The following is a 129,231-nucleotide window of genomic DNA, read 5'->3' on the forward strand; positions in this document are numbered from 1 at the left end:
GGAGAGGGAGTGGGGACAAGAGCAAAGAGGGAGAGGACAATAAGAAATGGCTTCCCACTGCCAGAGGGCAGGAATGGATGGGATGTTGGGGAGGAATTGTTCCCTGAGAGACTGAGTGGGCAAGCCCTGGCACAGGGAGCCCAGAGCAGCTGTGGCTGCCCCTGGATCCCTGGCAGTGCCCAAGGCCAGGCTGAACACTGGAGCTTGGAGCAGCCTGGCACAGTGGAAAGTGTCCCTGCCCGTGACAGGGGGTGGAACAAGATGGGCTTTAAGGTCCCTTTTAACCCAAACTAGTCTGGGATTCCAGAAAAATATGTGAGGGGGCTTTACAGGACAGAAAGCCTGTGACATCCCTGGGGTTACGTTATCTCCCAAAATAGTTACAGCCTCTTTCACTATCATAGTCAGACCGTCTGGGCAGCCGGGGACTTCCCCTCCCCAGAGAGCTGAGGTTCCTCTCCAAATTGCAGAGTGGCAACAACTTCTTTCAGGGGAGCTGTGCTGACTCTTTCTGCCCCCTCAGTGGCTGAGGAGATCCTTTCTGGTGGGAGCAACTTCACTGAGGAACATCACACTTGGGCAGGATGAGGAGCTTCTCCAGCTCCATCAGCTCCTTGGTACACACACGGCAGTCCTGCCCTGAGGGACGCACCCCTCCATCCCTTTTTCCTGAGGGGATGAGAGTGGGGGAAAGCAGGGAGACACAGGCAGCACCTGCCCTGAGGTGGTCCCTGCAGTGAGCCCTCCATGCAGCACAGGAAGGAGGTGACTGGCTGCCAGCTGGAAGCTGTCGCCTCTGTGTCCCAGCAGATCCTCCTGGGTGGGACACAAAGGTGACAGGAAGAGGTGAAGGCAGGAGATCTGCTCCAAGCCAGAGCTGCATCCCCCAGCCTGGAAAAGGGGCTCACTGGGGACCATGGGAGAAAGTGTGTGGGACCCAGCGCCTGCTCCGCTGGCAAACGCCCCCGTGGGCTGCAGAGGAGCCACAGGGAGCTGGGCTTGTGGGAGCTGGGTTTGTAGAAGCCAGGCTTGTGGGAGCCGGGTTTGTGGAAGCCAGGCTTGTGCAGCCGCCTCACTCGGGTTACCCACTTCCCGCTGCCACTGCTTCTGAGAAAACACCCGGGGGCCCTTGGGGACTGCAGCAGGGAGCAGTGACAACCTCGCTGGTGGCCCTGTGCAGCAGCACAGCCCCGCTCCAGCCTGGCCAGGGCTGCGTTGGATGCTTTTCCTGCTGTGGGGAGCGGGACCCTGGGGAGGAACTGCCTGTATTGCAGGACGTGCGTGTTCGCTCTGATTGATTTTGCAGCACCTCCAGGGCACGTGCAGGGCCACAGACCCTCTGACCCACAGACATTCCTACACACCAGACCCTCCAGCTCATGGACCACCCAGACCCTCAGCCTTACATCCCCGTGAGTGGGGGAGCAAGGTCAGGGTTCCTCCTAGGCTGTACAAGAGCCCTTGGACAACTGCTCCTCCATGGGTCAGTGGATGTCACAACCTCCATCTCAGGGCCACTCTGGTGTGTCCCCAAGCTCTTGCTGGGTTTCTCAGGAAAAAAAATCTGCCCCCTGTCCCTGCAGAAGTGCCCCTGTGCCCAAAGGGAGCTACTTCAGCAATGTGCAGAAGCCACAGAATCATGGGACCATTTAAGTGGGAGAAGCCCTCCAAGACCATCAAGTCCAACTGTTCCCCCAGCACAGCCAAAGCCGCCATTAATCCATGTCCCCAAATGCCACATCCACATCTTTTTTTTAATATTTCCAGGGGTGGGGGTTCCACCACTGCCCTGGGCAGCCCAGCAGTGGAGGTTTAGGATGATCTGCTGTCAGCACATGCTCACATGCTGGGCAGGACAGGGCTGGCATTAGGACCTCTGTCACCCCACACATAGAACTGGCACTGGGGAGCGCCCAGTGACACCCCCTGGGCCCCCAGCCCCAACCTGAGCAGATGCTGGGTCTGTGTCACTGGGGCAGGAGAGGCTCCTGTGCTGATGGGACAGCTCAGCCATGGGACAGGGGCAGCTCCCACCCATCCCAATGCTGAGGGGCTGGAGGAGCCCAGGGTAACACCCCAAACCGCTCCTGGCAACCCCCACAACAAACAAAGCCCCAGAGCTTCACCAGAGCTGTGCTGTGGCTGCGGGGGTTATCGGCCTCAGCAGATTTGGGGCTGGAAAATATTTATTTCTGTAGCTTGGCAACATCTGCCACTGCTGTGGGGGTGGAAGTGGGTGAATGGGAGCTGGAGACAGTGACAGCCCGAGCATTGCTGTCACCCATCAGGACCGTGATGGCTGGGGTGGGTTTAAAGCCCCTTCCTGCCCAGGTGGGGAGGAGCTGCTGCTGCCCGGGGACAGAACGGGACCATGGATGGAACAGACACCAGAGTCAGAGCAAGACAGCGAGGGCAAAATGCTGACTGCAGTGACTCAGAGGGGAAAAACGCCCTCAGTGACACAGGGGTTGCTGCCATCAGCACAGTGGGACAGTCCCCACGCCACCCTGGCCCCAGTGATGGGGGCTGTGTGCCCCCACAGAGGATCACAGGCAATTCCCCGAGTGTCACAGACGTCTCCGAGTGTAACCACCTTGGCACACGCTCACCCCCATCTCCTGGCTGCCCCTTGGGGTCCATTTGGGACAGACGTCAGTGGTCACATCACACAGCATGAGGACAGCAACAGCCCAGAGCGTCCCCTTGCCAGCCCTGCCCAGGGGCTGCCACCCTCCTGCTGGACCAGCACTACCAGGCTGGGGTCTGTGTGTGCTCAGAGCCTCCTCAGCAGCACTGAGTTCTGGGGCTGCCAGAGGGGGTGTCCAACATCCTCCTGCTCAGCAGGACAGAGCAGGGATGAGGGCACAAACTGAAACTGTCTATTTCCTGCTCACACAAGCTGCAGCAGAGCCATACGTGACCCAGCTCCACATGAAGATCACAGGCACAGAGGGGGACAAGCAGAGCCACAGGTTCCTCTTCTGGCATCCTGGTGGCTCCTTCCGGGGATGAGAAACCCCAGGGGGAAAGATGGGGGGAATCCATCATCCCATCCAAGGCCAAACCTCACTCAAAGCTCAGCTTGGCAGAGGGCTGCAAACCCACATCCCTGAGCCTTGTTCCTGGGCTGCTGACAGGGGCAAGATCCAGGGGAAGTGGCACCAGAGCCCCTCCCTTTGGAAGCAGGAGCCCCGGGGCAGGGCCCTCCGTGCCAGAAGGATGACAGGTCCATGTCCCTGAGCACGTGGGGAAAGGCACAGACTCTGTGCCCTCTGCCACTCCCCACTGCACCATGGGGGAGGCAGGACAGGGGATTCCTGACATTCCTCTTTACCCAGGCAGTGCTGCTGAACTTGTTTCCCTGAGGTTTCCCCCTTCTCCAGTGCCAGTCCCACCAGCTGGCAGCCCCAGGCATCCCTGCTCCCACCCCTGCCAATGGGAAAAAGATGGACACAGACAGATTTAAAATCTTGTTCACAGAACCATGTCCCCACGTCCCAGCAAAAAACATATTTTTTACAGTATTTACAGCAGCAGCTGGGGCAGAGGCACTTGGGGGGCAGAGAGGGGCCCGATTTGGGGCTCCCCATGCAAAGCAAAGTTCAGCAGTGACAGATGCCACTAAGGAGCAAGGCTTCCCAGCCGGGGGGACACTGAGATCACGCTGATGTCCTGCAAGCTGATCTTCCCCAAAATCACGGTGGGGGCTTCAGCAGCAGCCCAGCTCCTCCCCAAACCCCTCGGTCCCCGGAGCCACCAGACCCCGTGCAGGGCAGGGCCAGGTGCCTGCCCAAGGCTGTCCCCTCCTGGCGCTGGCAGGGCCTTGCCACCGTCGTCCCGCGGCCGGGTCCGTCCCCATTGCCCCTCCCTGTCCCCGGAGCCATCCCCACCCCAGCCAGGGGTGCAGAAGCAGAGGCAGCATCAGGGAGACTCAGGGCTGGGGCTGCTCCTCTCCAGAGTCCACAGCACAGCTCACATCTCTGCAGGATGACACAGAAGATGGTGACAGTCTGCAGGGTTAGAGCAGAAATCTGGGGCAGGGGGTCAGCTCTGGTCCCCTCCCTCCCTCCCAGCATGGCTGGGGCCTGCAAAGGAACACTTCCCACCAGCCGCCTCATTTTGGACACCAGGGATGGGAACAAATAGCAGAACTGTGCCTTACACAGTTTGCGTGGGGGGAAATGCTTTTTTTACCAGGTTCTCTGTGCCTCCAGCCCGTCACACAGGGCCCCTGTGGGAGGAAGTGGCCTCTGCCTCGGTTTCCCCAGCAAAGCAGCCATTGGGGAGCAGCCAAACTCTCCAGGGCTGCTGGGTACAGATGCCAGAGGTGCCCAGCACAGCATCACCCCCTCTCACAGGGACACCACCAGGCTCTTACCAGGAGGGAAACATCTGGAGGAGGAGAGCATGGCCAACAGCCTGGGACTGCCCTCCCTGCCACCACACACCCACTCTCCTCCCTCCTGATGGGGTAGCTTAGGATACACCACAAGGGAAGATCCCTTTTTTCCTCCTGCTCACCTTGCCCCCCAAGTAAAGAGCAGCCTCTGAGCTGCAGCTGGAGGGAGGCTGCAGGCAGAGAGCCACAGGTTTCTGTATATCTTCCCCAAAACATCTACAGCTCTGCAGGTTGTGCTGTTGGGCCTCACTGCCAGGACTAACCCAGCCTTCATGTCCCCAGTCCCCCCCCCAGGCACCAGCCTTGCACCTCATCTGAGGAAACTGAGGCAGCAGAGGGGGAACACACTTAAGCCATGGAATTTCTTCCCAAGCTGAGAAAGCTGGAAGAGGGAGGTGACATCCATGAGCCCCTCCCCAAAAGGAAGGATGGAAGGGTTCCACCACTGCAGCCAAAATCAAGTTCCAAGCCCCCTGCAGCGGGACCCCCAGGCACAGGAGGTGCTGGCCAGGCTGTGCCAAGTCAGGGGCAGGGGAGGAGTTCCAGCCCAGGTGTCCCATCCCGTGGGAAGTGCAGGGATCAAGGCTGGGCATGTACCCTCCAAGGCTTTATCCAGGTCTGCGATGAACTCCTCCAACTCCTGCGTGTCTCCAAGCTTTGCTAGTGGGGAAAAACAGAGTCAGGTCTTCCCATTCCTCCTCTCACCGGGGAGAGGAGAGACCCTAACCCCCCGTTCCTAGCACAGCTGCTCCAGCTGTGTCTGACCCAGCCAGTCCAGCCTCAGCTGGGAAAATCCCAATCTAACTTCTGCCCGTGCCAGGCTCCTGCCAGGACACAAGGGCTCATTCCCACTCTGTAGGGCCCCATTGGCACCCCCCCATCCAGGGCTGGCTGTCATTGCCAAGCCCAGCTGAGCACAGAGAAGGAAGCCCTGCAAACCCCTTTGGGTGGGGCCAGGCTCACCTTTGGTGGGATAAGTGTCAGCTGGGCTGTTGAGGTGCTCCTCACTGGAGTTGAGGCTGCTTCCTGGGGATGTGCTGGCACCTGTGGAGACAGAGCATCAGTCCCTGGCCTGGGCACAGACAAGTGATGAACACTTTGCAGGACATGGCCTGATCACGGCCATGGCACAGAGTGGCACACTCTTGGAGACCCCATCTGCTTCTCCCCTGCTTCTAGAAATGCTTGGAAAAATGGAACTGAGTTTCTTTCTCAGGTCAAAGAGCACCAGAGGCTGTCTGGGCACAGTCACAAGGACAGGGTTATTACGAGAACTGGGTTATCCCCAGCCTCTCAGGGTCTTGCAGCAGCCTGCCTGGCATAAGAAGCCCTGGCAGATGTTGGCAGGTCCTGGGCCAGTATCCAGTGGTCACCCCCCCATTGCTCATCCAGCCCACCAGGCTGAGTCAGGCAGCGTCAGCAGGAAGATGTGCTCCATGCAGGAACCACAGAGCTGCCCACCCTGGCAGACACCACCCTCCCCAGGGCTCCTCACCCCCCACCCAGACTCACTCTCCAGCTCATCGATGCCACTGTCATACACACTCTGTCCCGCTTTCCTCTTCAGCTCCTCCAGGTGCTGCTGGTACTGACTGGCAGGGCCCCGGTCAAAGTCCTCCATCACCTCGTCGAACTCCCTCAGCAGCTCACTGAGCTCCTCAGCCATCGCTGGAGGCAACACGGGGTGTTGGGGTACCCACCTGGCAGGCAGGGCCAGCAAGAGCCTCCCGGGAGCAGCCCAGGCTGGGCATGGGGCAGAGCCGGGCTCCAGGTCGTGGCTCTGCAGGCAGGGGCCAGCACTGGCCCGAGCACAGCCGGCTCCTCGGACAGCCCAGCCTTCCCTCCAGCTCAGCCCACAGCTGGGCTGCGGCCAGCCGAGCAGCAGCTGGTCCTACACAGGCTTGATAGAACCCCAGAAGGTTTGAGCAGGAGAGGACCTTAAAGCGCATCCCAATCCACCCATGCCATAGCAGGGACGCCTTCCCCTCTCCCAGGCTGCTCCCAGCCCGTGTCCAGCCTGGCCTTGGGCACTGCCAGGGATCCAGGGGCAGCCACAGCTGCTGCGGCCAGCCTGGCGGCACAGGAGGAGCGGCGGGCACAGTCCCCGGCCGGAGCAGCCCGGGACCCCCGGCTCCATCCCGCTCCCGGGGGCTGCGGGGGGGACACAGGAGCGGAGCCCCTCGCAGGTTCCGAGGAGGCGGCATCCCCCAGCTCGGTTCGGTTCGGTTCGGCACTCACCGGCTGCTCGGCTCCCTGCGCTCGGTCCCGGCGGCAGCGGCGCCTCCCGCTCCGCTCCCGCCGCTTTTGGCCCCGCACCGGGGCGGGGCGGGGTCCCCGGCAGGCTCCGCCCCCAAACGGCGGCGCGGGACCGGGGAGTCCCGGCGTCACCCCCCAACACCCCCGGACAAACACCCCCTAACAAACACCCCAAACACCCCCGGACAAACACCCCAAACACACCCAAACACCCCCGGACAAACACCCCAAATACCCTCGAACAAACACCCCCAAACATCCCCGAACAAACACTCCCAATACCCCCTAACACACACACCCCCAAACACCCCCAATACCCCCATACAAACACCCCAAACAGCCCCCGCCCGGTCTCGCTCCCGACAAACCCCGGACGGGAGGTGGAACACAGGGTTCGGGCTCAGCTGCCGGGGAACAAGGGACAGACGGGCTCAGGCTGTGCCAGGGAGGGTCAGGTTGGATATTGGGGAAAATTCCTTCGTGGATAGGGCTGTCCAGCCCTGGCACAGCTGCCCAGGTGGTGGAGTGCCTGTCCCTGGAGGGATTTAAATGCCGTGTGGATGTGGCACTTGGGGACATGGACTGGGGTGGCCTTGGCAGGGCTGGGGAATGGTTGGACTTGGTGCTCTTGGAGGGCTTTTCCAACCTCAACAATTCCACAATTCTCTCCCACAGGTTTTCCAGAGAACTGTCAAGCCCAGAGCCCTGTGTCTGGGCCCTGCCCTGGATCCTGGTCAGCAGCATGAGGGAGACACAGGGGTTTGAAAAAAATAGGAACTCAGGCTTTGTTTTCTTTCTGTTGACTCTAAACCCCACCTTGCGTCCGAGCAGCCGGTCCCAACTCCTGCAGACACTCCCTGTTGTACCCTCACACAAGCCCCAGGCCTGGCTCTGCCTGTGAAACCCCCTGGTCTGGGGGGCTCAAGGGGGCTTTGGTGGGGCTGGAGCTAAAACCCAGCCAGAACCACCCCAACAGCAGCAACTGCCCCCAAAAACAGCAACTGCTCCCTAAACAGCAATGACCCCCCCAAACAGTGACCAGCCCCAAAACAGTGACCAGCTCCTGAGAGCCACCAGCCCCCAAAGCAGACACCCCCAACAGCAGCAACCCCTCCTGTGCCAGCCCTGGGGATCCGGAAAGATCAAGGCAGAGCCTTCCCTATCGTTTCTGAGGTGACCCCCAAGGCTTGCAGAGGCAAAAAGCCGCTGAAAACAGAACCTGGAGCGTGGCAGAAGCCAGCCAGCCCCTCCCGAGCGGCTCCGTGAGCCGTGCAGCCGGCTGGGGAGCGGGTTTATTTCGTGAGGCCGGAGCAGAGCGGCTCCGGGCCAGCCCCGCGCTCCAGCCCCGCCAGGCCTGCTCCGCGGAGGCTCCGTGCAGCGCAGCAGGCCTGGCCAGGCCGGTGCCGGGCTGCCCTCAAGCGGAGTTTCCAGCAATATCCCATCAGCGCTGCCAGGGATAAGCACCCTACGGCGACTTTGATGGTTCTGTAGTAGCTAGAGAAAGCTGGCGCTCCCCAGTGAGCTCCCCGTGCCCCCCTGCGCCTGTTGTGGTGCTGGGAAAGTGGAATCCAACAGGACTGTTCCTGCAAAGAGCTGCCTCCTGTGTCAGCATCCTTGGTCCATCCTGGAATCATGGAATCTCAGAATGGCTTGGGTGGGAAGAGACCTTAAAGTCCATCCCGTTCCATGCCCAGCCCTGGGCAAGGACACCTTTTACCACCCCAGGCTGCTCCAAGCCGCATCCAGCCTGGCCTTGGGCACTGCCAGGGATCCAGGGGCAGCCCCAGCTGCTCTGGGCACCCTGTGCCAGTGTTTTACCACCCTAGTCAGGAATTTGACAGGCTGGGGGCTGCCCTTGCAGCAGTTACAATCCCACCCAGAGCAGTGGCTGGACACAATGTTGGTTTCACAGCTGGCACTTGAGTGTTCCGGTGGCCTCTGGAACCTTCCACAGCCTCACAGTGTCCCAAATTTATCTGCTCCTCCAGACACAACAGCTCTGCTGCTCTTTGGAGCTTATCAGCTCCCAGGGGTCTCACCAGCTATCTCACAGCACAGGCTCCTCCAGGAAATGCTTCCCCACCCATCCCGACTGTTCTGATCTGCAGGGAAGGGACCTTTGCAAAATAAGAGCCCAGCTGTGAGCAGGGCACCTGAGAAGGTCTGGGCGCCTTCAGACCAGGACTGGGTGCAGGCTGTGGTGGAACATGGAATACTGTTAGCAGAAGCACTGTTTTGTCTCCAGACCTGCTGCGGCTGCCCCAGCCCTGGAAACGTTCAAGGCCAGAAGGCCAGGCTGGATGGAGCAGCCAGGTGCACTGGAAGGGGTCCCTGCCTATGCCAGGGCCTCACCACCCTCACAGGGCTGAATTTGTCTGAATATCCCATCTAGCCGTGCCCTCTGGCAGTGGGAAGCCATTCCCCTTGTCCTGTCCCTCCAGGCCCTTACAAATGCATTTGGATACATGGATAGATGTCACAATAGGACCCGAAATAAAACAATGTGGACACTGGAACTTCAGGGTGAGAAGAAGAAGAAGGAGGGAAGTTTATTTCTTGACTCTAATATTTATAGACTTTCAAAATTGACAGTGCATTGGAGGATGAAAGTGCTACCTCTCCAATGGCACTGGACAAACCAACAGTCCATCAAATTTCTCCTCCTCTAGAGAAGAATATAAAACAATAATTAATTACATAAAAGTGCGTGCGTGAGAAACTTCATTAGAAGAATGTAAACATCAGAAGGTTTAGAAGAACTTAGAAGAACAGGGCGACAGATAAGGTCCCTCAGAGCCGTCTCTTCTCCAGGCTGAGCAGTCCCAGCTTCCTCAGCCTGTCCTCCCAAGAGTGTTCCCAGGTCTAGGGATGGAAAGCCATTCCCCGAGGTCCTGTGAGAAGGAGGTGGCAGAGAGGGCTGTGCTGAGGACGTGGCAGTGGTTGGACCCACAGGGAGGTGCCAGCCTGGCAGGTGAACCCTGAGTACAGCTCTGCCCCCAGGGCACAGGCACAGGGGCTGCCCCCAGAGTGAGGCAGGGGCTGGGTTTTGCTGGGAAAAGCTGCCTCGTTTTGTCCAGGCAGCCTGGCCAGGGCTTGCTAGATGCCAACATCCAGGTTTAGGAAGGAGACGTTGCTGTAGAGCTCCGAGGAGACCGAGCCTCGCTCCAGGCTGTGTGTCCAGCCGGGCAGCGCGGGCAGAGCGAGGTCCTGCCCGGGATCCTCACACTCTGGGCTCCTAAGGAAGCAAAAAAGAGAGAGATGCTGCTTGCAAATGTTTCTACTGCCTACTGCACTCCCAAATGGGCTCAGGCAGTGATCCCAAAGATTGCCATCTCCAGAAAGTCCCAAAAGGAATGTGAAGGCAAACAAGAAGATGCAGCATGGATCACAGAATCCTGGGTTTGGGTTGGAAGGAACTTTGAAGAGCATGTAGTCCATGGGCAGAGATACCTTCCACTAGACCATGTTGCTCCAAGCCCTGTCCAAACTGGCATAGAAGTGGCCTGTGGTCTGGGAAAACCCTTCTCAGAGTACAATTCATGTTTACTGAAGAGGCATCAGCTCTACTGAAGGCTCTTGAGCATCCCCTGCTTCCCAGGATCCCCAGTTTTCAACCATTCCCTCTTCCAACCCCAGGGAACAAACCTCCTTCTGCATTATGTGCCATGGTGGACCCAGCTCATGGGACGTGAGGTCCTTTCAGCCACTTTAACCTTAGGGAAGGGCATGAGCTCCTGTTCTGAGCCTCAGTGGGACTGTCCCATCTTGCACCCGAAATGTGGATGTATGGACAGAGCTGGCAGCCCCACACAGACACACAGAGCAGGCAAAGACTGCGGGGAAACGTGAACACTAAGAATGGAGGAGGTTTGGAGAAGGCTGGTGGTGGAGCAGGAATCAGCATGTGACACTGAGAGGCAGGAGCAGGGGAGGGGCTGGACAGGAGCCTGTGTGGACACCAGAGCTCTGGAGAGAGCTGGCACAGGCTGAGGAGCAAACAGGAGAGCAGGGAGCTCCAAGGGATGGGAAGGATGGAGTGTGAGGCTTTTGCTGGGGAGCTCGTGACCAGAGCGCTGGAGGAAGATGAGCAGGGCGTGTGTCACTTGTCCCTGTGCCCTGAGGAGCCCCTCGGGCACTTACGGCACGTCAGGGAATTTCCTGCGCAGCAGGTACTCAATGACATCGGGGTCTGTCTGGAACAGCCTCCTCAGCACGTCACACTGCATCTCTGGAGACACCTGGGGAGACACGGCCACACCGCTCGTGGGGCCCCTCTCAGCTGGAGGCTGAGCAGAGACAGCCAGGGAAGGACCCCAGGACGTGGTCACAGACCCAGCATGTTGGGGTCACACCCCACACACCGCCCGGGGTCTGCGGGATCTCAGCCCCTGCTTTCCCTCCACTATCCCTGGTCCTTTGGCTCCCTGCAGGCCCCAAAAATTGCTATAAGGCTTTTTGGGGACATGAAAAGTCACATTGCAATAGACCTGAGGGGACTCTTACTGCTCCCTGCAAGTGCCCTGTGGGAGGGTGGAGAGAGAAGGGAGCCAGAGCCTTCCCAGAAGATGGGCACAGACCAAATTGTGCATGTCTGACAGGGACAAAATCCTTCCCCTGCTGCTCTTGGAAGAGTTCAGAGGGAAGGAGGGGCTGGAGGGGCTGCCCTGAGGAGCCCCATATACCATGAACAGGGAGTGGTGGTGCTCGATCAGCCTCTGGAGCACCAGGATTATGGCAGCACTGTCCTCAAAGTTCAGGGCACTGGCATCTTTCTCTCCAGGCTTTTCCTTCTGCAGGATGTTGGGACCAAAGACTGTAGCCAGGTTTGACACTGTCATTTTATTCCCAGGGATCTACAAGGAAGCACAAAAGGAACCTGTGGACTGTGGATGTAGTGGCATGGGATGTCCCAGGATATCCTCACCCACCCCAGGGCAGAAACACAAGGGTGAGGTGAGGGTGAGATGTTGGTCCGGGTCCAGTTTAGTCCTCTCTGAGCTGGTGGCAGGGCCAGCACAAAGGGCTTGAGGTGCTGGAGCACACACTCATCCCGTTCCCACCTGCCTCACCTTCCCACCTTTCCAACCACAATGACCCTGGGATTCTGTGAAGGATTTGTTTTTTCCCAAAGCCTTCACCCAGGCCTGCAGCAGCTCCGCTCACTTCCAGCCCCAGCAGCCCGAGCACCTTTCCCCTGGAGCAGCCTTACCTTGCGGCCCTCGGGGTCCCAGGAGCTCTCAGCGTGCTGGGCCACCTTGGCCAGGAAGCGCAGGAGCCGGAGCAGGGTGTCACTGTGGCACGGGGGCAGCAGGAACAGCAGCAGCTGCAGGGTGTCCAGCTGGGCCGGCCCCTCCAGGGCTGGGGAGCAGCTGTTAGTGAGGGTCCCAGCCCACCAGGCACTTCCAGCCCTCCTCCACATGCTTGGGAATGAGCTCTGGTGGGAGCCAGGCTGCTGTCCCACCCTTCCTCCCATGGGATGGAGAGCCCAGCAAGGGCTGTGGTGTTGCTGGATACTGCACAGCCCCACAGCCAAAGACTGGCACGGAGCAGAGGGATTTTTATAGTCCAATTCCAAAGAAATCAAACAAAACCCCCACCAAACCCACTGATTACAGTACTGTGTGTGGCAGTGCCAGAGAGCACAACACCCATCCCATCACTGTCCAGAGGCTTTGGAAAAGAAGGGTGGTGAGGAAGGATCCATTCCTGGCAGTGTCCAAAGTCAGGCTGGACAGGACTTGGAGCAACCTGACCAAGTGAGAGGTGCCCGCAACACAAATCCTGCTGTGGCTGTGCAGGCTCTGCTCCACAGGTACTCACTGGCTGTGCTGAGGAAGGCTCCATAGAGCTCTCTGGGAATCAGGGAATCTGGCATATCCCGGAGAAACTCTTTGAGCAGGGCAGCCACATCATGAACACTCTGATGCTCATCCAAGAAAACATCCAGCCCTCGGTCAAACTCTTCCCTTAGCTTGGAGATGGAAGAAATGGGAAGGATGAAAATCACAGTCAGCTCTACTTGTTTCAGATCTCTCCACACCAATATCAGCTCTATCCATCCCCATCCACACAAGCCTCTATCCCTGACAAGGCACAGCCAGAGGATGCAGTGAATGCCCGCCTTTACCTGCTGGACTCTTTTCTTGGAGCTCCCGACACGGAAGATGCCAACAGTTTGGAGCCCTGGGGGACAGAGAGGTTAGTGCTGTGCATTCCCATGGCTCCCTGCCACCCTGGCTGCTCCTGGGAGCACCTCAGCACCATGGTAGGGCTTCTCCTGCTTGGCTTTCCCTTCTCCAGGCAGTGAGGAAAAGGAAAGGCTGTGGAGCCATGAGATTTCCTTGGATTGCCTGTGGGAAGGGAGGAGATCCCATCCCTACAGTCACTGTGAGCGAGGGCTGGATGTGCAGCAGAGGTTGAGGCACCAAGGGATGGTCACTGGCACACACAGTGATATTCCCTCCTCAGTGACATTCCCCTCTGGTGCTGCATCCAACCCAGAGGACTCTCCACAGGAGGCTTTTTGGGAGATGCCCTGCCCCAGGACTCACAGAAGCATTCAGGTGGGAAAAGACCTCCAAGACCATCGAGTCCAACCTTCGGGTGAATCCCACAGTGCCCATTAAACCTGGCCCTCCTCCCCCCTTGGGGGTGGCCAGGCCAGGATATCCTGGTGGCCACACACAGGGAGTTTTTCCAGCCCTTACCGTGTGTCTCAAGGTGAGTGCAGCACCTGTCCACAATCCGTGGCACCTGCCAGGTGATGGGGTTCAGGCTCAGTGGCTTCTTCTTGCGCCGGCTCCTGCGAGGGTGCAGCTCGTGGGGGTGTGAGAGCTGCAGGGCCTCCAGCAGCTCGGAGGCGTTGTCACTCAGGTCCGTGATGGAATCCACAGACATGGCCCCCTGGGATGGAGCACAGGGTGTTTGCAGGTGGCAGGAATGACCTCACAGATCCGTCACTGCCGTGACATCTCGGGTTTCTGGGAAAGGGCAGCATCCAGTGCCACACCTGCCATGGGCAGGGACACCTTCCACTATCCCAAGTTGCCCCAAGCCCCAGTGTCCACCCTGGCCTTGGACACTTCCAGAGATCCAGGGGCAGCCACAGCTTCTCTGGGCACCCTGTGCCAGGGCCCACGCACCCTCATGGGGATGAATTCCTTCCCAATATCTCATCCATCCCTGTCCTCTGGACCCTTAAACATCCCCCTGGTGAACCTCAGCTCCATAAGAGCTGTGCTAGTGAAGTCCTCCCACTCCTCACAGTCCGTCTCTGAGGGGACTGGGGACTGGGGACATCACTGTTTCCCCAAGGACAGACTGGGACCGGCCCAGCCTGGGACACAACCAATTCAGTCAGTAAGAAAAAATCCTGGAAAATCCCATTTATTGCCGAATTCAGAAGCCCCCATCCCACAGCACCACCACAGCCCATTTTGGGGACCCTACCCTCCGCTGGCTCCAGGAGCTCTTGTCCACAAGAGCTGGGGAAGGCGGCTCCTCTGGGCAGCCCCCGTCGGGTGCCCGGATACAGCTGGTGCCCATTCCCAACCTCCTCTGCCTCTGAGCCCGGAACCTGGTCACCGTGGCCTCCACCTCCAGGCAGAGCCGCCGGCTCTTGCCCACGGCCTCCTGCAGCTGGCGGCAGGCGCGGTCGTTGGCGATGACCTGGGGGAGCGGGACCCCGAAGGTGTGGGGAGAGCACTCTGGGGGAAACACGGGAGCAAGGGACAGGAATTACAGTGAGGGAGCTGCACGGATGAACCCCGCGTGCCCCAGGAGCACCTGGAGCCAGGCAAACCCGAGGGGAGCTGCTCCTCCTGGAGAGCAGGAAAGGTGTGGTGGGTGCCAAACAGCCAGGGGGGAGGGCACGGCATGGAAAATGGGGTGCTGGGAGGAGACACAGGGGCCTGGCCTCCATCAGCAGGCCTGTTGGAGCCCATCCCAGTTTTTCCTGGAGTTTCCTTCCTTTAACTGGCTACAGCCCCATGAAGATGCCGTAGCATCTATGAAGCAATAACTTCATAAATCACCAAAAGATCCTTTCCAAATTCTAACTGTGAGAAATGGGTTTGTAGAGGATTCTCAGGACCTAACAGAAGGCCCACACAGTATACATCCATATGCAGCCTTTGAGACAAGAAATGCTGACTTCGAAATACCATAGAATAAGACAAATATTGTTGAGAGAAAAATGAAGCTAGAAAAAAGTTTCAAAAGATGACCTTACAAAAAAGACTAGATACTCTAGAGAAATGAAACTATGAAAAATGCATTATATTAGGACCACCAGGGGTAACTTTAGGTGATTAGCATTAAGGTATCTACAGCATAGCACAGCAAAAGCTGATAGGCCAAGAAACGCTCATAGTGTATTGTAATTAGGAAGCAGTTGGCTTCTGATGGTGATGGCATGAATTATAACATCGATATTCAGTCATGAGACTGAAAATAGAATAAAAGTTTTTAAAATGCCTCTCAGTTGCCCCATCTCTAGATCAAGAAGAGACTACTGTCCAACAAATCGGTGCCCCTGTGAGGAGCAGATAACTCAACTAAACTGTCTGATCTGCCAGAAAGGCCTGAGGTCATTTTTGTAAAGTGTTGTGGAGAGAAGCACAGATCCTGGGATCATAACTCTTGCAAGAAGAGAGAAGTTGGATTTCTACCCTTGTAGCTGGCTCGATCAGGACAGAGATCCGACAAGGACTTGCTTGTTGTTCAACACAGGTAAGCCTCATGGAACAGGTTAGGACACTGGATGTCCAATTTGCCTAGAGATGTTTATAAAAACCTTAAAAATCTGGTCAAATCTAATTCCTGTAATGTTTCAAAATCTGAGTTAAAGGACTTACTATTATGCATTCAGAAGCAGCTTCCAGCTGTGGATGAAGCTTCTTTGTTATCACTCCCTCTTTGGGAACTTTAGGACTGAAACTATGCAATGCTTTCACCATAAACAGAGATCAAACAGCTACTAATTTGCTACCAGCATGTGGTACAATGATTGATATGTTTAAACATTCTACTAAACATTCCAAGTAAAATATGAAGCATTAATTTCAGTAGTTTCTTTGAATGGGTTTTGTACTGGTGTGGGGAAGCTTGTTCCCACCTGGCTCTGCTCTAGGATTCTGTGTACCCCAGGGTTGTCCCTGAGGTCCTTCAAGGGATGCTAAGATAGAACTGGAGGCAGCAAGATTGGGGCAAAATGGGCAGAAAGACACATTTATAGGTGTTCACCTTGAAAATGCATTGCACATATTCCACACACCTTTCCAGACTCCATCAAGCTCATGCCATTCCAAGAACAGCAGAACAACTGTGATGAAGCATCCTGCTGGATTCGGGCACCTCCCACCCCACCCCTCCAAAAATCACCCATTCCCCCTGAGAGCAGGGACCAAAGCCCAGGTAAAAGTGAGGCTGCTCACCTTTCCTCTCTTTCGAGAAGCTCTCCAGCTTCTGCCGGATGGATTTAATGCCTTTGGAGCCATCTAGGAGGAGAAGAGAAGGGGAAGGTTCAGCACCAGCATCTTGGGGCTGGTTCAGAATAGGCTCCCTGTCCCTCTGCAGCCTCCAGCCAGGGGCCACTGCAGTGACAGCCACGGCCCTGAGGGGGATCCAGGAGTCCCCTGGGACACACAGTGGGCAGCAGCTGCCCAGGAACAGCCCTGGAGATGGACATCACTGCCTGGAGAACATTCCCAGAGATTGGCACCATCCTCTGTGGGTGAAGGGGTGAAGGGACCCCATGGCTCTACATGAGCAGTGAGACCCAGAAAGGCTTTTGGGAATGTTTTAGAGAGTACAGACGTAAAAAGTTGGACAAAACACCATCACAAATCCCATCCTGGTCTGTAGGACTAACATCTCACATATCCAGCAGCAGTGAACTGAGAATTCACTCACTGCCCACCCTAAATCCTTCCAGGACACATCACCCTATTCTGGCCTATACTCTTCATTCTTGAGGAATTCTCTTCCTAGGAATTCCTAGGAAGTTATATCTTCTTGTTTGGGTTATTTTGTAAGACTTAGAGGAAAGCTCGGACAGCTGGAATGAGGAACATGAGTGTAGAAGCCAACGTAAATTATCCAGCAGCACACTGACCAACCAGGAAGGAAACATTGGGGTTTGGGGCTTTTTTTGGCACTGCACTGGTCCCTAGAGGAGCTGCTGCTGCAGGGTGTCACTCCAAGCTGGATCACAACAGTCCAAAATAAAACAAAATAGAAAAGGAATCAGGATGTTTGTGGTCAAAGTCCTCCAGGGCTGCAGCCCTGGAGCAACTGGGAGTTCTGGGAAGGAGAGGGGAGCTGTGCTGGACTCTTCATGACGCCGTTTCATGGCATGCAATCTTTGGGATGTTAAGGTGGGAAGCCAGACTTGGGTGTCACCTCAAGCAGCTGGTGCTCAGTGTGAGGCTGGGCACTGGAAGATGCGCTGTCCCTGGGAGAGGATCCCAGAGACGTGGGGCCTCCATCCTGCCCTGGGGTGCTGGGAGTGGAAGGGGGGCTGGAGACCCCCAGGCTCCCTCTGCACCCCCAGCCCCAGACCTGGTGAGCTGGTAGCATCCCCTGCCCTGCTGGGATGCCAAAATATGGCCCAGGACACAGGAGGCACATCAAGTGGATAAGAAGTGAATTTGGGAAGGAGTCTGGGAACCACAACTCTCTGGGATTGCTGGTGGGGGACACAGGCAGCCCTGGGAACCCTGACAGGGCCTCTGCTCTCAGTTCCTGTGGAGCTCCTAAATTTATCCACCCTTTTACGTGCCAGTGCATTATCCACTCTCCCATAAGCCCCTTTCCAGCATCAGGACTTACTGCTGGCCATGGATCCAAACAGCAAATCCCGTCCCACCCCAAGGGCACTCAGACAATCCCAGTGGAGACCTCGCCGAGCTGTCACATCTGGTTTGGGTTTGGGGGTTGGAGGGTCATGTTCTCACACTGCTGAGGACACGCAAACTCCTCCACAGGCTGATCAGGCCTCGGGGCTCAGAATAAAGCAGGAATGAGAAATAGAATGGACCAAAATGTGTCACAAATGTCTTTGCATAACCATCATCCCAGACTGTGGTGTGGGGATGAGCAGCAGGAATGGCTCAGCCTCAGCCCTCCTTGGCAGGAGCCTCCTTTCCTGTCCTGTCCCATGCTGTCCCTCCTGTCCCCTCCTGTCCCCTGTACCTCTGTCCAGACTGAGGTGCCCCAGGGGCAGCCTCTCCTGCAGCCGGAACAGCGCCAGCTCCTGCAGACTGGCCCTCTCCAGCTCGGACAGGCTCTGCAGGGCCACGGGCTGCATCCCAGGGCTGGGGCCTGGCACAGGGGGCGAGCCAAAGGTCCTCTGGAAAACACACCTGTGTGAAAGGAACACATGGCAGCGACACCTGCTTTAGGAGAGAAACTGCTGGGAGCACCCAGGGAGTCTTTGCAGGAGACATTTGTCACTCTGTCACCTCTGCAAAGAGTCAGTGGGGCTGCAGATACCCCAACCACATCATCTCACTCCACCCCTCCAAGCAAAGGCCTTGGAGATGTCAGTAGAAGAGATTTAGATTTGATATTGGGAAGGAATTGTTCCCTGTGAGGGTGGGGAGGGTGGCAGAGGGCGCCCAGAGCAGCTGTGGTTGCCCTGGAAGTGTCCATGGCCAGGTTGGACAGGGCTTGGAGCAGCCTGCACTGGTGGAAAATGTCCCTGCATGGAAGGAGATAAGCTTTAAGATCTCTCCCAAATTCTGTGGTTTATCCCTTTTAAATCAAACAACTGCACGTGACCAAAGGTGCCAAAGCCCTTTACCCCAGGCACAGGCTGCACCACAGCCCATGGACACACCCTGGACACCCCATCTCCTCTCCCAGAGCCTTGGGGAGCCCTCCCTGCTGTGTGCAGGCTCTGGGAGAGCCCGCACAGGGACCTGGTTCCTCACCCCACACTGACCTGGCTGCCTCCAGCCGGTGCCACCTCCTCCTGGTGCCACCCGTGCCACCGCCCCAGCACTGGCACCACCTGGCACAGTCCAAAGAGCAGCATCAGCCCCAGAGAGAAGGTAGGATTGAGGTCAGAGTACAGGCTCTGAAAAGAACCTCCCCAAAGAGACTTAAGGCAAGAATGAAAAATAAATGCTGGAAGTCTCAAGGAATGCAGTGAGGCCCCCAGGAACAGGACAGGGCTCCTGTGTCAGTCTCTGCCACCCCGCTCCAGCCCCTGAGACTGGTTCCTTCTGGCCAGGTTTGAAATTTCAGTTTCTAAAGGTTAGAAATTAGAAATTTAGAAATTAGAATTTAGAAAGTTACATAAGTTAAAGAAGAAAACAAATATTAAGTAGTTGTTCAGAGCTCCCTGTAAGTGGACACTGAAAATGGAATTCAGCTACATCACAGAATCCCACACTGGTTTGGGTTGGAAGAGACCTAAAAAACCATCTCATTCCACCCCTGCCATGGGCAGGGACACCTTCCACTGTCCCAGGTTGCTCCAAGCCCCATCCAGCCTGGCCTTGGACACCTCCAGGGATGCAGGGGCAGCCACAGCTGCTCTGGGCACCTGTGCCAGGGCCTGCCCACCCTAGGAAGGAATTCCTTCCCAATATCCCATCTATCCTTGCCCTCTGTCAAATTAAAGAGGCACAGTGCAGGGATTTTTATAATTCCCATCCTGCTCCCCTGGGACGGCGCGAGGCAGGAAACTCCTTGGCTGTCACAGATGAGAGCATCTGCACATGCCAGGGACAGCTCCTGTGCCTGTGCTGCACTGGAGCTCCCAGCAGGGCAGGAGCAGCTCTGCTGTGCAGGGATGGATGGATGGATGGATGGATGGATGGATGGATGGATGGATGGATGGATGGACGGACAAGCCCCCAGAGACACTGCAAGGAATTACCTTGGTGCAGGTGAAGCTCCACACTCCAGCAGAGCCCACGGCCACATCCCCAGCCTGAGCAGAGTCCTGGGGGAGGCGGCCGCCATGGGGTGAGGAGGAGGAGGAGGAATCCCAGTCACGGGAGGGAGCAGCAGAGGGAAGGCAGGAAGGAGAAGGCAGGAAGGAGAAGGCAGGAAGGAGAAGGGCAGACAAGCTGCTGCTTATCTGCCCAACCGCAGGCGCCACTCAAGGAGCCCTGTGACGTGCCACCATGACTGGTACTGCCAAAGCTCATCCTCCACGAGTTAACCCCAAGCACCAGTCCTGCTTCTCACGCCAGGTGTGGATTTATGTCCCTGGGAACAGCTGAGATGGGGACCAGCACCTCCAAGCCAGAGGCACAAGAGCAGTGTGGGTGTCCCTGCAGGGGACAGGGATTGGTGATCCCTGTGAATCACCGTGGGGCAGGAGAGCTCACTCAGCCTGGGCAGGCACCAGGCTCCCCACAAGGAAGGAAATGCTGACCCACAGCAGGGGCAAAGGCAGAGCCCCACACGAATCCTCCTTTGGAGGGGATGCCGGAGCAGAAATCTCACTAACTCAAAAACAGGACTAGTGCTTATTTCAGGAAATCTCATGGGGAAAGCTCAGTCCAGCTGCCCCCTCCATTCCCAAGGAGCAGTGGCTGCTCCCCCAGGCTCAGCTGCAGTTTCTCTCTTGCCAGCTAGAACAAAGGGCCCACATTTACCTTGCCTGTGTCCTCTTGCAGCAGCACCAGCAGCTCCTGGAGCTCCCGGCTCTTCCTTTGGGACAATGGTTTTCACAGCAGCATCTCCTCAAAGGCTCCAGGGGCCCTTCCAGCCCACAGGCAGGAGGAGAAGTGGGGAAGTGATGGAAAGCTGCTGCCACAGCCGAGGGGAGGAGAGAAGGGATGAGAATGTGAATTTTCTGCCAAAGAAATGAGAGCCAGAAACAGCGTGTGGAGAGAGGGCAGGGCTGGATGGAAGGAACTGCACTTCCCACGCTGGACACGGAGCCTTGGCAGGGATTGCTCATTGCTCAATCCCCTCCATCCTCAGCTTTCCCCACTCCCATCCACGGGCAACCAGACACCCCCGAAGCATCAGCTGTGCAGGCAGGTGAAAGCTGAACTGGGAACATGCTGCCTGGGCTGGTTGGGCAGGGCCAGTGGATGATTCCCACCTCAGCTCTCCATGCAGACCTTCCTGGTGCTCCACCACAGCATCCTCCCTCCCCATGACAGTGTCTGGCACAGGCTGGGCAGATGGATGCTCTCCACATCCAGGCTCCCTGCAGAGCTCTGCTGTTGAGGAGCTCACAGACCTCATGGGGTGGAGCTACAGCTCCAGTTCTTCCCAGAGGGTTACAGACCTTGGAGAGCCTCCTAAATCTCTACCAACACCCAGAATTGGCACTTCTTGCCAATTAACACACCCATGAGCCCTTTGGGGGCCACAGCCAGGCTCCTGGCCCATGATCATGGAATGGTTTGGGTTGGAATGACAAAGAAAGCAGCAGGGTCAAGATTTGCCCATAAAAAATGTTTATTCTTTAAAAATACAGCATTCATCTGCAGGGACACAACTATGCAGAACATTTTTTAAAAGGGTTTTTAATCTGCTCCCAGTGTGGCAAGCGGTCAGTGTTGGGAGGAGGGAGAATAGCCCATATGGGAACAGCCTGGTCCCAAGGGAAGATCTCTGCCACCCATCCCTGGATGTCACCTCAGCAGCCCATCTGCAGGATGGATTTCTCCTGGGAGAAACCTCAGCCCCTCTGGAAAGGCCCTGGGAGAGGGGAAGCAGGACCCCGAGGTGCTCTAGCCCTGACTCACTTCCACAGCACCAGCCATTGCCCCACAGGTGCTGGCTCCTCTCCCTTCTGCTGCCCCATGGAACAACCTGCCTGCTCTCTCCAACAGCCCCAGCTCCCTCAGACCCCCAGGAGGTGGCTCTGGCTGCACACGGTGCCCTGGCCCCATCCCAGCTCCCACCCTGCAGCCAACAGAGGCTGGGACCCAGCAAGTCCTTGTGCTGCGGGAGCTGCCCCACTGGGGAGCCCAGCCCCGGCCCCACTGACCCCACACCTTCCCTGACTCGGGGCTGCTCCCAGGGCTCTGCAACTGTCCTGATTCCTGAAGTTTCTTCCTTGATTTTCCCAAGGAGAGCTCTGAGTACACACCACCCTGCTCTCTCTCCACTTGGCTGACCCCAAGGGACAGGTGGCACGGGTGCCACGTTCCCAGCTGGCACAGAAGGGGTGTCTCTCTGTGACCACCCTGGCTCCCCCAGTGCCCAGGGAGAACTGGTGCCAGGCTCTGCCAGTGGGAACAACAATGAGGAGGATGATTTATTGGGGCTGGAGGATGAAGGTGCAGGAAGAAGTCCAAGGGATCTGGAGAGACCTCAGAGCCTTGGGGTGAGTGGGAAAGGGAGCAGGAGCACAGGGAGTGCTCTCCTCTGTCCTCCCCACTGCAGAGAATGGTTAGAGGAGAAACAGAGCCAGCAGGTCAATAGCTGGCTCCAAGCCTGGTGTCACCAGTGGAATTTTGGGGTTTTGGATGAGGAACTGGTTCACACACCATCAGGTCTCTGTGCCAGGTACACAGAACACACCAGACATGTCCCTGTACTCACCTGGGCACCACCTTGGCCATGGCACAGGGTGGAGAAGCACCTGGCAGGATGACACCAGGGCTGGGGATGTGTCACACATTCGGGAAATGCCTGACAACAGGAACACATGAACTGGGGCTTCTCCCCCAAAGATGAGGTGGGATCAATAGCCCAAGTGAAGGGCACCAACACCTGGGGCATGGGAACAAACAGGAGGGGCTGGGACATGCCAGCTGCCATGCTGGGAGCACGTTGGGATGTCCAGCAGAACAGGAATACTGCACGGGGTGACTGAGACCTCTGCAGGTGACACCAGGCTGGGAAGGTGAGGCTGCTGCAGGCAGGAGAATCCAGAGGGCCCCAGGCTGGGATGGGCTGAGCTGTGCTACCCTGCACCTCTGCACAGCTGGGCAGGAGCATGGCATGCACTGGGAGCATGAAGAACAGGGCTGGGAAGGATCAGGAGCAGAGGAGTCCGTGCTGCTTGAGCTTGGTCTCCAAAGCAAAGCAGGTGAAGGAACGGGGTGGTAAAAATCACCAAAAGCCAGGCTGATGTCGCTCTGCTCCACCCACATCCCCTTCCCATGTAAAAGATTCTGTACAGACTGACCCAGAGCACAAGTGGCACTGCCAGAATCCCCCTCTGCCCCCACCTCAGCTTAACTGCTAACAAAGAGAACAGCAAAAAAAGAAACAATTCATTGGCTCAGAGGCCCCTGAGCCGTCTAAATCTGTTTAAACAAACCTTGGTTTTTACTAATAGAAATATCTTAAAAATGCCTTTTTTTTCCCTTTTGATGGTCTAGAAACAAGAAGATGCCCCTTTGTTGTTGCTTCAGGACAGTCAGTGGCTGTTCCTAGCAGAAGGAAGGTTGAGGAGGAGGAATTTGGGCACACAAGCACATACAACATTGGCAGAACACAGAGTCAACACGCTGTGCTTCAAAGGGTCAGGCAGGAGCTTTTTTCCCCAAATATATTGAACAGCACTTGCCCATTAACAAATAACTGATCAAAGCAGCTGCAGAACTTGGAGGTTCTTCCTGTGCTGCTCTGGACTTGGTTTCACTTTTACACTTTGTACCCCGAGGCCGTGGTGTGAGGGAATCATCAGGAACAGAGGAAGGAGCATCCCGGGTTTTCTCAGCATCCATATCCCACTGTTTCCAGCGTTAAGTCAAAGCTCAAGTCATTTTCAATCCATCAAAGCCACAAAACTTCCACCTCTTCTCCAGGCTGGCCCCAACCCCGCTCAGCTCCTGCCGGAACGTGTTCTGCAGCCGTGTCATGAGAACTTCCACCTCTGCCGTGCAGATCTGGGGAACACAAAGAAAACAGGACTGAAAGGGAAGATGGAAGCCCTGACGGCTGGTGATAATTCAAACTCAAATAGTCACACGGCTGAAGTTCATCCAGGCTTTCCCTGAACTCCTGGGGATAATGCTGGGACACCAGGAGCTGTGCCAAGAGCTAAGACTGGGGTTGCACCACTGCACAGAAAGAACCTGAGGTGAGCCCAAGGTCCCACACTCAGGGCTACAGGCAACTTCTGGAGGACTCTTCCACGACTCCAAACCACCTTGGATCTTAATTTTTGTGCTCTCTGCTGATCTTCTTGATGAGAATCATGGACAGGGAACAGGGGAAAGATATTCCCCTTCCTTTCCTGTTGGCAGCTTCAAGAAATCAGGTTGTACTTCCAAGTACTCCTCCTGCCTCACCTCAGGCCCAAAGACCTGCTCAGGGTTAAAAATAACATCCCAAACTAATCCAAGCTCCTGCAAGAGTCAAGGAGGAGACAGAAGAGCTCAGAAGGAACACAAAGGACAATGGGAATAGTCCTAAGTGTGAGTGAACATGATGCCATAGCACAGGTTAAAGGGTGGGCTCTGCACAGGGGTTCTCCCAAGCAGAAGCTTCCAGAAGCCCTTCTCTGCACTGTGGATACCAAAGAGGAAGCTCCAGAAGGCAGCCGAGTGCTATGGATGGCAGTTTTATAGAAGTTCCAAACCAAAATAAAGGCAGCTGGTGGCCCCACAGCCAAATTCCAAGCTAGAATGAGGAGATAAAATTATTAACTCTGTCTTTATAAGGCTGGAGTGAGCAAGGCCAGGAAGCCACGTTTTCTTAGGAAAGGGTAAACTAAACATTCATTTATATACTCAAGCAGCTGGATAAGTTCCAATCCCAAGACAGGATTCCCATGCCTGTGGGGCCTCCTGTCCCTGGGGCTCTTTAAGGAAGACAGCTGGCAACTGGGATAGAGGAGATGAGATGCAATTCCTTCCAGAAGCCTCGTCACTGCTGCTCCCACTTACTCCAAAAAGGAGCACAAAGCCAGTGGGACAGGGGACTGCTTGGGTATGTGGTTAGTGGTGAACCCCAAAGCTGGGCTGCTTTGGGCAGCCTGGGATAGTGGTAAGCATCCCTGCCAGGACATGGAACTGGATGGGCTTTGAGGTCCCTCCCAGCACAAACCATCCTGTCATCCTGAAATTCACCCCATCCCTCGCTCTCTTCCAGCAGATTTCTGCAGGGAGTGGAGCCCAGGCCTCACTGTCCAGCCCAGCCTGTCCCACACCCACCTTGCTGTCCAGGCGCTGCAGGTAGGAGCAGATGTACTCAATGCTGGCTCCAAACGGATGCACGTGGAGAAACGTTGAAATTATCCCTGTGGAAAGGAACACCACAAAGGTCATTGTCACGAGACAAAAGCCAGCTGGGAACATCAGCCCTGTGCCCCTGCGGGCGGCCAGGGGTCACAAGGTCGCACCCTGACCCCAGCAAAGCTCAAGGTTTTCCTCAGTTCCAGGACTCCCACCTCCCTTGGGATAACCAAAGGAGCCAGAGGTGGGCAGGAGGAGTGCAAGGTCACCTTGAAGCAGGGCCCCCCAGCCCAGGTCTCTGGAATCACCACTGAGCCAGCAGAACTCACCAACTAAGAGAACTTCTCGTTCAGATTTCACAGGGCTGTTGCTCAAGGTCTTCTCCACTGGACATTCTTTCTCCTGGCTGCAGGCACAAACTCTGGACATGCTGCTCTCCTGCAAAACAAACCCACAGGAAACGTTCCAGACAACCTGGCACACCAGGGACTGGCTTGGGCAGGCTCCATAAAGCGTGCAGGGGTGTTCTCCTGGTTTTCTGAGTCACTGCATCCATCACTGCTGTATCTGAAGTTTATTTTCAAAAATGCTCCCAGCAAAGCACAGCTGTGTCCATGGCAGGGTGTCATCCACCAAGTGAGATGAAAAGGTCACAAAGTTCAGCAGATGCCACCACACAGCCTGCACCAGCCCTGCTCCCTGACATGACATCTGCTCCACAAGTGCCCTGCTTTAAACAACAAAATACAAACCAGACTGTGGCCTTGCCATGACTGATTAAGCTGCAGAGCTTTATTTTTCAAATGCCCACACTGACACAAATGGGATTAATCAAGTGCCATGGGGCTGCACAGGGCTTAGGATCAGACTGTCCCTGACTTGAGTTTGTGGTACTGAATTAAAACAGAACTGGCCATAATTTATTATCCCTGACATAAACATAACAATGCAAAGATGGTGGCGGCACTAAAAGCAGAACTTGTTTTTATTGCCTAGTTTTATGCGGAATTCCAGTGGCCTGAGAGCTGTGGACAGCTATAAGTGGGAACAGCTTCCAGTGACCAGTGAGATGGGCTGGAGGGAGGCCAGTGACCAAGATAGAACTGAATGGTCCCCTGGGTTTGCTCAAATTCTTACACCAGCGCAGCTCTCAGCTCACAGGGCTGAGGCTGTGCCCAAATGGCCTGAGCTTCCACATTTGCTTCTAGATGAGAAAGAGCAGCTCTGCCCTGTGGAAGCTGATCCAGGGACTGCAGCCCAGCAGCTACACTGCAAACCCACAGCCTGCCTGCTCCTGAAAATCACAGAATCATGGGATGGGTTGGGCTGGAAGGGACCTTAAAGCCCACCCCATTCCACCCCCTGCCATAGGCAGGAACACCTCCCACTATCCCAGTGCAGCAGCTCTTGGACTTACATTGCCTTGGCAGTCAGCTGCATCTCCCTCCTTGTCCTCTTCATCTGCCATGCTCTGCTATATACGGGCAAAAAAAGGAAAGATTACTGATGATAATCTGTTATTTTTGTTTTGAAGATCCTGCTCTGATGATTACTGGAAACACAAAACCATTTTTAGTTAGTAGAAAGGCATTATCTTCCCTAGCTCCTGGCACAAAAAAGTGGGACTAAAAATGGAAAATTAGATAAACCCAGTATCTGGCTCTGTGGGCCAAGGGGGAAGTGCTGCCTCATGCTTCTTTTGTAATTGTGTCTGTGCTACAGAGGAAAGAACCCAGCAAGTGTAGTCAGATCCACAATCAAATCGGGGGGATCAAACCTGAGAAGCAGCACTATGGATTTCTGTTTGGAATTCTGCATGGAATAAACCCAGCAAGAATAAAAACATTAAAACACTCAGAAAAATGTCCAGTTCCAAAGTGGTTTATGGAGGGCAGATCAAAACATGCCCCTAAACCACAGTTGTAAATATCAGTGTCTGATAACTGAGACCTTTTTTCTTGTCTTTTAAGAGCTCACGCTGCAGAAAACCCTGTTCCAGCTGTGACACCACTGTACACTGTTCAGTGACAGTCCTATTTTAATTATATAGCTGCTGAGATTGTCTCATAGGTACATGAAGCAACTGCAGGTCCACTCCTGACAGACATCCTGCAATTGGACAAGCAATTTTTCCTCACTTTCCAAGGACAACTGCTCAAAACCAGGGCTGGGCATTCTCACAGGGAGCACAGGACAGATGTCCTTCACCACAAAGGTGAGGACTGCACAAGGAAGACCTGCATGGTACATACCTGCTCCTTCAGGTTTTCTAGTAACGTTTCTATTTTAAGTTTGTCTTCTTTCACTTTTTCCAACTCAGCTTCTCTCTTTTTGTACTCCTCTTGGACTTTCAAAAGATGCTGGAAGAGAAAAGATAAAACTCTTAACCTGCCTTCCACCAACTATTGTTCAAAGAACATAAAATTTAGAAGGGCTTTTCCATGAAGCCCAGACACATCATGTCCAGAACCACTGCAAGATAAAGTATAAAAAAAGGATTCACCTTAGAAACGCCTTTGCCTATTAGCATAGAAAAAAGCACAGTTGTATGAACATGGGGAAATAATTCCATCCCCAATGGACGGGATTTCCCACTTCCTAACTCAGCTGGTTTGGAAGTCACAGTAAAGAGCACACAAGGAATCCTCCAACTATGGATTGCTTCCATGGGACTTATCAGCTCATACACAATCCCTGGTATCAATATTTTCTTTGAGGTTTTTTTAGCAACACTGGACACAAAGTTGCTTCCCCCTGCCAGATTGGATCCTGTTAAAATCCAGAGTGTTTTTCCAAGTGTTTCTGCCACCCATCCCAGCCTCCTTCCCCTGCAGCACGGCCCCAGCTATGGAAAATTCCAGGCCCACCTTCTGCATGCCCTGCAGAGCCTGCTGGAGGAGCTTCATCTGCTGCTCCTTGGTGGTGTCCTCATCCCGGGAGGCCTTGCCCTGCTCCTGCTTGAGCAGCTCCACCTCGTTGCGATAGGCGTCCAGCTGCCAGCGCAGGCTGTCGTTCTCCTCCTTCAGCGCCTCCACCTGCGACACCAGCGCTGGGCACAGACAGCAATCAAACAGTGCACACAAGGAACCCCTGGCTGCTCTGGGAGCAGCAGCTCGGGCTACAAATCCTGAGCACACAAAGGAATGGCCCCAGCTGTTTGGGATATCACAGGGCTGGAGCCCCTCTGCTCTGAAGCCAGGCTGGGAGAGCTGGGGCTGTCCAGCCTGGAGAACGATCCAGGGAGATCTCAGAGCCCCTTTGAAGGCCTAAAGGGGCTCAAGAGAAGTGGAGAGGGACTTTGGACAAAGGATGGAGTGACAGGAAAGAAACCTGCCAGAAAGAAACCACTGAAGAGAAGCACCTTATGAGCTGTAAAAGGGATTTTACCTGACTCTTCCGTTTCTTTCATCTCTGATGGATCTTCTATTTCTTCATCAGACATTTCCATCTCCTCCTCTCTCCGAATGCCCATCAGCTCATCATTGTGGATGTTACGGATCTCCTGGGGTTCAGAAGCAGAGAGGGTTTCAATACAGACTTCGAGGAAAAGGTTGGCTGAATGAAAAGTTCCTGAAATCTAGGACTGCAAAAAACAACTCCAGGACATGACTTAAAAAATGGCACAGATTATTAGATCAAGGGTAATATCCAGCACAAGTCAGAGCTACTGGGATTATGGACTCTTCCATCTCCCTCCTGCTCTTGTGATGAGGCAGCTCAGCCTTGCTGTGCAAACCACGAGGAACTGGAGTCAGCCCTAATTCTCTGGAGCCAAAAGTCCAAACCTGAGCTGCGACAGAGCAAACCAAGCTACAGCTGCACCCCTGCATGCACAAGGACCTTGTCAAGGTGACCCCAAAAGGCTGAGAGACCCTTTATCCAGCATCTGTTATCTACAATGAGGTAAGAGACATTTTAAATTACACCTAAAAATGTATCACATACTAGCAACATTTTTATAAATATGTAGTATCTGCCAAAATCTGTACCAAGAAGCTGCATCTTGTGGCTTCCACCTTCCCTTAAGAGCAGTCCCTAAGCTGGGGGAGAGCAGCAGACTGAGCCTGGCAGCTGAAGTGCTCCTGAAAGAGGCCTCACCAGTAGTCTCACAACCTCTTCCTACTGGGAGAACTTACCTTGGAACAAAAGACAGCTCCAACTGGAGAGAGAGCTCCCACCCCAGGCACAGCCAGTGATAAGAAGGCAGGGAAGAATGGGAGCACTGGGCTCAGAGTGAATCTGAATCAGCACTTGGCTCCTCAGGTGGAAAAGAAACCTTGGCTCCTCTTTCAGCTGTTACAGAGATTTGACTCAGTGGGATCTGGCAAGTCCCACAGGTACAGTCTCATGGGGAGATCACAGCTGTGAACTTCCCAGGACAATGTGGGGATGTAGTGTTCCTGCACGGTGAAGGATCAGCCACCTGCTTGGTACCAGCAGGACCCTGGCTGGGCATGATCCAGAGTCCTCCCAGGCTGCAGCTCTGCAGGACGCTGGCCTGGACACCCCAATCCACAAGGATCACAGGCCTGGACACTGCAGTCCATAGGGGTCACAGGATACCTCCAGCCCATGGGGATCCCAGGCCTGCACATGCCTGGCCTGTGGTGATCATGGATCAGCAGCCTCTCAGCTTTACTGAGATTTACTCTGGATGTCAAATAATCTCAAAGGTGAAAGACACCTCCTGGCTTTGCTGGGATAGACTTGCTTTCCAAGTTTGTAGTAAGGAACTTGATATCCCAGACAAATCCAGAACCACAGGAAGATTTACATTAGGGGTAAGGAATGACAGCCAAAGGGAGCAGGACAGGGTGGAGTGGGATAAAACCTCAGGAGACTCCACAAGGCCAAGTGCAAGACCATGCACCCACAAAGTGGCAGCTGGCAGCACGGATCTCATCACAGCCTCCAGGACAAACATCTCCCCACCCATCACCTTCCAATGGACACCCTTTCTTTACCTTAGCCTCCTTATTTCTGACATTCTGCCTGACTCTCTTATCTGATTTTATCAAATCTTACTGGACTAAGAACTATTCTTCCTCCCAAAGGAAGAGCAGTGGGAGTGACAAGACTTTTTCCATCAGTTCCTGTCTGAACACCATCTTTAAACCACACATTTCATCATGTCACTTCATGGGATAAATACACAAACATGAGAACATCCTCCCTCAAGCTTTCCAGGCTGTTCATCTGCAATTATTTCCACCTCAAGGTGGAAATATCACATACAATGTGATAAAAGATTCTGACAAAACTTAAGAGTTGTTGATGTTTTATCTCTCTAGAAATCCTTCTTCCTTTAATATTAAAACCAGCAGAAAAACCAACATTTATTATCAGTATTGTGACTATTATTGTGCACAACTTCCATCAGCAGACAGGTCTTGATGTGTTGCTACTGGTGACACAAATACCAAGAGAAAATGTATTACCTGTACCACAAGAGCCTCCTGAGTGATTCCACCTCACACTGTGAAGGAAGGTGTTGTTACCCATGCGAGCATCGCGCAAACTGAACATCAACATCCTGACAAGCAAGAGACCGTGCTGGAGGATCTAACACAAGAAAAGATTACCAACCTCTGCTTGTTTGCACCACACGCTGATGTTCTTACGCTGAGCTTTCGTGAAATGGTCCCAAGCCTTTTGTTTGGAGGCAGAATGGTACACGGCCACAATCTGCTCGACTGGAGTGGCAAATCAGCAGCAAATCGGGCCCGAATAGCATCCAGAGAGGGCGAACAAGAGGAGTAAAGGAGTAAAAAAGTGCAATCAGGCAGGTGGTTTGGCTCCCCTTTTTCATAACACTGCACTGTGCTGATGCTACACTCAGGGAGGGGGCTCAGTGTCTGGAAAGAGCCTTGAGGGCTTCACCAGGCCAGTGCCAAACGCTCACAGAGCGACGACCAACTGAGGGCTCAGCTCTCAGCTGGGAAAAAGGCAGGACACGTGGAAAAAAAGGCAGCACAGGTGCTGAAAAATATCCAAATACGCTGTGTGAGGCTGGCTGTCAGTGTAAGTTCAGAGGGGCAGGACTCACTGCTGAAATGAGGTGATGAGCTACAGCCATGAGTTGGCCTTTGGACAGTGCCACAGCCTGTGTGAGCTACAGGAACATGACCAGGACCAAAGCAAAGGCACAAGCCATCAGCTATTCTTGGTCCTGGGATTTATTCCTCCTGCTTCTCTAGAAAATTTAGAGGATTTGGAATACACAAAGTGTTTCTCCTTGGCTGAGAGCTCACCCACAGCACAAAACACATCCACTTGATTTTTTCTACGCTTGTGATGCAGTACCCATAATGCTCACAAAATAAACACATCTCCCTGCTCCTTAGAGTAAACTAAGAGTGGCTGAGATATCAGTCTTGGTTTTAGAGAGTGGAGTTACACACTAGTCTCTATTACTACTTACTCTGCAGTGCTCACTGTATGTCCCTCTGGACCGTGTGCCCATAGTTTTTACTGCTAACAGAATTTAAAGGAAAATAATAATTTTTTTAAAAATCAAGTAACAGCTAAAATTACTGGATACAAAACCAAAAGTTAACAATGTTCAAAAACTAGGCAAGGTGCTCAAAGAGAATTAGTACAATTGTGGAAGAGGTACTTGTAATGAAGTAAAAATATTCAGATTTACCAAAGCAAGGATGTGTAAGAGGCAATGAATGCTCTGAGGAACTATTACAAATCACATCCTGGAATTAATACAGTCCAGGCCTCTTCCTTGATTTCCTGGTTTTATAAATTACTGGGATTTGAAAGACCCAGGGCGTGCAACAGGGTGCTGGAAGCACTCTGCTGCTCCTACCTTTTGCGAACAAATCTTGCACACTTCGCTGAGGCACCAGATTCCCAGGAACTTACCTTGTCTGTGCACAGGGGGTTGAAAAGATGACAGAACTAATAACAGACGATAATTTAGAGGAAACAAATTCAGAATTCATTCTCTCCTCCCCCCCGATGTGGACTCTTACTTCAGTAAAAGGTACCACAAGGGATTTTGCCAGGTTAGTGACACGTGATTCCAAATCAGCCAGAGCTGCACTGAAGCAATTGCCACTTCTTTTCCCAGAGCCCTTTTAGTGGGGCCTCTCCAGACTCTGGAAATTAAGAGTCTTCCCTACATCAGACAACCAACATCCAGCTTGGAGACACTACTCACACTGCACCAGGATCCCTGAGAGAGCCAGTTTGAACTTCTCTTTAGCTTCTTCCATCTCCTTCTCATGAGCCGCCTTCTCGTTGACGAGCCTGCGTATGTGGCTGTTGGCCGACTGGATCATGGAGTAGAAGTTGTTGGCAGTTCTCCTGTTCACTTCCCCGCGTTCTATCCAGGTCAGCAAGGTCTGGATGGCTTCAGAGAACTTGGTGTCATCTGTAGCAAGAAAGGACAACATTACATCACAGCTCTGGGGTGGCCTGGGCAGTTTTCAGGTCTTTTCCTCAGAGCTGAACTGCTCCTGCAAAGGTCAGCATCCTTCAGGTGACTCATCACAACTCCTGGAAGCAGGGAAGGATCTGAACATGTGGCTGTACAAAGGAAGGCAAGTCCAGCACCAAGCTGATGAGCAAATCACCTGCTGAAGTGCAGCAAAAGGAGGAACAAGCACCAAAACTTACTGGAAAACGTCACATCTTCTGAGATGGACCCTTTTGTGAAGGGAAATGACCTCCAGCTCCAAATCATCAGATCACAAATGAATCTCACTTCCAAGGAGGTCTTACATTAGTCCTTCCAACCTTAACCAAAATTACCTGGAAGAAACTTGTACTGAACGGTTTTGATTTGCACAACTTTCCTGCACTCAACAGGTTTGTTCAACCTTGGGAAGATAAGATTTAAGGGAGACCTCGTCACTGTGTCCTGGGGAGGGCTATGAAGATAGCCCTCTTTTACTCTTAAGAGTCACGTGAAAAGGATGAGGGGGAATGGGTACTCCTGGGGACAAATTTTCACAACAGCAGCATTGTGAAGTGCTGGACACCCCAGTACCAAGAGGCTTTCAAGACTAGGCTGGGCAGAGTGTTGGGCCATCTGGTCTAGACCATGCTTCCATCAAGAAATGTCAGGCCAGGTGAGCCTTCAGGTCCTCTCCATCCTGAGATCCCATAAATATGATTCAAGCACGGGGGATTTTTGACAAAAGAAGGAAGATGGCAGCAGAGCTGCTGCGCGCTGACCCCCGGAGAAGACGGAGCTCTGCCTGACCAGCCCCCCTCACCTTTGAGCTTCTCGGCCACCACGCTGCACTCGTGGTCGGAGTAGTGGACAACGGGCGGCGGGGAGGGCGGGCGGAAGCGCTCCTCGGCCAGGCGGCGCCGGTGCCGCTCCTCCCGCGCCAGCATGCGCTGCTTGCACTCCCACTCGTACAGGTCGTCCCGCGCCTGCGCAAAGTCCACGTGCAGCCGCCCCGTGTCCTTCTTGTCCGTGCTGGAGCCCAGCCGGATGCGGTAGCCTGGCAGGAGGGAGGGTGGTCAGCAAGACAGGGGACCTACCTGAGGCTCCCGTGGCTAAAGGAGCCCAGAGGGCAAAAAAACAGGGAAAAAAAACCCACTAAGCCAAATAAAACCCCACTAGGGCAAGCCAACCAGCCCAGTAAAACCCCACTAGGGCAAGCCAACCAGCCAAGTAAAACCCCACTTGGACAAGCCAACCAGCCCACTAAAACCCCACTAGGACAAGCCAACCAGCCAAGTAAAACCCCACTAAGGCAAGCCAACCAGCCCAGTAAAACCCCACTGGGACAAGCCAACCAGCCAAGTAAAACCCCACTAGGACAAGCCAACCAGCCAATTAAGTCCAGCCCACCAGTCAGAAAATTAGGAGCAACTGTCCATTTCTAGGCACTAGCTACAGAATTAGCCAGACATTCATCCATGTAAGATAGAAACAGACTCTGCACCTCAGCCCAGTGTTTTGTAAACATTTTCAGGTGATAATGGATTGCTGCCTTTCCTCTCAAGAGCTGTTTTCATATATTTAAACAGAAATACAACAGCAGCAGAAGGCAAACTGCCACAGCACCAGAGAAATCTGCCCAAATCCTATTGCTCTGCCTATAACAACCACCACAATTCTGTCCCAGAATTTTAAGCTCCCCTCTGAGCCAAGCACACCCACCAGACAGGTAAAGTGCCTTGTCCACCATGAACTCCTCAGCAAAGCGGATGTGGCAGAAGTTCTTCTTGCTCTTGCGGATAGCTATGACCTCCCCACACTGCTCAAACACCTCCATGATGATCTGCTCCGTCCCGTTTTCCGGCAGGCCTCCAACAAACACTGTCTTGCACCCTGGGGGCCTCTCTCTCGTGGCCGGAGGGGGAAGATCTGAAGAGAGAAAGCAGAGCAGGTCAGGTTTTGGGTTACCAGCACACATTCCTTCCACCTGCTCCTCTCTCCTGAGAGATGACCACACCTTCCTGGCTTCCTCCCAACGCATACCTGGCTATGCCACACTCAGATTTATGGAGTGGATCCACAGCACTACTGAGGTGCTGGATAAAAATAAGCTCGTTCACCAGCATATTTGCAAAAAGAACAACTTGGGAGTCTGGAGCCCTCCAAACACTCTCATGAGTGCAGGAGGTTCACTAAGCTGCTGTCAAAGAACACAAGCAGCACCAGGAGCTCAAAACTTTGTTGGAAGGTGCTATAAAATCACAGCTTAAAAAACTGCCCTAATGTAAATAACACATAAAAAACATACTCAGGGGATTCTTTCTGCTGCAACTGCACACACTCCAGACTTGTGTGCTTGAGCTACACCTCACAATGCACACAAGAATCAAACCATGAGGACTTCAAACACCCAGTGACTGGAATGGCTTCTTCCCAGACCTTATCAATGTAGCAGCTGAAAAGGCTATTTCTGGAAATGGCAAACAGTAACAAGAACAGGCTTTTCCTGTTGTTCTGTCACCCTCTTGCCAGCAGTGAGTCCCAGGAATGGCCCTTTTCTCACACACACCTGGGTTTATACAAACATAAACCCAGGGATACCCTACAGAGACACAGCACAAGCAGACAGTTACGTGGGTTAGGTGGGAAGAGAGTGCAGCTCTTGCAGTGAATGATCTCCTTCACAGCCGGCATATCCGGAGGGATGGGAGGTGGGACAATGCCCAGGCCTGGCATCATGGGGTTGATCGGAGGGATTCCAGTCATCATTCCAAGAGCAGGATCAAAATCTAAATGGGGCAGAGAACAAGGGAGTCAAGCGTGGGGGGGGGTAGAGGCATACAGTGACTGTGAGCTATGACAGCAAACGGGGAACACTCCCACGCATGCCAGTGAAAATCAGGAACATGCCAACACTGAACTTTAGATCTGTGCCCTTAAAATAATATTTTTAAACTATTTCACTGCTCATTGCCACAGTCAAGTTTTCTCTGTTAAAATAAATTACTTCCTTCTCTCCTCTGCAGACACTGGCTCCCATCTAGTGTCCAACCCTCCCCAGAGAGGGAACAAAAAGACACCTGTGACATATGGAAACAGTGGAAAACCTGACCCAATTTGATAAGTAGTTCAGCAGCACAGACAGTTGTGACACAGGCTTAAGGGCATCAGGAAGAATTTGTACGTGGAAAAGGTTGCCAGGCATTGGAAGGAGTGGAGTCTCCATCCCTGGAGGTATCCACTGATGTGGCACTCAGTGCTCTGGGCTGTTGACAAGGTAGGGATCTGTCACAGGTTGGACTCAACGATCCAGGAGGTCTTTTCCAATCTAAATGGTTCTGGGATTTAGGGCATCATCTCAGCAAGCAGACAAGTGCAGCAATTCCAGCAGCTAAGAACCTGCCATTTCCTCAGTATTTTGAAACACAGTCACAGCAAAAACACAGATCTGAGGCCAATCTTCTGCCACCAACCAGTGTTTTTGAAGGGACAAGAAACCTTCCTGTTCCAACTGTGCAACATGGATGTAGGAGTACATGGGAATTGTACCCTTATCCATGGGACAGGCTTGTATTGATTTTTCCTTCATGGAAGAATGTCAGCAGGAAAATGACATGGAAACAGCATCTCCACAGCAAAGCCAAATGTGAAACAAGGCCTTGGGGACAGGAGAGAACTCTATTACTGCTGAGAGAGCTGGGGCTGTTCAAACTGGAGAGAGAAGGTTGTGCTGTCTGCCACCACAGACATTCCCTCCCCAGGTGAGCAGGCAGGCCTTAGGGCAGGGAAAGCATCCTTCTTAATGCAGCAAAGCACTGGAACAGTCAGTTCCATTCAGGACTTTGATGTCCAGCATCCTGCACTGCTGGGAAATCAGGCACAGCTCAGCTCTGTTCCTGCAGGAACTCTTTCATCCAGTACAAGATGACTCAGCCATGCACATGTATTTCACACTACAAAGTGGTCAATTCTGTAGCAGAATTCTCCATTAATTTCTGCCCTATCCATTTGCTACCCTGTTGCTTTCCCCTTCACCTTCCTCCCTTTCTTCCTTACCAGCCATTGCAGTTCAGTTTAGAGTAACATGTTCCTGGATATCACTGGTTTCCTGACCTCTGTGTGGCACCCTCCTCCTCCTGCTCCACTGCAGGATACCTAGGGGTACCCCACAATAACTACTATTTGCATTAAAATACATGTATTCTCATCTCCTCTCAATTCAGGTCTCTAAATAAATCACTTTATTTATTTAATAAATGCATTTCAAAGACAGCTCAGTGTGTACGTGGTGGGTGTCTACCCAGCCACAGTGCAACAGGCTGTTCCCAAAGAGCTGTGACAGGCTCAGCTCACCAGGCAGGAGGGGCTGTCCTGTCATGCCCATGGGAGCCATGCCCAGGTTGTTCATGGCGGTGGCCCAGGCAGTCGGGTCGGACATTGGCAATCCCATCAGAATGGAGTCCAGGCTCAGATTTCTGCCACCATCTGCTGAGAGGAACATAAAAGTGATTAAGGGCTTAGAGCAGATCTCAGCTCTGCCCAGCGAGGCTCTGCAGTGTCAGCACCCAAAACCAGAGCTAAACCCAGGCTCAGGGAAGAGCCAGAAAAAAAAACCCGATCAGTGCTGTGCCTCTGGAGCAGCTGGGACCTGGAAAACACCTTACAGCACCTCAGTTATGGTTCATCCACTGCAATTAACAGCTCTAAGGGGCCTTGAAGGAGCACTGATTAAAGGTAAGGAGACACTGATTCCTCACAAGAGATTTAGGAACAAAGGACATATCCAGCAGGTATAAAATGTCAGACTGCACTGAACTGAAGTGAGCTGTCCCAGCAGGATCCTCCCACTTCCATTGGAAGTACTTTGTCAGCTCATCAAAACCATCATTAAACTGTGCTGTAAAGTCCCTCACTCTCTTTCAAGGATTTTTAACTCTCCAGGGAAACAGCTGCATTTCACCCTCTCTTTCTGCAGCTGAGGGCTTTGCACATCACTTTCCTTCTGCCTCAGGTGCAGCCTCATCCTCCCCCTCTGCATCTGGAACCTCCCCAGAGAAGTTCCCAACTCATTCCCACAGACTGCTCTGTCCATGCTGTGACATCCCACCTCCATAGCACAAGCAGGTGCCACATTTTCCCAGTCACACTGGTGGGATGGCAGTTTTCAGCCACAATATAATCTGGAAAGACATTATTCTTTTTTTCCCAATGCTCTATGAGAAATCCTGAAGCTGGCATCTAGGAAGTTTTCCTTGCAAGACTCCTTGATCTGACATTACAATATCACACAGTTCTTTTAGCACTTTGTTTTTATGACATTATCTTAAGCGTGAATGTCTCCAGTCATTCAGCCTGAGGTGCCTTATCCTACTTTTAATTAAGGTCATGATTTTAAGCTTGAGATTCTGTTCAATTAGGAAAATACATCTATTTGGACAAGTATAGAGAATCACAGAAGGGTTTGGGTTGGAAGGGACATGAAAAACCATCCCACTCCAACCCCTGCCATGGGCAGGGACACCTTCCACTATCCCGGGGTGCTGCAAGCCCCACCCAGCCTGGCCTGGGACACTGCCAGGGTTCCAGGGGCAGCCACGGCTGCCTGTGCCAGGGCCTTCCCACCCCTCCAGGGAAGAACTCCTCCCAATATCCCATCCATCCCTGCCCCCTGGCAGTGGGAAGCCATTCCCACTGTATCACTATGTACTCCTTGGGGAGACCCCACAGCCCAAGCCTGGCTCCAGGCACAGCCACACCCCAGGATCCAGGCCACTCTTCAGGGAACCCCGAGTCCTGCCAGCAGGGGAGCTGCTATCAGCTGACCTGGGGGAATGCTGCTCCTCTTCCTCTTTCCCGGGCCACTGCCATCCTCGGCCGGACTGTCGGACGCGCGCGGGCCAGCGGCGCTGCCCAGCCCCAGGGACTCGCTGCTGGCCGGGTCAAAGGACAGCTGGTTTAAACCTGAGAGACAAAAGCACACTTAGGGACTTGACTAACTGGTTTGTAATGCTTCTGGATCACTGTAGTGAGAGAAATGCCCCGTTCTGGGTACAAGGAGCACTCCAGGCCTTGAAGGAATCCTGACTTCTGGCCCCCAGCCCTGCCTGATCTAAATGTTACACAATAAAATACTACTCACCAGCAGCAATTCCACCACCCACACAAATCAAACTGCCTGACCATGTAAGCCAGGGGTGCATCTTCCCTGGCCTGGAAACTCAAAGGACAGGATTTTTCCCTATTTCTTCAGCCCAGGAATGCACTGTGAAGAGTTATTTAAGTTTCACACGTTGAGAATTCACTTGGAGTGATTTACTACCAAAAAAACTGAGAACATCTTCAAAACGAGAAGATGCTGTTGGAATTTTTGTTCAAGGAGTCTGCCACACAGCTGCTCTTGGTCACTGACATGGAAAGACCTCTGAGATGCACATCCCAAAAAGGGGAGCTCCAGACCCCCTGAGCTGCACCCTCCTGTCAGGGAGCTGTGGAGAGCAAGGTCCCCACGAGCCTCCTTTTCTCCAGGCTGAAGAGATGGGTCCAGTGCCCTGAACTGACCACTGAGTTCCTCATTCCACCTTCTGTCACAATCAGCACTTGCAGGGATGCAACACCAAAGGAGCATTAAAATATCAAGTTTGATTTACCTTTGTCTCAGCAAATTCACCCTGAACAACCAATACAGGGAAAAAAAAAAATAATTTCTGGACCTATATAAAGTGATAAAAATATCCCCATTTCTAAGGTGCTCTGTGGAATCAGCAGAATTGAGAGCAGCAACAATGACAATTATCCCACCCCAGGGTACTGATGGGCTGAGGCATTCGTACCAAACCTTCCTCCAGCCCCTCTGCAGCGTTGTGATTTCTGTTCCAGAGGATTCCACTTCCAAGAACTGAATAAACATGGCTGCTGGGTCTGGCCGTAAATAGCCAAGTGGGTACAGGGAGCCTGGCGGGCTCCTCTCCGAGCCACTGAAAGCTGAGAACGCAAGAAGCAGCCAAGAAAACAAGGACTATTCAGCTGGCAACAACAATAGTCACGCCCGGCCACGCAGGATGCCTACAATGCTGTGGTAAATATTCCAAAGTCAAAATATCATGGAGGTCGTGAGGGCTCAGGAAAACAAATCTGAACGCGGCAGGTTAAAAATAGAGAGGCCATGCACAGGGAAGACAGCAGAAGGAAGGAAAAGGAGCAGTTGTAAGCCAACTTTGGTATTATCCATGCAATAGAAAAGGCAAAATTGAACAAGTTTTCCTGCATTTGGGAATAGAGAAGGATGGAGAGAAGCAGTGGGACAGCTGCACACTGGTGTCACCAGCATGGACAGACACCCTGCTCTAGCTGAAGACAACACTGTGGAGGCACCTGGCACTGACCAGCACCTGAATGCCAGTGGACACTGCTCCAGCCACTGCTCTCCAGACCACTGGGGAACTCAGGCAGCCACTCACTCCAACGATTTCCAGCCCCAGTTTGAGCAGGAATCTCAAGTGTCCCACATGTCCCCAGGGCCAGCTGACAGACAGAAACAAAGCAGCCATCAGCTGGAAGGCTCTGGGTGGAAGAACCTGTGAGACCTGGAGCAGGAGCCTTGTCCTCAGGGCTCCCCAAAACAGGACCAGCTACCATCCACCAGAACCTAACAACAAACACTGAGCAGAAAATTCCTTGGGAAAGCTTTGCTCTCACTTCATCAGGATGGAGAAAAAGCAAATGTCCCAGTAAAGTAAAGGGCAGTATGGGAAGTGGGTGATGGAAGCTGTAAGAAAGGGACCTTGCTTGCTGCTCTCTAGCAGCAGCTTGCTCCAAAAATTAAAACAAGCCAGAGAGAAGATTCCCAACACACTCTGGAGTAAGAAACTCCTCATTATGTTAGATTTGCCACCCTATACAGGATAAATGCTGTGGACAGCAGCCAACTTTCAGACCCACCTGCCTCTCTCCTGTCATCTCAGCCAGCAGCCGAAGCTCCAGCCACACCCCACTGGGTACAGAGAACGGGCTCAGAAGAAAGCTGAAGCTGCAGAAAATCCTCTCTCCTGGGCTCTGAGCAGGATAAAAGCTGACAGGCTCAGCCAGTACAGCCAGGAGGCACAAACAGGAGCATCCCTCTGTCCTTTGTGCCAACCAGAACAAGGTGTCCTTGGCCATTCCAAGCTGCTCTGCTCAGGAGGGAAGGCACCAGCACAGGAGCAAACCACAGGGGTTTGCTCGGTATTCCTGTAGTAAACCAGCCTGGAAAGGCCAAAATAAGACTTCTTCATTTGCTGGGAAATGCAACACAGAAGTAAGAGGGGAGGAGAAAATCTGGGTTTCCAGCAAGTGTCAGAACTGGTGTCAGCACTTCCAGAGCCATATGTGGCACAGGTGTCAGTGTGCCCTTCATCTCCCTGTTCCTATCTCCAGGGCTTTTCAGAAGAGTCCATTTTTAAGAGTGAGACATGAGGCACTGCCATAATGCAGTGACTAAACATTTAAAAATAAAAACTTGGGCTAGAAGATTCTTCAGCACAAAAACGGATCAGGGAAAGAAGGGGGGATGCTGAAAGATGAGCAGAAGGAGACTCTGAGCAAGGCCTCTCCCACAGCACAGCAGGTCCTTGTGGGTGGTTTTTCCCTCTGGAAACAGGTGCTGAGCTGTGCCTGATGGGAAGAGTCCACAGCTTCCCACTGGCCTAAGCAGCACTGACAATGCACAGCCCACTGTCCCACTGGGCTGGGATCAATCCAGGTCTGCACTGGGGCTAAATATGGCTGCAGCTTCCACAGCACAGCTTCAGAAAGGGGCTGGGGAGAGAGGAAAGATCTCAATGTTCCAGGCATAAATCAAGGAAAGTATCCATCCTCACTGGGTCCCGTGCCAGACCCGGGACAGGACTTGGTTTCTCAATCCTGCTAACAGAGCTGGGCCATTTGCCTTAATGACCAGGGGAAAAATAAACCCCAAAAAGCCCCTGAGGCAAACTCAAAAGCCTGTTTTAAGATCACTCCCATTACCAAGAGCTGGAAACACTGGAAAACACAACCAAAACACAGGACTGTGCAGCTCCTGTGCAACACTCCCAGGACCACTTACAAACACAGCAGCCACAGAGCTGCCAGCTCAGGATTTGGGCAAAATGCTCCCTGCTGGGTTCAGGAACATTCAGTTAAGTGGTGCCATGAGCTCTGCCACAAGCCTGGCACTGCTCTGGAGCCACAAGCTCCAACTGCAGCCTCACTCTGCCCAGGCACTGGAACAGCTTTCCTGCCATCCAACCAGTTAATAAACAGCAGAAATATAAACCTCTGCCCCAAAACTCAAATGACAGCTATTACCAGGTACTCTGACACTGTCACACACCCAAAAGCCTTTCAATGATACACCCAAAAAGCCTGTACAGGCTGGTGCTTGTATGGTCGTATTTTGGGGTGTCCTAGAACTCTCTCTGCTACACTGGGTCACACTTTGGGGTGCCCCAGGTCCCTCTGAACCCCTCAGGTGACATTTTGGGGTCCCCTGGGCTCCTCTGAGCACATATTAGGCTTCTCTTACTGAGCATCAGGGGAACTCCAGAAATGGGCTGACACAGGCTTTACTATAAATACGGATTTACCTTTTGCCAACATTGGCAAATTTAGGGAATAAGCAGTGCTCAGTCTGAGCAGGGTGCCTGAGTTTTTTGGGAATAAACTGGATTCCAGAATACACTGTGGCATTGATTACACAGTTCTCATTTTAAGCCCTCAAGAAATGAACTTGAGAAGATACCAAAGTAATCTGCAGCAATTGATTAGAACACAAGAGAAAAGAGATCAGCAGGGAAGGCAGAGGAGAGGGATTCCAAAGCTTTGAAGTTACATTTTGATCCCATCCATTTCCTTTTAGAAACTAACTCCCAGGTTCAAAAACTACTGCTGGGCTCGTGTACGCTCCTCTACAATACTCCTGGCTCAATTATCACTGGTAGACTTCCCAAACATCAGGCTGAGCCAGGAGCTGGCCAGGCACACTGACGAGAGCAGGACAATTTTGACACTGACTTCTGTTAACTCCAGATAATCCTGCAGGGCAGCAGGAGCCATGCAGGGAATCCCAGAACCCCCCCGTGTTACCTGCAAACTGCAAGAGGAACATGGCAAGATGCTCATCGTAAGGTAGGAGTTCAGACAGTTCTCCCACTGCTCCCAGCTTGGCTTTGTGTTTGAAAATCCGAGTGCCAGGCTGAGCTCCCTCACTCAGCTCCCAGCACAACGGGAAAGCTGGGACCCAGTGACAGCAGAACTGCGCTGGGGCAGGCAGGACAGCCCAGGCATGAGAGCCCAAGCTGGCCCGAGGCTGGCACCCAGCAGCTCCACGTGTCACCATCCATCTCCTGTGACTGACACCCATAGGCAGATTCCTGCATGCAGGGGACGGAGGCGGATGAGCAGGTGGGGAGGCAATTAACAGCCAGAGCATCTGAATTTGCCAGGGATTTCATCCATCACTGCTCTAAGCACTGGCACGCAGCTCAATAAACCCTGTTTGCATGCCCGAGATTAGTGGCCTTTGCACTGAAAGATTAATTCCTGGTAATCCTTGATGGTAAGAAGCACACTGCTCACTTTCCTTGATTCTGGAAGCTTGCATTTGAAAGAAATATATTAATTTCAGGCAGCTAATTATTCTAGCAGGGCTCTATAGAACTAAGAGACACAAAAAGCCCCTTCCTCCTTTGTGCCTGAGAATGCAGCAGTCAGCAACCGTAGTCAGGGACACCAACCTGCAGTTTTCACAAAAATACAGTCACAGCAGCAAAAACAGGGGAATTTGACCAAGTCCTGTATGAGCTGTGCTCTTCACTTGATGTTATAACCCAAAACAAAGGAAAAAACTCCTTACCAGCACGTGTGTACACGTATGTGTGTCACTAGCAGTGACCTAACACAGCCCTTGGTGCTTTCCAACAGTGAAACCTGCCATGCCCTCCACACCAAATTATTAAATACTCCATGAAATGTTTTCAGGATGCTCACAAGGCTCTGCCAAACAAGCCTCCCTCTGCACACACGTCTATGAATTCTAACCCTGGCATTTCCTGGGGTTGAGCTGCTCGTGCTCCAGGGGGTGCAGAGCAGGCAGCTGCAGACAGCTCAGTCCCATCCCCTTCTGTCCTTACAGACTTCCCTCAGCACTCCTGGAGAGCAACATCCAGCAAGTGCCACCTCTGAACAATGCTCAACAGCTCCCATTTTCAGAAATATCTAGGAGAAGAAAGCTCCTAGGAAAAGCTAGGAGAAGAAAGCTGATGGGCTAAGGGATGCAGGACTAACCACAAAGAGCTGCTGGGGAAGAAAAAAAGGGGAAAGAAAATTAAAAAAAAAAACCCAAGAGAAAAAAAGGGAATACTCAAAAAGAACAAAAACCCTCCAGTAAAGGCAGCAGTCAGGATCATCAGAAAATCCCAGTGCGGAAGCTTGGACTGATGGGCAAGAGAGCCTCGTGGAAAGCCAGCATCAGTGTGAGGAACTGAGAGTGGAGCAGCTGGACAGAATGGACATGCTGGAACTGAAATAATGTCAACAGAAAAGTTGGGGATTAAGGGAGAAATCTCACACCATCTTTGGAAGGTATACAGAATACCTCAGTAGCAACACCTGATCTTTGCAATGACTCGGTCGGTGATTGAACCTCATCCCTGCTACCAGCTCCAAACACATGACCTTCAACACAGAAACCTGACCTCACCCCAGCTCCCACAAAGCTTTCAACAACTCAGCTCAAGGCCCTTTTTAATGAGATCCTCAAAATTCCTCAAATAAGCCTTGAAGAAACAGAGAACCCAACCCCTTGGCTTCCAGCACAGGGAGGAGTATGGCTGGAATAAGAAGGAACACAAGTTGGGAGGGACAAACTCCTATCCCAGGTCACCTCCGTGCTTTCCCACGGTCTCACAGCTCTGCTGCAACTTTCTGCAGGAAAATATGGAAAAACACAATGGCTAATTAATGTAGCTACAGGGGAAGTAGGGATGGTGTAGACTGACGAGGAGCTTACCCAAGGATTAATGTTTGTGTAACAAACACGTGGCACTAAAGAACAAAAACATCTCCACGCAGCGTGACATTGATGGACATTACTGGGAACAGCACACAGCACCAAAATATGAGGAAAATAAGAGACAAAGAAGCACATAAACTAAAGAAGCCCAATATAAATGCTCAAGGAACCAAATACTTGCATGCATGTGCATATATGAGTTACAGTCAGGGCCGTGGGAGAGCTGCAGCCCACGGCAGCTGTGGGCACCAGCGTGAGCATCCCCAAAGCTCCCTGTGCTGCCCATGGACCATCTGCTGTGGCACCACACACCCAGCACAGTGTGAGGCTCAGGGGAGAAAGAGCAGAGCCAGGTGCATCCCACCTCGGGGGAAGCTGCTGCCACCTTCACCCCCACCCCTTCTGTAAGCCGCTCATTCTTGGAACACCAGAGTAATTTCTTTATATGCAGCAAATTTCTCCCTGTGCCATTTTCACAGGATTATTGAGATTGAAAGAGACCTTCAAGGTCACCCACCACCACAATAACCCCTAAAACACACGCCCAAATGGCTCTTGAACACTTTCAGAAATGGTGCCTCCACTCTGAGCAATTTATTCCAAGGTCTGACCGCTTTGGTAGGGAAACAATTGCTATTGATTGCTAACCTGAACCCACCTTGGCATAACTTGAGGCGTTTTTCCTCTCACCTTGAACAAACACAACACGGCACAAGGTCCCGACCCGCCCCTCCTGCCAGGGAGCTGTGCACAGCCACAAGGTCCCCCCTGAGCTCCCTCCTCTTCTCCACGCTGAGCCCCTTTCCCAGCTGCTCCTGGTGCTCCAGACCCTTCCGTAACAACCTCCATCTTTTCTGATGTAATTTTAGTGTCCTTTTTGAAGTGATTTTAACCACCACTGAAACCAAACAGTGGCACAGACACTTCCCGTGTGGAATAAACTTTCCCACACGGCCTCCCCAGCACCAGACGGGCCCGGAGCCCCGCGGGTGTCCCCGCCGGTCTTCCCCAGGTCCCGACGGCTCCCACGAGGCTGCTCGGGCCCTCCGCGGAACTCCCGGCAGGCTCGGCCGGCCCGGAGGCGCGGAGGAGGCCGCTCCGGCCCGGCGAGCCCCGCTGCCGGTCGGGCAATGGAGAGCAGGGGGGCCCCTCCGCACGCCCGGGGCCCGGCAGGCAGCGCTCCGCCCGCTGCTGCCGCCCGCCGCGGGCCGGCCCCGGCCGCCGCTCGGCCTTCCCCGCTGAAATGGGGCGGGGCGGGGCGGAGCCGCCCCCGCTCCCCGCAGTCAGGGTCCCGGGTCCGGGTCCGGGTCCGGGTCCGGGTCCGGTCCGGGTCCGGTCCGGTCCGCGCCCCCCGCCCCGCACTCACCGCCCGGCCCGGCCCGGCCGCTCCCGCACGAGCCGCCGCTTCCGCCGCACGCCACGCCCCGCCCCGCCCCGCGCGCCCCCGCCGCGCGCGCCCATTGGCGGGGCGGCCGCTGCGCGCGCACCGTGACGGGCACGTGACGGCATCGGCGGGGCGGGACCGGCCACACCCCCGGGACCGGGACCGGGACCATCCCACCGGGACCAGCCACACCCTCCGGGACCGGGACCATCCCACCGGGACCGGCCACACCCCCCGGGATCGGGACCATCCCACCGGGACCGGCCACACCCCCCGGGACCGGGACCGGGACCATCCCACCGGGACCGGCCACACCCCCCGGGATCGGGACCATCCCACCGGGACCGGCCACACCCCCTGGGACCGGGACCATCCCACCGGGACCGGCCACACCCCCCGGGACCGGGACCGGGACCATCCCACCGGGACCGGCCACACCCCCCGGGACCGGGACCGGGACCATCCCACCGGGACCGGCCACACCCCCCGGGACCGGGACCATCCCACCGGGACCATCCCACCGGGACCGGCCACACCCCCCGGGACCGGGACCATCCCACCGGGACTGGTAACATCCGCCCGGGACCGGGACCGTTCCACCAGCATCTGGACCATCCTACCGAGGACGGTCACACCGACTGGGGCCATCCCACCGGGATCGGGAACGTCCCACCGGGAACACCTGACCGGGACAGGGCCGGCCCCGCAGCCGCGCCCCCGCCGCTGTCGCCCTCCTTTCGGCCGGCCCGGTTCTGTTTCCGTGGCCCCCGGTGCCGCCCCGAGCCCCCGGCCGCGAGCAGAGAGCAGCCGGGCACAAGGGTGTTTATTCAGGCAGGGCAGCAGCGGGACAGGCGCTCTCCATCCGTGCCGGCCCCGGTGTGCAGCAGGGTTGCTCCGTACCCTCCCTCCATGGTGCAGCCGCTCCCGCGGGCGGTGCTCGGTGCCGCGGTCCCCGCGGGCTGGAGCGGGACAGCGGCACGCGCTCTCTGCCGTGAGGGATGGGAGCAGGCCTGGCCTCACAAGGATCGGTGCCGCTCCAGGTTACCCCAGCAGGGGCTGGAGATGCACCCAGGGATGGAGCCCAGCTGTGCCTGCCTGTGAGCCCCCACAGCCACGGTTTGCCGAGGGAGGAGAGGCCTCAGTCCCAGAGTGAGATGCCCAGAAAGGGACGCTCCACTGCAGGGGGAGCTCTGCCTCCAGCTGCACCTTGTCCCCCACCTGCACAGTGTCACAGAATCTCACAATGCTTTGAATTAGAACTTAAAGCCCATCCCATTCCAACCCTCTGTCATGGGCACCTTCCACTGTCCCAGGCTGCTCCAAGCCTCAGCCTGGCCTTGGGCACTGCCAGGGATCCAGGGGCAGCCCCAGCTGCTCTGGGCACCCTGTGCCAGGGCTGCCCACCCTCCCAGGGAACAATTCCTTCCCAATATCCCATCCAGCCCTGCCCTCTGGCAGCAAGAAGCCATTCCCCCTTGTCCCATCGCTTCAGACTCGTGTTCAAGGTCCACATTCTCCATCTCTCTTGTAGGCTCCCTCCTAGTGCTGGAGGCGTCCCCTCTCCCATGCAAGGCACTGCAGTGTGTTCATGGCACCAAGCAGGCTGCCCGAGCCCTGATGCCACCTGGACAGGGTTCCTGCCCGGCCAGGGCTCCTGCTCCTCCATCCTGCAGCCTGGCAGGTCCAGTGATGGACTCATGCAGCAGAGCCGGTGTCAGAAAGCTCGGGAAGCAGCTCAAGGCCCATGTCCAAAGTGTCCCTGTTCCCGCTGGGACCTGCTGCAGGAACCTCTGAGGGAAGCAGAGGCTCAGTGAGGATGAGGATGATCAAAGCCACAGCCAGCAGAGCTCAGGCGTCACCAAGAACAGGCAGCAAATCCCCGGTGCAGGGAGATAATGGGCTGATCCCAGAGCTGAGCCAGGCTGCATCCACCCACCAGATCCCCCTACAGCCTGCTCTGGGCAGCCCTCCCCCAGCTTCAGTCCCTCCGCCACAGCCAGGAACGGTGTCTGCCATGTGGGACCTGGTCCCAGGCCTGTCCCTGGCCAAGGGGGATGCCACAGAGGGCTCTTGTTTGCAGTCTTTTGTAAAGACACTTTTATTTTCGCCTCTTTCTCTAGGATGGGGAAGACCTTAGCTTGCTCCATGGCAAGTTCTGGATGCAGGTGGATACAGCCCTGAGCCTTTGTGTCTGCTAGTGGGGCAAGGACACAGATGGGAACAGCTGCTCTTTCATGCAGAGCACCCTCATTTCCAGAGTAATGTACTTTTTTAGCAAATAAACCTATTCTAAGGGAAGTTTTCTTGCCATGTGGATGAAATTGAACGATTTTATGAGAAGCAATTAAGTACCACTTTAGCCTCTGGCAGGGGCAGCCATCTGGCCCCTAGGGCAGAAGTGGGGCTCCCATGGGCAGAGAGGGACCCTTCCAGTCACAAATCCTGGGTGGGACACAGCAGCTCTCCTTTGTTAGGATCTCTGAGGCAGCCAATCCTCCCTCTCCTTGTTCAGCCAGTTACTCATTTACTCACTTTACAGCCTGGGTAAACACTGACAGCAGTGCCCAGGCTGTGCCCCTGCCCTGGTTACACCACCCCCCACACAGGCATGGCCACTGCCAAGCCCTCTCTGTCCCCCATGCCCAAACCCATCCCCTCACCTCTGCTCCATGTGGCCACAGCCCAAAGCAGGGATGGCCCTGTGTGGAATTGAGAGGTGGGATTGGTAAGGGAGGGGAAGCACCTGTGGTCCAGGAGAGCTCGGGGATGTTCACAGCCTGCCCAGCCTCTGCTGCCAGGGCCAGGGGGATAGAGCCCTCCCTGTGCCCACACATGCCCCAGGAACAGGGGGTTTGCTGCCCATAGAGCCAGTGTTGCCGATGGCAGGGGGGTGTCAGGGGGGGCACACCTGGCAGGGGAAGCCAGGTAGCGATGGGTGAAGGGTCTTTGCCTGCAGAGCGAGTGGGAGAATTTGGTCCAGGAGACAGAGGGCTGCTCCAGCAGAGGCTCTCCAGGGAACACCTGCAGCCTGGGATGCCTGGGGCTGGGGTGAAGCCAGCTGTGCTGGGGGCTGGTGGGGCGGTGGGCAGGTTGGAATCCGGCCGTGGTGGTGCCTGGGAATTAACATCCAGACTGGTCCCACCCATCTGTGACCTCCTTCAGAGCTGGCAGGCCCCAAGTTCACGGCCACAGTGCAGGAGGGAAGCTGGTAAGGCAGAGACGGGCACTCCTTTCCAAGTCAGTCCTGGAGCTCCAGGCAGGACACAGCAGGAGGAGCCTTGGTGTCTCTGGCAGGGAAACAGCGGCCATTGCCCAGGTGGAGCAGGACCCTCCTCTTGACACCTGCAGCCAGCTGGGAGAGCTGGAGCTGCACGTCCCTCTGCCAGTAGGAATAGAGCAGTGGGTTCAGGAGGGAGTTACCCAGCCCCAGCAGCCAGAGGAAGTTCTCAATGACTTTGTAGGGGAAGCACTCAGGGCAGGCCATCTGCACAACGCTGGCGATGAAGAAGGGCAGCCAGGAGAGGGTGAAGCAGCCGATGAGCACGGCCACCGTGCGCATGGCCTTCATGTCACTGGTGGCACGGGGTGGGACACAGCCCCCACCCAGCCCCGCCTGCTCCACCTCCTGGATGTGCTGCACGTGCACCGAGGCGATTTTCAGCATGTCACAGTAGAGGTAGAGGAAGAGGAAGAGTGCGGGGAAGAAGCCGAAGCAGAACATGGTGAGCATGTAGGAAGGCTGGAAGACGTTGAAGAAGGAGCATTTCCAGTGGCTGGAGATCCTCTGGAAGCGCGGGATGAAGACCGGGAGGAAGCCGACGATGGCAGCAAACAGCCAGAGCCCCACCAAGCACAGCCCGACCCGCAGGCCTGTCACCAGCTGGAAATAGTGGAAAGGCTTCCGGATCGCCAGGTGCCTGTCACATGCAACCAGGATCAGGGACAGGATGGAGGCAGCACAGGAAGAGGTCACAAAAGCCATTCTCAGGATGCAAAACTTCTGGGAAGGATGAAAGGGCTGGGAAAGCTCATCCATGGCCAGGCCCATGACTGTGAAGCCAACCATGGCATCTGCCAAGGCAAGATTGAGGACAAAACAGAGCCCCTTGGAGCCGCTCTTCCGGATGTGGCAGAGCAGGACAATGGCCACCGGCACGTTGGCAGCGATGATGAGTGAGGCCAGCACGGCGAGGATGGCTCCCAGGGCCCAGCTGGCCGTGGCTGCCTCATGTGAGGCACGCCACAGGGATGCTGCATCCCCAACACGATTCTCAGCCATCACTCACCTGGTGCCTCTCAGCAGATGCAACTTGGCAGCAGGCACAGCCCCTCGCTCTCCGGGGAGCAGCAGGAGCCTGGGGAGCAGGGGTGTCTCGGGGGAAGCAGAGCTCTGCCAGCAGCTGTCCGTGGAAGGGACTGCTGGACTCGCTGCTGTGCCCGCGGAGCTCCCTCCCCTCCAGCCACGTTTCCAGACAACCCTGGAGCAGGGGGTGAGCAAGGAGCACCTGGGCAGGAAGCTGCCACGGTGGCACATGGGGGGGTGGCTGTCCCCCCCAGGCACCAGAGGCTGGAGCAGAGCAGTGCCTGCTCAGACTCAGGGGCTGGGAATGGGGACAAGCACAGAGAGTTCCCAAGTCCAGTGCAGCTCGTGGGGCTCCTGGGGGTCACTGCCAGACCCAGGACAGCTTCTTGCTGCTGGGACCAAGGGAACACCACTGACACCCTGCTGGAACAGCAGCCCTGAAGGCGACCTGGTTACAATGGGGAAAAGCACTGACAAGGGATGTGGGCTCAAACAGATGGAGAAACATCTGCCAGCCTGGAACAGCAGCATTCACAGCTGGAAACCTGCAATGCCCTTGGCAAGCACAACAGGGAGTCCAGGGTATCCTTGGAGAGGCTGAAACCAGAGAATTGCTGGAACCTGCAGGGCAAAAAAACACCACAACCTGCAGAGGGGCCTTGGATCCAGGTAGAAGGCAGCCATGGACCTCTGAGAGCTGGTGTCTTCTGCCCACTCATGGATCCATGCAGAAGTAACTGGCTGCTGCCCCAAAGAGCCCCTGTCTGTCCTGGAGCTCCCCCTGCACAGCCCTTCAGATCCCCAGGAACACCAGGCTGGCTCCAGGCCCCATGACACAGATCATATCCAAAGGGAGACCTTGTCCATCACTGACTGACCTCAGTCCTGCAGGAGTTTGATTAACTTTGCCATGATACTTCCAGTGAAATCTATGTAAGTGCTACTAACAGTAAAAAATAATGATTCTATGTACACACTCAGTCACTTTGCTAGCCATGAGTGTATTTACCTAAGAGTAACTTGTATCAAAGAAATTCATGAAAGCAAAGCCTCAGCATCCTTGTGCTACAGAATCCCACAACAGCCCTTACACCTCCCGGGGGGATTGACCTTCACAGGGTCTGACAGTGATGGCTCCAGCCCCTACACAGTGTCACAAGCCTCTTCTGCCTCACGAGCTGGAAAAAATCCAAGCTGCCAAGAAACGGGCAGGACTGAACGTGTGTCTGTCAAACAGAGCGGGGAGAGGGGGGATGGGGCGGGAGGGGCAGTGCCGGAGGCAGGAGCTCGGGAATGGGGCACTGGCTGCGGCCGCAGGACCCTCCGCACACCCGGGCTCTGCGCTGCCACGGGAAAGGCTGCGGTGGCCTTACGCATCCTCTACTTCTGTTTGCTCAGGAAGACATTTGGGGAGACTTTGCCCTGATGTTGGAGACAGTCCAAACCCTCGGAATGAGATCAAGGACAAGGGAGAAGTGGCAGGGCAGTGAGGAGCAAGTATGTGCCTCCCTCTCCTGCTTTACTGTCATTTTTAGCTTTCACGTATCAGGAGGACGTGTATTTCTACCTTAAACACCTGAGGAGGGCTGACTGGTTCCCATGGAGCCTTCCATGCTGGAGTTCCACCCCCGGAGCTTCCTGTGTGTGCAGGAGCAGGTTCCCACACACCACCTGGCACAGCCCGCTGAGCTGGGCCCCGCACAGAGCCCTGCTCAAGGCAGCATTTCAGCCCAAGCGCTCCCTGGAGTCACATTCCCTTCCCCTGCAGCTCCTACAGGCAGCTCTGACTTTGTAACACCAATTCCCTCCTTTTCCCACTGGGATTTGGCTGAACGTTCCTTGCATGACTTCCACAGAAACTCAGCTCACAGCAGGCTCAGCCAGGACATGCTGCTGTGTCACCAGGGACCTTCATCCAAACCAAAGCCACCCCACAAGAGGAAAGGGGGCAGGAACAGAAAAACCATTTGCTTTGGTTATTTTTTAATGTTTATAGCCACAAACATTAAAAAATAACCAAAAATCACAAGAAGATGACCAAATATCCTGCTCAGCACCAGAACCACCATTTTCAAGTGCCAAGCTCACCTTTAAAGCACAGTACCTGGCTTTACAAATTATTTAAGCAAAAATAGTGTAATAATAAGCAAGAATTTAAGAGACTGAGGTTTGGCAAAGTTCAGCTGAGAGGGCAACAGGGTCATTTTCTGATACTAAAAAATTTGGGTTTAGATCTATCTCTACCGAAATGAATCCTACAGATTCACTGGAGAATAAAGGGGTCTATAGCATGACGAAAACCATGCTGCTGTGCTCTCCACGGGCACACACCCCTGCAGTGAATAAGCACAGACCCAAACTCAAGCCATCCAGTCAATAAATAATTTAATGAAGTTACAAGTTCTGCAAGAAACATGATGACAATGGCACCTTCACAGGCCCCGCCCCACGGGCACGGGAGGAGACCCACACCTGCAAGCCACGCGCCACAGTGCCCCAAAGGCCACTGGAGCACACAGATCTTCATAGAAGACATTCCTGCAGGCCCAGGCACACGGACACCTCCGGGTGGGAAACGTGCAGCCCCCGCCTGTGCCAGGCAGCTCGTGCTCCAGGGACCATGCATGTGGGGAGAGCCCAGCCCACAGGGACCAAACACCACGACATGGGGACAGTGGGATGAAGAGGGAGGGGGCAGCACAGCTCTGCTGCCAGCCCCGAGGATGACTCTGGTGAGATGAAAGCAGCTTTCAGAAGGGGAGGCGCTTCAACTGCTCATATGTGATAAAAAACTGAAGGGAGCGTCAAGGAATTGGGACAGGTATGAGGCAGCTGCCTGGCAGGGTGGGCAGAGCATTCAGCTGGGCTGGACACCCATCCAGGGAGCTCCTTAAACCCACCCATGCAGCTCCCTGTCCAGGCAGCACAACCTGACCTGCCCAGGTAGAACAGAGCTGGGGCACAGGTGCTGCCAAGAGTGGGGAGATGGACCCAGAGCAAACCCAGCCTTGCCCAGACCTCTGGGAAAGGGAAGTGCCTCCAAGCCCACACTGGGAGCTCTTTACAGTGAACTCCCCACCCAGTTTCAGCAGGCAGAATGCTCTGGCTCAGCACACAGCAGCACTGGTCCTGCAGAGAGTCAGCACCTGCCGCAGCAGCAGGATGTTCCCCACGATTCCCTCCCAAACAGGAGCTCATCCAGGAATCTCCTGAAGCCCAGGCCACGCAAGGTCTCAGCAAAGCCCTCAACAGGCTCTACAGGAACCATCAGCAGTGCCCATTAGGGTCCTCAGTGCACCCCATCAGGGTGTCAGCTCTGCCCTGCCCTTCCCAGTGGGGGTCTCCCCTTGTCCCACTCCACCACCTCCCAGCAGCATAGGGAAGGATACGATGATGTTCCAGGGACCCAGACGAAGCCAGTTGGGCCAGAAGCCTTTGTAGAGTGCAAAGAAGCCCTCACTCTTCCATGTCTGGGAGAAGAGACAAATGGATGAGGAGACACACCAGGCCCACCTCCCTCCCCAGTGCCACGTGTGTCCCACTGGTCCTGCCCAGCAGCTGCAGGGAGCAGACAGGCCCATGCAAGTGTGTGAAGCATCACTTACAGTCTCTGAACCCAGCTAACTGCATCATGGCCTGAACTTTGTCCCAGGAGGCTGGGAGGATGCTGAGGCTGACAGTGGCCTCAGGAAAGCGACTCTGGGCCCTCTCCCACCTCACTGATGACACACTGCAGGATCTCACTGCTCCCATCAGTGTGGTGCTGAGACCTGGCCAGCCTCCCAGGACAGGGATGTGCCCACCTGTCCCCTCACCTTGACGAGGCCATCCAGAGTGCCCTTGTAGAGCTCGGTGCTGCCCACGATGGCGCGCTGGTTCATCATCCGCGTCCGCACCACGTCCACGGGGTTGGAGGCGATGGCCCCCGCCAGCCCGCACGTGAAGCTGGAACTGCACACACCACATCAGGGCAGGGACAGCCCTGGGCACGGCCACTCCCGCTCAGACACACAAAATACCTTCCACGGGACTTCAGCAAAGGCATTTAGCAATGAACATGAGGTGCACTACCTACTTCTACCTGGAAAAGGGGCAGTGGTGGGGCTGCCACAGGACCCTGTGGAGCTCAGGGGAGGGAAATGCTCAGCTCAGCTAACCCAGACCCTCAACAGAGCCCACAGCTGGTCCCACAGGGCACTGGCAGCCCTGCAAGGGCCCCAGGTGCTGCCCAGGTGACACAGATGTGAAGGCACCCCCTGGGAGTGCACGTCCTTCCCACCAGAGTAAACATTTCTTTGGGAAGGAGGGAGGAAGAGCAAAGACACCAGAAAGGACCACAGAGCTGCCAGTCTCCCCCTCCACAGAGGGTCTAGTGCTCCTCACCCTCACCCCAGCTAGCAAAGCCAATGGAAGCATTGCAGCATTTGCAATATGAAGGTGAAAGAGGATCCAGTGTTCTCTGCCAGCCCTGCCCAGAGCAGGCTGACTGCAACACTCACTGACTGCTCTGGGTCCTACCAGCTTTGTGCTTGCTCCTCTCTCAAGGCTCTTCCAGCAGGGGCTGCAAGATGACAGGGTCTGGACAGGTGAGGACTGGGGATTAGAGCAGCTTTCAAGGGATTGTTACACGTAGCTACACACGTGGATCTTCTGCCTGGCTCATACTAAGGCACACATGTGGGGCAACGTTTCTGTCATTAGCCAGCTGAAACCAAGCTGGCATTTCATGTCACCAAAGGATTTCTGCCAGGTCCTCCCCCAAGGAGGGGATGGATTAGTGGTGGCCTTCACAGTGCTGGGGGAACGGTTGGACTCAATGGTCTTGGAGGTCTTGTCCAACCTTAATGATTCCATACTTGCTGCTAACTCTGAGCCGTTCCAGCTGACAGAGCAGATCCTTTGTTAGTACTAACCCTGCTCCAGATCCTCTGGAAGCACTAACCTCTTCCCTGCACCTCCAGAGCCCTCACTCCACGAATGATCTTTCCCCAGCCCCACCTGGCTCCTCTGCCTCACACAGCCCCCCAAGCCTGCAGGAGGTACTCACACAAAGTGGGCAAAGATGGTGTCCCCCATGAGGCCTGACAGGATCAGATGCTTCTTGGTGATGTCGTAGACTGGCAGCTCCACCCCCACCACGATGGCCGCTCGCTGGGCCGTGGGGACAACACCCTGTGCAGTACAGACACTGTCACCATCTGCAGCCACAGCCCCCAGCTCTTCGCAGGGCCCCCTCCTGACAGCCTTCCCTGTACCCTCCCTGCAAGCACACCACCTGCCTCCCAGCTCTGCTTCAAAGACAAGGACATGTCTCCACCCTGGCAGCGTTATTCCAGCTGGATTAACTCCACACTGCTTCCCTGCTCCCAGCACCAGCACGCGGGAACTAGGCTGTCACCCCCTCAACCTCCTGCACCATTTTCAACACCAGAAAAGATTCTGCCCCACAAGAGCAGCAGTTTAAGGGGCTAGGAGGGGCTCCACCTGCTCCTTGCTGTAAGAACAGTAGAACACCTGCTTCCCTAAGATTTTTCTTAGTTCTGTTGGTGCTCACCCTCCAGAGGCCTCGGGTACCTTCCTGCTGGTAGATGTCAATGAAGCTGCCAATCATCCCACCCTGGAACAAGCTGCCCTGAGCCTGCATTCGGATCTGAAAGAAAGGGAAGAGTCAGCAAGCGGACATCAACACCTGTCCTGACACTGGCACTTGCCCACAGGGCAAGGACACCAGGGACAGCAGCTCCATGGTACTCCTGGGAGAAAGAACAGAGCAGCTCAGAGCACACACTGCTCTCCACATCCCTCTCCCTGCAAACCACAGGGACAAGGATGGCAGCAGGCAGGAGGCAGGGGCAGCAGCAAGGTGGGGGCACAGGAACATGAGGAACAAGGCCTTCCCCCTGAAAGCAATCCCAGAAGGGGGATCTACACACGGAGAAGAGTGGGGAAGTTCTACAGGCTCTCCCTCAGCCCAGGGCACCAGACAGTCCCCACTGGGCTGTGCTCACTCCATGTAACAGGCAGGCCCTTGGGGCAGTGCCATGACCAAGGGGACAGGAGCAGCTGGCTCACCTGGCCCAGGTTGGATAACACAGCTCCCACCCCTCACCAGTACAAATGTCACGATCCTTGTTGCCCAGAGAAGCTGTGGCTGCTCCATCCCTGGAAACATTCCAGGCCAAGTTGGACAATGTTTGGAGGAACCTGGTCTAGTGGGAGGTGTCCCTGCCCATGGCAGGAGGTGGAAGGAGATGGTTTTTCATGTCCATCCCAACCCAAACCATTCCAGGATTCTATGGTCTTTAAGATCTGTGGTTTTAAACATCTATTAATGACCCTGGGCTTTGGCCCCCGTTCATGAAAAAAAACCCAAACAACAGAACTGGTGGCTCAGGGAGCACTGAGCTGCTCCTCCCATGGGTCCCACAGCCAGGCAGGAGCAGCCCTTACCTTCAGCACATCTGTGGGATTGGCCAGCGCAGAGGAGATGACCCCCGAGACCACCCCACAGATCACGTTGATGAGCAACGTTTCATCTGCAACCAAGGAAAGAAGGTCAGACCCTCACTGGAGGGGACACAGTAGGAGGGAACAAAGGCTGGGTAGAGCAGCTCAGTTCTCAAATCAGACGGTGAAGCTGCAGCAGCAGAGCCTGGGCAGGTGCCACAGTCCTTGACAGGTCTGTCCCCACACCTGTCAGGGACAGAAGGTGGCAGCTGAAACACTCAGCAATACACTCTCAGAGGGTCTGACTGATGAGAAGGAAAATCCTGGGACACGTGAAAATTGTGAACAATTATCTGAGATTTCTCATTGCAGGGATGAGCCAGGACAGAGACAGACAGAGAGGGACAACCCAGTGTTTCCCCAGGCCCCCTGGATTTGCCTACACACAGCCACTTGGAGCCAGCTGAGAACTGAGAACAGGCAGGGAGTTAGATGTGATTAGTGCCAGAGAATAACCCCAGATTCCAGGCCCATTGTTAGGATGATGGTTACATTGGAAAAACACACAGGCCTTTGCTGGTACTGACCAGGACACTTCCCAGAGGACACCAGGCCACTGGCTGCCCCAGGCCTGTAGGGAGACAAACATTCAGGCATGGAGCTCACAGCAGAAAAGGCTGGAACAGCGAGGGGGGTGTGGGGACTGTGTACACAGACAGAACCAGGCAGGGACAGGCCTTACTAAAGCAGGACAGCAGCCCTGAATGGACCCCTAGAGTCACAGAATCTCCTGAGATGGAAGGGTTCCACAAAGATCATCCAGTCCTGATCCGGCACAGACCCCCAACACTCCCACCCTGTGCCTGGGATTGCTGTTCAAATGCTGCCAGAGCTCTGGCCAACTTGGGGCAGTGCCCCAGCACCCTCGTGGGAAAAAAACCTTCTCCTGATACCAACCTAAACCTCCCCTGACACAGCTTCATATAGTTAGTATGCTGTGTTTCCCCAGCCCATCCCGCTTTCCCAGGCTGGAACAGTGTTACCACATTCCCTCATATCACAGCAGGGATGGAAACCTCACCTGCAGATCTCGGTGCTCCCTCAGGGAACATCCACCAGACTCTTGCTGCTCCACTCCCCAGGCAGGAGCTGCAGAGGGCACAGGTCAAGGGCACTGGTGGAACCTCACCTTTACAGTCAGGGCCAAAGCCAGAGAGCTGGACTGCACAATTCCTATCCAGAATGTGCCTGGCTGTGCCAGGTGAGGCTCAGGTTTGACATCAGGAGGAATTTCTTCATGGAAAGGGTGGACAGGCATTGGCAGGGGCTGCTCAGGGAGATCTGGAATCCCCATCCCTGGAGGTGTCCAAGGAAGGACTGGAGGTGGCACTCAGCGCTCTCGGCTGGGGACAAGGTGGGGATCAGACACTGGTTGGACGTCTTTTCCAACTAAAGGATTCTGTGATTCTCCTATGATTTTGTGAAAGGAAGGAAGCTGGCTGAAAGGAGATGTTTGGGTAGGAACCACAGGCAGTGCAGAGCACAGTGAGGTTCCAATCAGGACTGAATCCAATCCTTGCTCTCACTGACAAACAAAACCACAGCACCCAGTAATGGAGCTCCATTCCTGTGGGAATCTTGGGGTGGAAAGGACAGAGCAAGGAATGAGCAAAACACACAGCCCAGAGTGCTAGGCGGGGGGCTAGGAGGTGCTCACACTGCCCTTCCCAACACTGACCTTCCATGCGATCCACAAAGAGCCGCTTCAGGCTCTGGTAGATCCCGATCTTGATGGTGCCGTAGGACGCCTGTCTCAGCAGTGCCGGGGCGATCCTGAGGGGGATGGACCCTGAGCATCCCTGCGGGCTACCCCGGGCCACTCCCCCACCCGTTCTCACACTACCGGGCCAGGCACGACCCCGCTGGGGCTCCGAAGAATGCAGCTCTGCCCGGGTTATCCGGGATTGCCCCACACACCCCAGTGCCAGGGGACGGCACCCACGCAGCCCTGGCCTTGCTCCCCACCTTGGGAACACCGGGGGACCCCGCTCGGGGGGACAAGGCAGGGAGGGATCCAGGGGGTCACAGCAGCATGCAGGAAACGAGGGGCCGGGATGAGCAGAGAGCAAGGGAGTGAAGGGATGCCGTGAGAAGGTGGAAGAGGGGACTCGGGCTGGGGAGGGGGTGCCGGGACAGAGGCAGGGCAGGGCCGGGGTGGACAGAAGGGAAGAACCCGGGTTGGCGGGGCAGACCCGGGAAAGGCAGGGGGAGATGTCGGGGGGTGGGAGAGGTCCCTGGGGTGGGCAGAGGGAGATGTCGGGATGGAGGGGGAACCTGGGACGGGCTGGTGGGGGCGAACATGACAGACGGGGCGATGCTGCAGCCGAAGAGGGAGCCCAGCACAGGCGGTGGGAGCTCCTGAGCCAGAGGGGAAGGACCCGGGGCAGGCGGCGGGGAGGCCCGGGGGGCTGCAAGGAGGCGCCGGGCCGGGTGGAGAACCCGCTGCAGATGGGTGTGTGTCCCGGTACGGACGGATGGGGCGCCGGGGGAAGCGGGACGCGCTGCCGATGGGCCCCGGTACTCACCCCGAGTACAGGGCCCGCCCGCCCTCCTCGCGGCAGATGCGGAACAGCGCGTGGAACATGCCCCGGTAGCGCACCTCGCGGAACCGCGCGTCGGTGCTCTGCCCCTGCACCTGCAGCCGCGTCTTGGTGAGGTCCACGGGGAACGTGCCTGCGGGGAGAGCGGGACACCGGCCTCAGCGCCCGCCGGTCCCTGCGCCGGCCCCGCCCGTCCCGGTGCCGCCCGGCCCCCGCGCCTCACCGAACTCGGCCACGATGGAGGCGAGCCCGCCATACACGAAGGGTTTCCAGTTGAGCGCGGACATCGCATGGCGGGCGGACACCGCCGCGCGCGCCGCCGCCACCGGGCCGGGACCGGAACCGGAACCGCGGCCGGAACCGGGCTCTGCTCCGCCGCGCCGCGCGTGCCCCCTGCCGGCCCCGGCGGCGCCGTGCCGGGACGGTGCGAGCCGCGGGGGCTGCCCGCGCCCCAGCCCCGCCGCACGGCCCTCGGCTGCGCGGAGCGGTCCCGGCTTCTCCGGGGAGGAAATTCCCACTTGCGCCCAGAACCGGCACGGAGCCGGACTGCAGGGATTACTCGTTATAGGAACCAAATCCAGCTAAAGCCCCTCCCTTGTCCACCCTGCGAATCCCACGCTCCATCGCTCCCGGTTTTCCAGCCAAATAAGCCCAAAATAAGCGTAACAAAAAACAGGTGACACCTCCTTCCTGGCCCACAGACAGGAACACTGCTCTCGGGACCAGCTTCTCCCTAACAGGAACTTTTATTAAGAAACCTTTAAACAAATCCATGATAAATCACCCCAACACAGTGATGCAGTGCTATGGATACATCGTGGAATCCAGAAGATGCTGGGTGGGCACAGGGCCCAAACCCGGCCCACAAGGCCAGACAAGACCCCCAGCAGCCTCTACATCCAGTGCGAGGGGACACAGCCCCGAGGGAGTTAGGGAAGGGGAGCGCCCTGCTTCTCCCAGCCTTCACTGCTTGACAGCCTCCCCAGTGGAAGGACGAACCCCTGTCCCAGCCAGCAGCACGGGCAGCGTGGAGAGCCCTGGCCGTAGGATGACAGGCAAGGGCAAGCTCCCGGGTGAAAGGTCCAGCCACGGCATCCCAGGAGCCTGGAGCAGGTTTGGGCAGGCTCGGAGCCTCCCTCACCCTCAACGCTCACCCAGGGCTCAGCAGCGACCAGAGTCTCTGCCAGAGCCCCGCTCCCTGTGCCTGGAATGGGGCTCCCGAGATCTGCCTCCCCTGGGGGACGCGTCTTGCCGGCTGCTGTGCCCATCGCCCCTCCTGCCAGCCTCCTCCCTCTTCTCCCGCTCATCCCAGGAGCCTGAGCCGCTCTGGCCCCTTTGCTCGCGGCAGTTCTTGTCCCCCCTGCTGTCCGAGTGCCGCTGGTGCCGCCGCTGCTCCTCATCCCGCTGCGTCCTGCTCCCGGCGCTGCCGCCGGCATAGCGCTCGTACCCGGGGTCCTCCTTCTCCTTCTTGATCTTGATCCTGGGATGGGGCTCCTCCGTGCTCACCCGCTTCCCAGCCTGTGGGCTCGACTTTGACCGTTCTGCTCTGCTCCGCTGCTTCTCTGGAACTAGGGTTCACATTTCGGGATGGACCACGCTCCAGGAGCAGCTTGCTCCCCATGGCTCCCCTGGCACCATCTCAACTCATCTTCTACTAGAAATTCTCCCCCTCCACCCAATTTCCCAGCCTGCTTCCCCCTCAGGGAGATCCCAGTTCACTTCCAATCACAACTTTTTCTCATCCAGCTGCAGCCACCCCACTTTTCTCTTTAACATTCACATCATGCTCTTCCCAGCAACGCTGGGCATTTCCACACCACCTGGAATGCTGAGAACTTCCAACTTCCCTTTCATTCCCTTTCCTCAGTAATACTGTGATCCACTTTGTGGAAATTACCTCTCCAGACATGAGGACTCTTCCTTCATGGCTCTCCTTCTTCTCCCTCATTTTTGAGCATCTCCCCAGCACTCTGTAGCAACACCTTATTCCCACCCTCATTTTGTGCCCGTTTTTGTTCCTCCAACCTTCTCTCTATGCAGACTCCAGCCCCCAAACCCTACCATGGGCACGCCCACCTGGGATCCAGCCCGTGAGGAACACTCTTCACCTTTCTGCTTTTTCACGGGCACATCCTCATCCTCAGACGCGGAGTCAGAAGAGGTGTGAGGTGGCGTTTTGACCCCGCAGCCCTTGGCATGGAGGGCTCTAGTCACGTCATCCCAGTCCTCAGACTCCTTCGGGGGGCGGTAGTTGGCCACGTGGTCCACGCGGATGGTCCGTCCCTTGATCTGCGGGGCCGGGCCGTCACCGCCGGCTCCCGGCTCCCAGAGCCGCTGCTGACGCGAGGGAGCACTCGGGGAGCCAGGGCACCACCTGAGCTCCACTCACCTTGATCCCATTGAAGTTATCCACAGCCAGGATGGTGCTTCTCTGGTCCTCATAGCACAGGAAGCAGAAGCCCTTGGACTTCCCGGTCTTCTTGTCGCGCACGAGGTTGATGTTGACGATCTCGCCGTACCTGTGACACACACCCCGTCAGCACGGCGGCAGCGCCCGCGGCGGCGGGGCCGGGGCTGCGGCACTTACTGCGAGAACACGCAGATGACATCGCCCTCGGTCAGCGCGTAGTGCAGCCCGCCTGCGGGGACAGCGGAGGGAAGGAACGGGTCAACAGCACCGGTACCGGCCCCGCACCGGTACCGGCCCCCGCCCCCAGCCCGGCCCGTACCCACAAAGATCCAAGCGCTGTCCTTGTACTCCGCGTGCCACGACACCGCCTCCTGCACGCCCAGCTCCGCCTCCCGCGCGTTCAGCTCATTGATCAGCTTCACCTTCGTCAGGGGGCTGCGGGCGAAGCACCATCAGCACCGGCCCCGGCGGGACAGGGCCGAGCGCGGCCCGAGCCCCCACGCCCCCACACCTACTTCATGGCGGCGGCAGCGCGCACTGCGCCTGCGCGCGGCAGCGCCCCGCCCCGAGCCGAGACGGACGCAGGCGGGAGCAGCCGAGTCGACCGATTATAGCCGAGTGGGGCCGAGTCCGGCCGATTGTAACCGAGTCAGGGCAATAATTACCGAGATAGCCCGAGCACGGCCGAACAGGGCCGATTGCAGCCGAACCGGGCCGATTGTGGCCGAGCCGGTCAGAGGCGATCGCGGCCGCCCGGGCTGAGGCGCAAAGCAAGAGGCGGAGCGCAGGGGGCTCAGAGCCTTTATTGGGGTCCGGGCGGTCCCGCTCAGCACGGGCACGAGCCTTTCCCGCCGGCCTCGTCCAGCCGCCGCGGGTGCGGCTGGGGCTGCGCCGGCCAGCGCTCCGTGTCCCGGCAGGGCAGCGAGCGCTGCGCCTTCAGCCGGCACACCAGGCACATGAAAATCGCGTCCACGTTCTGGCTTTCCTGTGGGTCCTTGGCCGAGGTCTCAAACAAAAGCATGTTGTGAGCGTCGGCGAACTTGAGGGCCAGGCTGGATGGCACCTGGATGAGGTCTTTCAAGTCACACTTGTTCCCCACGAGCACCCTGGGGACGAGCGCGGGCACCGCGTGCCCGTTGCACTCCTCGATCCACGTCTTGAGGTTGGTGAAGGAGCTCATCTTGGTCACGTCGTACACGAAGACCACGGCGTGCACGTTGCGGTAGTAGTGCTCCACCATGCTCTTCCGAAACCTCTCCTGGCCAGCTGTGTCCCACACTTGCACCTGGGAAATGAAGCAGACAAGAAAAGACGCTACAGAAGTGTGGAGCGTGGCCCTGGCAGGCCATGGGGAGGGCGTTGCAGGAGGACTTCCCGCTGTCCGGGTTTCAGAGGGTCCCAGCATGGTTTGGACTGGAAGGCAACTTAAAGATCATACAGTCTAACCCCCTGTGTGGGCAGGGACACGTTTCACTATCTCAGGTTGCTCCAAGGTTGCTCCCTGTCCAACCTGGCCTTGAACACCTCCAGGGATCCAGAGGCAGCCACAGCTTCTGTAGGCAACCTGTGCCAGGGCCTGCCCATCCTCACAGCCAAGAATTTCTTCCCAATATCCAATCTAAACCTGCCCTCCTTCAGTTTAAGGCCATTGTCCTGTCCCTCCAACCCTCCATTGTCCCAAGTCCCTATCTGGCTCTCTTGGAGTCCTTTCAGGCACTGGAAGGGGATCTAAGGTCTCCCCCAAGGCTTCTCTTCTCCAGACTGAAAAACCGCTGCTCTCCCAGCCTGACTTTAGAAGGGCTGCAAAGAAGCCCTCAGAGCATCTTTGCAGCCTCCTCTGGACTCATTCCAACAGATCCATGTCTATTTGTGCACCAAATCCTACGCCATGAATGAGAATGCTGACAATTTCACAGAGGAAAAGAGAAGATGAGCAGGGAGAGCCACCCTTTATGTAGGAGTGCAGTGGGAGGGCCAGGAGCTCTGTGGGGAAGGGTGAATTCACGGGGGAGGACTAAAAACCAGAACATCATAGATGACATTGTAGGAGGTCTCTGCTACAGACCACCTGGCCAGGAAGAACAAGCAGATGAGGTGCTCTGTGGACAGTGAGCAGCAGCCTTGTGTTTGCAGCCCTGCTTCTCACACAGAACTTCAGCCACCCCAACATCTCATGGAAGGACAGCACAGCAGGGCACAGGCAATCCAGAACATTCCAGGACATCACTGATGACAACTTCCTAACCCAAGTGACAGAGATGCCAGAAGGCCCCTGGGCTGGATGAGCAGACAATGAGGTAGATTGGGAACTGGCTGAATGTCTGGGCCTAGACAGTGCTGGTCAGTGACACAAAGTCTGGATGAGCACTGGAACCAGCAGAGTGCCCCAGGGGTCAGTCTGGGTTCTCCTGGTAATGTTCTGTAGCCTGGAAGTGGCAATTTCCAAGATAATCCAAATTGCCCTGTACCCATGGAGATAGTACCTGCCTCCGGAGTCTTTTCAATTGAAAAATGCTGGGAAAGTGGAGCTGCTGCTCAGTCCTTTCAGGGCCAGTCTCTCCCAGGCAGAGCAAGAAAAGGAGGTTCCTTGTCCCACCTCTCACCTCCTCTCCAGGATATATATCCCAGGAAAAGGTGGGTTTGCTGCACCACCTCCCACTCCTGCCCACTGGAGCTCAAATAATATCCAAAGGTAGAAAACATGGCAACATTTTCTGGATAGTGGCAGCAGACAGGCTCCATGCCAGCCTGCACCACAGCTCACACCAGCATGGCTCCGTGGGGCTGGACAGAGCTGGGGAGGGCAGGGAGGATGAGCACCTCTACAGAAGAGAGGGAAAAATATTCATGGACAGCCTAGAAGCACAGCTAAAGCTCTCACCCGCCAACACAAGGTCGGGTTTCATTGTGAGTTCAACTTTTGATCAGCCATCTGTCAGTACAGCAGTGATGTTTGTTCTTCCAGCACCAGCCTCAGGGGCTGTAGGTGCTGATCCCCACAGCTGTGCAGGCCAAGCTCCACCACAAACTCTGCTCCCAGTTGGTTTCCTACCAATGCCAGATTTGCTCTGACACACCAGCCAGAGCTCTTCAGGTCTGGGCTGATCATTCTTTACAGGTGTCACACCAGCCTTCATATGAAAATTCATCCTGCTGCAATCGCAGTTCCAATGTAGCTGGAGCAGGTTCCTGCACCGCTGCTGCCACAGCAGCCAAGCCTGCTGTTGCTGGCCTGTGTGACCTGTCAGTGTGGCTGCTGCCAGCCCACCGCCCTCTGCCCCCCAGACCCCCTGGCCGTGGCACAGACTCCTGTCCCCCATCCCACCACAGCTCTACCCCTCCGCCGGTCCAGTGTCCGGAGCTGGAGCCACCCCAATGCTGCGAGGATCCAGCTGTGCCCATCGCAAGGGTGGTGGTGACTCACCCCGAGCCCTGGCTTCTGATCTCTGCATGCTCAAGCCAACCCCAGAAATAGTGACAAGGCAGCAGGGACTGGTTCAGGGCCATCTCTGCAACACAGGCACGAGAATTCTTCCCTGCCCCTGTTCCCTCCCTCCAACTGGGATGAAAGGAAAAGCCCCCGGAGGGGTTTGGCACGAGGCAGGGATGGGGACCGGCTGCCATCGCTGCTGGGGCTGCTGCCGGCCAGATCAGGGCCGGTGCAGGGCCCACCGGGGACAGAGCAGGGCTCACGGAGATAGAGCGAGGCCCACTGGAACCGGTGTGGAACCCACCAGGGCCGGTGTCGGACCCACTGCGGCCTTAGCGGGTCCCTCCGGGGCCGGTGTCAGCCAGCCCGGAGCCGGCGCGGGGCCCACCTTGATGCGCTCCCCCTCGATCTCCACCGTCTTCTCGCGGAAGTCCACGCCGATGGTGGCCTCGGTCTTGCCGGGGAAGGTGCCCCCGCAGAAGCGGAAGGTCAGGCACGTCTTGCCCACATTGGAGTCTCCGATCACGATGATTTTGAAGATGCGGGTCTGTACGTAGGGCTCCAGCGCGGGGTCGGGGCCCGGCGGTCGCCCTCCGCCGCCGCCCGCCGCCATCCCTCCCGCACCGCTGCCGCCTCACCGGCTCATAGGGGCGCGTCGCCCCGCGGACCGGCACCGGCACAGGTCCGGAAAGCGGCACCGGCACCGCTCGTCTCCGCCCCACACCCCGGCTACGGCACTGCTCGTCCCCGCCCCGCGGACCGGCACCGGCACAACACGGCTCCACCCCACGCACCGGCACCGGCGCAGCCCCGCGTAGCGGCACCGGCGCAGCCCCGCCCCACACACGGCACTGCTACGGCACTGCACGGTCCCGCCCCGCGGACCGGCACCGGCACAGTCCCACGTACCGGGACCGGCACCGGCACCACACGGTTCCGCCCCCCGCAGCGGCACCGGCACCGCGCGGCTCCGCCCTACGCTCCCGGCTCTGGCACCGGCACCGACCCGGCTCAGAGCTCCGGCCCCGGGCCGGCCCTGCGCCAAGCCACAGACCGGGGACCGAGTGCCTTCAGCCCGGGCCGGCGAGGGCATTCCCAGCGGAGCGGCAGCGACCGGCGGGGCTGCGGGCAGAGGGCCTGTCCCCTCCCGGAGGGAGCAAGAGACCGAGGGGCACAGCGAGGCGGGACCAAGCAGCGGGGGACACCAACACCCGCACGTTCCCAGTGCCAAGAGGGCGGGCAACCGCCGGTGCCAGATGATCCTCTTCATGTCCAGCCGGGCAGCCACAGTCCCCGTGTGCCAGCATCAGAGACCAGGAAGGGGATGTGTCCCTCCTGCTCCAAGGAATAGGGCAGTAGGGAGCCAGCACCCACGGCATGAGGGCACGGGGGCTGCACCGCACACAAGGATTGCAGAAGTGAGGAGAGCAGGAGACAATCTGAAGGAGGAGAGTCATGGCAGGAGGGGATGAGGGGACTCAGGTCAGCTGGAATGGGACAGCATCAGGCAGTGGCACAGCAACAGTGGCATGGGGACCGATGGGAACATGGGGCAGAGCCCCAGGGGCTGCAATGCTCCTGCTCACACAGCCCAGGCGATCCCAAAAGAACCAGACCCTCAAAGATGGAAGATGACTCCTCCAATGCTAGCATTGATGGGACCTGCAGGAGCCAGAGGCTGGGAAGGATTTACCAGAGACCCCCAGTGGTCTCTGGAGTCCAGAGTGTCAGTGCTCATCTGCTTCCAGCAGCATGGACATGAAATAGGGTGCACTAAGACTTGCAGCAGGTGGAAAAGCCTCAGAAAGCTGAGTCTGATGAAACACATGCCCCCCTTTCCCATTCTGGTAATGTCTGCAGGTCCTGCACTGCTCAATGAGACACTGTCTGACCATGGCACTGTCCTGCTCTAGGAATAATGAGCAGCCACACAGGATTGTCCCCATCGAGGCTAGTTTTGGCCCACAAAGGGAGCTCAGTTGAGACCCAATGGGCACCACGGCCCCACAGAACCATTTCTGACCATCCCCAGCTACTTCTGACCTGGCCAAAAACCTGTGGACCAAAAGTGAGATGAGGACATTGCAGAACAACCCTTCACACATCTCCCTCTGCAAGGACACAACACCAAGGAGACCCAGGACCAAGCCCATCTCTCCCCAGGGCTTGCTTGATCTTCCCTGCTCAGGCCAGTTTCCCACCCTCCCACACCACCATGGAAGGAAAGTGCTTTTAACAATGTTTTCCAGGAATTCCTGGAAGTTTTTATTCACAGAAGCTGTTTGTCAGGGACATGAGCTTCTTGCTTTCTCTTCTTCATAGTTTCCAACTTGCCCAGCCTGTGGAACAAGATGCCAGTGTCAGGTCCGAGCTGCCTCCCCTCAAAAGGACATGGTTTTCCATCATAGCGTGCCAGGAATGTCAGACCAGAGAGACCCCTCTCTCCTGGCCTGACAGCCAGCCGGGACAGCAGTTTGTCTGCCATGAATGGGACCACAGGCTGCAGGAGCGTCCCGTACACGCGCAGGCACTCCAGCGTGACGTGGAGGATGGTGTCCAGCCAGAGCTGCTCTGCAGCATCCCTTCGGTCAAGTTTCCAAGGCCTGTGCCTCTGGAAGAAGCCATTGGTCTGCCTCACACACTGGGCAATGCATTCCAAAGCCTTGTAGATCTGGAAGCCTTCGAAATAACTGTCCACCTGCGCAGGCAGCGAGGCCACTGCTGCCACAAGCTTGTAGTCCTCAGCACACGCCCTGCCTGTGCCTCTTGCCTCTCTGGAATCCAGGAGCTTTGGGAAACAGGGCTCTGAGAAGCATGGGTAGGTGTTGCTGGGGTTAATGCTGGGGGCTGTTGAGCGATTCAGCAGCCCCCCGAGCGCATCTGCCACCTCTGAATTCACCAACTTCACCACCTTCTCATCATAGTAGTCACAATCCCTCTCCGGGACGCCCTGCCGCAGCAGGAAGTACCGGAACCCGTCCACGCTGTACTGCCCCATGCACACGCTGGGGTCCACCACATTGCCCAGGCTCTTGGACATCTTCTGGCCCCGCACAGTCCAGTGGGAGTGCACCAGGATGCGCTCGGGGGGCTCCAGCCCTGCTGCCAGCAGCAGCGCCGGCCAGTACAGCGCATGGAACTTGAGGATGTCCTTGCCCACAACGTGGTGCACGGCCGGCCACCACGCACCGTGGCTCTCAGGATACCCCACCACGCTCAGGTAGTTCACCAGGGCATCCACCCAGACGTAGATGGTCTGTGTGGGGTCACTGGGCACGGGGATGCCCCACTGCAGCCGGTTTCGCTCGCGGGACACCGACAAGTCTGGCAAGTCCTCGTCCAGCCAGCGGAGCACGCACTGGTAGAAAGGGTCAGGAAAAATGGCACGTGGGTTGTCCCGAAGCCAGTTCTGCAAGGGATTCCGAAATGCTGAGAGTCTGAACATGTAATTCTCCTCCTTGGTCCAGTGCACCTGGGACAGCAGGAGAGGAAAGGATTATGGCCCCAAGAACAGGCTGACAATTTGCACACACCATTCTCAGCATGGGGCTGTTGCACACTCCCGTGTCTGGGTGTCCTCTCATGCCATGGGAAGCTGTCAGCACCTTTCCATGACTAGTAGCAACCTTCTTACCCAAGATACTGCCTCCTTGGTATCCCCAGGAACACACCTGAGGACTCAGGCACCTGGGATGGTTCAGCATCCTGCTTCTAAAAACACTTGTAAGCTTGGGAAGGAACACCTTTCCACCTGTCAGGCTGATGTGACATCAGAAAGGAGTTAGGGAGATGAGAATGCACCTTCTTAACAACATAGTTTTGCAATAATAGTGGAAAACCATGAAAAGACAAAATAACACTAATTCCTGCCCCACTGCTACTCCCGGTGCCTGCCTTTGCTCTCCTAGGGCCATACTCTTTTTCCTCAGTTTATGCTTTAATGCATCTAAGTCACTAACTTTGTTTGCTTACAGCACTGACAGCACTTCTCCCCCACAGTTAAATCCATTAAATGACACATTTAGCTAAACCAGTGTAAACGTGGTGGGTGGATGTGGTACGAGTGAGCTGTGTAAGGCACTCAGGGATCCACGGCTGGGTCAGCAATCTTTCAGTGTACAAGGAAGACCTGAAGAGCATCATCAAAGACAAGCTGTACATCCTCAGCTCCAGGCTCCATTGGATGCCAGAACCCACTCACTCACTCACTCACTCACTCACTCACTCACTCACTCACTCACTCACTCACCAGAAGTCTGGGGTTTATGGCATCTGCAAATTCGTCCTTTTCCTTCACAAAATTCCCAAGGAACAAACTGCCCAACTGCCTCTTTCAAATTGGAAAAAAACCCCCCCATTCCTTCTCACCACACTGCAAGAGCTTCTCTGTTCCATGCACAGTCCTGTTTCCTTGGACAGTTCAACACATAGGCGAGGCCAGGAACTGTTCTCAGGGTATTCTTGACTTTAAAGTCTGCTGATGGTTTTAAGTCTAAAGAATGATTACTTTGCCTGGAAATTTATCTTTTCCTCAATTATCTTAGGTGCTTTCTCAAGAGTTACTATTTGCCAATATAGCCTTTTCTGTGTGGACCAACACTCCCACATCCCAGCCTCATACAAATAGCACAGCATAACCTGTGCTGAGCTCTGAGCAGGATTATCTGTAGTTGCTGGATTAAATCACGTAACTCCACACCTTCCAAGAAAACAGTGGCACAGAGATGCTTGGGAAGGTACTACACTCCTGGGTATGCCCATTCTGGCTGACCACAGGCAGGTGATGTTACAGTGCTTTAGGCAGGGCCAAAACCCATTTAGGAGATTGGTGAGCGTCCAAAGGCCAAACTGAACTCTCACAAAACAGGTCTGAAAGTCGGAGCCCGTCAGTGAAATACACCCTTATCCTCCTGTTCAGCTTCTGTCATCACTCCTGTAGAACACCATTCCCAGGACAACAGCCTGTGGACTCAGAAGGGGCTGAATCCTTCCTGTTGCACATAGCTGCAATGTGCACCTGCCAGGTGGGGTCTGCCCGCTCTCTGACACTCCACTGAAATACAGGTGACTCTCAGCCAACACAAATTAATAAATGGCTACGGGAAGCATTAAACACCCCAAATCTGGCCAGAGCAGCGCAGCAGGTGAGCACGCAGCGCTCCTGCAGCCTGTTACCTCGTGGCCGGTCTCCAAGGACACCTTGCAGGGGCGGCCCTGGGCATCCGTGCCCTCGGCCAGCTGGCTCTCGGGCAGGAAGCTCTCCTCGGGCGTGCAGTACCAGCCCTCGTAGGAGCCCTTGTAGAGCACCCCTCCATCGCGGAGGGCACCCCAGAAGTGCCTCACGGCTCGCTGGTGCCGGGGCTCGCTGGTGCGCGTGAAGTCGGTGTAGGCGACGCCGGCCTGGGTCAGGGCCTGGCGGAAGAGCCCCGAGACCCGCTCGCAGAGCTCCGCCGGCGACGTCCCCGCCGCGGCCGCGGCCTGCTGGATCTTCAGCCCGTGCTCGTCCGTCCCTGAAACGGAGAGAGGCCGCGGGGCCGTGGGGAGAGGCCGGAGCCCGCGGCCCCGCGGGGACACAGGGGTCTGGGGACACGGGGAGGGGGGTCAGCCCCGGCAGAAGGGGTCATCCCGGGGGAGGGGTGCGGACCGGGGGTCTCGCTGACCCGTGCAGAGCCGCGCCGGGCCGGCGGCGCGCAGGCGGCGGTGGCGGAGCAGCGCGTCGGCCAGCAGCGCCGAGTAGAGGTGCCCGATGTGCGGCGGCCCGTTCGCGTAGAAGATGGGGGTGGACAGCAACAGGCGGCGGCCGGGCCCGGTGGCGGCGGCGCGGCGGAGCGGGCGCGGGAGGCGGCGGGGCGGCCGCCACATGTCGGCAGCGGCACCATCGATGCGGCGGCGCGGAGCGGCCGCCCGGAAGCGGCGGGAGGCGCGTGCGCGGCGGGGCCGGGCCGGGCCGGCGGGGCCGCAACCGAGGGACCGGCGACCGGCGACATGTTCCGCTGCCGCGCGGGCCTGGCGCGCGCCCTGCGCCCCCCGCCGCGGGGACGCGCCCACGCGGGTCAGTGCCGGGGCCGGGGGGCACCGGGCGCGATCCTCGCCGCTGCCGCACGCGGCCCGGGGCCGGCACAGGCCCGCGGCCGATCGTGGCCAGAAGGGCGGTTTGCGGAGGGCACCGGGCCGGGCGGCCATCCCGCGGGATCGGTGCGGGCACGGCCGTGCCCGGGGCGCTGCGGGAGGGGGCGCGGGCGGCGGAGGTGCGGATGGCTCGGGAACGGGTTTGGGACAGCGTGAGTGACCCGGAGCTGGCTGGGACCTTGGTCTCTTTTCGGGTGCTGCTGCCTTTGCTGCGGTTTTTGTCACAAATGAGTGCCTTCAGGCAGCGGTGAGGCGGGTGTTGCTCTCACCGGGCGGGGACAGGTGGAGGCGGGGATTGAGCCCGAGCCTCTCCCCGGAGCCCCGGCCGTGCTGGGAGCAGCGCTCGGAGCCGTCCCCGCCATCGCTCCGTTCGGGCGTGAGCTGGGCCGGCAGCGGGCTGTGGTTTGGTGAGGGAGAAATAAAACGCAGTGCAGCGGCTCGGCCGCGGGTGCTCCTCGCCCGGCTTGCTCGGCGGGAGGTGCCTGCCCCTGCATCTGCTCATTTCTACCGGAGATACCCTTTTTGCCAGCAAAACCCCGTTACTTGCTGGTGGTTTATCCCGGTGGAATGAGCTGTGTGAGCAGAAGGAGTTTGGTGCCGGTGTCACCATCCCTGCCGCCCACCCTGCCCTGGCTCCTGCTTTTGCTGGAGCCAGGTGCCTCCTTGGACAGAAGGAGCCTGGAGAAGGTGTTGGAACCACCAGTACACATCTCTGTGATCGGCCAGCCCAGAGAGGCTGGAGGCTCCAGCTGCAAGCAGCTGCCTAGAGATGCTCCTGCTATCAGTTCAGTTACCCCTTGATCTTGCAGGTAATTTGGTCTCCACAGCTGCCCGGAGCACACTGTTGTGGCTCAGGATAATGCCCCGCAGTCGCTCAGATGTGGGGCTGGGTTTTCCAAACAAGGAATTTGTTTGGGTTCAGAACTGACTTAGTCTCTAAATTTCCAGACTTACCTTTGTATTGACAGTGTTTTTGTGTTGTTTCTCCAATAAATTGTGTCCCTTAGGCACGTTGTTGCAGCGCTGGAATGTGCCCCCAGACCTGCAGCTGAGCAGACAAATGGCTAGCACAGGCATGCCTGGGAAAAAGGGCAGTAATTCGGTTTTTGTCCTTATTATGGGCTTGTCCACCTTAGGAGCAGGTGCCTATGTAAGTAGAAAGGTGGTTCCTGGGAAGAAGCTGCAGTCCATCTCTCCTGTCGAGCATTTGCTGTATTCCAGCTCTCTTAATTCAGCTTTTGATTTCTGTAGCTTTATCTCTGTTTCCTCCTTCAGAAAACTCCAAGGGCAGCTAAATGGAAAGCAACTTCTTATGATTACACAGGTTTTAACTGTAATTTCAGTTACCTTCTAGGTTTCTTTACCTTAAAGGCACTCCTGGGGTTTTTTTTTTGTTATGACCAGCCACAGCTCTGTCTGTTGTCTTGTATGGGACAAACAATTCCTTGCCAAATCTCAGTTTAGAACATTTGTTTAATTTGTGTAAGTACACCAAATCAACCCCCAACTGAGGAGTATTTATGTTCTACTTAAAAAGGATAAAGGTTTGCAGCCTGAAAGAATAAATGACATTCCCAGAGAGCTGGAGAGTTTCAGCATTGCCTGGGAGTGGATAGATCCCAAGTTTACACCACACAAATCTTTGTTTCCGTGCTCTTTCTCTAGGAGGATCATATTCACTAAAAGTTCCAAATCCCAGTTTTCTCCAAAGGAAGCTCCTGGGAAAGAGGAAAAAAAATTCAAAACAATGCATGAAAGAAAAATATTTTCCTATTTCCTTTAAATATAATTCTTTCCTGTGGCCTGCTGCCCGTTTTTTGGGTTTTTTTTTTTTGGCAGACAAGGTAGCTGAAATTACAAAACACACTCTGCTTTTCCCAATACCTGTTTAATCAAGAATCCTTCCTAACATTCAGCTCTTTCCCTCTTCTCTTCCATTGCCTGTCTTCCCCTGCAGTTTTGCAATGCCATCAGCTAAGATGCCCTTCTAGATCCCTGACGTCTTCAGGTGTTCCTGGCAAAGCTGGCAGCAACCTCTTGTTATACTTAATAGTGGGAGGAACAGTCGCAGGGACAGGAGCTTATGTAAGATGCTTCACTAAAGGTGTTTGTGGGGTGGGAGGGTGGAGGGTGGGCACCTGTCTGTACCTCCCACCCTGTAGCACTTCACTTCCAGCCCTCTTTGTGCTCCCTGGCCTCAGGTACTTCATTTTCAAGGGACATTGCCAAATAATTTAAGGCTACAAATTGAATATTCTCATATGGTGCAGTTCTTAGTGGAGAAACCTGCCTTAGAATGAACCTTTCCACATTAAGTAAATCTAAACTCAAACTGACAATCTTTGTGACTGTGTAAAGGCACAAATTATTAATTAGTGCGCTTCTCATGCTGGCATGCAGAAAAGGAAATAATACCTGAATATAAGTGTACTCAAGGGAAGGAAGGAAAACTTGTGCAGCTTGGTGATTTCCTCACGGAAGAGCACTGAAACGTCACCCCATGTCCTGGCAAAGTATCGTGCTGCTTCTAACTAGAAAGAACTTGACATTGTCCCGTTGGAAATATTTATCCTCAAGGCCTGGTCTCATGTTTTCCCTGTGCATAGTAATGTTTTTTTTCTAAATGATCAGATTTAATTTGCTGTATGCTGCCCTTTGGACTCGCTTAAAACCTTTCTTGTTCTGCTTGTAAAAGCAGAGGTGGTTTGTTAACTTTGGCTTTTCTGTGTTTGAGCAAAAGGCTTTAAAATACCTTTATCTTAATTATTCTAAACACTGACAAATTCTTGTTTTCTAATATTTCTGGCATTTCTCCAGTTCCCTGGACAGGCTTTTGTCCTGTGCTCTTTTTTTTGTGCCTGGCATTAAATTCCTTCAGTCTTGTTTAAAACTATTTGCTGTAAAACACCAACTTGTGAGGATTGGCAAATGAAATTTGATGTCATGCACATGATAGAGATTATTAGCAAGGCTGGGTTTAGCCTCAAAGAAAGGTTTGCTTCCCTTTAATTTTTTTACCCTTGGGGAAAAATACTGGACTGTGACCTGCTCCCAGCACTCCCTGGGAGTGTCTTCAGCTCCTGTTCAGGAGAACCCAGTTTTTCTTGTATGTTAACATGGTATAAGAGATGTTCCCCCCCTGTCTGTACCAGTAAATTGTACATGCAGGCTCTGCTTATCCTGTATCCTGAGGTTCACAGTCAAGTGAACAGGTCAGCATTCAGCTGGAAGAGATTCCACGTCCAAGGGCCAGTGCCTGGAGCAGCCCCGCTCCCGTGGCTCAAGGCCCTGCTAGTGTCAGGGCCATCCTGCCACCACCATGCCTAGAGAAAGCCAGTCAGGTTGTTGGCTCTGCCCAGCTGCTCTGGGCTTTGGAAGGTGGGAGATGCTTTTTCTTTGGATTTGTCTTCCCTTTCTGTAGTCTTGTGTTGTGTCATGGCCCAGCTTGCATGTCACCTTGGGGCTGCTTTGGCTGCATTTCCTTCACTGGAGCTGGTTCCCCTTAGAACGGTGTGCAGCCAAACTCCTGCAGGAAGGTTCATTGCTCTAGAAGGCAGCCAGACATCCAAGGCTCACCACACCTGGTGGAGCAGGTCATTTTCTGAGCACTTTCTCAATGGGCACCTTGTCTAGGGAGGTTTATTTTGCCCCACATGTTGTCACTGGCTTTTCCAGCATGTGGGGTGCACAGAAGCCTGTCAGGGGCAGCAGCAGGATGGTGCCTTGGTGTTGTAAGGTGTACTAGGTAAATATCTCCTGTGTGTCTGCAGGCGTACAAAGCAATACAGGAGAGCAAAGAGCGATACGCCAGCCGGCTCGCGAGGATAACCAGGCAATCCCAAGACCAGGAGTCCTCTGCCTCAGGTGGGTACCAGCCTGCCAGGTCAGGGGTTGCCTCTGTTCTTCATGAGCCTGAGGCCTCCGAAACAAACAGAATAGAGCCTCTCTGGAATCACAGATGTGCCTTTGTAGGATTGCACCTTTCGGTGTGTGACATTCAAGGCCAGGTTGGACAGAGCTTGGAAGAAACCTGGTCTAGTGGAAGGTGTCCCTGCCCATGGCAGGAAGGTGGAACTGGATGAGCTTTGACATCTCTCCCAACCCAACCCATTCTGGGATTCTGTTGTTCTATGACTTCCCAGCACAGAAGACAGTGCTGGCTCCATGACCCAGAAGAGGCTGTTTTACAGACCATCCTGAGGATGAAGTAGGATGTCTCCTGGGGCTCATTTCTGTAATTTACTCCTTTGGTGGTTAAAAGAGAAAAAAGTGAGCCCTGCTTCTGGCTTTTACCTTTGCATAGTCTGGCAAGGACAGTGATTCCCTCGTTGGTGGAGAGCCTGTTCGTTCTGGAGTGAGCCCTGAACTGCAGCTCTCAAACTACAGCCTGTGCTTCGCTGATTTAAGCCATGTCTTTCTTCCCTTTCAGGTGCAGGTGCAGCTCCTCAGGGCACAGCAGGTGAGTTCTGGTGCCAATACTTAACTGTCTGGTTTGTCCCTGCCCACGGATTAACTGCATGTTTCTCAGCAACAGCACTTGCCTGTGGGAGGAGGTGCCTTCTGCAGCCAACTCAAAAGTTGTCTCCTTGAACAAAATTACCAAAAAATGTGCCTTGGCCTTTTGGGGAACTTCCATTTCTTATAAACTGCTCATTGGTTGGCCAGTGCAGACTTTCGGGCTTGCTTTGAAAAACCAGTTTGCTGAAATCTGACTGATTCCTGCAGGGAGCGGCTTTGGGGGAAGTAGCAGCAGGGTTCTTGGGAAGGGTACTGGGACAGAAGGAGGACAATTTCCAAAGGAAGTCTGGATGTGGAAGGCCCCTGGTGACATACTCTATGCCCTGGGGCTGGGCCATGTGCCTGTATTTGCAGTAAGTTGTCCCATCTGTCACCTGCAGCTCCGGGCACTCATCCCAAGGTCCCATCCCACATCCCCTTCCTGCTCATTGGGGGAGGAACTGCTGCTTTCGCTGCTGCCAGATCCATCCGGGCCCGCGACCCCGGCGCGCGGGTAAGAGCTGTCCTGCTCTGTCCTGCCCTGCTCTGTGTGCGCTCCCATTTGCCTGCTCTCGCTGCAGCTGATGTGTTTCCTGGCCAATTAAAGGTGCTGATTGTGTCTGAAGATCCTGCCCTGCCCTACATGCGTCCACCCCTTTCCAAAGAACTGTGGTTTTCCGATGATCCCAACGTGACGGAGACGTTGCGCTTCAAGCAGTGGAACGGCAAGGAGAGGAGGTATGTGGCACTGCAGGTGACAGGGCACAGGAAGTGGTTAGTGACAAGGTGACAATGACCAAACTGTTCTTGGGAGAGAACCACCAGCCAGTGGAGCACTAAAGGCGGGGAAGTGTGTGTTGGTGCTAGCAGGGGTTGAGGAATTCTGCTTCCCACCAGAGCTCACTCAGTACTCCATAGCTCTTGAGCTTTGCTGTGATTCCCTTTAGATATGTCCCTCTGTGGGCAGGAATCCTGGGAAATAAGTCAATAAAGGTGAAGCTCCACAGGTTAGAGCCGAGGTCCAGGGACACACTTGATTTTTGCAGCTTCTGTGATTAAGCCTTGCTTGGTGGTTGGACTTTATGATCTTTTCCAGCCTGACCAATTCTATGCTTCCGTGATCCAAACCCTAGAACTTAACAGTGTGAAGACTCTAATTCTTAAAAATAGATAAATAATTGTGGAGCTTGTTATGGATGCACAGAGCTGTCTTTGTCTCGTTGGAGTTGCTGAACAGCTGGATTTCTGGTATCCCAGAGCAAGGGGAACCTGTTTGATAACGGAGCTTTTCTCAGTATCTATTTCCAGCCGCCATCTTTCTACGTGCCTGTCGAGGACCTGCCTTCTGTGGAAAATGGTGGGGTGGCAGTTCTGCCTGGCAAGAAGGTAGGTACAGCACTGACTGTTGTTCCTCTTCCTGAACAGAACCTCTGCTCTAAGCTGGTACTGAACCACTGCAGTTGGAGGGGGAGTTGGCTCGGAAGGGGAGTTTGGATAAGTTTAGGAAAAATGTGATGGAGCAGAGATTATGCTAATCTGAAATGAAGTTTGAAAGTGGGAGAAGCCAATAGAAATAGGAGTGAGCTGAGGGAAGATGATGAGGAAGAGAGAAGGATACGTTTGGAGTCTGGGCATGGGACAAAAATATGTAGACCTTAGATATAGGGTGTGACAAGTGGGAACTGGGCTGTGTGGGCTGGAAGGTGAGGTGAGGAGAGCACAGAGATCAAGGTAGTGGGTGATAAGGTGAGCAGGAGCACTGTGCTGAAGGAGCAGGAAGGTGGAAAAATTTATGGTGAACCTTCTAAAATATTTCTATCCTTGGTTGTTCGTATGTTGCTATAATAAATGTCTGTGATTCCTCTTCCTGCTGAGATGTGCTGTGTCTGAGCCCATTTCACACTCAGACCTTGGGAAGATCAACCTGAGTTACAGTGACTCCCAAAGAAGTTGTCTCAATTCCCACTTCCAGTCCCTCACTTCCCCACTCCTGCCCCCATCCTAAACCTAAAGGTGGGAGAATGTTAATTCCAAGTTTGTAACTCTGCTCAATAGTCCATGAAGTGAAGAGATTGAGCTCAGCTGGGTTCATCTTGCAGGTTGTGCACATGGATGTCAGAGGGAACACAGTGAAGCTTGATGATGGGACCCAGATATCCTACGACAAATGTCTCATTGCTACTGGTAAGTGCTGTGTTTTTTCTCTTGTTCCTGGTCTTGTGCCAGGCTTTTTATTTCAGTGACATTTAGCTAGAGATAAATTCTCTAGAGTACCTCCCCTGTGGAGTCAAGCTGGGAGAGCTGGGGGAGTCCAGCCTGGAAGAGAGAAGGCTTTTGGGAGATCTTTGAGCCTGCCAGTGCCTAAAGGGGCTCCGAGAGAGCTGGAGACGGAATTTGGACAAGGGTCTGGAGTGATGGGACAATGGGGAATGCCAGAGGGCAAGGTTAGGTGGGATACTGGGAAGGAATTCATCCTGGGCACAGGTTGCTCAGAAAAAATGTGGCTGCCCCTGGATCCCTGGGAAGTGTCCAAGGCCAGGCTGGACAGTGCTTGGAGCAACCTGGGATAGTGGAAGGTGTCCCTGCCCATGGCAGGGGGTGGAACGGATCAGCTTTAAGGTTCCTTCCAACCCAAACCGTTCCATGATTCTTTGGTTCTATTTGAGAACAAGTCTGCAGTGTCAAACATGATGTTGAACAGTCACATGAAGGACAGTTGTGCAGACAGCCATGCTGCATTTTTCACCTGCCGTGCATCATCAGATTTTCTGGGACATTCAGGCAGCAAAAGAGATACTGGGATATTCCCATGCTGGAACAGTTTGGGAAGCACAACTGATATCTGAGAGAGCTTTGCACTGTCTGGATATCCAGTGCCATGGCTGTGGTGTCACTAGTCTCCTCTCCTTGTTGTGTGCAGGGGGATCCCCAAGGAACCTGCCTGCCATCGAAAGAGCAGGAAAGGATGTGCAGAAAAGGCTGACCCTGTTCCGAAAGGTAACCTCCAGGTGCTGCCAGCCCCAGTGAGGCTGAATAAATCAGAGCCATTTACCACTCTTTTCAGTTTTTAAACTCTTCTGCTTTGAGTTGGGATGGTCGTGCCTTGGCTCATATGCTTCCCTCAGATGATTAACAGTATATGGGATTATGGGGTTTACGTATTTTTTTTAATTTTCCATCCTGTGTGACTTTGCTGCACCTTCCAAAGTGAATGAAAGCCATTGAATATGAGCAATGCTGCCATTGCTGTTGGAGGGGATTAGAAATGGGGTAAATGTTCTTTCAGATCGAGGACTTCCGAAGGCTGGAGAAGATTTCCAGGGAAGTCAAGTCCATCACAATTATTGGTGGTGGTTTCCTCGGCAGCGAGTTGGCCTGTGCTCTGGGAAGGAGAGGTGAGCGTGTCCCCTGCTGTGACGGGCACTGAGTGGCAGCAGCCTCATATTAGAAACTTCTTTTCAGTCCCCAGCTGCTCAGTTTTTGCACAGACTGTGTTTGCCTAAAGGAAACAACACACGAGTGTTTTGTTGCCTGTGTGGCCAAGGTTTTCCCAGTCTCACCTTCATTAGCAGCCTCTGACCACAGAGGTGCGAGCTCTGCAGGCCAGTGTGAGCTGCAAAGTCATTCCACCCTCTGAAAAGTTACACTTGTTCTCTGTGCTCAATGCCACCTCAAACTATAATTTTGGGGTTGGAACTGGATGATCTTTAAGGTCTCTTCCAACCCAAAGCAGTCCGTAATTCTGTGATTTCAAAGAGGTGGTGAGCAGCTGGATTCTGTCAGTGTGTGCATAGGGCCTTTATGGTAATTTTTTAAGGATTTTGCCAAAATACCGAGTGTTTTCTCTAAAAGTCTGTTATCTAGACTTTGCAGGTATATGTGAAACAGTAGTCAGTCACTTTGTGACTCTTTGGGAGTCAGAACTCCCAGATTTGGAAAATTCTGTCAAGCTCCTTATGTAAAGTAAAGTGTGTGTGTGTTCCAACATCTGCTGCTGCTCTTCATCTTGCTGCTCCATGCTTCCCTTCCAGCACAAACCCGAGGTCTGGAGGTGATCCAGCTGTTTCCAGAGAACGGCAACATGGGCAAAGTCCTGCCTGAATACCTGAGCAACTGGACCACGGAGAAAGTCAGAAGAGGTGAAGCTGCTGAGCGGGTTTAGGCTGGTTGCTACCAGGCCGCTGCTTCTGGAGACATCCAGCTCCTTTCTGTCCCTGGAACCCTGGGAGGGCTGGGCCCTGCAAATTGGCCTGGGTGCAGCACAGAAGTTGCAGTTCAGGCAGCTTGGGCAGCACAAAGCTGCCATGAATCCTGAGCTTCTTGGCAGTTCCTCTGGGGAGGCTGAGCAAGCAGGCTTGCTGGTGTCAGTGAGGCTTTCCTTCCCTGTGGCTGTTTTCCTGGAATGATCTCTGTGTCTATGCACACACCTGGGTCACCTGGGTCAGGCCAGGTGCTGTAGTGTTCAGCTGATAAAGTCAGTAAGATCCAAGACACCTTTTTCCATTTGATGCATTAAGTGCAAAATAATCCTGTGCATTGGGAAGCGGAGAGGGAGAAAGGGAGGAGGAGTGTCACTGGGGTGTGGATTGCAGGGTCTGATAACCCACAGGTCTGAGTTACTTTCTTTTTTGGAAGCTGTGTTGTTGGACCTCTGGGTCTGGCTATGGCACAGCAATAGGTAATTGAGTGTCCTTAGTTCCTGAACACGTGTTCTGGGGAATTCTTTTGGATGTGGCTTTATCATCACGAGATGTACTTTGGATTGTCTTTTAAGCAGCTTTCAGACTTTTTATCTAGCTTTCTCCTCGTGCTTCCTCCGGAGCTGCACTAGCACATGCAGCAAAGCTCAAGTGGGCTCTGTCTTGGTTCCTCACCCGGCATCTGTCTGCACCAGCCACCTGCTGCAGGTGGGATGTGCCCAGTCCTGAGCAGGCAGTGAGGTGTCCTGTGCTCATTTCCAGAGGGGGTCAATGTCCTGCCTAATGCTGTGGTCAAATCCGTCTCTGTCTCCGGCAACCGGCTGGTGATTAAACTGAAGGACGGCCGGAAGGTAAATGCAAAAGCAGGGAGAGGGTCACGTTTGGAGGAGCACACAGGGAATTAACATCCTAAATATGCATTCTCAAACAGGTGGAGACAGATCACATCGTGGCCGCAGTGGGGCTGGAGCCCAATGTGGAACTGGCCAAGTCAGCAGGGCTGGAGGTGGACTCGGACTTTGGGGGGTTCCGGGTGAACGCAGAGCTGCAGGCACGCTCCAACATCTGGGTGGTGAGTGTGGGCACACCCACTGCATCTGGGTGGTGAGCATGGGCACAGCCTCCCACATCTTGGTGGTGAGTGTGGGCACACCCACAGCATCTGGGTGGTGAGTGTGGGCACAGCCTCCCGCAACATCTGGATGGTGAGTGTGGGCACAGCTTCCCACAACATCTGGATGGTGAGTGTAGGCACAGCTTCCCAGTGCTGCTGCTGCTGTAGTGGGACACACAGAGTGACAGGAAGAGGTGAAGAGGAGCGAGTAAGGAGAGCAGTTGTAGCGCAGGCCCAGAGCCTGGTCAGGCGCTGCAGCCACCTCGTTGCCGTGGTAACCACGGCAAGTTTGGAATATTTATGCTGTGTAAGAGGAGTTGGGGTAACCTAAAGATAGCCTGGATCATTTGCTTGCATAAGAGTTCCTTGGTGGGCGTTGATACTTTGATTCCTCTGGAAAACGTACCTCATGCTGCATTATTTTTCCCAAGATCGGGGGAAAATGCTGAGAAACTGGGATTTGTGTAGTCCAGGGAGTGGGATGAGGTAGTGGTGGTGTTTGGGGTTTGTCAGAAAAACTCAGTTCCTTGTTCCACTTGTTCTCTTCCTGATGTTTTTTGTTTGGGCACTGGTGGAAGCTTTCCCTGTCGCGGTGCTCACGGGGTGGTTCTCTCCAAGGCAGGGGATGCTGCCTGCTTTTACGACATCAAACTGGGCCGCAGGCGTGTGGAGCACCATGATCATGCTGTGGTGAGCGGGAGACTGGCTGGAGAAAACATGACAGGAGCTGCAAAGCCCTACTGGCACCAGTCCATGTTCTGGTAACAGTCCTTTCCTCTTTGGGGGTTCCTTGGGTGGCCACGTTGCAGGAGCTTGGACAAGATACACCTTGAGAAGTGTCTGTTTCCCAAGGGGAGTGAAACCACCTCAGCAAACACCTTGTACAGCTTCATGTTCCTAAAGCTCAGGGTGGGGAAGGTGTTTGAGCATTTGATGCTCTGCCCTCACCTCCCTCAAGTGCTTTCCCTTCCTGCAGATCCCAGTTTCTCCCTGAACAACTCCCATTCTGCAGAGCAAGGAGCAATACAGAACAGCCCTTTCCTCAGAGCAGACTGATTTACTGGTTGAGTTTAGCAGCAGCTTTTCTGTTAAGATCATCTGAAATTCCCCAGCCCAGTCCGTGGGTCTGACTGTTGTGCTTCGTTGAACTGATGTTTTAGTGGCAAAGCATTGCTGCATCCAGGTGTACCTGAAAAGTTGTTTTCCAGAGAGAGGTATCGGGAAAGTGGGAAATTTGGCTATATTTTCCTGAAGTTATTTTTAAAACAAAATGAGAACAGAAAAATGAAACAAAACAAAAGCCCCACAAAAAATTAAAATCCAAAAGGCTGTTAGTTCAGACCAATTAAAAATCCCAAATCCTATTTATTGACAAGATTTCAAATATGGGTAAAAGAGTTTTAGTTTTTTCAGGGAAATCCCTACAGAAATAGTTATTTATCATTTGCTGTCACTTACCTGAACTCTTGGTCTGTCCTGCCTGGATTCAGGGTCCAGAGCATTTCTCACTTCATTTCTAAACAAGAAACATAGAGCCACAGAATGCTTGAGGTTGGGAGAAACTTCAGAAGTCATCAAGTGCAGTTAAAGACAGAGACAGGCATTTCCCAGGGGTGCTTTCCCCTGGGATGCTCTCAGCCATGACCAGATGCAGGTGAAGGAGGGCTGTGAGATGCAGCCCCGTGTTTGCTGGCAGGTGTCACACTATGCCAGCCCTCGAAGAGTGACACTTCCTTCCCCCGTGCTGAAAACCTGGGAAATTACAGGAATTCCTCATGCATTTTGTCAGCGTGCTCAGGATCCTGATCCTCTTGGAGGGAATGTTGTGTGGAGACCTCACAGCATCTTCCAGTGTCTGAAGGGGCTACAAGGAAGCTGGAGAGGGACTGGAGTCCCTTTCCAGTCCCTCCCTCAGGACAAGGGGGAGAGGCTCTGAACTGACAGGGGAAATTTAGGTTCAATACATGGAAGAAACCCTTCCCTCTGAGCGTAATGAGACCCTGGCACAGAGAGGTGCCCAGAGCAGCTGTGGCTGCCCCTGCATCCCTGGAAGTGTCCTAGGCCAGGCTGGACAGGGCTTGGAGCAATCTGGGATAGTGGAAGGTGTCCCTGTCCATGGCAGAAGAGTGGAATGACATGGGTTTTAAGGTCCCTTCCAACCCAAATCACTCCATGATCCCTCCTGAGCTCCAGCTGATCACAGCTGCCATGTTACTGGTGCTCCTTGCAGTCGCCCCAGTCTGTGCTGGAGGATTCTGGTCAGGGAGGTTGTGTTGTACATAGATTCATGGTTTGTGATGCACCTGTTTCCTCAGCACCCTGGGAAACACTTCAGATACCTGCTAATTACTGGTCCCAAACCACAGTTGCTTTATCTACTATCACCACCCCAGTTCAGACCCAGGTACCCAGTTCAAGAAGGTTAGGGCAAGGTTTCTTCCCTTTAGTCTTTTCTAAATGCTCTCAAAAATATTCACTGAATGATTGTCCATGCTGCCAAGCCTGGTGTGGATAACGGCACTGCCAGAAGCTGGGAATCCTCCAGCTGCCTGCCAGGGAGCAGGCCTGAAGGATTTCAAAGTTTTGGCCACTGAACTAGTTTTTCTGAAGCTCATGGCCTTGGGCTTGTCATGTCTTGACTCCTTGTTCCACTGTGTGTGCAGAGGAGACTGTGTCTCAGTCAGTGTGTGTGTCCAGCACTGCCCATGCCATGCTGGAGTAAGGAGTGGAGCATGGACAGATGGAACTGCCTTGGATTTGTCTCTGCTACAAATTACTTCATTCCCACTTCATTCCTAGGAGTGATCTGGGCCCCAACGTGGGGTATGAAGCCATTGGCCTTGTGGACAGCAGTTTGCCCACAGTGGGAGTATTTGCCAAGGCGACAGCGAAGGACACGCCAAAAAGTGCAACAGAACAGTCAGGTAGGGACTGGGGAGCTCCTGCACGTGCTGGTGTGGGGACCACAGAGTCACCCTGACCTTTGAGAGCACAAGGAAACAGCAGTCTGCTGTCTCGTTTGTAAAGGCTGGCTTTTACATTAAAATGTGATTAAAACACTCTTCCAAGAAGGTATCACGGAACACGTCTACTGCCATGCAGACTTTCTTAGGGAAGTTTGATCTCCTTGGCAATGAAGTGATCCATTTGGGACCACAGAGACTCTGGATCCAAGCATGTTTATCTTGTATCCACTGCCTGGAGGAAGCAGACTGTGCTCTTCTTTGCATTGGGGATTGTTGATGTTATGCTCCATGCTTGGATTGTTTTATCCTTGTGTTAATGAAACATAACTTTTGGGGAACACAACTCAAAGGGAAACACCTCACACTCCTGCAGAACATGCTGTTGAGTCTGCTCCCATCATCACATGTCCTGCACTGGGTGTGTGACGCCTCCTATTTCTACCTTAGGGACTGGAATTCGATCTGAGAGTGAAACAGAAGCGGAAGCCTCAGAAGTTCAGATCTCTCAAAGCTCTTCACCAATGCCTCAAGTCCCAAAGCAAGGAGAAGATTACGGCAAAGGTGTCATTTTCTACCTCAGGGATAAAGTCGTGGTGGGAATTGTGTTGTGGAACATCTTCAACAGGATGCCCATTGCTCGGAAGGTCAGTGCAGGGCGAGGATGACGGACAGCGGGGTTTGTTAGAGCAGGGCTTTTCTTGTGGAAAAATCAATCTGTCAATTCAAAGTGAGGATAAATAAAGGCAGATGCTCTGTCTGGTGCAGAGCTGGGCAACATCCAATGGGAACACTGTTCTGAGTGAATTAGGGGAACTGTCCCTGTGCTTTTTCATATGTTTGTAAATTTTTTACACAAATAACTCAAATCAGGTGTGTGCTCCAAGCCTTGCCTTGGCATGGCTGAAATTCCAGGTCTGTAGTACAGGCTGGAGTCACAATGATGGCACAAGAGTGAAGTGTCCCATTTTTGTGCTGCTTTGTCCCATGTCCAAGCATCTGGAAAAGTCTCAAATATCACCATCCCAGAAACCGCCACCATGGCAGGGCTGGAGCAGCCCTGAGCAGAGGCTCAGTGTGTTCCCACCCCCTTGGCCCAGACCTCTCAGCTCACCTAAGCCAGACCCAGGTCAGGTTTTAACACCTTTGAAGAATTTTGGTTGTTTGAATTGTGGGAGTGATCCCACACTACCCTCGGGTGATCTGTCCCAAGACAAACTATTCATCTTCAGATTAGATCAACTATTGTTGATATCTAATCTGAAGATGCAGTTGAAACATGTAGCTTCTGCCATCCCCATGGGAGATCCTGCCTTCCTTCCTCCTTTCCTCCCTCCCTCCCTTCCTTCCCTCCCTCCCTTAGCAATCCTTATCCTAAATCTGTGGTGTCTTCATCTTGTCTAAAAGTTGGAGGTTCAAGTCAGGTATCCTGGCTCCTAGTCAGGGCCAGGCTCACCTTTGCCGAGCTGAATCACTTTTCAAAACACTTGTTCTCCCTGGCTGTAAAGGGAAACCCAGAAACAAATCCCACAGGGACAGGAGGTTGGTTTTCCTGCTGTTCCTGTAGGCAGGTGATGGTACATTTAAGACTCCCATGTGAATTAGAGTGTAGAAAGTGCTGTTGTGTTATGGCTGTCTCAGTCTGGTGCTTCAGAGAGGATCCAAGGAGTTCCTGGCATTGGCTGTGACAGTCCTGCAGCACTGGCTCTCTAGAGGATGTGCAGGATTTAATGTGTTCTCCATCTTCCAGATCATCAAAGACGGGGAGGAGCACGAGGACCTCAATGAAGTAGCAAAGCTCTTCAACATCCACGAAGACTGAACTCCACAGCAGGAACATCTGGAGGAAGTGGGCTGCTGGCTGTGTGCACCCCTGCACCTTGGGCAGCTTCCTGGGAGCACTTGGGAATATTCCACTCACCCAAGCCCAGTGTTTGCACCAATAAAGTCAGATTGTTCTAGTCACCTGCTCCTTCCTGCACCACTGCCTGGCTGGTGAGGAAAGGGGAGCATGCTGCCCCACTGGGGTCACTTTTCCCTTGTGTGAGCCTTGGAGAACTCCCTCTTTCCTTGCAGGAATTCCCACTGGGGAATAAGTAGGCCTGCAGGCTCTCTGCCTGTTCTCTAGACTGTCGAAACAGACTCAACTTGGGAAAAATCAGTTACCAGTCAAAATCAGAGCAGGATGATGAGAAGTAAAACAAATCTTCAAAACACTTCCCCTCCCTCCCTTTCCTTTCTGGGCTCTCCATCCTCCCTCCCATCGTCACAAGGAGATAGGGAATGAGGCCATGGTCCGTTCATCACACGCTGTTTCTGTGCCTGCTCAGGGAGAGGGGTTGTCCTTCCCCTGCTCCAGTGTGGGGTTCCTCCCACAGGAGCCAGTGCTCCATGAAGTTCTCCAGCAGAGTCCTTCCCATGGGCTGCAGTTAAATCTTTTATCCCGAGGTGTCACCACCATCTTTGCTGGGCTCAGCCTTGGCCAGCAGTGGTTGCATCCTGGAGCCGGTGGTATTGGCTCTGTTGGACGTGGGCAAAGTTCTGGCAGTTTCTCACAGAAGTCACCCCTGTAGCCTCCTTGCTGCCAAAACCTGGCCAAGCAAACCCAACACACCTGACAACTGCATTGGGTGATGCAGGGCCTCATGGTGCCCTTGGGCCATTGTGGCACTGCAGGGCCTCATGACACCAAGGGGCCATTGTGACACAGCAGGGCCACATCCTCCCCATGGGGTGTTTAAGGAGCCCCTCTGGAGTACCAACTCAAGCAGAACACCTTGCTGATGAAGTAGCAGCTTCCAGGACACCTGTGGAAAAGTAGCCATGGAGGAGCAGAACCCCAGTCCCCAGAGCCCCAAGGAGAGGCACCAGCTGAGAGATGGAGGGAGAGGCCAACAGGAGGATGGCACCAGGTGTACCAGCACCCTGCCCAGGCAGCTGCCTCCATCCCACAGCTCTTCCTCCTCCCGCCCACAGCTGCAGCAGCCTCGGGGCACCCAGGGCCAGTCCCTGCACCGGCTCACATTGCCTCGCAGCACCCAGGCCCGGTCCCTGCACCGGCTGACATTGCCCCGCAGCTCTGAGGCCCGGTCCGTAACCCGGCTGACATCGCCCCGCAGCTCCCAAGGCCGGTCCCTGCACCGGCTGACATTGCCCCGCAGCTCTGAGGCCCGGTCCCTGCACCGGCTGACATCGCCCCGCAGCACCCAGGCCCGGTCCGTAACCCGGCTGACATCGCCCCGCAGCTCTGAGGCCCGGTCCCTGCACCGGCTGACATCGCCCCGCAGCACCCAGGCCCGGTCCCTGCACCGGCTGACATCGCCCCGCAGCACCCAGGCCCGGTCCGTAACCCGGCTGACATCACCCCGCAGCTCTGAGGGCCAGTCCCGGCACCGGCTGACATCGCCCCGCAGCTCTGAGGGCCAGTCCCGGCACCGGCTGACATCGCCCCGCAGCTCTGAGGGCCAGTCCCGGCACCGGCTGACATCGCCCCGCAGCTCTGAGGGCCAGTCCCGGCACCGGCTGACATCGCCCCGCAGCTCTGAGGGCAGCCAGGCCTGGTCCGTGCCCCGGCTGACATTGCCCCGCAGCTCCCTGAGCTCGGGGGGCACCGAGAGCGGTCTCAGGCCGGACGAGGGGGGCCGGGAACAAGGCCCGCAGGGGCGCAAGTCCCGCCCTGGTGGCTCCTTGCAAGCGGCCATCCCGGCCAGCAGAGCCGCAGCCCGCGGCCAGCACCGCCCCGTGAGGAGCCGTCGGGCCTGCAGCGGCCCGGTGGGGCCACAGCTGGTGAGGGCCAAGCACAGAGGGCTGGACGAGGGAGGCTTTCCCTGCCCACAGCAGCTGCTGTTGGGGGAAGCCCAGTAAATGCTCTACAAATCCCCAACTCTCCTTCCAGGCCTCCATAAGGAAACCAGTTCCTGACCCACAGAGAAAGGCCTCTCACCATATGGATCAGGAGACCCAGACTGAGACCTGGGCACAAGAGGCAGGTTCAGCTGTTCAATATGCCGAGCAGGAGACACAGACAGATACTGTGGCAGAAGAGGAGAAAAATTCAGCTGCTCCCCTCATGGCTGACCAGGAGACAGAAACTGAGACTCCAATACAAAAGAAGAGTTCTGCTTCTCCTCAAATGACTGATGAGTGGACACAGACCAAGGCCCACAGCTCTGCCCCCTGCACAGGCACTGAGGCCCTGGCTCACCAGCAGCCGCGCTCCCTGTTCTGCAGGGCATTCTGGCACTCCTGCACGGCTGGACAGCCTCATGCTGCCAGCGCCCTGCAGGACCTCAGGGACAGCCGCTGCTCCAGGCAGCCATTATGGCCTGAGCACAGCACACCAGAGAAGTGGGGATGGACAGCACTGCCACCCTACTCTTGGCCATGGCTCATTGAGATGAATCAGTTTTAATAAAACATTTCATTTATCTAATCGTGCCCACCTGTGCCTGGTCTGTCAGGAGAAAGTTGGCTGCGGGTGAGGCCTGTGCAGAGCAGGAGAGCCCCTGAGCTCCTCCAGGCAAGCAGAGCCCATGCCCTTGGCCTCCGCCAGGCTGCAGGTGCTCCAGATCCTCCGGATGAGATCCCTGGGCTGGTGCTGGTGGCCAGCCCTCAGCTGAACCCTGTCAGCTCCCTCCCACCTACCTGCTTCTAAGTGAACATTTCAGATCACTCATTTGGTAAGTTTTCCCTATGGCTGCACCTCCTTAGGTTCACAAGGAACCTTCCCAGTATGGGAGCACCTCTCCCCTCTCTTTTTAAGGCCTGCTTTGACTGCTCCTGTATCACTTTGGGGACTTCCTCTTGGTGTGTGGACAAAGCTTTCCACCTAGTCTTGTCATCATGGCATTCCTGCTGTCCTTCCTAAGGAAACAAATAAAAATACAGCACTGCCCTGAGCACCCTCTGCTCCCACTGAGGTGAGTAAAGCCAGCCAGGGACCAGCTGCCCCATGGATGGGCTGGGGGTACTGGGACCAGACAGGGCTACCCCGACATCTGTGTTTGGGTATCGCTGGGCTTGGCTGCACAGTTCCCAGCACCAGGGCCAGGCAGGAAGCTGGAAGGAGCAGTGAGTCTCCCTGTTTTTCCAGCTGTGCAGACACATGGGCCCTGCAGGTCCCACAGGCCACTTCCCCCCTCCCTTCCCTGAGCCACAGACTCAGGCTGACATGCACAGAAATCTGCCTGGACACGAAAAAAAAAGGCAGGAGCCAGGGAGCCTGATGCAGGTTTTTTCTGTACATCAGTGTTTTTGACACCACAGCCTGTTGCTGCATATAATAAAACAGAAATCAGAAAGAGCAACCAGAATACACACCCAAAGGCAAAAAAACCCTTGGCTTAAAGAAGGTGCTGCCAGGCCCTCGGGGGAAGGCTGGCAGCGGGGCTCCAAGGGGGAAAACGCCTGCCCTGGCTGGGAAGAAACACAACACAAAAAAACGAACCAACAAAAAAACTCACCCAAGGCTCCCACTGCGGAGCGGGGAGAGCCAGAAATCCCCCGATTGTCCCGACCTCAGTCCTGTTAGCACCTGTACAATAAAACTGTACCGGCCCCGAGGCAGAGCAGCCCGCCCCACCCGCTGCTGCACAGAAAGCTGCTCCCGGGACACCGGCGGGGAGCGGGCCAAGGGGCGGCTCCTGCCCGGGGGACAGGGCCTGGGGCGGGGCACAAGCTGCCGAAGCCGGGGACGCGCGGGGGGCCGCGGGCTGCGCCGGCCCGGGCGGCACCGCCGGGGACAGGGAGCAGCAGCACGAATGAGATGGAGGAGGAGCACGGGAGAGGATGGAGCAGCGGGGCTGGCTCCCGGCTGCGGCTGAGCGCTGGCAGCAGGAGCCAGCTCCAAAGCCAAGGGAAGGGGCTGTTCCCTGGCTTGTTGCCAGGGAGGGACGGGAACCCCTGGGCCTGGCTGGCCTCGGGGTACGCTGGAGAGGGGAGGGGGACTGCCTCATCCCACAGCCCGGAGCTCACCATCACAGTGATACAGACTCAGCAAAAACAAAGAAAACATTACAAATTAAATACTAATTAAATAAATACTATGGAAGACATTGGGAGGGGGAGGGCAAACGGAGAGGCGCAGTTCCGTAGGGTCCGGTGGGGAGGGGCGGCGGCTCCCACCCCTGGCTGAGCCCCGTGCAGGGGGTTCCATCACCCACCGGAGCTGGATGAGGCGGCGGCGGCGGCAGCGACCGCCACTGCTCGTGGGCGGGGGACCTTGGGAATGCCTTGGAGGCGAGGGTCCTCCCTCCCCAGCTGGAGGAGACCCTGAGGAGAGGAGGAGCGGCTGCTCAAAGACTCGGGTCCCTGCTGCTGGCGCTGAGAGAGCTGCTTCCCCTTGGTCCTTATTATTGCCTCGTGATGCCGGGAGTGGCCTGTCCCCGTCAGCTGCTCCAGGCCTGGTACTCCACCGCCGAGCCCAAGAGCTGCAGCAGCTCGGGCTCGTAGTGCACCAGCTCCACAGTCTCTGCCGTGCCCGGCGCCAGCTCGGGGCTTGCTGGCACCTCCTCCTGCGCCAGCACCTGGCTGAGGGACACCTGGCGCTGGAACTCTGCCCGGGGCAGCGTGGCCACCTCGAAGTGCGGGAAGCGGGCCTGGAATATGCGGGAGGACAGCTTCAGCCGCTTGAGCACATCAGAGAACAGGAACCAGTTGCAGGGCCTGCGAGGATGGCAAGAGCACGGTGGGTTAACAGGCGTGGAGGGGGCTGCATGCACGGTGCCTTCCCCCCTGCCTCCTGGCATGCTGGCCCTCCCCTCCAGCCCTGGCACCGTTCTCCATGTGCTGCTTCCCCTCAGGAGCCCACGGACTGGGGTTTGATCACAGCCTCACAGCTTTTTAAAACACTCACAGCCAGTCAGGGACACTGATGTGAAAGTCCTGCCTTCAACAAGGTCCTGGCAGCTTCCCTGCCAGGAATAAGCTACATGGTCAGGAAATGGAGCTTCTGGTGTGGTTTATTGCTGGAGGGCATGTTGTATGTGTCCCTCTGCATGGACAAACACTGGCAGGCACAGAAATTTGCTGCAGAGAAGAGTTGTGCTTTGGTTGCTACCTCTTCCAAGTCACCCTTCTGCCCCAGCAACAGCCACTGTGTCACAGGGGGTGCAGGTGGGAATGTTGTTCCAGTGCTGGCACTGATTTAGGCATGATAGAAAGGAAACAATCTCAGAGCCGTAAGTGTGAACTGCTGCTGAAGGAACATGGGGCTAGTAAACTAGCAGAATCACAGGGATGAGAGGGGAGCTTCCTGACAGGCACAGCACAGGGACACTCAGGGCAGCAGGATGTGCCTGGCCATGGAGGGTAGGGGGAAGCCTGATGAGCCTTCCCTACTCCCTGAGAACATTCCAGGCTGTGCCAAGCCAGGCACTGCTTCCCCAACTTCCCCAATGCCACAGCCACAACTTCCCTCTGCTGTCCACAGCAGCTGTGGCTGCCCTATCCCTGGAAGTGTCCAAGGCCAGCTTGGATGAAGCTTGGAGCACCCTGGTCTAATGGAAGGTGTCCCTGCCCATGGCAGGGGGGTGGAATGGGATGAGCTGTAAGGCCCTTCCCACCCCAAACCATTCTGGAATTCTGTGATGATTATATGAAAAAAAACACCTGAGATCCATGAGCAGCTATTAACCCCACTGGAATAACCAACGTGCTGCTGCCCATGCCAGGGCTGCAGCCACCCATGGTCCTGCTCAGTGCTCAGGGAAAGGCACTCACCCCCGGGAGACGGATACTTGGAGGTTGTAGCTGGGAAGCAGTGGCTTGTCTGAGAACTCAAACATGAAGTTATCTGCTTCTTGCTCCTCTTCCTCCTGGTCTGAGCTCCCTGGAGGGTTGAGCAGCAGGTCACAGCCGATGCTGTCCTTCCCCTCTGCAACAGGACAAAGGTTGGCATTGCTCAGTCACACACCAGCCCATGCTGGTACTCCCTGGCCACTGCCACAACCCCACAGGCACCTTCCCACAACATTCCCACAGCCATGTGAGGACTGCACCCCTCAGGCTCCCCTCCAGCCCCTCGTCCCAGACGAACATGGTGCAAGTGCTGGCTCTTCTGCATAGAGAGATTGCTCACTGGCCAGGTGAGATGGGGAGAACATCCTGAGTCATGGCAGGAAGCTCAGGTGTACTCTGGTCCCACCGGTGGGGCAGGGCACAGTCTGCACCATCAGCCACCCCACTGGTAGACCCCAGACTCTATCCAAAGTGACCTTGGCCCCTCTCCCATGCCAGCACAGACATCCTCAGCCTGGAAGAGCCTGGAACAGCGAGAAGGGAGGTGGATGTAGAGAGGCTTTGCCTGCACAGGCCCTACCAAGGAAGCCACAGCAAGCACTCTGCTCCTCAAGAGCTTCTCCACCCAGATCCCTCCCTCAGAACCTCTGGCAGGTGATCCAGGGCAGTCAGCACCCATCTCAGTGAGGACAGCAAGGCAGTGCCACGAGAGACTAATCCAACCAAGCAACAAGCATGAGGCGAAATTTAAGGTGGATATACAGAAGTTCTTCCCTGTGAGAGTGGTGAGGCCCTGGCACAGGGCTCAGAGAAGCTGTGGCTTCCCCATCCCTGTCCAAGGCCTGGTTGGATGGGGCTTGGAGCACCCTGGAATAGTGGAAGGTGTCCCTGTTCATGGTAGAAGAGTGGAATAAGATGGTCTTTAAGGTTCTTCCAACTCAAACCAATGCATGATTCTATGACTTAGAGAATTTGCCTGGGTGTTCCAGGAGGCATCTGAGCTCCGGCAGGATCTGTGTCCAGAGAGGATGGAGAACAGCAGGCTGGATCCAAAATAATTTAAAAACAGGTAATTTCCCTATTTACCAATATGAAAAGCTACTGTAGAAGAGAAGCTTGCTGCCTGGATTTTATTATGAAGAGGTATGAATAGTCTTAAGTTTGCAGAGTAGTGTTGTCCCACTGAGATAATACAGGAGACCTCCAAAAACTTCCAGATAAGAGAGTTTAGATTCTACAGAGAGCAGCGAGACCCAATGTGTCCCTAAGCAAATAAACCAATCATGCAAAAGTTCAACCCCACGCACAAGAGAAAAGGCTGAAAAAAAGAAAATCTTCTGGTGTGCTGCACAAGGAAGCTTCACACACCCAGCTGCTCACCCAGCACGAGTGGGATTCCAACTGAGGAAAACAGCAGATGACAGGGGACAGTGGCTCAGGCAGGGTCTTGGGAAAAACAGTTATTTCCTAGTGCTGCCAAGGGAAAAAAATTCCCTACGAAACAGGGTGCTGAAATCGTCCAAACTTGCTATAGAACAGGACAAAAATAAGTGACGTGATTATTGATCCAATGTTGCTGCTGGCAAAGCTCAGATGCCTTCACTGAAAAACCTCAGATATCCTGAGCAACTCAGAAAAAAAATAATTAAATGCATTTAATGTGGCAAAAATAGGGCTCACTGTCTGTCCTGAAAGCTCAGTCCTGTCCGTCTGCCCGTGCAAAGGCTGGGACGAGGACAGGAACATTCTGTACCACTGAGGGAGACAATCAGGCACAACAATGCCTGTCCCAAGTGGAGACAAACCCCGGACTGGGACTTTGTGTCTGGAGCTCCAGCAGCACCAAGCACAGGACACTGATGACTTTTCCACACCTCAGAGATCCCACACCCTGGCTTCCTTCATTATCCTTCTGCCCCCAGAGAGTTGCAGACCTCAAGGAAAATGTGGACAGCATTCCTGCCTCAAAGAATAGGAACAGCTCAAGCAGGGCTTGGGATTTCTCCTGTATCCTGAGGGACATACAGTGCTTCAGCTGGTGGAGCTAATGGAAAGGGAGATTTCAAAGGACTGATCCACGGAAGGAGGAGAGTTGTTTGCTGTCTGTGATGATTGAGAGCAGCTCCATTATTCCAGAGCAGAATGAGGTACTTCCCTGCCCCGGGCTGGGAAGTACTGTTCCAGGTGACCCAAGGTGACTGCTGAGGTACCTGAGATAGAAAGGGACATTGCAGGACACACAGTAAACAGGCTGTAAAGAAACCAGCCCATGTCTCAGGCTTGGGCATCCTGGTTTTTCTGCAGCTCTGGCAGTGTCCAGCAGCAGTGTCTGCACAGGTGACACGGGGCTGGCACCGCAGCTGCGGCTGCTGTAAACTGATCCCAGGAGGATGGGGAGGAGGGTCCCTTCCTGTGCCTGCTGGAAACAGACCTGGCAGGGTAAGGGATCACTTCTCAGCTGGGTTAGCTCCTGCCTTGTCAGGCAGCCTCCCAAAGGCAGCACTGGGAATGCCCCATGGATGGGGCAGCACGAAATCAGTGATGAATCAAAAGGGGAAGTATCTTTAAAAATATCACAAAGGACAGCCATTTTTCTTTGTAAAGGCAGCTTTGAGAGTGAGAAATTCTGTAGAAGGAGGCTGAGGTTTGAACTGTTCCCTTGGCAGGGCTGAGGTGCAGCAGCCTACAAACAGTGCTCTCAGGAGTGAAGAATTTCTCCTGTTCTGGAATGGAAAGACATCAGGGTCCTCCAAGGACAAGTCCTCTTCCAAGAACACTCTCCTGAATGTATCAGATTTGTTTTGGTTTCTAGAAGGATGTTGGAAGTTATGAAGGTGAACAACTACAATCAACAAGCAGCCTCTCAGCCAGCCAGTGTAAATGCTCCAAGTCCTTATGGAGGGCTCAGGAGCACTGAACTTGGAAGAGGCTGGAGGGACTCCAGTGTGCCACAGGCCCATGCCAGATCCAGAACACCTTCCATTGTAATCACAGTTTTGAAGAAGTGACAGTAAAGGCAGAAGTCAGCCCTTCACTGAGAAAAATGCCTGATGTTGTAAGAACAGGACCTCCCCTGGATGAACATCTCCCCTCCAAAGCAGGGGAGAGGGATGGGCAGCTCTGGGAACCTGGAAGTTCAAGACTTCTACACCTTGAAGGAATGAGTATGTCCTTTACCTTCCTTGGTGACCAGTTAGCAGGGGAGCAACAAGAACTGCTACAAGAATGACATGCTTGGGATAGACAACCTCAGGAATCAGCAGCAGCACCTGCAGCTCGGTCCCGCACCCGAAGAGATGCACATAGTCAGCTTCCCAAAGAAATCCCTCCATGGAGCAACTCCCAGCATGTATCACCACAGCAAGGTTTCTCCCCAAAGCATGAGTAGAGAGGGATGTGGCCAAACCCGAGGGAATGATGTGTTTTCCACAGCATCACCTCCTGCTCTGCTGCCACCGACCCAGCTCGCGCCGCACTCACCGAGCACGGAGCTGCTGTAGAAATCCCAGGCTGTCCGAGGGTCTCCGTCACTGCGGCCCTGCAGATCTGACAGGTAATCTAGACAGAGAAAAGCCAGATAGTTAATGGCTTGAAGCATCATCTTGCTGTACATAACCACAGATCTGGGGAGAGCTGCTTCACCCCTGCTGCTTTTCCCACTTGGGCATTATGGCAAAAGCTGTACCACAGCTGCAGGAAGGGTGTCGCTGCTCAGGAGTGGGCATCACCCCAGGCCCCCAACAGAAAATGGGAGCTGAAAAGGGAAAAAAACCACACAGTGTGAAGTGGCTTGTAAAAGAAAGATTTGTAGAACAGTCCTGAGCTCCAAACCACCATCCCCAAAACCTGTGTGAGGAGTTGACCCTAGAGGAGCTCACACAGCAGTGGGAAAAGAGTTTTTTTTCAACACTGGGGATTTTCTGTCTTGTCTCTGTCTGGGAGCCACCTCTGGCTGTCCCTTCCTTGCTGTTGTGGAGAAGCCACAACACTCATCTTGGCATGTGCACAAATCTCCTTGCACACTGAAAACTGAAAAGTGACTTTTATCTTATACAGGAAACACATACAATTTCTATAATTAAAGTTTGGGTTCTAAAAACACGCTTGTGTGACAGGACAGAACTAAAGACTAAGACATTTTCTGCTCAGGCCCTTTCACACCCAGATTTGGCCCTGTATGCTGCCAGAGGGGAAGGTCTGGAACACTGTGACCCCAGGCCTGGCACCTACCACAGAGGAAGCGCTTCATCACATCGCTGGTGGCCAACTTCACTGCTGTCTGCCCAGAGTATGTGGCCAGAGTGGGATCAGCACCATAGGAAAGGAGAAGCCACATGGTTTCTAGGTTGTCATTCGCTACTGCGTCATGGATAGGCCTGCAAGGGCAGAAAGGGACTGGGAGTTTGCTAAGGAAATGCTCTGGTTTGGGTTAAGATCAATTTAGTGATGGCCAAGCTGAAGAACCCACTCTGCTCCCTGCCCCACGCTGTGCTGACTCACCTGGTGCCGTCCTGGGCGCTGCAGTTGACGTTGGCGCCGTGCTGGAGCAGGATGTGCAGGATGTCAATCCAGCCGCGTGCGCAGGCCTCGTGCAGGGCCGTGTACCCTGCGTTGTCATGGTGGTTCACGTCACTGCTCTTCTTCTGCAGGCAGTACAGCACCACGTCCTGCACAGCAAGAGCACGGCTGTGACAACAGCCCGGGTGGGGCAGCAGGGGCACACACAGGAGAGCACAGGACTCACCTTGTAGCCCAGGCGAGCTGCTCGCTGCAGGAGCGTCTCCCCTGCGTTCTTGTTCACAATCAGCCGCCGAGCTCCGGGGGGAACATTCTGGGCTGGGGGCAGCTCAGGGGAACTCCCCGGGCTGGCCCGATGAGACTTACAAAGTGTCCACAAGTCCTGGGGCTTCTTCGGAGAGCACATTTTGGGCTGGTTGCAGCAGCCTTTCCCCTGGGAAAGAAAGGAATACAACTCCTTGGCACATGTGGCCATGACTCATGGGAGTCCCCTTCTCCCTTCACATGTTCCCCTCATCTGTTCAAGCCATACCTTCCCCTCGTCACAGATCCCTGCCAGGTGTTTGGTTTTACATTTGCGTTTTCCTGATGGTTTCTCTAGCTCTTCTTGGACAGGAGAGGTGTCGGAGTGCTCCAGGAAGAAGCCATTCCGAAAGTCTGTGTGTCCTTGAGATTTCCGGGGGGATGGGGATAGCCTGCTCCTCAGCTGCAGCTCTGTGCCTTTGCCCTTCCCAGACTCCTTCTGCTTCCGGTGCCTGCAATCTAAAGGAGAAATGTGAACAAGTGTGGAGCTTCTGTAGTTACCACACTGAAGGTCACCCAGACCTCTGCCACCAGGCAAGACAAACTGCCCGTCCCTGAGAGCTGCACAGAAATCAGAGAAGTTGTGGCTGCACCATCCCTGGAAGTGTCCAAGGCCAGGCTGGACAGGTTTGGAGCACCCTAGGATAGTGGAAGGTGTCCCTGCCCATGGCAGGGGTGGAACTGGATGAACTTTTTAAGGTCTCTTCCAACCCAAACCTTTCTGGGGTTCCATGATTCTAAATCCAGGCCCACGGCAGGAGCACTGTAGGAAGGAGAAGCAGAGGGAATGCACAGATTCTCCCGTCTGGGATGAACTCAGCACGTACATGAGACACCCAAGGAAAGATGGGAGCAGGATTCATTGGGATATGTCTTAGAGGGGCAGGACAAGCAGGAGCTGTCTGAGGAACACTCAGTGCTTGCTGCCTAAACACAACAGGCCTGCTTTGCCCTCTCACATCTTCCCCCGAAGTTAAGGAGCACATTTAAGTTTTCACTAACATGCATCCAGTTAAGAAGCAACAGGATTCCTCAAGGGAAATCCAGCCTTGTCTTCCCTGAATGGAGGAATCCTGCTCACCCAATCCTGCAGCATGAGACTTACAGGCACTCCATGAAATGAGTAAGAGATCAGTTAAAAAGAGACAGAGGAAAGGACTTTGCACTGCAGGAGAGAACTTCAGGGCACTACTGCCACTGGAGGTGGCTCCAGGCCACAACTTCTGAATCCAAACTACAGCAGGTCCAGCCTTTGAGGGAAGCTGGACAGACAGACAGAGGACAGACACATATGTTACCACTCATAACATATGTGGTAAAGCTGCTGGCAAACCCTCCTGAAAGCTCCTTCCAGGCTCCCATTCTGAACAGGAGGCATCCCAAGAGTGCCTGAGGTGCCAAAACACCAGGAAGCCAACTCGAAACTTTGTTCCTGGTCTGACAGAGGCTCCCAGACACCACAGGATAGTGTAACGCTGTGCTGGAGCAGATACCAGCTGCTGGGAGGATAGCAACCACCTCTGCTCCCCACAGCATCTCAGCAGCACCTGAGGAGTGTCAGTCTGAGCTCCAGTGTGGCAGAAGGCAACAGGGCCATGGCCACTTCATGCCCTCCAAGAGCACAGCGTGCAGAAGGCTGGCACAAGTGCTGCCCATGACAGCTTTCCCCCTGCTGTCACCTGTGTGAGTCTGGACTACGAGCCACAGCCAGGCACCAGCACACACCGAGCACAGCCTCGACTGCCCCTGCACAGGGAGAGGGGATGGCAGACTGCTGCCCTCAGGGATGTGCTCATCATGGATTTAGGTTTCACAGAGGGTCTGGCAGTGGCAGGGGAAGGTGCAGGAGCAGTGGCAGAGCAGAGGTGGACACAGACAGGCACAGTGTGTTCCTCCTCATGCCTACAAATCACAGAGAGGGATCCCCAATCACTGCACCCTTGCTAATTCTCTCACCCTTGTGCTTCCTGGTGCAAGTCTGCAAGTGACCCTCATAGAGCAAGACAAAGCCAAGAGCAGCCTAGTTGGATCAGGATGGCTCCACATCCCCCTGTGTTAGCACAGAAAGCACGGCTCCCAGGGACCCTGCTTGTCCAGAAATATTCCACTGTGCTACCTCACCCATTCTCATTTTCCCACGCTCTCTGTCTTAATCCAAGGGTAAGATCAGTGTCTAATTAGCCACATAAATTGCTGTTTACTGCTCCAGAATTTAGTGTAAATGTTTTTGAAAAAAGAGCTGGTCAATTGAAGCAGACCATGCTACAGCCACCAAGTCATTAAAACTGAGGGAGTTTCATCATTACCAAAAAATAATGAAAAGCAAATCCCCACAAAAATTCCACACATACCAAAACAAAAATTTCCCATGCTGGTCCCCAGTTTAGTACCCGAACCCCCTTCCCAGGTTGTACCTGCTTTGGATTTCCGCCTCCGGTGGGGATATCCCACTTGCTCCTCCTCCCGCTCAGTCAGGTATTCCCCTGTCTGGTATTTCCGACTTTTCTGCCGTCTCCTTTTCTTCCTTTTGATGTGGCCATCCTCCTCCTCCTCCTCCTCCTCATTAGGCTCCCACACCTGCCTGGGTGATTCTGCTCTCCAGGGCAGCTCCCGGGTCCTCCTCGTGTGATAGCTGCTCCTCTCAGACACAGACCTGTCCCTGTCCCTGCGGCTGTGGCAGCGGGATGTCCTGTGGGATTTGCGCAGCTTGCGATGTTTCAAGGATGTCTCCTCCTCCTCCTCCTCTTCCTCCTCCTCCTCCTCCTCCTCCTCTTCCTGATCCTCCTCCAGCAATGGTAAAATCTCCGGACCACTCACATCACACTCTCCCGTCACACCAGCAGAAGAGCCAGCAATGCTTCCTGCAAAAAAGTAGGATTTCTAGCTGACAAAAAAGCCAAGAGGATCCACAAGGCAAAGCCTCAAAGCAGGACAAAATGCATGGACAAGGCAACATGAAAAGGGAATGCTCATAGTCCAACCAGGACTGTCACCAGGAGCCTGGGCACCAACTCACCCGACTGACTGCGCGTCCGGCTGCTCAGCACCACCGGAATGAAATCCCGGAAATTGTTCTTGGGCTTCTTCTCCAAGTAACCTGTGAGGAAAACCAAGCCGTGAGAAAACAGATCATAGACCTGTGATGTGGGAAGGGCAATGCAGTGTCACCATAGCAGGGGCTGCTGTGATGGCCCAAGGCTTTAAACCAACAGAGGTTGGTTTAGATTGGACATAGGGAAGAACGTTTTGAAAATGAGGGTCCTAAAACACTGGCAACAGGTTCTCCAGAGAGGTGAGGGAATCTCTGGAAACATCTAAGGCCAGGCTCGACCAGGAGCAACTTGGTCTAGTGGAAGGTGCCTCTGCCCATGGCAGCAGGGTGGAAAAAGATGAGCTTTAAGGTTCCTCCCAAGCTCCTCCATTCTGGGAATCTGACCATGCTGCAGTTCTATTTTGGATCTCAACCCAGCTCCAGAGGCCATTTGGCTTCAGAGCAGCAGTTTGGCCCCTAGGGCAGCCTGATCCCACAGGAACCCACTGCCATTCCCAAGAGTACCTTCCTCGTGGCCATCTCCGCGGTGAGCCGGAGATGGGCACTCCGTCTTCGCCGGCCTCCTACGCTTGCGCTTGACCCCGAGGCTGTTGTGATCCGTGATGGCACCCGAGCCGCCTCGGCCTTCCCGGCCCTCCTGCTTGCCAAGCTCGTGTGGACTGTCGTGGTGTTTTTGCCACTGTGAAAGGAGGACATGGGCTGAAGCTGGAGCTTCCCCCTGAATGAGCTGGAGCAGCACAAAACTCTGTCTCCACTGATTGCACTGGCACCCTCCAGCTTTTTTGACAATCCAGATACATTTCTGCCCTGGACAACCTGCAGCACAGGTACATTCCCCCACAGCCAGGCAATGCCCAGGAGCACAGGTAGAAAGCCCTGCGCCCTCAACTGCCCCCCATGAGAGCTCCCTCCTGTCCCGCAGCCCCACCTTTGCCCTGACCCAGCAGTCCCAGCCCATCCCATGTACCTTCCGGCCATGCACGCTCCGGCTTCGCAACTTGCTTGGGGACTCCTCACTGTCCTGGCCTTGGCACTTCAGTCTCTTGTGGCTCTGCCTGGTGTCCCCATCATGCTGCCGTTTGGCCTTGCAGCGTGTGCCACCCTCCTGCTTGATTTGTCCCGTTCCTTTGAGCTTAGCCTCAGCAAAGGCCTGGGGAGCTGCCCCAGCATGCAGGCAGGTCACCGAGGGAAAGGACACATCACACTCCACTTGTTCCTTCTTGACCCTGCACAGATCCACCTGCTGCACACACGGGAGGAGCTCCGTGGCTGGTGGCTCCTGGGAGCCCTTGCAGCCCAGCTCCTTGCGCTGGCCATCTGTGGGCACCTCTGGCACCATCTGCAGGCCCTGCTGCCCAGCCGTTGTCAGGTCGTGTGACAAATACGCTGCTAACACTTGGTTTTTGGGTTTTGCATCTGGCTGTTTGAGGCCACAGCTCCCCTGGGGAGCCTCAGTCTGTGCGTTGCTCTCCTGACGGGAGTCAGCCTCCGGCTGAGTGCACTCCTGACTCTTCAGAGCATTGTCCAGCTTCCCCTTACCCCCTTTCCCATCCAAAGTGCTGGTATGGAAAGCTGGACCTGCCTCCGGTGGTGCTGGGTTGGTTGGCTCCTCGCAGGGCTTGGGCAAGGCCCGGCAGCTCTTGCTCTTGGCCACAGCATCTTGTTCACCCTCCGGCAGGCTCTGGGCGGCCGCGCTGGGCTCGGCAGGCTGCGTGCTCGGGAATGCCGGCAGCTTGCCTGCCCCGGCTGTCTTGCAGGGGCTGCTCTGGTTCAGGGGCAGCTGTCCTGCCGTGGAGATGCCGATGGAAAGCAGTGGGGTTTGATGGTATGGAGACCAGCCCAGAGGCAGAAGTTGAGGATTGGAAGGTTTTCCATTGACAGGGCATCGTGGGTACATGCTTCCCTGGACAGGATTCCAGGTGGCGATGTCCTTGGACTGACACAAAGGAGCTCCCGGAGCAACTCTACCATGAAGAAGTCTCCTGGCAGGATCCTGCTGTCCTTCCGTGCCAACCTGGTTGGCTTTCTTCCCACAGGGAATGCCGGCACTGCGGGGCTCGCCCTGGTCAATGATGGAGATGGGCTCCTGCTTGGGCAGGTGGCGTGGGTCCCTGCTGAGGCTCACGCCGACATCCTTGCTGAGCAGCAGCGAGGCTGGCACTGGGTTGGCGACACCAACATAAGTGCCAGGAATGGTGCTGATGAGTGTGGTGTTCTTCACCCAGGAGCCCTGCTCGCCGTTGCGCAGGAACTCAGGAAAGATGACCAAGGGTGGGGTGGTGCCGAGGCACGAGGTGACGCTGCTGCCCGTGGCCTGTGCCGCGCGCTGGGACTTGGAGAGGACGGTGGTGAGCAGCGCTTTGCCGCTGGTGTGCACCGGGGTGAGGATGGGCATGGGAGGGGTCTTGCGCTGGCTGGGTGGAGGCAGTTTCTGGCGGTTGGACTTGGAGGAGAGATCAAGAGGCATCTCACTGCACTCCGGGGATGAGACCATCTCACGCTCTAGCTGGGGAGGGGACTTCAGAGGAGACAGGGAAGTGGCAGCTCCCGGTGCATGTGGCTCAGGAGCTGCCGGGGCTCTGGCCTGCACAGCCGTGCCAGAGGAGGGAGCAGTGCTCCCACCTGGTGCTGGTGCTGCCGGCAGAGCCTGGCTGGAGGGCAGGGCCACACCGGTGCTGGACACGGGAGCGGTCTCAGCAGCAGCCTGGGCACTGCTTCCGCCCGAAGGTGGGGGGCAGCTGAGCTGATTCACCTCCACAGACACCACTTTGGCATCTGAAGCCAAGGGCCTGGTGACAGAGAAGGTGTAGGGGTAGGAACGCAGCTCTGGGGAAGCGATAATGCCTGGCAGGCAACGCTCGTGCAGGTAGGAAGGCAGGATGGGGAAGGTGAGTGTGGAGGAGACCCCCAGAGTGGCTGGGAGCGTGGCCACGCTGAGCGGCTGCCCGCAGCTGGGAGGGGGGATGTACACCAGTGACTGGCTTGGGCTCAGCACAGCCCCAGCCTGGAAGGACAGGGGCAGCTTTTGCATAGCAGGGGCCTGAGAGGGGGGAAAGCAAACCCTGTTCAATGTGAAGGTGGCGGGACTGGAGGCAGAGGTGTTGCAGCTGGACACAACCACAGACAACGTCCCTTCTGCCAGCATGCCTGGCCCTTGTGCTGCAGTGCTTGAGGGGGTTTTCTCATTCCCAGCAAGCTCATTCTCTGGAGCCACGGAGCAGGCTGGGGCAGCATCAGCCTGCTTGTCGCTGGGAGGATCTGCTGGTGTCCAGGCAGCATCAGCATCACTGCCCTCCTGCTCCACAGCTCTGGGGGTTGCTGGCTCCTGCCCTCTGCCACCCCCCTGACCTGCCAGAGGGCCCAGGGTGTCTTCTGTCACAGTCTTTCCCACACACTCCAGGTTTGGGTTGGGATTGGGTGGCTGCTCCTCCAGTTTGGGTCCAAGCTTTTCCTCCACCTTGCCATCAGCATCCAGCCCCTGGGCACTGCTGTCACCACCGCTGACTGCTGTGAGCTCCACCTGCAGCAGGAAGGGAGAAAGTGTTCCTGGGAGCTGTTCAAGTGGCACCCAGGGAAGCACAAAGGATCTGCCCAACCCGGACACAGAGGCAAAAGCAGGAAACAGCTCTGCCCAAAGGAGAGCACAGCTTTGCCTCACTGCATGTCTCTCAAAAAGGAGTCGATGAATCCATTAGGGAAAATGCTCCTGCCTGGACTATTCCATCAGGGAATGACCTTCTTGGACTCAGCTGTGCAAGCAAAGAACTCACCTCTGAAAGGCTACTGCTGACACAAAACTCTTGAGACCCCAAGTGCTGGGAGCTGCTCGTTTTTGACTCCTCATCAGAAATGGGGGCTCTCCTAGGTAAGAAGACACAGCATTATGAAACTCCAAAATACCCTCCCAGAATCCCACCCCTCCCTGTCCCTATGTGGGACAGTGGAGCAGCTGCACACCTTCCTTACCCACAGCCACCCAGCCTCATCATGGGCCAGCCCAACCTTCCCCAGTGTCACAGCCTGGTGCCACACACCTGTTCCTGTCCCCTTCATTTGCCATTCTGTCCCACCACACCTTTCCATCCTCCCCTGAGTCTCATCCTGCTTGTTTTTTCCCTAACAGGCACCTCCTCATTTCCATTCCTTCTGCTTCCTCCCTGTCCTGGGACCCCCAGCACAGCCTAGCAGCCAGAGGGAATCTCCCTCTGGTGCCAAAGCTCTGGGCTCTCTGGGCTCAGGAGGCCTGGACAGGAGCAGCAGGCGTCCACAGCCATCCCAATGTGCCATGTCTTGCTGGCCAGCATGTCTGGACCCTTCATCTCTGGAATGTGATTCCTGAGTGGAAAGCCTGGACAGGACAAGGACAAGGACTGTGACCTCTTTGGGACACTCCTTCCCCGATGGTATTCATTGGACAGCACTTCCCCCCGTTTTGCTTGGGACAAGCTGCTAGTACAAGCACAAAACAGATCGAGTTTGGATTCTGTTGATGACATAATTTCAGACGGATTTGCTTCCTGTGTCCTGAGCTTTCACAGCAGTCAGAGACAGAGCTGTGTGCACACGATTTGTCTTTGGACTCAGTACCCCCAGTGCTGGGGCCCTGTTACATTCCCCTAGCATCAGGACCTCATTCTGGGCTGCCTCAGCCCTAGCACTCTGCTTTGTACCCCCAGTGCCAGGCACGTTCTCTGTACCCCCTGCAGCAGGACGCTGCTCTGCTCCCGCAGCGCCAGGGACCCTGCTCCGTGTGCTCAGCCCCAGGACGCTGCTCTGTACCCGTACTGCCGGGACGCTGCTTGGGGCTGTTTCCGTGCCATCCCCACCGGCCTTCGGGTCAGTGACAGCCCGGCCGGTCCCGCAGGGGCTCCCCGGCCCGGCTGTCACAGGCGGCGGGGCGGGGATGGCGGCGGCGCTGAGCGGGACGAGCGGCCGGGGCGGAGCGGGGCCGGGGCCGGGCGCGAGGGGGAGCCCGAGCGCAGCCGCCCGCCCGCGGGCCCGCCCGGGCACGGCGCTCCCGGGGATTCAGGCGCTTCCCGGGGCGAAGCTCGCCCGCCGCTACCCGCAGAGCCGGCGGGACGCCCTGCCCGGCTCCCCTCGGCCGCCCCGGCGCAGCCCTGAGGGCGCTGCGTGGTCTCCGCCCGGCCCTGCCGCGGCTCCTCCCGGGGCACTGCGCGACGCCGCCCGCACGGACCGGGCCCAAGGAATGAGATGAGGATCGGGGACAGGAGAGCGCCCGGGCGCAGTCCCCCGGCCTGCCCAGACACCTCAAAATTTGACGCCTACTGTAAGCTGGGAGCAGCGCCGAGAGGCTCGGCGGGTATCGCCATTGCAGCCCTTATCTGCGGCACACAGGGCGCCCGGCGGTGCTGCGGGCGGCAGATCAGCTCTGCCCGAGCAAGACCTGGGGCTCATTCCTGCCCACCGCTGCTGCAGCGGCCTCGAGGGACGCCCGCCAAAACCCTCGGCACCCGCGGCCAGTAATGACAGCCACACACTGCCTCTGTGCACATAAAACTTCCCTGGCTTTGGCAAATGCACGGAACAGACGTGGTGGCCTTGAGGAAGCCACGAACTAGTCGGTTCTGAGAATAAGACCTCTAGCCATGGGAATAAACAGGCAATGCAAAGCAACAGAGCTTGGCTTGATCGATCCTACCTCCCAGCCACTAATCCTCCCTAATCTCCTGTTTGGTGGCAAGTCACAACCCTCCCATCTGATCATCTGGTTGGCACAAACCCTCCTGTGTCACCAAAAGCTTTTAGTTCAAGTTCTTTCCCTTCCTTGGCCATTGAGAGCAAAGGTCTAGTGAAGCCAATAACACATGCAGACAACTTGGCCTTGTCAGCATCAAAGCTGTGGAGGTAATGCAATCACACCTGGGCAACAGATCCTCTGCTGAGACCTCCAGCACACTCCTTGCAGGAGCAGGGGATGTGGGGACCCTCCTCCTGGAATGCCAACATATCCAATACATCCAACTCCTCCCTGTGGCTCATTTGCACTTCGGGCCATTTTAGACCCCAGTAAAAAGGGGTTGAGTCAGCACCAGCTCCCTTCCCACAGCCTCTCCAGATCCCTAAGTGTCTTTCTCGTGCCTCCTTTCCCCTGCCCGCCCCCCACGCACCTCACCTCTCCTCGTTGAGGCCACACATGCGAATCCGCTCTGTGCTGGTCCAGTTGTGCACCCCGCTGTAGAGAGGTGCTGTAGAGATCATGACAGCTGTTCCTCACCCTCCAGGACCTGCTGGGGCTGCAGGGACCACTCTGCCTGCAAAAGGGAAACAAAAGGTTGGGAACTCTCCTTGGGATGATCGATTCTACTACCTTTTGAGAAAACTTGTCCACAGCTTTGCTGCCAGGCAGATGGGGAACAATGCCCTGGGATGCCACAGGTCTGGAAGAGGACTAGGAGGAATTAGCAGTGCCTTGGACAGAATCCACCATCCACTCATCCTCTCATTAAACAGTGTTATTGCCACTGGCTACCACGAGAGTTTCACACAAGTGTCTTCACACACTCACACATCCTTTGAAACATTTCCCCCACTTTTCTTCTCCCTCCAGGAGAACGTCCAGCACCAGAAGATGCCAAGCAAAACTGTACAAACAAGGTGATGGTCTTTTACAGCACTGAAACTTCAAAGCTGCACAGGACTCTCCTAAAGCAGCCCATGGCAGGTCCTGGGGGCAAAGCCTCAAACAAGGAGGGTCTCTCCACAGCTGAGGACTCCTGGAAGCAGCAGAGGTTTGCCAGTGGTGCTGCCAAGGGTTTATCCCCTCCTTCTGTGAGGAAGGTGCTGGTTTTCTCTGGAATTATGGGTGGAAAACATGAGGGAATCCAGAGATTCAGGAGCATCCATGAAGCACTGTTGGCTGGGTGGAGCTTTTCAGGGGAGAGCATTGCAGCCAATCGTGCAGCGCTGGGTGTTGGAGCATTGAGAAGCTCTGCTGCTCCAGGGAAAAGGCAGAGGAAGAAGAGAGGATCTCCTGTGCTAACAAGTGGACTCAGCCAAACCAAGCAGGACTGACTGCAAAAGGGAGAGAGATGCTGTCAAGGAGGTTCAGGGAATTACTAAACCCTGAAGGTAAAGCAGGCACAGAACCACGGCAATTCTCTCAGTGCAGCGGTTGGAGTGGGAATTAGCTGGAAGCAGCACGTGATCCCCAATCTCTGCCAGTTGTCTTTTGCCTGACAAACTCCTGGCAACACCAGTTCTGCACGGGACAAGCAGCAGCTCGTGCCATGAAAGGAGCCACACAGGGACCTGCCGACCCGCAGCTCAAGGGACGAGCCACAGGGCTGAGCAGCTCCCCCGAGTGCTGCCGGCTGTCCTTGCTGCAGCCTGAACGTGCTGGTGGGGATCCTCCGAGGAGGAAAAAGGGGCCAGGCACACGGCAGAAATGGGGGCAAGGCAGCTGGTGTGCCAAAGAGAAACCGACGGACCCATCTGCACGTACGAGGGCACAAGTGCGCAAACAGTGTACGGAAATGAGAGGTCAGGGGAAGAGGGGAAACCTGCTAAAAACATACACTGTGAGACGGGAGAAATCCTCAGTAGCGATGGGGGAGAGGGGGAGACGGGCAGACGCCAAGGCACAGAGCAGGGTCATACCCAAAGAGACCGAGGTGGCTTGGAGCAGGAAGGGGAGGAGTCTTTCGATGCTTGGAGAGAAATGCAACATAAAGGAAATAGGGGAACAAACAATCTGCGGGGATTTCACCATCTTAGGCTAAACTGAAAGGAGGGGAGGAGGAACGTTCTGCCCCCAAGCACAGCAGCAGGACAGATGTTCCAGGAGGAATCAAAAGGGACCTTCTCTGCAACGGGAGAAGGGGATGCATGCAGCTGCACGACGTGGAGCTGGGGACAAGCAGAGATCAGATGTGACCCTGGAATAGGCTGGCAAGGGAGGAGTGATAACGGGGTGCTATGAGGAGCTGGAAGAAACAGCACGTTTGGAGTGCTCAAGTAAGAGCTGGTCAAAAGGGCCAGAACGACGGCCACAGGAGGAGAGCTGGGAGGACACAGTGACAGAGATCAACACTGTTTCGTGGATTCTTGGCCTCTATCCTCTACAGACGATGTGGGACACGTGCCAAAGACAGGCATTTCACAGGGAACGAAGAACAGAAAAGAAAAATAATCCAGATATGAACTCAGAGAAGGAATAAAACAGGGGGCAAGCACCAGACATGGGTTCAAACACAAACCAGTGGAGCAACAGCATTCTTAAAAAGGCAGACCAGGAAGTTTATTGGGAAATGCAGGGATGAGCAGCCTCCCGATGCAACACGGAACCACAGACAGCAACCGCAGCCTACCTGGGTCAGAACCCTCTTAGCCGAGTCGGCACAAGGAAAGCAAACAGATCTCCCATCTACACTGGTGCAGTTGGAAGCAACATTAAAGGGATGTAATTAAACTCATAGGAAACCCTTGGAGAACACAACTAGGGCATGGCTTCACATGCCTGTCTTCAAGCAGAAGAAGCTGTTGAGAAACTGCTGAAGCCCTTCTCTCCCCTCACCCCTTCAGTCATGTCACTGAAGCCCTGCAGTATCCCTGTAAACCTGACCAGGGAGTTGATCTCTGTTTAAAACACTTTTTTCTTTTGTTCTTTTTTTTTTTTCCCTAGCTGGACTGGTTTTAACCCATACCAGCTCCTAGATCAGCTTCACCAAGAGGGAGAGAGGGCAGAGCCTGGCACAGACTCTACTTAATCCACAACGTCTGCCAAAGGAAGTGTATACGAAACCACAGTCTTATTTTGATTTAGCTAAATAGGTGCTCAGCCAATTCTAATTAACGCCAAAGAAAACGAGTTTAGAATGAAGTAAGAACATCGAGGCATTCTGCGTGGGGAAGCTCATACGGTATTAAAGCTCCTTCACCTCCCGAAACAAAGCGTGCCCCAAGAACTGTGAGCAAGGAAGGTGCTGAACACGCTTGCCTCCAACAGCAAACCTCTGAGAGGTTTGCAATGAAACTACTATGGCGAATTAAAAGGGGATTTTGTTCATTAAGGCAATACATCTCATCATTTCGCAAAAGGAAATGATGCTACTCTGCAAACCTGCCTCTTCCAAACTCTAGGAAAAGCAAAGCAGATATTTTCTTTGCAGTGAAAGTGTGCTTTTGCTCAGGTTAGTGATGACTTGGCTACCCATGGAAGCTCCCTTGGATTAAGTCAAGAAATTACTCTTTTGAAATATTGCTGTACAGTGATGGAAACAAGTTTCCAGAGATTAAGTTCTTCAGGAATGGACATTTTTTAACCATTATCTATTGACAAGTCCTCCTTGCAATGAAAACCCAACAGCACCAAGACAACCATCATTTCAGGGCAGGCTGAGCAAAGGTTCCATGACAGGTTCCCCCAGCATTCACCTACCAGCTCCCACTGCTGACAAGAATTAAGCCCATGCCATCTCCACGCTGACCCCTGTTAAACCCTGTCTGTTCCCTGGCTCTTGGGGATCCCAACTTGAGCTCTCTGAAGTGAAGCTGCCTAATTGTTTCCCACAGCCCCTCACAGTCACACCTCCCACCTCAGCGTTTATGCAGCAAAGGGGTTGCAAAGTAGATTCTGAAGGCATCCCGCTGCAAGCCACCCTCTTCTCCCAGTGACAGCAATCCCTCAGCCTGATCAGGTCCCCGACCTCAGTTCCTCAAGTGCTTGCATTGGCAAACACGTAAAGCAACTTCTCAGGCTGGCACCAAACTGCCAGCCACGGATAGCCAAGGTTTTGCTTCTCACTGGGGAGTTTCGTGCTGTTGGTGTTTGCCCTCACAGATGTCACAACTATGTTGCCACCTGGTCTAACTCACTTTGATCAGATTACCCAGAGCCATGACCTCCTCCAGCATCCACCTTATGGCACCTGTAGTGGAGCCAGGCCTACCAGTGCGGGAAGGGGGCTTTTCCCTGCTCCTCCCACAGACAGCCTGTGCCAATCACTTCTCCACGGCGCAAACACATCCCTCTGTAGGGCCATGCTGCCTTGATCCCCCACAAAAGGCTTTCCGTGTATTTTCCTCTCTGTGCATTTCCAAGTACTACAACCACTTGGATTTCAATGTGCTTACCCTTCCTCTCTGCCATGCCAGCCTCAGCACATGAGCTACACACCAAGAGATGGACAGTGTCCCGCTGCACCCTGCCTAGGCAGGTGGGAGCTGACAGGTACTGAAACATCAGCAGCACAAGGATTCCCTCTGCCTGCTCTGGGCAGGCACATCATCCCCAACACAGGCGGGAGAGCACCAAGCAAAGACCCAACAGGAAGCAATGTACTCCACTGCTGGCAACGGGAGCTCAGACAATGGCACGAGTTCATCCAGGGAGAACATCAGCTTTGCCTTTCCTCCTGCCTGAGTGGCAGCCACAGCATGAGCTGACTCCAGGAATCCCAGTGTGGGTCACTTGGTGCAGCTCAGCTGCTCCAGAGCCTTTATGGACACACTGCCCAGTCAGTGGTGCCTCTGTCCATGCTGGCATTGAGGGGGCCAGTGACACAGAGGAAGGAAAACGACTTCCCAGCCCTAGGGTGTGGAACAGAGAAAGGCTACCACATCCCTCGGCAGCAGGAGCTGGGGAGGATGCTCTGGTTGCCCTCCCACAGCACCATGTGGCTCCTGTGGCCAGGGGACACTGCGGAAGGCCGGGAGCGATGCACTTTGACCCTGGAAACACACCCGCGGGAGGCACCTTTGAAACATTCATTCCCAGAGCAGCAAAACCTGTAGGGAAGGGGGTTTTATCCCTTGGATGGCTACAAAATATAAAATGAGGTCAGCTGCAGGAAAGCCGGGTGGGATTCAGTGCTCAGAGCACAGCTGGCCCCTCTGACAGGAGCAGGAGCAGCGGAATGAGGTGCAACGTGCCCTGCAGCTCTTCCCAGAGGGTCAGCTGGGCCAGAAGGGAACGGTCTGTAGAGACAGGCAGGTCTCCTTCCCGTGTCATAGTTTGTTCACTTTGGCAATTTGTCGTTGCCATTAGTAACACAGGCAAGGAATTCTGTGTGTTTTGATATGGGATGGTCTGGTGTCCATCGGAGGTGCAGGGGCCAGAGCGAGCACTGATGCCCCCAGCACCTCGGCTCTGAGCACCACTTTGGAAAAGCTGGTGGAGTAAACTGATGGCAAAAAATTAAAAATTATATCAAAAATTAAATCAAAAAACCTATGATGACCCTATCACAGGACTTACAGTGGGCACGATACGCAATGAGAGAAAAATTCAAACAAGAAAACTAAAAAAAAAAGAGAACAGACTATTTTGTGTTATATTATCACTCATGCAGAGGTCAGAAACTGTACGAGAATGGACCAGGAATGACAAGAGTGGCACAAAATCCAGCAAGGATGGGCCAGGCCACCTCTGGGGCTGTCTGGGCAGAGCGGTGCCCGGCAAGGGCAGCCCCGAGCCGGGTTTGGTCCCCGCTGCCTGCACAGCCGCCCCGGCCGCTGCAGAGCTGAGCCAGGCTTTGCCTACACGCATTTGCTTAAGCTGATTTAAAGACACAGTAACACCACACGTAATTATAGATCCTCGGCACGATGAATTGGAAATAAAAAAGAAAAAATCCATCCCTATTTCAGAAAAAAATAAAAGTTTGCTGCACACTGGGCAGTGCTGCAATAATTGGTCCCAGCTGCTGGACAACTGGTGTCACTAAACCCTGGCTTGTCTGCAACAACCAGGCTGCCCCTACCAAAGCCCACAAATTTTTAAGGACGGAAAAAGAGCTATTAAGGAAGGATAATATTCAAAAATGTCTCTGACAAGGTGCACAACATCCAAAACCCCAAAAGCAGAGTGCAGCCTCCTATACCTGGGAGCCAGACTGGTGCTCCAGAGCCCAGAGGTCCCAGGGGCAGCTCTGAAGGCCAAACCCCGCTGGAGCCTGGGCTCGGACAGCTGGAATGCACCTCCAGACCCAGGTGACAGCAATGCAGCCAGTGTCCTCAACTGGTGCCACAGAGCCTCCAGCCAGTGCTGGCACTGGGACCACCTAAACGCAAAGGGTGGCCACGGCAATGGAAGCAGCACAGTGGAAAGGGAAGGGAAGGAAGGCAAGAGAAGACAGGGAAGGGAAGGCTGCTACAGGCAGGGCCAAAAAGATGCAGAGGAGCTGCGAAGGGCACGGGATGCACTGGCCCTGCCCTAGCACTCATCCCCAGACTCCAGGGGATGAGGGTGCCAGAGAGCGGATGCTCTGTGACAGGAGAAACTCACTTCGTCTCTATTTTAGCCTGATGGACCTTCTCCCGGCGCTGCTCTGAACCGGCCTCACCCAGGCTGGGGTGAGGGGACCGATGTCGCTCGCCGAGGAGCCAGGACCCCTCCCGGTACCGGCACGCTACCGCGGGAGGGCTGGTTTCCTCCCCGGTGAGGGCGGCAGGAAGCGCCGCCTCCCTCGCCCGGTCCTGCCGCTGCCCGGCCATCACCGTGGGCACGGGCGGGGGACCGGCCGCCCCCGCTGCCCCGCCCCGGGCGTCGGGGGGCGTCGGCACGGAGCGGCACCGCCCCGGCCCCGGCCGCAGCCCGCCCCGGGTCCGGGTCCGCGGGGGTTCCGCGGCGAGCCCCCCGTCCGAGGCGCGGCACGTCCCGCTCCCGAGCCCCGCGAGGCCACGGCCCGGCCCACGGCCCCGCGCCGCCGCCGGGGCCCCGCGGGGCGGGCAGCCCGGGTCACGGCGGCCTCGCGGCCGCTCCGGGGGCTTCGCCCCGCACCCCGCAGCCCTGCCGGGGGCTAGGCCCTGCCGTGCTGCCCCGCGCCCGCTCCCGCACCCCCGGCTCAACAGTTGCCCCCGGGGCCGCTCCCCGGCGGAGCGTCCCGCAGCCCCGGCAGCCGCGGCCGGGCCCCCGCGCTGCCGCACCGGGGCAGCCCCGGACATGGAGGTGGCGGCGGCCGCGCTGCCCCCGGGGAGGGCTCTTCCGCCACCGCCCGGCACCCCGCCGGCCGGCACCCGCAGCCGAACCGGCCCCGGGCACCCGTGGCGGCCGGGGCGGGTTCGGGCCACGCCGCCAAACTCCACGAGCACCCGGCGCCGCCGTCCCACCGCCGCCCCGGGAGCGCCGCGCTGCGCGGCCGCCCCGCCCCGCCGCGGGACCCCCCGCACCGCCCCGGCAGCGGCAGGTGCCGCCGGTGCCGGAGCCGGAGCAGCCGTGCCGGGCAGGGCAGCGGCTTCGCCGCGCCGTCGCGGGGCGGGGAGCGGAGCCGCCGCCCGCTGCCCCCCGCCCGGCGCTGTCAGTGCCCGCTGCGCCCCCGCCGCTGTCCCGCCGCAGGACGTCGCCGGTCCCCCCAGCCCGCACACCCCCCCCGCGACGCCCCACCGCCGCCCCCGGGGATGTCCCGGGACCGTTTCCATGGAGATCCCGTCCGGACGGCCGGAGGGGGGGTCGGGCCACCCGCTCCCCTCCGCTTGCCCCCGTGTGCCGTGGGTGCGGGGCGGCGCGGGCCCGGGGTGCCCGGGCAGCGGGGGCCGGGGTCCAGCGTGGGGCGGCGAGGGGCGGTGGGTACGCACCTGCTTCCCGAGGCGGGCGGGCGGCAGGGGGCGGTGGGCCGGGGCGGGCCCCTGCCCCAGGCGGCGGGTCGGACCCCGGGCGCTGCGAGCGGCGGTTCGGCGGCAGCGGCGGCGGCGGAGGAGACACTGGCAGCGGCAGCCGGAGTGTGAGGGCGAGAGCGAGCCGCGGCCGCGCGGGCTGCCGGGAGCCGTAGTCCGTCCGCCGGGGCCGGGAGCCGCCGAGCCGCCGCGCGGACTGCGGGTCCCGGCGTGCCGCGCGCCCCGGCCCGCGCGGGGGGGCCGGTCCGGAGAGGGAACGGGCGGGCGCGGGGAGGGAACGAGGGAGGGAGCGCGGGGAGGGAGGGAGGGGGCTCCGCGCCCGGCGCGGCCCCGGGAGGGGCGGGGGTCGGGAGGCCGCCGCGCCCGGGGTTCGGCACGGCACGGAGCGGAGTGGCTCGGCGCGGGGAGAGCCCAACGCACACACGCCCCGCAAACACACACGCCCGCCCGACCCCGCGCCGGGGCACCGGCTCCCGCACCGGGGAGCGACGCTCGCTCCGCACCGGGGGGAGGAGAAGGATGGAGGAGGCGGCGGCAGCGGGGGCGGGCGCTCGCTCCACGCCCGGGCAGCGCCGGGCGCCCGACAGCGGGCAGAGCCGGACGGGCAGCGCGCGGCGAGCGCGGCGCACGCAGCCCCGTTGCCCGCAGTCCCGATGTCCCCAGCCCTAGAGTCCTCAGCCCCGGTACCCGACGCCCCGCTGCCCCCCGCCCCGTTGCCCTCCGCCCGGTACCCCCCGCCCGGTGCCCACCGCCGGGCGCGGCCGTGGGAGGGTGGGTGTCTCCGCGCGCAGCGAGGCCGGCCGGTTGAGAGAACGCGGACCCGCCTGCCCAGCCCAGGTGGGCGTGTGGCCCCCACCCCGGCGACGCTGCCGCTGGGTGACCCGCCCGGGCCCGCTCCCCCCTCCGGCTCGTTACCCCGCGGGGCGCGCAGCGCTGCGGGGCGGGGGTCGAGGCGCCTCCCCCGCGCCATGCGGGACTTCGAGCGGCACGGTGCGGCGGCCGCAAGTTTGTCACCGGTCCCCGCCCGCGGCACTGGGGCCCGCAGGCCCGGAGGCCGCCGCACCCCCCGCGGTGCCCGGCCAGGCCCGCTCCGCACCGTCCCGCACCGCCCCGGCGCTGACAGCCTCGCCCGGCCCGGGGCCGCGCCGCCCCCGGCACTCGCACGGGCCTCGGAGACCGGCGGCCTCGCAGCGCCCTGGCGCGGCCCCGCCGTGCGGGCACCGGCTGCCCGGCCCGGCCCGGCCCTGCCCGGCCACGCCGCCCCGGGCTGTGCCGGGCCCCGCGCAGCACCGCCCCGTGCCCGCTTCTCTCCCGCGGCCCCTCGCCCTGGCCCCGCCGCCCCCCTCCGCCCGGCCCCCGAGTACCGGCAGCTGGGGGGGCCGCGGGGGTCCCTGCTCCTGCACGACCCGGAGGGGAGGGCGGGACTCGCCCCCCCCGGCCCGCGGCGCGAGGGCTGCACGGGGACGGACAGGAGCGGCTGGTCCCGGGACGGGGCCGCGGTGCCGCCGCGGTGTCCCCCGTCCCCGTGCGGTGGCACCGCGCTCCGGCATGGAGCGGCCCCGGGGGCGGGCGGCGGCCAGGGGCTCCCGGGGCCGGGTCCCGCAGGGCTGCGGGGTGGGCTCGGAACGGGGCGGTGCTGCGGTGACCGCGGCCGCGATCCTGCGTGGGCGCCGGGGGGGGGCTGGAGGATGTCACTGTCCCGCGCCCGTGGCGTGCTGCTCGGACCCCTGTGGGCTCCGTTGCTCATCTCCATGGGTCCGTGCTGCCCTCCCCGCTGCAGGACCCGTTTGCTCCCCCGGTTTGGTCCATCCGACGGCGAAGTCTCTTAGTTCAGCGTTGCCATGGCCGGGGCCTCCGGGAGGTGGGCATGGGCTCCAGGGTGTAGCCACCCCCAGATGGCACATCTGGGTTGGCAGCCACACCCTGGTGTCACCTGCCGGGAGAGTCCTTTGCAGCCTCAGCCCCAAACCTTTTCAGTGCCTAAGGAGAGGAAAAAACATCTGACACAGAGATTGAGCTCTATATTTTTGCAGAAAAGGCCACAGCAGCCTGGGGCAGGAGATGGCCTGTCCCCCTTTCGGGGCTCTGCGGGCTTGGAGAGCAGTTTGGGGCAGGGGTCTGTGGGCAGAAGAGTGCTGAGCTTGTGGGGCATGAGATGCAGGAATTGTAGACAGCACTGAGAGGGGTGGCAGGGTGAAACACGGGGCTGCCAGAACCGTGGGAAGGCAGAGAGCCAGGGCTTCACCGAGGAAGGCCATGAGGGAGGAAGCTCTTCCTGCATACGGGAATTACTCCACTTCTCCACATTATATTGAACCTTTTCCCACTGTTGCCTCCAGTTAGACTGTGGGTAAAAGAAGTGCTCCAAGAGGCATTTCAGACTGGGTGATGGTCAGAAAGCCAGGCTGGCACAGCCTGAGACAGGCACATGACCCCAGATTCATAAAGACCTGCCTTATTTGCATCCTGGTGCAATTAAAAACAGACAGTTTGAGTAACAGCCTCATCCTGCAGCTGCCTCACCCCATCCCTGCAGGAATTGCACCTAGGGTTGCATGGTGCTGACTGGGAGAGCTCTGCATCCCACCATCGCATCCTCTGACACGCCACTGCTCCCGCCTCATTTAATCAGAACCTTTAAAATCTTCAGCATGGGATAATTTGCACCAAAGTACTTTAAAAGGTGGTGGTGAAAAATTCTGTGGCTCTCTTGTTCCAGGGAAATGGAAAGGTCTGGGAAATAAGGGGCATTCTCCATCACGGAGTGGAGCTAATCAGGCACCAGTCATGGACTAACTTGAAGAAATGCCAATGGGAATGATCTGTCATAGCGAAAATACGATAAAAGAGCCCTCATCGGGATTCCTCAAGGGAACCAAGCCAGGCCTCATGCTGCAGGGACAGCTGGGGGCTCCTTTACTTCCCCTCCATCCTGGGGACAGCCCCAGCTGCTGCCTCACTTCAGCATTTCCTGCACACCACCTTCCTGGGCAGCAGGACTCCTGCCAAGCTCCACAGGTCCAAGGGCACCTGTGAGCCCTCTGAGTGCTCAGGGCAGCCCCTGACATGTGTGTGTCCCCTGCCTGCTCTGGTCCCCTGGGCCACCAGGGCCGGAGCACTCAGCTCTGACCTGGCCTGCAGTACTGTTGCTGCTGCTTTTGTCATTACTGCTCCATTTTGTGTTCTTTTTTAATTGATTTCTCCTCTCCCCACTGTTTTTTGGGCAGAATTCACATCATTGCCCCCTCCCTGACCAGAAAGCAGAACATGTTGGTTAACACAACCAGCTGGGCATGGCGCACTCTGCTCCTGCCAGGCTGCTGTGGGGAGACCCTGACTTTTCTGGGAATCACGTTAGCACCAGCCATGGTTGAGCAGCCAGGCTGGCAGGCGTCTCTGGATGAGCTGGGACCATGGATCCTTCTCCTCTGGCAGGGTAGTGGCAGCTGGTGGCAGCAAAGGTGGCTTGTAGTTCCTGGCACCAGAAGAAGAGGGATGAGGTGATGCCCCATGTGCTCCATGTCACCTCCATGTCCAGGGCAGAGCCAGCCCTGGACACCTCAGCTTCCACTGGGAAGGAGGGGCTGTGACTGCAGAGCCAGGGGATGGGTGTCCCATTGGGAGGAACAGCATGTCCATTTCTGTGGGGTCTGGAGACTTCTCACTGAGTTTCTTGGCACTTTTCTGAAGAAGGAACCTCCATGCTGCTCCCTCTGAGGTGGGCAGAGCTCACCTGGGTTTGGCTGGTGCAGTGACATTGTGGAGAGGTGTCACCTCTTCCTGTAGCCCTTGTCCTCCCACATTCCATGGGCTGTCCCACTCCAACAACAAACACTGGTAGCATGGGTGGCAGTGCAGATAGAAGGTGACAGTGTCAGCGTGGCTGCCTTGTCCTCCCTGCTGGCGCTCCGGGACAGGGAATGGTGGGCAGGGAGGCCACGAGTGCTGTGGGGCACATGACAGTCCAGGCTGCTGCCTGCTGTCCTGCTGTGCAGCCCCTCTTCCCCTGCTCCCCAGGGGACACGGCTCTCAAGAGAGACACGGGACAGAGTCCCACCTCCCGCGTGAGAAACTGGATCTGTTATGAGCTCAGAGGCTGACATTTTGAACCCAGCTGCTGGGGCCAAAACAAGGCTGCTCCGGCCTCGGGAAAGGAATTTCATGGATTGAGATTTTGGGTGGCTTCTTCTTGGACCATCCAAGGGAGTTTGGGATTGGCCTCTTCCTCCTTATCCACTCCAGGCCTCTGCGCTGGCTGGAGAAGTGTGCATTGCCCGTGGTGAGCAGCACAGACAGGAGTCAGCAGGCACATACTGTCTCTGCTGCCCTCCTCCTCCTCCTCCTCCACATCCCAGGAGAAGCCCTGGGCTGGGAGAGCACCACGGACGGGTGAGAATGTGGGATCACCAGGATAAGGCAGGGAGGAACCATGTTCTGCCTGGGAGCCAAGGGAATAGCTGGCAGTCAGGGCAAGGGCAAAGTGATGGAGGGGAGGAGAATACAGTGGGTGAGCAGAGGTTGGGGTGCCAGGGGAGCCCCAGAAATCAGGTGAGGAGCCCGGCAGGACTAGCAGGGGTGAGAGGGGTGACTGCACAGAGCTCTGGCTCCACTCCAGCCCTTTTCAATGCAGCTTGAGGCTCTGGAGAGTAGCTGGCTGTGGGCAGAACAGGGCCTGCCCCTGCTCCCAGGCTGCCATTCCAGATTCCAGGTCCTTTAGTGTCTGTCCCCCAGCCCTGATCTTCCCAGGTCAGGCCTCAGTAGCCACCGGGGGGGGCTCCTAATTATAACAGCAGACAAAGAGCTGGGCTCTGACTGCAGTGCTGCATCTGACAGCCTGTGCCTGGGGATGCTGGAAGTGCTGCTGGCAGTCCTGGCCGTGGCCAGGCTGTGTGGGAGCTTGAGGCCCCCCAGGAGTTGGAGGCTGGAATGGCGAGCAATGCCCGGCCTCAGGCATCATTCCCAGGCTCCTGGCTGCTGCAGCTGAGAAGCCCCCATGGAGGCTCCAGATGGCCTTGGCTTGGGCAGGACAAGAGTGGCCAAGAAAGGTCCAGTTGGGAGCAGAGGTGGAGCAGGAGTATGGAGTTGGCTGAGGTAGGAGGGACATGGGGGCTGAATCAGCCCCACATCTCTCACAGGCACCGAGTGGGCAGAAGTGTGTCCCAGCATGTCCCAGTGTGTGCCCCAGGGGCATTCCTGTGCTTCTCCCCCCGTCTCTGCCGTGGGAGCTTGGGGTTTGCCAGAGCTCTGCCGTGTGCAGAGTGGAAGGTGCCACCTCTGCAGCAGCTGTGCTCAAACGAAGCTGGCCAGGGCACACGTACACACAGCTGCCTGCCAGGAGGACATCTGCCTCTGCTCACCCTTCAGCTTGGCCTCAGTCCTGCCCTTTGAGGCCCTTCACATTCTCCCCGAGAAGTTTTTGGTGCACTGACTGTGCTGGAACTCAACCAGGTGTCCCCCAGCTCTGGGATGCTGCTGGTTTGGGTCTGGGTACCTCATCCCCTGGTGCAGGAGTGCAGCACGGTGCCTGCTTCCCATCTGGTGCCATTGGCATCCCACCCTGACATGACACTGTGGGAGCTGCAGGGTGGCAGCTGGGACAAAGTCATCGGGGGACACGAGGATTTCCCCCTTTCCTCTCCAGGCAGCTGGGTACAGGCAGGGACCCACCATCTCTTGGAGACCCTGACAGAATGTGACAACACAGCCCGAGTGAGTGGGTTCCCGCTCTGGAGGGTGACAAGGCTGGCAGCAGCTCCCCCAGGATGTTCACAGCCGCAGGTACTGGTGTCCCAGCGCTGTCACCGAACTGCTGTGAGGAGCGGCGGGTAACACCACAGGCACCCCGAGCCACAGAGGGCCCCGGCCACCCACGTCCCCAGGAAGGGCCCCCTGAGGTGTGAGGGTCCCGACTACAGCATCTCGGCAGAATCTCCGGCTCAGGTTGTGCCGTGTTGGATACGGCATCTCCATGGAAACCCTCGGCTCGGGCGGTGCGGGCTTGGGAGATGCCATCTCCACGGAAACCGCTGCGGCGCCCGGATGCGGCCGGGATGCGCCGGGCACTGGGTACCGCGGCGGCACGAACGGGGTGTTAGCGCGCTCCTGGTGCGGGGCGATGGAGGCTGAGGGACTCGGGGAGCAGGGACCGCCCCTGTCCCCGGCACGGGACACGTTGGGGAGAGCATTTCTGAGCCTAACGTTGCAATCCCAGACTCGCCACCCCTGTCCTGTTTGTCCCGCAATGTGCCAGGCTGATCCTCTCGCCTCCGTCCGGTCCGGGGCGGTGCTCAGCCCTTCTCGCAGCCCGGGGAGTGGAGCTCGGGCCCGTTCTGGGGAGGACCGTTTCCAACCCATGGGGGCTGGAGGTGTTCAGGGACACGGAAATTCCCTGATCCCAGTGGGCAAAGGTACAGGACCCCAGGGATTCACCCCAGGGATCCAGGGGTGCTCCATGACGGCCCCAGTGCTCGCATCCTGAGCCTGGGAAGCCAGAGGGACAAGATTTCAGCTGCAGAAACAGCCCAGACGAAATATTTTACAGGTTATTTATAGCCTGCATTTAAAAAAGATAACAAAAAAGAAACAACAACAGAAAAAAAAAAAAGGGAAGAAAGAAAGAGAGAAAAAAACCCACAAAAAACCCAAAAAAACAAACAAACAAAAAATCCAAAAAACCCCAACCCGCCCCAAAAAAACCCCAAAACCCCCAAACCCCAACCTCCCCAAAAAACAGCGACGGAAAGCCTTTTGTTTGTTGATTTTACATCTGCCTTGTACTCCATCCCGCTCCCACTGGCCTCCCGGGACGCCGGGTGCAGGAGCCCGGCTGCGCCGGCAGCTCCCCGGCGCTGGAGCGGCCCCTGCTCTCGGGTCGGTCCCTGTCCCGGGGGACCTCGCGGTGGCCGTGCCCGTCCCCAGCGCCGCCGGCCCTGCCCCGCTGCCCACCGCCCGTGTGCCAGGCAGGCCGGGCGGCCCCGGGCCCGGATTAGCGCCCGCTCCCCGCTGGCACCGGGAGCAGCTCGGCCGCCCTTGCCGCGGCTCCCTGCTCCGTAAGCCGGGCTTTGACGTAGCGCGGAAAGTAGGCCAGTAAGAGCAACCGCAGCCGCCCGCGGCTCTCGGGGGACGCGGCGCTCCGGCTGCCGAGGGAGGGCTGCACGCTCGCACCGCGGCACCTTGGCTCCCGTGGCCCACGCGGTGGCCAGAGACAACAGGGCTTTGTCCAGGTTCTCCTCGACTCGCACCCGGCCCTGCTGTCACGGGGAGAACAACGACCAGGCTGGGGAAGTCCCCGCAGGAGCCACCCCAGCCCTTAGCCGTGCCAGGTTCCCCGGCCCGTTTCTGTCCCCTTGGAAAGGGCTCTCACCCCCTTCCCCTCTGACCTGGGAGCCCGCAAGTGGTCATCCCTGGCATCCCCTTCCTGCGGCAGACCTGGAACGGGTTATTTATTGAAAAACCCCAAGCTCCTGTGCCCAGTAAATCCATTTCTGCAGAGAAGTCAGAGGGCCAAGTGTTGCCTCGATGAGGAGCCTGTGCTGTAGCAGGAGCCTGGAGGGGCAGAGATGTCAGTACCAGTGGTCACCCCACACCAGGCTCCCTCCTACGCATCCCAGCAGCTCATGCTAATGTTGTCCCTGTTTATATTTGAAGCATCTCTGGGTACTGGAAGCCTCAGTTCAAGCCAGTCCAGTCCAGTGCTGCTGTTCCTCACAGGAAGAGGCAGATCCAGATGTGTGGCTACAGCTGTTCCCTCTCAGGCTGAGCATCACCCCCACTCAGGCTGCCAGACCCACCAGCTCTGTGTGAGGCAGAGATCCATACAGGGATCTGCACCTCGGCAGGTCTTGTCGCTGCTCCAGGTGATCCAACTTGTGACAGCTGCAGATCTGCTTGCTCCAGGTCTGAGTTGCTGTTACACCTGCCGGCCTCGGTCCTCTGCAGGATCTGCACCTGAGCGCTGCCCATCATCTTCCCGGCCCTGGAGGGAGCATCGCATCGGAGCTGGGGAGGTCCCAGGTCAGGCTGGGGCAGGGCCGGACTTCGCGGGGCAGTGCTCCCCTCTTCAGGGATACAGGTGACACCACGGGCGGCAGCAGCATCCTCTGCCGTGGGGTGGGCCAAATTCGGGGGCTGAAAGGGCCTGGGGGGTTCCCCCTCCCTGCAGAGAGGCAAACAGCACGACCGCACCCCGCAGGTCCTGCTGAGCCCGAACCAACTCTGCTGCACCAGGCCCGCCGGACCGCCCCCAGCCCGGGTACCCCGAGCACCCGGGGCTGGAGCTGAGGAGGTGGGCTGGGGGCTGGGACAGCCCACCGTGCCTAGCCAAACACTGTCCAGGCTGGGGAGGAGGAAGGCAGAGCCATTGGCCAGGCCAGGCGAGGGAGGGTCCCTGCAAAAGGGACAGGGACGGCAGAGATCTCCTGGCTTCAGTCGCCGGGGGCGGCTCTGGGGGACCGCAGGCAGGTGGAGGGGCTGGCAGGGGACGCTGCCTCTCCCTCTTCAGGGCGCTTCACCTTTTACTAAAACCAACACGACCCCCCTTGCCCCTCACGACATCTCCGGGGTGAAGATTTCCCATGGCAAAGGGACGCAGGCTCTGTTAGGGCCACCAGCCTCGCGAGGGGCTCTCGGCGTCACGGCACGGAAATGCTCTCCGCTTCCTTTCCTTTTTTTTTTTTTTTTTTTTTTTTTCCCCAAGCAACACAACCGTGGCCCCATCACGGGCCGGCGCCCTCTGACTGCCCGGCCCCGGGTGCTGCAGGGGCCAGAGGCTCTCGGGTCGGGTCCCCGGCAGAGCTGCCACACCTGCCCCACGTCAGCTCCCAGTCCCCTCCCAGCCTAGGAAGGCCCCGCGGCAGGCAGGGACACCCGCAGCCTGCACGGAAGGTGCCTGCGCCCCGACCCCACGGAACGACCCCCATTTCCTGCTCTGCCCCAGCCGCGAAGGAGAAGGGCGGCCCTGGGGACGGGCCGTGCCCGGGGCGGGCTGCAGTGCCAAGGTGGGAGGAGGCGTCCTTGACACGAGGGACATGTTTCCTGGGATCAGCAGCAGCTCCGGCTCCTGCGCTGGTGCCGGGAAGTCTTTCTCCAACTAGCGCTGAGCATAGGCCACATTGTAAGTGAGGGGAGAGGCCTGGAGGGATCCCTGCCCAGTCTGTAAGGCTCTGGCACATCCCTCCACTTGTGCTGAATGCACCAACCAGCCCCTGAGAGGCACCTCACTGTCACACTCCGAGGACTGGCTGGGCACAGAGCATGGGCCTGGAGGTGGGCAGCAGGAGTGGGGGCTGCTTGTGGACAGAGCCAGCTCCCAGCACATTCAGAGCAGCAGAAGCACCTGACAGAGCCATTTCCAGGTGATTGGGTTTATTAGGGCTGAGTGCAGGTGGATGTGAGAAACACCCCAGAGGCCAGGCTCAGCCTGACAAGGTGGGGAGAAAGCCCCTTTGGACAAGATTTAAAGATCTATATAGGTACAAAAATGGGGATGTAAAAGACAAAAGGAGAGGATGTTGGCAGCTATTCCAGTCCCTCACCACGCTCCTAGACCTGCTCCACTATGAGATCCTGACCAAGTTCACTTTCAACTCAGCCAAAGCACCTGACCCTGCATGGACCCCAGGGACAGGATGGAGGGCCCAGCCTAGCCCTGGACACTGCCAAGGCAGCCATGCAGACAGCACAGGAAGGGCAGCCCTGGGTTTTATTGCAGAGAAAGAGGTAGAAAGAACTGGACAGAACCAGGAGCTGCTGCTCCTCGTTCCTTTGCTCACTCCAGTTTGAGCCCCCTGGCTGCAGACACAGAGCTACCGTGCTCTGCAGTGTCAGGGCTGTGCCTTCTTCCCAGGCACAGCCTTCCCCCTGGACACAGCCTTCTGCCCGGACACAGCCTTCCCCCTGGACACAGCCTTCTGCCCGGACACAGCCTTCCCCCTGGACACAGCCTTCTTCCCGGGCACAGCCTTCCCCCTGGAAGCCTTCTTCCCGGGCACAGCATTCCTCCGGGGCATGGCCTCTCCCCCAAGCCTAGCCCCGCTGCCAGGGGCCGTGTCAGGGACATCCTCGGCCGAGATGGGCTGGATGATGTGGCCGATGCGGGTGATGACTCGAGGGGCTGTCAGCTTCTGGAAGGCACGCTGAGTGTTCCACGTGGGGCCCACGGGCGTCCGCATGCTCTGCTCGAACTGCTGGTGCCGCTCAAAGGGGAAGGGCAGCTCGCTGACCTGTGGGGACACCACAGGGGTAATGGCCCCCAGCCACCCAGCCCATGCTGCTCCCAATGCTCACTGCTTCCCACTTGTCCAGGACCCGCTCACACTCTGCTTCCCTTTCCGCTGCCAGCAGAGCCCAAGAGGGCTGGAACAACCATCACCACCAAGGGAGCAGCCCTGTACATCCCTCCTCCTTCTGAGCTGTTTAAGCTGGAAGCTAAACATTGGGCAGGGATTACAGGCAGGGATTGCGGACGTTTTGGGAATGGATCACAGGAATGCCCCAGGCTTGCCCAGGTGCTCTATGGAGACCAGGCGTGCCCCACCTGATGTGCAGCTGCGTGGATGTTACGCTTCTCGCTCATGATGACGTGGGGCAGGTGCTGGTCCTTCCGTGGAGGCGCCGGCGGCGGCTTGATCAGGAACCTGTGGGCAAGTGAGGGGTCAGGGCTGGCGTGGGGCTGGGCACAACCCGGAGCTCTCCCCCACTCACCTCTTGACCTTCCTGGTGCTGGGTTTCAGGCCTGTGCCGCCCCACTCGCCCCAGCCTGGCAGCACCAGGTTCACCGGCTGGGGCTTCACCGCCTCCTCTGCCTTGCGCTTCTCCCGGCGGAAGTCAGCGACCACATCATCCCCAGCAAAGGCCTCCGTGATCATCCCGCGCTGCTCGATGCCACCCTCCTGCACGAGGACAAGACAGAGCGGGTTTAATGGTTATTGGGGGAACTGGGAGAGACTGGGACAAACTGGGAGGCACTGGGGGAGGGTTTGTGGGTACTGGGGAGAGTGGGAAGGGGTAAAAGTTACTAGGCATTACTGGAAGGGGTTTGGGGTTACTGTAAGGGGGTTTAGGAGTACTGGGAGTTACTAGCTTGGGGCTTCTAATTACTGGGAGGAGGTTTAGAGTTACTGGTTTGGGGTTACTGGGAGTTATTGAGAGGAGGTTTGGAGTTACTGGAAGGGAGTTTAGGGTTACCAGGAGAGGATTTGGGGTTACTGGGACTTAAACGTTTGGGCATTACTGGTTGGGTGTTTTGGGTACTGGGAAGCATGGGGGAGCCACGTCCTGCTCACCTCCTCCTCCAGGACCACAGGCAGGCTGGGGCAGTCCATCTCCTGGGGTTTCCCATCCAGCACAGCCTCCAAGTTGATTATCTTCCTCTTGGCTGGTGCTTTCTTGGTATGTCTATCCCCAGCTTTCCCTTTCTCCTGCTGCTGTGCTCGCTTCCCTGCACTCAGGGCTACCAGCTTCTCCTGCTCTTCCACAAGCTCCTCCTTGGCCAGACTCTCCACATCCTCCATGGTCTGCACACGGTGCAGCTGCTCCGAGAGCAGGAGCTGTTCCTGGGCCTGAGGGGGAGGCTCCAGCCCTGCACTCACCAGCTCCTCAGCACAGCCTGGGGGGACTGGGCTGTCCCTGGGCTGCTCAGCACCAGTCTCAGTCTCATCAGCACCTACATGTTGAGCGTAGAAATGGTCACTCCACAGGGCAGAGAGTAAGGACAGCTGTGTGAAATCAGCCAAAAACTGTCCCCAGATCCCCCCTCCTTTGTCAAGCCCCCAGCACTCCCAGCCCAGCCAGCCCTGGGCCTCAAGCTTCTCACCATGGTCTTTGCCGTGCCCCTCGGGGCTCCCAGTCCGCTCCCGTCGCTTCTGCTCAAAGTCTTGCAGCAGAGCTTCTTCCTCTGACAGCTCCTCTTCCTCCTCCTCCATCTCGTCCTTGTTCTCCACAGCACCAGGCACTGTGTCCTCTCTTGGACCCTCCTGTGCCTCAGGCTCCGGGGCCAGGCCACTGGGCTTGCCCAGCATCCAGGGATTAGCCCCGCTGGGCGTGGGCACGGCCGTGGTGTCCTCCTCAGGCACCTCACACAGCTCCTCCTGGGGCGGCTCCACCCGCACCTTCTGCATCAGCTCCTTGTTCCTGGCCAGCTGCTCCTGCATGGCCTTGCGGGCCTGGGAGGCACCAAGAGGCTCTAACACAGGGCAGAGACAACATTCCCAACCTTCCTGCCCACCCCAGCCTACCCCCCTTCCCCAAGCAATGCTGAAGACCTTGTCATGGCATTCCAGTATACAAATGGGATTATAAGAGATAGAGAGACTTTATAACGTGGCTTGGAGGGACAGGACAAGGGGGAATGGCTGCACACTGACAGAAGGCGGGGATAGCCAGGATATTGGGAAGGAATTGTTTCCTGTGAGGGTGGGGAAGCCCAGGCAGAGATTGCCCAGAGAAGCTGCAGCTGCCCCATCCCCAGAAATGTTCAAGGCCAGGCTGGCCAGGGCTTGAGCAACTTGGTCTAATGGAAAGTGTCCCTGCCCATGGCAGAGGGGTGGAACTGGATGGGCTTTAAGGTCCCTTCTCACCAAACCCTTCTGTGGCTCCATCTCACCTCGAGGTCATACTTAGCCATAATGGCCCTGGATCGGGCCCATTTCCCCTTGTTCTGGTGCTTAAGGCTCATCCGCTCCTGGGGGAAGAGAAGCATCACACAGAGCTCCCCAAGGAGCAGGGCCCTCCCAAGGGGTGAGGCAGAGGTGCCAAGGCAGCACCTGCATCCTGAGCTGCTCCAGCTCCTCCAGCCGTGCCAAGGCGGCTGCAGGGTCAGATTTGTGCAGCTGCTCAAACTCCTTCAGGGCCTGGCGCCGCCGGCTCTTCTTGAGCACGCGGTGGTACCTGCAGCACAGGGGCGGCTCAGGGGCTGGGCAGGATATGGGTGAGGCAGGGCCACCCTGCCCTCCCAGCACAGGCACAGCCCGGCACAGGCACAGCCTCACTTCTTGCTCTTGATCCGCTTCGCTCGCCGAGCCTTGGCCTCATAGTAGGACTGCACTGCCCGGGCCTTCTGCAGCTCTGCCCGCCGGCGCCGCGCCTGCCGGGGAGCAGGGGGTGAGGGACGGGGAGCACAGAGAGCAGGGCGTGAGGGACGGGGAGCACAGGGAGCAGGGGGTGAGGGACGGGGAGCAGGGGTTGAGGGACGGGGAGCATGGCGTGAGGGATGGGGAGCAGGGAGCGAGGGATGGGGAACAGGGAGCAAGGGATGGGGAGTACAGGGTGAGGGATGGGGATCACGGCATGAGGCCCCCAGAGCCAGGGCCCAGCGGGGCGAGGCCTCACCTCCTCCAAGCTCATGGCCTGCACTGAGGCCATCTCCTCTGGTGTCAGCAGCGGGTCTGTGACAGGCTGCTGCGTCTTGTGGAGCAATCCAAAGATCTCCTGCTCCAGTGGAGTTCGGGCCTGTTGGGACAGTAGATATGGCAAGAGGATGGCAAGAGGAGAACTGCAAGGGCCAGTGCTCCTCTGGATGTCCCCATCCATTCTCAGTGCCTCCAAGTTGGTCTGCGGAAGGCCCAGAGAAGCATCCCCTCCTTGGGGGACTGGGTGGTCATAGCCCCTCTCATGGGTCCCACTCCACAGCCTTTGGGCACTCTCCCAGCCACATGGCCAGGTGAGGGCAGGTAGAATTCCTCCCACATTAGAAAAATGGCATCCCAGCTGCCAGGCAGTGCTGACCAGGGGGCACCACACAAGAACATGGAGCAGGAGTTCCAGGCCACACAATGCCATGTCCCTCCAGAACAGAAAGGGACTTTTGGGCAGATCAGTGTGAGTGACAGGTTTGTTGGGAGTTCAGCAGGGGCTGCCCCTCCCTCACCTGGGCATCTGACAACTCCCAGGGACAGCAGTGGATTCCTGCCAGCAGCACAACCCCACAGGAACTTGCAGGCAAAACCAAACACATCTCTCTTTTGTAAGGAATATTTCCAGGCATCCAGGATTTGGCAAACCAATCCCCTCTGCCTCAGCACTTGTGGCCAAGGGACAGTCCCATGTGCCTGGCCCTGAGAGGCTACAAGGAGGAGAGGGGACAGAGCAGGCTCCAAACCCTCTGCTCACAGCTTATCTGGCTTGTCCCAGATGGAATTTACACACCTACTCTGTGGACGAACACAGACTGCCCCTCTGACCTTCCCCAGCTCAGCAGGCACCTGCCCACTGTCAGTGCCAGGCTGAGCCTGCCATCACTGCCCCCAGCACAGCCAGGAGGCAACGCCCTGCCCAGCTGATCCTGGAGCCAGCCTGGCCGTGTGACCCCCAGTGGCACCTTCCACGCCGAGGTGACTCTCTCCAGAGGGGCCACGGTGGCGATGTCCTGCCGCAGGGGGAACACCAGCTGCTCGGCGCGCCGGTTCTGCAGCACCACCTGCTGCCACTTCCCCACATCCTTCGACGTGGTCACGTAGGCAGCCTCCCTCACCACCTGCCGGGGAACAGGACAGGCAGAGAAAGGTGATGCCGGCATCAGGGAGGAGCACGGGGGTCCTGGGGCTCAGCTCAGACCCCCTGGCTCCCTGCACTCACCCTCTTGGCCTCCTCTTTGCTCAGTGGCAGCTCCACCGCCGCCTTCCGCTTCACTCTGGCCAGCTCCTTCCTCACGCTGCCCAGCGTGGATTTGGGGTGAATGGGCTGCAGCAGCTCCGACAGAACCAGCTTTTCTCCAGCACCTACGCACAGGTGTGCCGCCAGGTGAGGGAGCTGTCCCAGCCCCACAGTGGCTCTCGGGGGGCAGCGCCATCCCAGGTCCCCGAGCCCTGCCCAGCTCCCTGCCTCACCTTTGCAGGTGACATTGAACTCAGACACCTGCCCGCTGGCCTCCGAGCGCTCCGCCAGCTTCCGCCTGCGAGAGAGAGACAGAAAACAACCCCAAAGGCTCCTCGTACCCCCGGGTGCTCTGGAGAATTTGGGGCCGGTGCCGAGGGCAGGGGCCGAGAACCGTCTCCCCTGCCCCCCTTCCTGCGCAGCCTCTCGCGACGCGGCCGCAGCAGGAGCCCCGGGGCAGCCGCAGCCCCACTCACCGCTTCCGTCCGGACAAGGCGCTGATGGCCTCCAGGAGCTGCCGGTGCCGCCGCTCGCCATCCTCCTGCCGCACGGCACACGTGGTCACAGACCCAACCCGGCCCCAGCGCCCTCTCCCAGGTGCTGCCCGGTGCCCCCACGGCGCCGCCCGGCCGGGTCCCGGGCCCCACATCCGCGACCCGACATTCCCGGCCGGGCCACGCCGTCCTCCGCTGCGCCCATCCCGACCGGGAGAGCGCCCGGAGCCCCGCGAATAGCGGTGGAGGCCGCTCGGAGAGCCCGTCGCGCTCTTCCCGGCCCCGCTCACCCCCTCCTCGCTCTCGCTGCCGCTCCCTGCCGCCGCCGCGTCCTCCTCCGCCATGGCCCCGCACGCCGGTACTGCCGCAAAGCGCCACCGAGCGTCGCGCCGAGCCCTCGCGCCCTGCCGCAAAGCGCGCCCTCGTGACGTCCCGGTTGCCATGGCAGCAGGAGCGGCGGGCGGGGTGGGAGAACCGGGGGGGACCGAGGGGCCGGGGAGGGACCGGGGCGCGGACAGCGCCGTCCCGGCCTCGCACGGCGGCACCGGGGCGCGGACAGCGCCGTCCCGGCCTCGCACGGCGGCACCGGGGCGCGGACAGCGCCGTCCCGGCCTCGCACGGCGCCGCCGGGGACGCCTCCCGGGACGCCCCGGTTCGCCAGGCAGCGGGAGCCGGCGGTGCCACCGCGGGCCAGAGCACCTGGGAGGGTTGTCGGTCCGCCCGTGACCCTCGTCGGTCCGTCCGGCCCCCGGGACTGCAGGATTCGCTCTTTCCCCGCGGGACGCGCCAATGCCGCACCCACGGTTCCTCCCGCCCGGCCGGACCCGGTTCCTGGGAGCATTTTTGGGGTTGATGGGATCCCGGGGATCGTTGGAGCAAATACACGGAGTTCTCAGCCAGGAAGCGGTGTCAGTGTCTGTCACTGCGCCCGCGGCATCCTCCTCCTCCTCCTCGTCCTCCTCTCTCCCGTCCCGAGCTGGGCGCACAGGGGGCTCGGGGCAGCAGGGACAGGGACAAGGAGCTGCTCCCCCTCTGCTCCTGTCCCCACAGCAACAGCCGCGGGACAAGTTGTGTGTTTTGCCCTCGGGTTTACGCTCCGGGCCCGCCTTTGCCGGGGTGCCAGGAGCGGGACGGCCCCAGGTGGGACTCCAGGGATCGGTGGGATCCCGGTGGGCTCTCCGAACCCAACCCCGCGGTCTGGGGGTGCGAACCCGCGTGAAAATTGTGCGAAATGTGGGAGTGAGCGGATGGGGCGGGAGGGGAGGGGCGGGGAAGCGCCGGCGGGAGCGTCC

At 56.6% G+C, this 129,231-nt stretch overlaps 12 protein-coding genes and 1 long non-coding RNA gene across 22 annotated transcripts; 3 read left to right on the top strand and 10 right to left on the bottom strand.

Moving 5' to 3' along the window:
* Positions 1-3,457: 3,457 nt before the first annotated feature.
* LOC135304672 (regulator of cell cycle RGCC-like) lies at positions 3,458-6,762 on the bottom strand. Its single transcript, XM_064427336.1, has 5 exons — positions 6,638-6,762; positions 5,912-6,067; positions 5,363-5,443; positions 4,997-5,059; positions 3,458-3,980 (listed from the first exon to the last, which is right to left on the bottom strand). Exons 2-5 carry the CDS (start codon positions 6,063-6,065, stop codon positions 3,973-3,975), a joined length of 306 nt encoding a protein of 101 aa, XP_064283406.1. The 5' UTR covers positions 6,066-6,067; positions 6,638-6,762; the 3' UTR covers positions 3,458-3,972.
* Positions 6,763-9,180: 2,418 nt separating this feature from the next.
* ARHGAP36 (Rho GTPase activating protein 36) lies at positions 9,181-20,468 on the bottom strand. 3 transcript variants are annotated; one of them, XM_064427320.1, is made up of 12 exons: positions 20,269-20,467; positions 19,542-19,607; positions 17,849-18,018; positions 16,090-16,152; positions 14,105-14,361; positions 13,363-13,558; positions 12,783-12,838; positions 12,476-12,626; positions 11,865-12,013; positions 11,338-11,508; positions 10,796-10,893; positions 9,181-9,890 (listed from the first exon to the last, which is right to left on the bottom strand). In XM_064427320.1, the coding sequence occupies exons 2-12, from the start codon at positions 19,586-19,588 to the stop codon at positions 9,752-9,754; spliced, it is 1,497 nt and encodes a 498-aa protein (XP_064283390.1). In that variant the 5' UTR covers positions 19,589-19,607; positions 20,269-20,467; the 3' UTR covers positions 9,181-9,751. The 3 variants fall into 3 exon arrangements, with proteins under 3 accessions (XP_064283390.1, XP_064283393.1, XP_064283392.1); XM_064427323.1 differs by lacking the exon at positions 11,338-11,508 and having other exon boundaries at positions 20,269-20,468; XM_064427322.1 differs by lacking the exon at positions 19,542-19,607 and having other exon boundaries at positions 20,269-20,466.
* A 599-nt stretch (positions 20,469-21,067) lies between these two features.
* On the bottom strand, positions 21,068-45,676 carry ENOX2 (ecto-NOX disulfide-thiol exchanger 2). 2 transcript variants are annotated; one of them, XM_064427315.1, is made up of 15 exons: positions 45,565-45,676; positions 37,994-38,131; positions 36,524-36,655; positions 34,804-34,959; positions 33,893-34,099; positions 32,994-33,227; positions 31,934-32,146; positions 30,349-30,455; positions 28,150-28,264; positions 27,630-27,811; positions 27,015-27,122; positions 26,180-26,236; positions 25,092-25,200; positions 24,742-24,827; positions 21,068-23,472 (listed from the first exon to the last, which is right to left on the bottom strand). In XM_064427315.1, the coding sequence occupies exons 3-15, from the start codon at positions 36,618-36,620 to the stop codon at positions 23,341-23,343; spliced, it is 1,803 nt and encodes a 600-aa protein (XP_064283385.1). In that variant the 5' UTR covers positions 36,621-36,655; positions 37,994-38,131; positions 45,565-45,676; the 3' UTR covers positions 21,068-23,340. The 2 variants fall into 2 exon arrangements, with proteins under 2 accessions (XP_064283385.1, XP_064283384.1); XM_064427314.1 differs by lacking the exons at positions 37,994-38,131; positions 45,565-45,676 and having other exon boundaries at positions 36,524-36,671.
* A 3,144-nt stretch (positions 45,677-48,820) lies between these two features.
* On the bottom strand, positions 48,821-49,861 carry GPR119 (G protein-coupled receptor 119). The gene has a single exon (XM_064426391.1). The coding sequence runs from the start codon at positions 49,859-49,861 to the stop codon at positions 48,821-48,823; it is 1,041 nt and encodes a 346-aa protein (XP_064282461.1).
* Positions 49,862-52,253: 2,392 nt separating this feature from the next.
* Positions 52,254-59,388, bottom strand: SLC25A14 (solute carrier family 25 member 14). Its single transcript, XM_064427333.1, has 9 exons — positions 59,156-59,388; positions 58,918-59,065; positions 58,071-58,165; positions 56,336-56,421; positions 55,440-55,535; positions 54,933-55,057; positions 53,701-53,836; positions 53,275-53,355; positions 52,254-52,677 (listed from the first exon to the last, which is right to left on the bottom strand). Exons 1-9 carry the CDS (start codon positions 59,217-59,219, stop codon positions 52,636-52,638), a joined length of 873 nt encoding a protein of 290 aa, XP_064283403.1. The 5' UTR covers positions 59,220-59,388; the 3' UTR covers positions 52,254-52,635.
* A 266-nt stretch (positions 59,389-59,654) lies between these two features.
* RBMX2 (RNA binding motif protein X-linked 2) lies at positions 59,655-61,992 on the bottom strand. Its single transcript, XM_064427332.1, has 6 exons — positions 61,858-61,992; positions 61,662-61,777; positions 61,520-61,571; positions 61,322-61,451; positions 61,041-61,221; positions 59,655-60,500 (listed from the first exon to the last, which is right to left on the bottom strand). The coding sequence occupies exons 1-6, from the start codon at positions 61,860-61,862 to the stop codon at positions 60,094-60,096; spliced, it is 891 nt and encodes a 296-aa protein (XP_064283402.1). The 5' UTR covers positions 61,863-61,992; the 3' UTR covers positions 59,655-60,093.
* A 135-nt stretch (positions 61,993-62,127) lies between these two features.
* RAB33A (RAB33A, member RAS oncogene family) lies at positions 62,128-65,610 on the bottom strand. The gene is made up of 2 exons (XM_064427334.1): positions 65,161-65,610; positions 62,128-62,627 (listed from the first exon to the last, which is right to left on the bottom strand). The coding sequence occupies exons 1-2, from the start codon at positions 65,383-65,385 to the stop codon at positions 62,169-62,171; spliced, it is 684 nt and encodes a 227-aa protein (XP_064283404.1). The 5' UTR covers positions 65,386-65,610; the 3' UTR covers positions 62,128-62,168.
* A 1,403-nt stretch (positions 65,611-67,013) lies between these two features.
* On the bottom strand, positions 67,014-70,694 carry MARS2 (methionyl-tRNA synthetase 2, mitochondrial). Its single transcript, XM_064427319.1, has 3 exons — positions 70,433-70,694; positions 69,948-70,282; positions 67,014-68,244 (listed from the first exon to the last, which is right to left on the bottom strand). The coding sequence occupies exons 1-3, from the start codon at positions 70,632-70,634 to the stop codon at positions 67,042-67,044; spliced, it is 1,740 nt and encodes a 579-aa protein (XP_064283389.1). The 5' UTR covers positions 70,635-70,694; the 3' UTR covers positions 67,014-67,041.
* On the top strand, positions 70,611-85,639 carry AIFM1 (apoptosis inducing factor mitochondria associated 1). 3 transcript variants are annotated; one of them, XM_064427317.1, is made up of 17 exons: positions 70,611-70,824; positions 72,859-72,986; positions 74,672-74,765; positions 75,331-75,360; positions 75,800-75,912; positions 76,006-76,136; positions 76,694-76,784; positions 77,498-77,582; positions 78,319-78,395; positions 78,685-78,793; positions 79,430-79,537; positions 80,360-80,448; positions 80,529-80,669; positions 81,330-81,472; positions 83,511-83,635; positions 84,125-84,321; positions 85,425-85,639. In XM_064427317.1, exons 1-17 carry the CDS (start codon positions 70,758-70,760, stop codon positions 85,494-85,496), a joined length of 1,800 nt encoding a protein of 599 aa, XP_064283387.1. In that variant the 5' UTR covers positions 70,611-70,757; the 3' UTR covers positions 85,497-85,639. The 3 variants fall into 3 exon arrangements, with proteins under 3 accessions (XP_064283387.1, XP_064283386.1, XP_064283388.1); XM_064427316.1 differs by lacking the exon at positions 72,859-72,986 and adding an exon at positions 71,909-72,051 and having other exon boundaries at positions 70,682-70,824; XM_064427318.1 differs by lacking the exons at positions 70,611-70,824; positions 72,859-72,986 and adding exons at positions 71,092-71,710; positions 71,909-72,051.
* Positions 85,640-86,497: 858 nt separating this feature from the next.
* Positions 86,498-88,106, top strand: LOC135304666 (serine/arginine repetitive matrix protein 2-like). Its single transcript, XM_064427324.1, has 2 exons — positions 86,498-87,460; positions 87,570-88,106. The coding sequence occupies exons 1-2, from the start codon at positions 86,498-86,500 to the stop codon at positions 88,083-88,085; spliced, it is 1,479 nt and encodes a 492-aa protein (XP_064283394.1). The 3' UTR covers positions 88,086-88,106.
* Positions 88,107-88,893: 787 nt separating this feature from the next.
* Positions 88,894-114,355, bottom strand: BCORL1 (BCL6 corepressor like 1). Of its 3 annotated transcripts, none has more exons than XM_064427295.1 (14): positions 114,221-114,355; positions 105,418-105,556; positions 103,055-103,145; positions 100,252-102,804; positions 99,789-99,963; positions 99,249-99,329; positions 98,647-99,093; positions 96,462-96,691; positions 96,156-96,386; positions 95,912-96,078; positions 95,642-95,787; positions 94,892-94,969; positions 91,394-91,547; positions 88,894-90,337 (listed from the first exon to the last, which is right to left on the bottom strand). In XM_064427295.1, exons 2-14 carry the CDS (start codon positions 105,501-105,503, stop codon positions 90,061-90,063), a joined length of 4,716 nt encoding a protein of 1,571 aa, XP_064283365.1. In that variant the 5' UTR covers positions 105,504-105,556; positions 114,221-114,355; the 3' UTR covers positions 88,894-90,060. The 3 variants fall into 3 exon arrangements, with proteins under 3 accessions (XP_064283365.1, XP_064283366.1, XP_064283364.1); XM_064427296.1 differs by lacking the exon at positions 114,221-114,355 and adding an exon at positions 112,818-112,933 and having other exon boundaries at positions 96,156-96,362; XM_064427294.1 differs by lacking the exon at positions 114,221-114,355 and adding an exon at positions 112,818-112,933.
* LOC135304675 (uncharacterized) lies at positions 90,558-95,750 on the top strand. 2 transcript variants are annotated; one of them, XR_010365953.1, is made up of 4 exons: positions 90,558-90,852; positions 91,910-92,163; positions 92,379-92,480; positions 94,078-95,750. It is a non-coding gene; the product is annotated as an uncharacterized LOC135304675 (long non-coding RNA). The 2 variants fall into 2 exon arrangements; XR_010365952.1 differs by having other exon boundaries at positions 90,560-90,852; positions 92,401-92,480; positions 94,078-95,747.
* Positions 114,356-122,202: 7,847 nt separating the features above from the next.
* On the bottom strand, positions 122,203-128,397 carry UTP14A (UTP14A small subunit processome component). 2 transcript variants are annotated; one of them, XM_064427299.1, is made up of 14 exons: positions 128,230-128,397; positions 127,922-127,986; positions 127,679-127,743; positions 127,428-127,570; positions 127,171-127,326; positions 126,183-126,302; positions 125,843-125,937; positions 125,618-125,741; positions 125,458-125,535; positions 124,669-125,017; positions 124,139-124,518; positions 123,558-123,745; positions 123,391-123,490; positions 122,203-123,076 (listed from the first exon to the last, which is right to left on the bottom strand). In XM_064427299.1, exons 1-14 carry the CDS (start codon positions 128,380-128,382, stop codon positions 122,678-122,680), a joined length of 2,415 nt encoding a protein of 804 aa, XP_064283369.1. In that variant the 5' UTR covers positions 128,383-128,397; the 3' UTR covers positions 122,203-122,677. The 2 variants fall into 2 exon arrangements, with proteins under 2 accessions (XP_064283369.1, XP_064283368.1); XM_064427298.1 differs by having other exon boundaries at positions 124,139-125,017.
* Between the last annotated feature and the right edge of the window lie 834 nt (positions 128,398-129,231).

Source organism: Passer domesticus, chromosome 7, assembly GCF_036417665.1.
Source record: "Passer domesticus isolate bPasDom1 chromosome 7, bPasDom1.hap1, whole genome shotgun sequence".
In the NCBI taxonomy this organism is placed as follows: domain Eukaryota; kingdom Metazoa; phylum Chordata; class Aves; order Passeriformes; family Passeridae; genus Passer; species Passer domesticus.

Excerpts from the sequence above, each read along its gene's own strand:
- LOC135304672 (XM_064427336.1), bottom strand. The coding sequence starts at position 6,065 with ATGGCTGAGGAGCTCAGTGAGCTGCTGAGGGAGTTCGACGAGGTGATG. Across the intron at positions 5,444-5,911 it reads TGGCATCGATGAGCTGGAGA|GTGCCAGCACATCCCCAGGA; the intron begins GTGAGTCTGGGT and ends CTGTCTCCACAG. Across the intron at positions 5,060-5,362 it reads TGACACTTATCCCACCAAAG|CAAAGCTTGGAGACACGCAG; the intron begins GTGAGCCTGGCC and ends TTTCCCCACTAG.
- ARHGAP36 (XM_064427320.1), bottom strand. The coding sequence starts at position 19,588 with ATGTGGCCGTGGGCTCTGCTGGAGTGTGGAGCTTCACCTGCACCAAG. Across the intron at positions 18,019-19,541 it reads GGAGCTTCACCTGCACCAAG|GTGTGTTTTCCAGAGGACCT; the intron begins GTAATTCCTTGC and ends CCTTTCACACAG. Across the intron at positions 16,153-17,848 it reads GCACCTCAGTCTGGACAGAG|ATGGCTCCAAAGGCATTAAA; the intron begins GTACAGGGGACA and ends TTCTCCTCCTAG.
- ENOX2 (XM_064427314.1), bottom strand. The coding sequence starts at position 36,671 with ATGTTCCTCTCAGCAGATGGTGGCAGAAATCTGAGCCTGGACTCCATT. Across the intron at positions 27,123-27,629 it reads CTCTGCAGGGCATGCAGAAG|CATCTTTTGAAAGTCCAAGA; the intron begins GTGGGCCTGGAA and ends TTTCTCTTCCAG. Across the intron at positions 25,201-26,179 it reads CAGCTGACTGCCAAGGCAAT|GAGAGCAGCATGTCCAGAGT; the intron begins GTAAGTCCAAGA and ends TTTGTTTTGCAG.
- GPR119 (XM_064426391.1), bottom strand. The coding sequence starts at position 49,861 with ATGGCTGAGAATCGTGTTGGGGATGCAGCATCCCTGTGGCGTGCCTCA.
- SLC25A14 (XM_064427333.1), bottom strand. The coding sequence starts at position 59,219 with ATGTCCGCGCTCAACTGGAAACCCTTCGTGTATGGCGGGCTCGCCTCC. Across the intron at positions 58,166-58,917 it reads GGGCGGGCCCTGTACTCGGG|GATCGCCCCGGCACTGCTGA; the intron begins GTGAGTACCGGG and ends CATCCCCCTCAG. Across the intron at positions 52,678-53,274 it reads TGGGTCCCTGGAACATCATC|TTTTTTATCACATATGAGCA; the intron begins GTATCCTTCCCT and ends CGCTCCCTTCAG.
- RBMX2 (XM_064427332.1), bottom strand. Across the intron at positions 61,222-61,321 it reads ATAACTTCAATGGGATCAAG|ATCAAGGGACGGACCATCCG; the intron begins GTGAGTGGAGCT and ends CCGGCCCCGCAG. Across the intron at positions 60,501-61,040 it reads GCCCGTGAAAAAGCAGAAAG|TTCCAGAGAAGCAGCGGAGC; the intron begins GTGAAGAGTGTT and ends TGTGAACCCTAG.
- RAB33A (XM_064427334.1), bottom strand. The coding sequence starts at position 65,385 with ATGGCGGCGGGCGGCGGCGGAGGGCGACCGCCGGGCCCCGACCCCGCG. Across the intron at positions 62,628-65,160 it reads TCGAGGGGGAGCGCATCAAG|GTGCAAGTGTGGGACACAGC; the intron begins GTGGGCCCCGCG and ends TTCATTTCCCAG.
- MARS2 (XM_064427319.1), bottom strand. The coding sequence starts at position 70,634 with ATGTGGCGGCCGCCCCGCCGCCTCCCGCGCCCGCTCCGCCGCGCCGCC. Across the intron at positions 70,283-70,432 it reads CCCGGCGCGGCTCTGCACGG|GGACGGACGAGCACGGGCTG; the intron begins GTCAGCGAGACC and ends TCTCCGTTTCAG. Across the intron at positions 68,245-69,947 it reads CCTTGGAGACCGGCCACGAG|GTGCACTGGACCAAGGAGGA; the intron begins GTAACAGGCTGC and ends CTGCTGTCCCAG.
- AIFM1 (XM_064427316.1), top strand. The coding sequence starts at position 70,758 with ATGTTCCGCTGCCGCGCGGGCCTGGCGCGCGCCCTGCGCCCCCCGCCG. Across the intron at positions 75,913-76,005 it reads CCCGCGACCCCGGCGCGCGG|GTGCTGATTGTGTCTGAAGA; the intron begins GTAAGAGCTGTC and ends GGCCAATTAAAG. Across the intron at positions 77,583-78,318 it reads CAAATGTCTCATTGCTACTG|GGGGATCCCCAAGGAACCTG; the intron begins GTAAGTGCTGTG and ends TGTTGTGTGCAG.
- LOC135304666 (XM_064427324.1), top strand. The coding sequence starts at position 86,498 with ATGGAGGAGCAGAACCCCAGTCCCCAGAGCCCCAAGGAGAGGCACCAG. Across the intron at positions 87,461-87,569 it reads GCCCGGTGGGGCCACAGCTG|GCCTCCATAAGGAAACCAGT; the intron begins GTGAGGGCCAAG and ends CTCTCCTTCCAG.
- BCORL1 (XM_064427295.1), bottom strand. The coding sequence starts at position 105,503 with ATGATCTCTACAGCACCTCTCTACAGCGGGGTGCACAACTGGACCAGC. Across the intron at positions 102,805-103,054 it reads TCAGCAGTAGCCTTTCAGAG|GTGGAGCTCACAGCAGTCAG; the intron begins GTGAGTTCTTTG and ends TTCCTGCTGCAG. Across the intron at positions 99,330-99,788 it reads CGGAGATGGCCACGAGGAAG|GTTACTTGGAGAAGAAGCCC; the intron begins GTACTCTTGGGA and ends TTTTCCTCACAG.
- UTP14A (XM_064427298.1), bottom strand. The coding sequence starts at position 128,382 with ATGGCAACCGGGACGTCACGAGGGCGCGCTTTGCGGCAGGGCGCGAGG. Across the intron at positions 127,571-127,678 it reads GTTCAATGTCACCTGCAAAG|GTGCTGGAGAAAAGCTGGTT; the intron begins GTGAGGCAGGGA and ends ACCTGTGCGTAG. Across the intron at positions 125,742-125,842 it reads AAGCGGATCAAGAGCAAGAA|GTACCACCGCGTGCTCAAGA; the intron begins GTGAGGCTGTGC and ends CCTGTGCTGCAG.